This window comes from Mus caroli, unplaced genomic scaffold, assembly GCF_978045245.1.
Source record: "Mus caroli unplaced genomic scaffold, Mus_caroli_1 scaffold_2, whole genome shotgun sequence".
Lineage (NCBI taxonomy): Eukaryota > Metazoa > Chordata > Mammalia > Rodentia > Muridae > Mus > Mus caroli.
In genome coordinates this window covers 166,839,483-166,983,661 of record NW_028227257.1, presented here as the reverse complement: position 1 = coordinate 166,983,661, position 144,179 = coordinate 166,839,483, and the positions used below count along the sequence as shown (strand labels likewise).

The 144,179-nt window shown below is 40.2% G+C and overlaps 1 protein-coding gene and 1 non-coding gene across 4 annotated transcripts; both read right to left on the bottom strand.

Moving 5' to 3' along the window:
* Positions 1 to 39,602: 39,602 nt before the first annotated feature.
* Positions 39,603 to 137,426, bottom strand: Hacd1 (3-hydroxyacyl-CoA dehydratase 1). Of its 3 annotated transcripts, XM_085835175.1 has the most exons (8): positions 137,143 to 137,334; positions 126,324 to 126,441; positions 126,133 to 126,151; positions 125,968 to 126,056; positions 122,323 to 122,444; positions 117,573 to 117,751; positions 114,800 to 114,900; positions 39,603 to 39,625 (listed from the first exon to the last, which is right to left on the bottom strand). In XM_085835175.1, exons 1-7 carry the CDS (start codon positions 137,277 to 137,279, stop codon positions 114,818 to 114,820), a joined length of 747 nt encoding a protein of 248 aa, XP_085691301.1. In that variant the 5' UTR covers positions 137,280 to 137,334; the 3' UTR covers positions 39,603 to 39,625; positions 114,800 to 114,817. The 3 variants fall into 3 exon arrangements, with proteins under 3 accessions (XP_085691301.1, XP_021011566.3, XP_085691303.1); XM_021155907.3 differs by lacking the exon at positions 39,603 to 39,625 and having other exon boundaries at positions 114,730 to 114,900; positions 137,143 to 137,426; XM_085835177.1 differs by lacking the exons at positions 39,603 to 39,625; positions 122,323 to 122,444 and having other exon boundaries at positions 114,730 to 114,900; positions 137,143 to 137,380.
* On the bottom strand, positions 64,602 to 64,708 carry LOC115030566 (U6 spliceosomal RNA). The gene has a single exon (XR_003836138.1). It is a non-coding gene; the product is annotated as a U6 spliceosomal RNA (small nuclear RNA).
* Positions 137,427 to 144,179: the final 6,753 nt, after the last annotated feature.

Below are 144,179 nucleotides of genomic sequence, written 5' to 3'. Positions count from 1 at the left end.
CATATGTGCAGCTGGTACTGTTCTTCATGAATCCACTTTAGAAATTTAAAAATGCTATTGGGCTCTTTCACCTCCACTGCACTCCTCCCCAGGTGCAGCCAGGTCCTGTCTTCTAATGTCTATCCACAGTTTGTGGCCACTATAAACTCAACTCCTTGGCAAAGCAAACTGCAAGCTAGAAGTGGTGCCTTCCATTTTAGAAAAGCCATCAGCCCTGATTTGGTCAAAAACAAAACATCTGTTGGGGGACATCCAGATCTCATGCCTCACTCCAAACAGCATACTTGACACAACTCCATTTACAAGTGCTGCTGACAGCTAGACTCATTCCCTTCTGTCAGAGTATGTTCTGCCTTGCATGTCTCTGTTAACAACATTGTCTACTACTCGTCTTCACACTTCCAGCCAGCATTTGCACTCCTCATCAATAGGGATTGCATGAGGGTTAGTACTATATGCCAACTAGACTGGGCTACAAGCTGTTCAGACATCTGGTCAATGTTATGCAAGAGTAGGGTGTTTCTGAAGGTATCAGCATTTATATCAGTAGGCCAAATAAGACATACAGCTCTCTCTGACACAGATGAAACCCATCTCTTCAGTTGAAGGTCTGGATAAAACTGAACAGTTAACTCTTTTAATGAAATAATGCCTTCTGACCACTCCTCCATTGCTGCTGGGATTGCAAGCTGGTACAAGCACTCTGCAAGCCAGTTTAGCAGTTCCTCAGAAATTTTGAAATAGTACTATCTGAGGATCCAGCAATACCACTCCTGGGCATATACACAGAAGATGCTCCAGCATGTAATAAAGACACATGCTCCACTATGTTCATAGCAGCCTTATTTATAATAGCCAAAAGCCTGGAAAGAACCCAGATGTGCCTCAACATAGGAATGGATACAGAAAATGTGGTACACTTACACAATGGAGTACTGCTCAGCTATTAAAAACAATAAATTCATGAAATTCTTAGGCAACTGGATGTATCTGGAGGATATCATTCTGAGTGAGGTAACCCAATCACAAAAGAACTCACTTGATATGCACTCACTGATAAGTGGATATTAGCCCAGAAACTTAGAATACACAAGATACAATTTGCAAAAAAAAAAAAAGAAAATCAGAAGAAAGAAGACCAACGCTTGGTCTTCATTTCTCCTTAGAATAGGGAACAAAATACCCATGGAAGGAGTTACAGAGACAAAGTTTGGAGCAGAGACAAAAGGATGGACAATCCAGAGACTGCCCCACCCAGTGATCCGTCCCATAATCAGACACCAAAAGCAGATACTATTGCATATTCCAGCAAGATTTTGCTGAAAGGACCCTGATATAATTGTCTCTTGTGAGGCTATGCCAGTGCCTGGCAAACACAGAAGTGAATGCTCACACTTTTCTTTTGGATGGAATACAGGGCCCCCAAAGGAGGAGCTAGAGAAAGTACTCAAGGAGCTGAAGGGGTCTACAACCCTATATGTAGAACAACAATATGAACTAACCTGTACCCCCAGAACTCATGTCTCTAGCTATATATGTAGCAGAAGATGGCCTACTCAGCCATCATTGGAAAGAGAGGCCCCCTTGGTCTTGCGAACTTTATATGTCACAGTATAGGGGAAGGCCAGGGCCAAGAAGTGGGAGTGGGTGGATAGGAGAGCAGGGTGGGGGGAGGGTATAGGGGACTTTCGGGATAGCATTTGAAATGTAAATGAAGAAAATATCTAATAAAAAATGAAAAACAAAAGAGAAGAAAAAAAGAATAACAGATATTCTACCTCAAAAAACACATGTAAATAAAGCAGTGTAGGTTAATATAAAAGAATAGGGAAACTATATTTTGTTTAAAGTAAAGGGTAAATAATGTAAGTAGCAGAATACAGAACTAGTGTTTCAAAAAAATTCCAGGCGTTTCTGATATAGTCCACAGTTAGAGACACATCGGTAAAGACCCTCTACATGGAACTTGTGTAGTTTTATGCTTTAAAACCACCACAGGGTGTCTGGTGAAATGTCTCAGTGATTAAGAACACTTGTTGCTCCATGTGGTCTGTGATTTGTATCCTGGTTATTTGGAGCTTTTGGGCTAGTAACCACTTATTAGTAGGTGCATACCATGTGTGTTCTTTTGTGACTGGATTACCTCGCTCAGGATGATATCCTCCAGATGCATCCACTTGCCTAAGAATTTCATAAATTCATTGTTTTCAATAGCTGTGTAGTACTCCATTGTGTAAATGTACCACATATTCTGTATCCATTCCTATGTTGAGGGACATCTGGGTTCTTTCCAGCTTCCGGCTATTATAAATAAGGCTACTATGAACATAGTGGAGCATGTGTCCTTATTACATGCAGGAGCATCTTCTGGGTATATACCAAGGAGTGGTATAGCTGGGTCCAATTTTCTGAGGATCTGCCAAATGGATTTCCAGAGTGGTTGCACGAGCTTGTAATCCCACCAACAATGGAGGAGTGTTCCTCTTTCTCCACATCCTCGCCAGCATCTGCTGTGACCTGAATTTCTGATCATAGCCATTCTAACTGGTGTGAGGTGGAATCTCAGGGTTGTTTTGATATGCATTTCCCTGATCATTAAGGATTTTGAACAGTTTTTCAGGTGCTTCTCAGCCATTTGGTATTCCTCAGGTGAGAATTCTTTGTTTAGCTCTGCACACCATTTTTTAATAGGGTCATTTGATTTTCTGGAGTCCAGCTTCTTGAGTTCTTTATATATATTGGATATTAGTCCCGTATATGATTTAGGATTGGTAAAGATCTTTTCCCAATCTGTTGGTGGACTTTTTATCTTCATAATAGTGTCTTTTGCCTTACAGAAGCTTTGCAATTTTATGAGGTCCCATTTGTCAATTCTTGATCTTACAGCACAAGCCATTACTGTTCTGTTCAGGAACATTTTCCCTGTGCAGATATCCTACAAGCTTTTCCCCACTTTTTCCTCTATAAGTTTCAGTGTCTCTGGTTTTATGTGGAGTTTCTTGATCCACTTAGACTTGACCTTAGTACAAGGAGATAAGAATGGATCAATTCGCATTCTTCTACATGATAACCTCCGGTTGTGCCAGCACCATTTGTTGAAAATGCTGTCTTTTTCCCACTGGATGGTTTTAGCGCCATTGTCAAAGAACAAGTGACCACAGATGTCTGAGTTCATTTCTGGGTCTCCAATTCTATTCCATTGGTCTACCTGTCAGTAGCTGTATCAGTACCATGCAGTTTTTATCACAATTGCTCTGTAGTACAGCTTGGTGTCAGGCATGATAATTCCACCAGAGGTTTTTATATCACTGAGAATAGCTTTCGCTATCCTAGGTTTTTTGTTATTCCAGATGAATTTGCAAATTGCCCTTTCTGACTCTGTGAAGAATTGAGTTGGAATTTTGATGGAGATTGCATTGAATCTATAGATTGCTTTTGGTAAGATTGCCATTTTGACTATATTAATCCTGCCAATCCATGAGCATGGAAGATCTTTCTATCTTCTGAAATCTTCTTCAATTTCTTTCTTCAGAGACTTGAAGTTCTTGTCATACAGCTCTTTTACTTGCTTGGTTAGAATTACACAAAGGTATGTAATATTATTTGTGACTATTGTGAAGGGTGTTGTTTCCCTAATTTCTTTCTCAGCCTATTTATCCTTTATGTAGAGAAAGGCCACTGATTTGTTTGAGTTAATTTTATATCCAGCTACTTCACTGAAACTGTTTATCAGGTTTAGGAGTTCTCTGGTGGGATTTTTAGGATCACTGATATGTACTATCATATCATCTGCAAATAGTGATATTTTGATTTCTTTCTTTCCAATTTGTATCCCCTTGACCTTCTTTTGTTTTCTAATTGTTCTGTCTTGGACTTCAAGTACTATATTGAATACATAAGGAGAAAGTGGGCAGCCTTGTCTAGTCCCTGATTTTAGTGTGATTGCTTCCAGCATCTCTCCATTTAGTTTGATTTTGGTTACTGGTTTGCTGTATATTGCTTTGATTATGTTTAGTTATGGGCCTTGAATTCCTGATCTTTCCAAGACTTTTATCATGAATGGGTGTTGGATATAGTCAAATGCTTTCTCAGTATCTAATGAGATGATCATGTGGTTTTTGTCTGTGAGTTTGTTTATATAATGGATTACATTGATGGATTTTCATATATTAAACCATCCCTGCATCCCCGGAATGAAACCTACTTGACCATAATGGATGATGGTTTTGATGTGTTCTTGGGTTCAGTTAGCGAAAATTTTATTGACTATTTTTGCATCGATATTCATAAGGGAAATTGGTCTGAAGTTCTCTTTCTTTGTTGGGTCTTTATGTGCTTTTTTTTTTTCAGAGTAATTGTGACTTCATAGAATGAGTTGGGTAGATTACCTTCTGTTTCGATTTTGAGGAATAGTTAAGAAGAATTGGAATTGGGTCTTCTTTGAAAATCTGATAGAACTCTGCACTAAACCCATCTGGTCCAGGGCATTTTTTTTTTTTTGGTTGGGAAACTACTAATGACTGCTTCTATTTCTTTAGGGGATATGGGACTGCTTAGGTAATTAATATGATCCTGATTTAACTTTGGTACCTGGTATCTGGCTAGAAATTTGTCCATTTCATCCAGGTTTTCCAGTTTTGTTGAGTATAGCCTTTTATAGTAGGATCATATGATGTTTTGGTTCTGTTGTTATGTCTCCCTTTTCATTTCTGATTTTGTTAATTAGGATACTGTCTCTGTGCCCTCTAGTGAGTCTGGCTAAGGGTTTGTCTATCTTGTTGATTTTCTCAAAGAACCAGTTCCTTGTTTGGTTGATTCTTTGAATAGTTCTTTTTGTTTCCACTTGGTTGATTTCAGCCCTGAGTTTGATTATTTCTTGTTATCTACTCCTCTTGGGTGAATTTGCTTCCTTTTGTTCTAGAACTTTTAGGTGTGCTGTCAAACTGCTAGTGTATGCTCTCTCTAGTTTCTTCTTGGAGGCACTCAAAGCTATGAGTTTTCCTCTTAGCACTGCTTTCATTGTGCCCCATAAGTTTGGGTATGTTGTGGCTTTATGTTCATTAAACTCTAAAAAGTCTTTAATTTCTTTCTTTATTTCTTCCTTGACCAAGGTATAATTGAGGAGAGTGTTACTCAGCTGCCATGTTGGCTTTGTATTATTTATGTTGTTATTTAAGATCAGCCTTAGTCCATGTGATCTGATAGGAAGCATGGGATAATTTCAATGTTTTTGTATCTTTTGAAGCCTGTTTTCTGACCAATTATATGGTCAATTTTGGAGAAGGTACCATGAGGTGACAAGAAGAAGGTATATCCTTTTGTTTTAGGATAAAATGTTCTCTAGATATTTGTTTCATAACTTCTGTTAGTTTCAATGTGTCTCTGTTTAGTTTCTGTTTCCAGGATCTGTCCATTGATGAGAGTGGGGTGTTGAAGTCTCCCACTATTATTGTGTGAGATGCAATGTGTACTTTGAGCTTTACTAAAGTTTCTTTAATGAATGTGGCTGCCCTTGCATTTGGAGCATAGATATTCAGAATTTGATAGTTCATCTTGGAAGATTTTACCTTTGATAAAGTGCCCCTCCTTATCCTTTTTGATAACTTTAGGTTGGAAGTCGATTTTATTTGATATTAGAATGGCTACTCCACCTCGATTCTTGGGACCATTTGCTTTGAAAATTGTTTTCCAGACTTTCACTCTGAGGTAGTGTCTGTCTTTTTCCCTGAGGTGGGTTTCTTGTAAGCAGCAAAAATTTGGGTCCTGTTTATGTAGCCAGTCTGTTAGTCTATTTCTTTTTATTGGGGAATTGAGTCCATTGATATTAAGAGATATTAAGGAAAAGTAATTCTTGCTTCCCATTTTGTTGTTGTTGTTGTTGTTAGAGTTGGGATTCTGTTCTTGTGGCTATCTTCTTTTAGGTTTGTTGAAGGATTACTTTCTTGCTCTTTCTAGGGCATAATTTCCCACCTTGTGTTGGAGTTTTTCCTTTGAAGGGCTAGATTCCTTTGAAGGGCTGGATTCATGGAAAGATATTTTGTGAATTTGGTTTTGTCATGGGATAGTTTGGTTTCTCCATCTATGGTAATTGAGAGTTTTTCTGGATATAGTAGCTTGAGCTGGCATTTTTGTTCTCTTAGGGTCTGTATAACATCTCTCCAGGAACCTCTGGCTTTCATTGTCTCTGATGAGAAGTATGGTGTAATTCTAATAGGTCAGCCTTTATATGTTACTTTACCTTTTTCCCTTACTGCTTTTAATATTCTATCTTTATTTAGTGCATTTGTTGTTCTGATTATTATGTTTGGAGAGGAATTTCTTTTCTTGTCCAGTTTATTTGGAATTCTGTGGGCTCCTTGTATTTAATTTTTTTTTTTATTTTTTTTTAATATTTTTATTACATATTTTCCTCAATTACGTTTCCAATGCTATCCCAAAAGTCCCCCATAGCGCCCCCCACTTCCCTACCCAACCATTCCCATTCTTTTGGCCCTGGCATTCCCCTATATTGGGGCATATAAAGTTTGCGAGTCCAATGGGCCTCTCTTTCCATTGATGGCCGACTAGGCCATCTTTCGATACATATGCAGCTAGAGACAAGAGCTCCGGGGTTCTGGTTAGTACATCATGTTGTTCCAACAATAGGGTTGCAGATCCCTTTAGCTCCTTGGGTACTTTCTCTAGCTTCTCCATTGGGAGCCCTGTGACACATCCAATAGCTGACTGTGAACATCCACTCCTGTGTTTGCTAGGCCCCAGCATCGTCTCACAAGAGACAGTTATATTTGGGTCCTTTCAGCAAAATCTTGCTAGTGTATGCAATGGAGTCAGCGTTTAGAAGTTGATTATGGGATGGATCCCTGGATACGGCAGTCTCTAAATGGTCCATCCTTTCATCACCGCTACGAACTTTGTCTCTGTAACTCCTTCCCTGGGTGTTTTGTTCCCAATTCTAAGAAGGTGCACAGTGTCCACACTTTGGTCTTCATTCTTCTTGAGTTTCATGCGTTTAGCAAATTGTATCTTAAATCTTGGGTATCCTAAGTTTTGGGCTAATATCCACTTATCAGTGAATACATATTGTGTGAGTTCTTTTGTGATTGTGTTACTTCACTCAAGATGATGCCCTCCAGGTCCATCCATTTGGCTAGGAATTTCATAAATTCATTCTTTTTAATAGCTGAGTAGTACTCCATTGTGTAAATGTACCATAATTTCTGTATCCATTCCTCTGTTGAGGGACATCTGGGTTCTTTCCAGCTTCTGGCTATTATAAATAGGGCTGCTATGAACATAGTGGAACATGTGTCCTTTTTACCGGTTGGGACATCTTCTGGATATATGCCCAGGAGAGGTATTGCTGGATCCTCCGGTAGTACTATGTCCAATTTTCTGAGGAACCGCCAGACTGATTTCCAGAGTGGTTGTACAAGCTTGCAATCCCACCAACAATGGAGGAGTGTTCCTCTTTCTCCACATCCTCGCCAGCAACTGCTGTCACCTGAATTTTTGATCTTAGCCATTCTGACTGGTGTGAGGTGGAATCTCAGGGTTGTTTTGATTTGCATTTCCCTGATGATTAAGGATGTTGAACATTTTTTCAGGTGTTTCTCTGCCATTCGGTATTCCTCAGGTGAAAATTCTTTGTTCAGTTCTGAGCCCCATTTTTTAATGGGGTTATTTGACTTTCTGGAGTCCACCTTCTTGAGTTCTTTATATATATTGGATATTAGTCCCTTATCTGATTTAGGATAGGTGAAGATCCTTTCCCAATCTGTTGGTGGTTTTTTTGTCTTATTGATGGTGTCTTTAGCCTTGCAGAAGCTTTGTAGTTTCATGAGGTCCCACTTGTCAATTCTCGATCTTACAGCACAAGCCATTACTGTTCTATTCAGGAATTTTTCCCCTGTGCCCATATCTTCAAGGCTTTTCCCCACTTTCTCCTCTATAAGTTTCAGTGTCTCTGGTTTTATGTGAAGTTCCTTGATCCACTTAGACTTGACCTTAGTACAAGGAGATAGGAATGGATCGATTCGCATTCTTCTACATGTTAACAACCAGTTGTGCCAGCACCATTTGTTGAAAATGCTGTCTTTCTTCCACTGGATGTTTTTAGCTTCCTTGTCGAATATCAAGTGACGGTAGGTGTGTGGGTTCATTTCTGGGTCTTCAATTCTATTCCATTGGTCTATTTGTCTGTCACTATACCAGTACCATGCAGTTTTTATCACAATTGCTCTGTAGTAGAGCTTTAGGTCTGGCATGGTGATTCCACCAGAGGTTCTTTTATCCTTGAGAAGAGTTTTTGCTATCCTAGGTTTTTTGTTATTCCAGATGAATTTGCAGATTGCACTTTCTAATTCGTTGAAGAATTGATTTGGAATTTTGATGGGGATTACATTGAATCTGTAGATTGCTTTTGGCAAGATAGCCATTTTTACAATGTTGATCCTGCCAATCCATGAGCATGGGAGATCTTTCCATCTTCTGAGATGTTCTATAATTTCTTTCTTCAGAGACTTGAAGTTTTTATCATACAGATCTTTCACTTCCTTAGTTAGAGTCACGCCAAGATATTTTATATTATTTGTGACTATTGAGAAGGGTGTTGTTTCCCTAATTTCTTTCTCAGCCTGTTTATTCTTTGTGTAGAGAAAGGCCATTGATTTGTTTGAGTTAATTTTATATCCAGCTACTTCACCGAAGCTGTTTATCAGGCTTAGGAGTTCTCTGGTGGAATTTTTAGGGTCACTTATATATACTATCATATCATCTGCAAAGAGTGATATTTTGACTTCATCTTTTCCAATTTGTATCCCTTTGATCTCCTTTTGTTGTCGAATTGCTCTGGCTAGGACTTCAAGTACAATGTTGAATAGGTATGGAGAAAGTGGACAGCCTTGTCTAGTCCCTGATTTTAGAGGGATTGCTTCAAGCTTCTCACCATTTACTTTGATGTTGGCTACTGGTTTGCTGTAGATTGCTTTTATCATGTTTAGGTATGGGCCTTGAATTCCTGATCTTTCCAAGACTTTTATCATGAATGGGTGTTGGATCTTGTCAAATGCTTTTTCCGCATCTAAGGAGATGACCATGTGGTTTTTGTCTTTGAGTTTGTTTATATACTGGATTACGTTGATGGATTTCCGTATATTGAACCATCCCTGCATCCCTGGGATGAAACCTACTTGGTCAGGATGGATGATTGTTTTGATGTGTTCTTGGATTCGGTTAGCAAGAATTTTATTGAGGATTTTTGCATCAATATTCATAAGGGATATTGGTCTGAAGTTTTCTATCTTTGTTGGGTCTTTTTGTGGTTTAGGTATCAGAGTAATTGTGGCTTCATAGAATGAGTTGGGTAGAGTACCTTCTGTTTCTATTTTGTGGAATAGTTTGTGAAGAACTGGGATTAGATCTTCTTTGAAGGTCTGATAGAACTCTGCACTAAACCCATCTGGTCCTGGGCTTTTTTTGGTTGGGAGACTATTAATGACTGCTTCTATTTCTTTGGGGGATATAGGGCTGTTTAGATCATTAACCTGATCTTAATTCAACTTTGGTACCTGGTATCTGTCTAGGAACTTCTCCATTTCATCCAGGTTCTCCAGTTTTGTTGAGTATAGCCTTTGGTAGAAGGATCTGATGGTGTTTTGGATGTCTTCAGGATCTGTTGTTATGTCTCCTTTTTCATTTCTGATTTTGTTAATTAGGATGCTTTCCCTGTGCCCTCTAGTGAGTCTGGCTAAGGGTTTATCTATCTTGTTGATTTTCTCAAAGAACCAGCTCCTTGATTGGTTGATTCTTTGAATAGTTTTTCTTGTTTCCATTTGGTTGATTTCACCCCTGAGTTTGATTATTTCCTGCCGTCTACTCCTCTTGGGTGAATTTGCTTCCTTTTGTTCTAGTGCTTTTAGGTGTGTTGTCAAGCTGCTAATGTGTGCTCTCTCTAGTTTCCTTTTGGAGGCACTCAGAGCTATGAGTTTTCCTCTTAGAAATGCTTTCATTGCGTCCCATAAGTTTGGGTATGTTGTGGCTTCATTTTCATTGAACTCTAAAAAGTCCTTAATTTCTTTCTTTATTCCTTCCTTGACCAAGGTATCATTGAGAAGAGTGTTGTTCAGTTTCCACGTGAAGGTTGGCTTTCTATTATTTATTTTGTTATTGAAGATCAGCTTTAGTCCATGGTGATCTGATAGGATGCATGGGACAATTTCAATGTTTTTGTATCTGTTGAGTCCTGTTTTGTGCCCAATTACGTGGTCAATTTTGGAGAAGGTACCATGAGGTGCTGAGAAGAAGGTGTATCCTTTTGTTTTAGGGTAAAATGTTCTGTAGATATCTGCCAGATCCATTTGATCCATAACTTCTGTTAGTTTCACTGTGTCCCTGTTTAGTTTCTGTTTCCATGATCTGTCGATTGGTGAAAGTGGTGTGTTGAAGTCTCCCACTATTATTGTATGAGGTGCAATGTGTGCTTTGAGATTTACTAAAGTTTCTTTAATGAATGAGGCTGCCTTTGTATTTGGAGCATAGATATTCAGGATTGATAGTTCCTCTTGGAGGATTTTACCTTTGATGAGTATGAAGTGCCCCTCCCTGTCTTTTTTGATGACTTTGTGTTGGAAGTCAATCTTATCTGATATTAGAATGGCTACTCCAGCTTGTTTCTTCAGACCATTTGCTTGGAAAATTGTTTTCCAGCCTTTCATTCTGAGGTAGTGTCTATCTTTTTCTCTGAGATGAGTTTCTTGTAAGCAGCAAAATGTTGGGTCTTGTTTGTGTAGCCAGTTTGTTAGTCTATGTCTTTTTATTGGGGAGTTGAGTCCATTGATATTAAGAGATATTAAGGAAAAGTAATTGTTGTTTCCTGTTATTTTTGTTGTTAAAGTTGGCATTCTGTTCTTGTGGCTGTCTTCTTTTAGGTTTGTTGAGGGATTACCTTCTTGTTGTTTCTAGGGCGTGGTTCCCATCCTTGTATTGGTTTTTTTCTGTTATTATCCTTTGAAGGGCTGGATTCCTGGAGAGATAATGTGTGAATTTGGTTTTGTCGTGGAATACTTTGGTTTCTCCATCTATGTTAATTGAGAGTTTGGCTGCGTATAGTAGCCTGGGCTGGAATTTGTGTTCTTTTAGTGTCTGTATAACATCTGTCCAGGATCTTCTGGCTTTCATAGTCTCTGGTGAAAAATCTGGTGTAATTCTGATAGGCTTGCCTTTATATGTTACTTGGCCTTTTTCTCTTACTGCTTTTAGTATTCTATCTTTATTTAGTGCATTTGTTGTTCTGATTATTATGTGTAGGGAGGTATTTCTTTTCTGGTCCAGCCTATTTGGAGTTCTGTAGGCTTCTTGTATGTTCATGGGCATCTCTTTCTTTAGATTTGGGAAGTTTTCTTCTATAATTTTGTTGAAGATGTTTGCTGGTCCTTTGAGTTGAAAATCTTCATTCTCATCCACTCCTATTATCCGTAGGTTTGGTCTTCTCATTGTGTCCTGTATTTCCTGGATGTTTTGAGTTAGGATCTTTTTGCATTTTCCATTTTCCTTGATTGTTGTGCCCATGTTCTCTATGGAATCTTCTGCACCTGAGATTCTCTCTTCCATCTCTTGTATTCTGTTGCTGATGCTTGCATCTATGGTTCCAGTTTTCTTTCCTAGGGTTTCTATCTCCAGTGTTGCCTCATTTTGGGTTTTCTTTATTGTGTCTACTTCCCTTTTTAGGTCTAGTATGGTTTTGTTCATTTCCATCATCTGATTGGATGTGTTTTCCTGTTTCTCTTTAAGGACTTCTACCAGTTTGGTTGTGTTTTCCTGTTTTTCTTTAAGGACTTGTAACTCTTTAGCCATGTTCTCCTGTAGTTCTTTAAAGTCCTTCTTGATGTCCTCTACCATCATCATGAGATATGCTTTTAAATCCAGGTCTAGTTTTTCAGGTGTGTTGGGGTGCCCTGGACTGGGCGAAGTGGGAGTGCTGGGTCCTGATGATGGTGAGTGGTCTTGGTTTCTGTTAGTAAGATTCTTACCTTTACCTCTCGCCATCTGGTAATCTCTGGAGTTGTTATAGTTGTCTCTGTTCAGAGGTTGTTCTTCTGGGGATTCTGAGTATCCTCTGTCAGCAGACCTGGGAGACAGGCTCTCTCCTCTGAGTTTCAGTGGTTAGAGCACTCCCTGCTGACAAGCTTTCCTCTTAAAGGGAAGGTGTACAGATATCTGGGGTTTGGACCTCCTCCTGGCCGAAGAAGAAGGCGGAAAACAGGACCTTTCCCAGATGCTGTGTTGCTTTGGCAGGTCACAGAAGCTGTAGGCTTCTGTGGTACACACTCTCAGCTGTGCAGACTAAGTTCCTAAGTTCAGTGGAGTCCTGGATCCAAGATGTGCTCCCTGCTCCTGAGGCAGAGGGCTCCTGTGCAGGGCAGACCACTGTCTTCCAGCTAGGAGGGTGCTGGATGTCTGTGGCCCCAAAAGGGTGCTGCCTCAGCAGCTCTGTGGCTCCCGCCTGTCCCAGAAGCTGTCTGCCTCTGTGGTCCTCACTCTAACCTGTACAGACTAAGTTCGGCGGAGTCCCGGAGCCAAGATGGCGCTCCCTGCAGGGCAGGTCACTGTTCTCCGGCTGGGAGGGTGTCGGATGTCTGCGGCCCCAAAAGGGTGCTGCCTCAGCGGCTCTGTGGCTCCCGCCTGTCCCAGAAGCTGTCTGCCTCTGTGGTCCTCACTCTGACCTGTACAGACTAAGTTCGGCGGTGTCCCGGAGCCAAGATGGCGCTCCCTGCAGGGCAGGTCACTGTCCTCCGACTGGGAGGGTGCCGGATGTCTGCGGCCCCTAAAGGGTGCTGCCTCAGCAGCTCTGTGGCTCCCGCCTGTCCCAGAAGCCGTCTGCCCCCGTGGTCCTCACTCTGACCTGTACAGACTAAGCTCGGCGGAGTCCCGGAGCCAAGATGGCGCTCCCTGCAGGGCAGGTCACTGTCCTCCGACTGGGAGGGTGCCGGATGTCTGCGGCCCCAAAAGGGTGCTGCCTCAGCGGCTCTGTGGCTCCCGCCTGTCCCAGAAGCTGTCTGCCTCTGTGGTCCTCACTCTAACCTGTAGACTAAGTTCGGCGGAGTCCCGGAGCCAAGATGGTGCTCTCTGCAGGGCAGGTCTCTGTCCTCCGGCTGGGAGGGTGCCGGAAGTCTGCCGGGCTCCTTGTATTTTCATGGGCATCTCTTTCTTTAGGTTAAGCAAGTTTTCTTCTATAATTTTGTTGAAGATATTTACTGGCCCTTTAAGTTGAAAATCTTCGTTCTTATCTATACTTATTATCCTTAGGTTTGGTCTTCTCATTGTGTCCTGGATTTCCTGGGTGTTTTGGGTTAGGATCTTTTTCATTTTGCATTTTCTTTTAATGTTGTGACCATGTTCTCTATGGAATCTTCTTCACCTGAGATTCTCCTTTCCATCTCTTGTATTCTGTTGCTGATGCTCATATCTATGGTTCCTGATTTCTTTTTTAAGATTTCTATCTCCAGAGTTGTCTCCCTTTGGGTTTTCTTCATTGTTTCTACTTCCATTTTTAGATCTGAATGGTTTTGTTCAATTCCATCACCTGTTTAGTTGTGTTTTCCTGTAATGCTTTAAGGAATTTCTGTTTCCTCTTTAAGGACTTCTACCTGTTTAGCAGTGTTTTCCTGTAATTCTTTAAGGAATTCTACCTGTTTAGCAGTGTTCTCCTGTATTTCTTTAAGTGAGATATTAATGCCCTTCTTAAAATTCTCTACCAGCATCATGAGATATGATTTTAAATTCAAATCTTGCTTTTTGGGTGTGTTGGGGTATCCAGGACTCACTCTGGTGAGCATACTGGGTTCTGATAATGCCGAGTGGTCTTGGTTTCTGTTAGTAAGATTCTTACATTTGCCTTTGCCATTTGGTAATCTCTGGTGTTAGATGTTCTAGCTGTCTCTGGTTGGAGCTTTTTCCTCCTGTGATTCTTTAGCCTCTGTCAGCACTCCTGGGTGTCCAACTCTTTCCTGAGTCCCAGTGGTCGGATCACTCTGTGCAGGCAAGTTCTCCTCTTGCATGGAAGGTGCACAGAAGTCTGAAGCTCAGATCCACCTACTGAGTCCTGGGGTCAGAGCCTCCCTGGAGGCTGACTCTTCTCTGGCAGAGAAGGTGCCCAGGGGTCTGGGTCTCAGCTCTGCCTCCTGGCTGAGGATGAAGGCCTTAAGGGACCCTGTCCAAGGAACTCTGTTGCTTCTGCCACCCATGTGCTCTCCTGCGTAGACTGGTCTCAGTGATCCCAAGATTCTGGGTGTGCTAGGGCCTGCCTTTCTCCTTTGTCCCTGTTCCTGCTAGCACAAGAACCTTTGGGTTTTTTGTTGTTGTTGTTGTTGTTTGTTTGTTTTTGGTTTTGTTTTTTGTTTTTTTTAACAGTTGTTGCATTGCACTCACCAGTGATCTAAAGATCCTGGGGTTGGTAGGATGCCGGCAGCATGAAGAGTCCTCTGGGGACCTTGGAACCCTCCACCAAGTTCGTGCCCAAGATTGAACATTTCTTTGCATGCTTCTCAGCCATTCAGTTTTCTTCAGTTGAGAATTCTTTGTTTAGCTCTGTACCTCATTTTAAAATAGGGTTATTTGATTCTCTGGAGTCTAACTTCTTGCATTCTTTGTATATATTGGATATTAGCCCTCTACCAGATGTAGGATTGGTAAAGATCTTTTCCCAGTCTGTTTGTTGTCTTTTTGTCCTATTTACAGTGTCCTTTGCCTTATAATGCTTTGCATTTTATGAGGTCCCATTTGTCTACTATTGATTTTAGAGTATAAGCCACTGTTGTTCTGTTCAGCAACTTTTCCCCTGTGCCCATGTGCTCGAGACTCTTCCCCACTTTCTCCTCTACAAGTTTCAGTGTATCTGGTTTTATGTGGAGGTACAATTCACGGACCACATGAAGCTCCATAAGAAGAAAGACCAAAGTGTGGGTGTGTCCATCCTTCTTAGAAGGAAATCAAAATACTCACAGGAGCAAATATGGAGATTAAGTGTTGAGCAGAGACTGAAGGAAAGGCCACCCAGAGACTGTCCTACCTGGGGATCCATCCCATATACAGACACCAAACCCAGACACTATTTTGAATGTCAAGAAGTGCATGCTGAAAAGAGTCTGATATTGCTGTCTCCTGAGAGGTCCTTCCAGAGCCTCACAAATACAAGGGTGGATGTTTGCTGCCAACCACTGGACTGAGCATGGGGTCCCTAATATAGAAGTTAAAGAAAGGACTGAAGGAGTTGAAGGGGTTTGCAATCCCATAGGAAGAACAACAATATCAACCAAGCAGACCCCCCAAGAGCTTCCAGGGACTAAGACATCAACAAAGGAGTACACATGGCTCCAACTGTATATGTAGCAGAGGATGTGGTTGGAGTAGGTGGATGGGTGGAGGAACACCCTCATAGAAGAAGGAAAGAGAGAATGTGATAGGGTGTTTCCTGGAGGGAGGGAAAATAGGAAAGGGGAAAACATTTGAAATATAAATAAAGAAAACCAATAAAAAAAAAAGAGCACTTATTCCTCTAAGGGACTCTGTTAATGTCAGTCTCCTGGGATCTGATACCCTTTTCTGGCCTCCTTGGGCATTGCACACACATGGTACACTTAAATTTACACAGGAAAAACACCCTTACACATAAATAAAAATAAATCTTAAAAAAAATCAAGCAAAATAGCTCACCAAATACCAGGGTATAAAACCATAAATAAATTAGTCTTCAAGAAAACATAAAGTTCTGAAGGAATTATTAGCAATCTTCACTTTCCCTTTCTATTTAAATTTATTTTCTATATTTATTGATGTTATGTTGAGATGAAGATATCTCTCTCTCTCTCTCTCTCTCTCTCTCTCTCTCTCTCTCTCTCTCTCTTCCCCCTCCCCCCTCTCCCTCTATCTCTCTCTGTATGGGGGAGAGGGGGGTCAATGTTTAGTTTCTTTCTCATCTACTCTTCACCACCTTTTGAAATAGTCTTTCAAAAAACTTGAGGCTAGGCTGGCTGGCCAGTGAACCACAGGGATTTCACTTCCCTGTCTCTACTTCTCACTGCAAAGTTAGAGGTGAGAGAGAGGCAACTATGCCTCTTTATATGTTGGTTTGCTTTTTAAATCAAACCCAATTTTTTTTCACAACAAGAACATTACCCACTCTGCAATCTCCCCTGTCTCAAGATGCATGTTTTTAAAATAAGGAAGCAATGTTTTGAAAGTGATTAGTATATACTGTTTTTAGTATATTGTCCTCTTACATTAAAGCCTAACATACAGAAAATATCTAAAGGAAATAGACTAACATTTGAAAGGAAGTCTTTAGAGATATGTATTTTTCTTTCTTAGCTTTATTGGTGTTTGGCTCATTTTTTTATGGAAGAACATTAACTTCATTTTTAAGATAAAGTATGGATATTTGCTATCCAAAAGACAAACCTGACAGTTTTGACAGATGTACCACAAATTCCCCTGACAATTCCTGCTCAGGCACTGAAAATAAGCCCAGACAAGGGTGTGATGGACAGGAAACTGTTTTTTATTTATTCATGTCTTCAACATTCTCCTTTGATTATGTTCTCCCTCTTGTGTAGGCTTGGCTTTCTTCATCCTTCCTTTCCCCCTTTTCACACAGTCTCTCTTTCTATTTTAAAATCGCTTCTTTCCAAACAGACACACACTTTTGTTTCATTTTCATCAAGAGGTTATGTTCATTCAAGTGTTCACTGCTATTATGCCCAGAGAAAGCACTCCTGCCCTGACCCTCTCACCTCTATACATCCTTGCTTCCTTGGGCAGAAATAATGAGATGCCTAAAATTTCCCCCTCCCCACATTATCCCTACCACCACAGTCAATTCGTCAAAAAAGAAACCCATTTCTTCCTTTGCCTAGCCTGCACACAGCCAAAGATGCACACCTTCTACCTATATCCTAACAACCTTACAGTCTTACAAATGTTTTTCTGACTTTGTTCCTCTGTATTTTTGCTCAAAACCTTGCAGAAGGAAGGGAACTTGGAGTGTGTTCACTGGCACAGCCCTCTAAAGCTCAACCTCTCTCAAAATATGGTCCATTCTGTTTAAAAAAAAAAAGACTGTGTAGATATTACAGAAGATCTCTGCACTGTAAATATCTTACATATTGTATAGACACATCTCCTGTCAATTAAAAAGCCTTCAGCCATTGGCTTAGGTGGGAAATAGAAGGTGGGATGTCTGAGAGGGGAGAGAACTCTGGGATAAGGCCAAGCATGGGAGGTGTGAGGGGAAAAAATGTGGCAAGAACAGAATGGCCAGAGACAATTCCACCACTGAACCACCAATGTTTAGTTGGTAGAGCATGAGATTCTTAATCTCAAGGACATGGGTTTGTGTTCCACTGTGGGTGCCATTTTGTTTCAGTTAAGCCCTGGTTCTTCCTCCACACCTACATTTCCAGAAATAAGACTCATACTCAAAATGTATTTACAAATACTTCAGCCAGATAGCAAGACTCTACTCTGACTAGATCATAACTAAAATAACCCAATTATTTTAACCTGTGTTCTGCCACAAGGCTGGTTACCTGTGCTCAGGTACCATGAGTCCATCTTGTCACATTTTTTCTTGCCTGGCTCTATCCCAGAATACATAAGATATCTTCTCTATACTGCAGTGTTCAAAATAGCCTTGTGTTAGTCAGCTTTCCATCTCTATGACACAATATCTGAGAGACTCCACTTGAAGGAAGAAACTGTCTTGCAGGTTCAGAGGGTTTAGCTGATGCTCAGCTTGCTCTGCTGCTCAGGGGCCTGAGGGAAGGGAGAACATCACAGTAGGGAATACAGAGCAGAGTGAGGCTGTTCCCTTATTATGGTGAGGAAGCAAAAAGAGAAAAAGAAAGAGAGGGATGATCTAGGGATGTGATTACCCCCTGAAGAGAACCCTTAGCAATATAGTTTCCCCAGCTAGGCTCTGCCTCCTGATGCTTCACCACCTTCCAAGAGGATGATCAGCTGACAACCAAGCCTCAAGAACATGTTGGGGATGCAGTCCAATCCTACATACACCCTGTAAAACTGGTACAGTTTTAACACTCAACACACTCATCTGTGACTGTTTTTAAAGTTAGCAAAAACAGGAACATCCTTTTATGTATAATAAATGGCTGTGACACCTATGAACTAGTTCTTTACCTTGAAAGAATCTGAATTGTGCCCATGGAGTAGATTACAGAAAAATCAGACCCAAAAATCAATGGAATCACTAGAAAATTCCATGAATAATTTTTAAAAATCATATAGCATGCTCATTGGAAACAAGAAGAAATCACAGGGGAAAACAGAAACTGTTCTGAACCCAGGGATAGTAAAATGTGATACATTCAAATCTGTGGGATACCAGGGAAGCAATATGTAGGGCAAGTTCTACATGGCTGAGAAGATGGCTCAATCAGTAAAGAACTAGAAGTGTAATCATGAGGGTGTGAGCCCAGAGCCACAGGACCTCCATAAATCACCACGCTCAATGGCACATGCCTGCAATTCCAGTAGAGGGGAGACAGAAACAGGCTCCTTCAAGCTTAATGGCCAACCTGTCCTGACAACTGGTGAGCTCCACGTTTAATGAGAGACCTTGAAGAATAAAGGAGAGAGACAGAGACAGGGGCAGAGACAGAGAGACAGAGAGAGACAGAGACAGGGACAGACAGAGACAGTGAGATAGAGAAACAGAGAGACAGAGGGACAGAGAGACATAGAGACATAGACAGGAAGAGACAGAGAGACTGAGAAAGAGAGACAGAAAGAGTCAGAGAGAGACAGAGACACAGAGACAGAGACAGAGAGAAAAAGAGAGAGAGAGTGACAGAGAGAAATATAGAGACAGAGAGAGACAGAGACAGAGAAAAGAAAATTATACAGTATATAGTCAATATTATATATTTTAGCCAGCAGCACACCACATATATAATGGTGGCTCCATAAGATTACATCACTTCATGATATTGTACCATTCTGGTATGCATATGGGTACCCTATGGTGCTCACACAACAGCAACATCACACACAGTGTGTTCCCACAATGTGTTGCCATAACTGAATGATATCTAACTGCTTCAAACAAACTACTCAAATTAGCTAAGATTTCTCCCAAAGAAGCTAGCATCATAAACACAAAGTGAGCCACAGACACTAAGGGAAGTAGCAGATATGGGTAAGAAGAACCTCAGAATACAGGAAAGGACAGAGGGCAGAGAAATCAACAAAGCCAAAGGTGGTTTGTATGAAATTCGTAAAGCCAAGAAAGCATAGAAGGAGAAAAAAATGTGGTCATGACTGAGCCGAGGGTCCTGGGATGTTAACAAAATTAAACAAATGGTATGGAAACCCTGCTGTCAGGACGCTTGAGAAAGTCTCTGGAATTAGACAAACAGACTCTGGAGAAAGTGTCACAAGAAGAAATAAACAAAAACTCTTGAGACTCTAACTCTGTTAAAGAAATTAGATGTTGATTTAAAGAAAATCCTGAGCCCAAAATTCACAGGTGAATTCCAATACAATTTTAAGGAAGAAATAATTGCAGCAATATTCAAACCTGTTCAGCGTATGAAGAGAAAACATTTCCCAGGCTTATTTATAAAACCAATGCAAACATTGAGAAAAAGCTATTGCAAGAAGCTACATACTGATATTATTTCTCATAAATAAAAGAGAAAAATCTTTAATGAAATATTTTTAAAAACCAATTAAGCATTATATCCAAAGGATAACAGCTCAATACAGAGTGAGATTAATTGTAGGAATGTAAATTGGTTTAACATTCAAAAGGTAAATTATGTATAATATCATTTGAGTAGCTCCCTCTAGTATATATATGTTGTAAATGAATCTCCAGTGCAACAGATTGCTGTATCCTAGAGAGGCATGCAGGTCATCATGAATGAAGAATGCTGTCCTGGAACAGGCTTGCTAGAGTGGGTTATCTCTCTTGCCCTTCTACCTTCCACCATGTAAGTATGCACCAACAAGGTGGGCACCTTGATCTCAAGCACTCCAGCTTGCAGAACAGTGAGAAGTCCTTGTTCATATATATTAGCTGGGCATACATTGGGCAACCTGCTGTATGTTCACAGACAAACTAAGACATTGCAATTCACCACATTAACAAAATACAAGATTAGAACATGCAATGAACTCAGAACATAAAGGAAAAGCCTTTGAAAAAGGGAAACACTAGCCCATGGATTAAGCCATTAACCAGCCTGGAACAATAAGTATTTTTTTCAGTTAGATAAAATCTGACTATAAAACACCTTCAGTTACTGTCATTCCTAATGTTGGACTATTATATGCTCTCTCTCTCTAAGATGAGAATATAAGAACAATGTAATGATGCCCACTCTTACCAAGTCTACTCCAATACTGTATGACATTAAAATAGGAGATGGAGAGATAGATAGATAGATAGATAGATAGATAGATAGATAGATAGATAGATACATACATACATACATACATACATAGTAACAACTAGAAAGAAAAATTAAAATGCACATTCACAGATAAAGTTGTTTTGTGTTTAGATAAGCAAAGGATTCAACAAACTGCTAGAACTTATTCAGTTTAATGTAACTGTTAGATACAAGGTCAACTAACAAAAAATCAATTGCAACTGTCTATATCAGAAACAATTGAAAATTAAATTTTAGAAAGCCACTATGTATAATAGTATCAAAAAACATAAAATGCTTTTGGATAAATTTAATTTTAAAACTACATAAAGGCTCTAAAAGGAAAATAGTGCTGATATAAACAAGACTTAAAAATGTAGATATAAGCTTAAGAAGAAGGAAGACTAAAATATAGATGCTTCAATCCTACATTGAGGGGGGAACAAAATAATCACAGGAGGTAGAGGGGGGGAGTGACCTGGGAAGGAGTAAGGAGGGAGAGGGCAAAAGGGGTCAGAATTAGGTATGGGAAGGTATAGGAGAGAAGTACAGAGGGTCAGGAAATTGAATAGAAATATATAGCACTGGAGGGTGGGGAACTGGAGGTAGCCACTCAAGGTTCCAGAGTCCAGCAAAGTGAAAAGTTTCCAGGACCAAGTGGGGATGACATTAGCCAAACTACTCAACAAAGGGGAGATAAAACCTGTAGAGACCACCTCCAGTATATAGGCACAGCCCCCAGTTGAGAGATGGGGCCACTCACCCATCTTACAAATTTTAACTCAAAATTGTTCCTGTCTAAAGGGAATGCAGGGACAAAAAAATGGAGCAGAGACTGAAGGGAAGGACATCAAGAGACTGCCCCACCTAGGGCTCCATCCCATCTGCAGACACCAAACCCTGACACTATTGCTGATGCCAAGAAGCTCTTGCTGACAGGAGCCGGATATGGCTGTTCCCTGAGGGGCACTGCCAGCACCTTGACTAATACAGATGCAGATACTCACAGCCAACCATCAGAATGAGCCTGGGGATACCAATGGAAGAGCTAGGGGAAGGATTGAAGGAGCTGAAGGGGTTTGCAACCCTATAGGAAGAACAATATCAACTAATCTGACCACCCAGAGCTCCCAGGGACTAAACCACCAACCAAAGAGTACACATGGAGGGAGCCATGGCTCCAGCTGCATATGTAGCAGAGGATGGCTTTATCTGGCATCAATGGGAGGGGAAACCCTTGGTCCTGTGGAGGCTTGATGCTCCAGTGTAAAGGGGATGCTAGAGCAGTGAGGCTAGAGGAGGTGAGTGGATGGAGGAGCACCCTCATAGAGGCAAAGAGGTATGGGGGTGGAATGTGGGGTTTTGTGGAGGGGAAATCGGGAAAGGGGATATCATTTGAAATGTAAATGAATAAAATGATTAATTTAAAAATGGAGACAAATACTGCTTTGTGGAATATAAACCTCTGTTGTATTGAGATTTCTTTCTCCCTAAGTTAGTCTTTAGTTTTGCTACCCACCCAACAGATGTTGGAGAGTCTGGTATATATTTTTGTTACTATAACAAGTTATAATGAGAGAAACAACTTATAATGAAAGAAAGTTTACTGTGTCTCACTGTTTTATAACATCCAGTTCACATTGTAGTGGCAATGTCTTTGGGCCCATAGCAAGGCAGCATACCGTTATGGTAGCACATCCCATAACTCTAATCATAGACAAGGAGAAAAAGAAAAAAAGAGGAGGCTAGTGTTCCAAAATATACCCAAGAATACATTCCTATGACCTGAAGTCCTCCACAGAACCCCACCTCTTAGAGACCCCTTCATTTTCCTGCAGCTCCATGCTGAGGTAAAATCTTTGACACACAAGCCTTTATGACACATGTAAAATGAAAGCTTTTGAAGGAGATGGCCAAACATTAGTGATGGGATTATAAGGTGATATAAATCCATGTGGCTGCTAATAATAAAGTTAGACAAGAGTTGTTCTAACACTCAGGAATCCTATTCCTTCCCCCAAAGAAGCAAATGAGTATGTTCCCTAAGACTTCCAGAAATACTAATCCATGCTTAATACATACACAATACATACATAATAGGTCAAACTGGAAATAACTACATTGTTCATTTAAAGAAGAATGTCTAAAACCATTATGCTATAATAATAATCTCATAATGGGATACCACTCAAGGTCAAAAAATAAAATGGGTCATCTTTCAAACCCAGAACTTACATAATGAAAGAAGAGAATCAGCTACTGGAGCTTTCTTCTGACCTCCATTCTCTCCCTTGGCACATGTGCACACACACGCGAATACGTGCACACACACACACACACACACACACACACGAGGCAGAGACAGAGACAGACAGGGACAGAAAGACAGAGGCAGAGAATAAATGTTAAAAATATAACAAGTTAATATCAAAAACATTATTTATAATAGTTGGAAGAAGCCTGACATAAAACATATTGTCCTTAATGCTTAGCTTCCTCTGACACTCTGGTCTACCTGTGCTCATAATAGACTCACCAAAGCCTTTACACATAAAATTCCATTGCCCAAAACAGTCAGTGCAGTGAACAGGCAACATCCTAGGAAGAGACCAAAATTAAAAATGCCAGTGATAGGGAGGAGTCTAGACCCTTGGGTGAGGATTCAGAGGACACATTGGGAACCTCTACACCATCACCTTTCCAAAGAAAAGCCCTCTGATGACTCAAATAGTAAAGGGAGCGAAAGTAGTGATTTTCATTCTGATTACAAACACAGGAGGACTCCAAAAATGAAAAGCAGAAACCAACTGTTTTAAAATGGCTCATTGTGCAAATAATACCAATTATAGTCATTTGTGTGAACTAATAGCCATTTCCATAATCACCATGCAGCCTATTAAGCAACAGCCTACACCAGCCCATATGTGTCAGATTAAGCTTAATTGAACATTGTGAACTGGATCATCACATCCCATAGGCTTTTGTAGCCTAATCTAGTCTGTCTGCCCACAGGGTTAAAGACTTTCAGGAAAGAGTAGCCCCACAATTTCTTTTACGTCCAGCAAAATTGGAATGTTAGGAAGCTTTAGGCTTTGCACAGTTGGGAAGTTAGCCATTGTTCGCTTGTGTTTTCAAGCCCTTCTCCATGGCCATTCATTGCAACTGCTGCTGAGCTCCCATCTGTTGGGACTCCAGCTAACTTCAAGAGATACAATCAATACTGCTGATATCCTAACCAGACACTGGTTAGTATGATAGTTAATCAAGGAGGAAAATGCAAGTTCTGCCCTCTGCCTTGATTATGTAATTACCATCAACGTGGAAATCATAAATTATGGATTGCTATACTATATGTATGCCAATAGAGTCCAGATTTTCCAAAACTGAAGATTTTAACTATTCCCATCCTACATTCTTCTGACTCAAAAGTTTTGTTTCCATACATTTTGTTCATGTTTGTCTTGCTGTTTGTCTCCCAAGTAATGATACTTAAGAAAATAATAAATTTTCACTCTGGTGCAAAGCAGAGCTCTCTGTGATGCTCTTCAGGGGTCAGCCTTCTCCATGGAGAGGGAAGGATGATAATGTCACAATGCAGGGCCACCTTGATTATCAATCAGATAATAGGAGTTGGTCTTGCTCTACACCTGTGGACCAAAGTTCAATCCATGAAGACCCTTGGTTCAGTTGTTCTTTCAGAAAGTTTGCTCTTGGGAAACAAAATCGATTGGAAAATTATGGATCATTAGGACCACATGAAGCCCATTCTACCATAATTGCAAATGCTGCTTCTTGCAGATGAAGCAAATTAAGACAAATCAATGTCTAAAGACAACAGTTATTCTGTTGATCAGAAGTCTAAAAGCGGTCAGTAGAGCTCTGCTTCTCATGGAAGGTCTGAAACAGAATGTACTTCCCAACTTCTCATTTTCAGATTCTCCCTGCATTCTTCCATTCTTCATCCCCACCTCACTCTGACCTTTGCCTCCATCTTCTCGTCTTCTGCTGCCTCCTGTGCTAGGTGTTAGTTGCTTGGCCAGTTGGTTGGTTGCTTGCCTGCCTGGTCATTTGCTTGACTGCTTTGTTGCTTGGCTCATTGATTAGTTGGTCAGTTGATTCATTGATTGACTGATTGCCTGACTGACTGATTGCCTGACTGACTGGCTGGCTGACTGATTGCTTGTTTGTTTGATTGATTGATTGCTCCTTGACTTGCTTAATTGCTTGCTTCCTTGCCTGCCTACCTGCCTGCCTGCCTGCCTACCTGCCTGCCTGCCTGCCTACCTGCCTGCCTGTCTGCTTGATTCCTTGCTTGGTTTTGGGGGTATTGAGATTGCAACCCAGAGCTATATGAATGCTAGGCAATCCTCTACCACTGACTCATGTCCTGTCCTTTTGTAAACCCCTTTGACATTACTACAGCCCCATGCACATTATCAAGATAATCTGTCCATCTTAAAACCCACATTGTAGCTTGGATCTTTAGTGCCCCCATGTGTTAAAAGTTTGGTCCTCAGAGTGGCATCTTTAGGAGACAGAGACTAGAGGAAGTGTGAATTCAGGTCACTGGTCTAGGCTGTTACTGGAGACAGTAGGACCCTGAATCTCCTTCATCCATCCATCTAGCTTCTTCTATTTTTAAATCTTTGTGGGATATTAAACCCAGAAACTTTCACATGGTATGAAAGTGCTCTACCCCTGAGCTCTACTCTTTGCCAAATTGCTTTCATTTATAAACCATGGGATGAATAGATCAATTCTGCTGCAAACCAAAATAAATAAATAAATAAATAAATAAATAAAAAATGGTGCCAAACAATCATATACTTAAGCCTCTAAATCCATAAGCCAAAGGTAAATCCTTTTTTCCTTAAAACTATTAATTTGAAACTTATTTACTTCTATGTGTATGGGTGTTTTACCTGCATGTAAATCTCTGCATAATACACATAAATGGCCAGAAGAGTCAGTCCTCCTGGAATTGAAATTATAAACACCATATAAATACTGGAAATTGAACCTGGATCCTCTAGAAGAGCAGTCAGCACTCTTAACAACTGAGCCATTTTGCCAGGCCCTAAATACATTTTCTTTGTAAGTTGAGTATAACATATATTTGTTATAGTAATGGGAATATGGTTAACACACAATGGCCAATCTAACTACATTTGAAAAGTCTTTGCTACATGAGGTAATGGTCACAGAGCTGGGATTAAGATCTAAACATCTTGTAAAGAGAGGTGATGATTCTTTTTCATTCAATAATGATTAGAGGAGTAATGACTTTGAAGTAACAACACTTGCTCCATCATCAAGAAGACTAGATTCTGGATTCCAGCACCCATATAACAGGAAAACATCCCCTGCAAACATAGGTAACCCAAACCCCAAGAGGTGGAGACAGAAGGATCTCTGGGTCTTTCTGGCTTCCGGGCCCACCAAGCAGGAGCCCAACATTCAAGGCTACACCCTGCTATAGAGAAACTAGAAGAATGATGTAGGAGGCTACTGGATTCCCTCTTCTGGCATTTGTGCGTGCCCACTCAATGTATATACAGAGAGAGACAGAAAGAGGGTGGGGGGAGAGTCAGAGACAGAGACAGAGACACAGAGAGATAGACAGAGATGGAGAGATGGAAGCACAGAAAGAGACAGAGACACATACATGCATACATACATACATCCATCAGTTTTTAAAATAAATTTGAAACCTATATCAACATTAAAAAGACCATCTCTGATGAAAGGTTACTTGAAGTGAAATAGAAATAATTTGACAGTTTGACATATGTGAAAATATACATGAATGATGTTTCAGGGTTAAATGTGTGTGTTAAATGTGAAAGAAATAAGGCCATTTTTTTCTTGCTAACATTCTTCCTCTTCCTCTGGGGAGTATATTTTCTTTCCTTCTACCATGTAAGGATCAAGTCAGGTTGTCGGGCTTAGTGGAAGGTGCCTTTATCTGCTAAGCCATCACACGAGACCAAAATAGTGAATCATCCTAAAACTGTATATTCTGAAAAATGTTGGACATTTATCAGATCACCAAAGAATAATGGTAACTAAAATTTACAAATAGTGTGTTTCCTTTATCTTGACAAAGTCTCACCATCCTTCCAAATTTTAGGAAAATAAAAAATGAATAAAAATGAGGATTAGGTTGGTCAGGTTATATTCAGCCAAGCAAACAATAGTAGTATAGTTGTTGTCAAGATTAAAAATGCAAAGCATAGCTAATACAAGACACCAAACATTCATTCGGCATTACTTCTCAGAAAACAGTTTATACTCTAAGTGTAAGTATCCCCATCTTCCTCTCAGAACACAATCTACATACCACAAAATCTATAATTATTGATTGTATGCTTCCTGGTTCTGAGCACATTCCTAAAGTTCAAGCATGAGCAGTATTTTATTTTAGAACATTTTCATTGCCTGCCAAAGAAACCACAGGCTCAAACATGAAATATGACATTCACAAAACTGGTATTCACTTAATGCTCTCAAGGTTCATCCACACTGTAGTGTGGATTTGAATTTTATTTCTGTCTATGACCCAATAATATTCCATTCCAATAAGAACATTCTTGCATCTGTCCACTCATCTATTGCAGGCCATATGCATTCGTCTATTGGAGTGCTATTTTGCAGTGTTGTTATGAATATCTGTATACAATTATTTATGTAACAGTTTTTACTTCTTTTGGGCATATACCTAGAGGTGGAATTGTTATTTCACATCTTGATCAAGTGATAAACTGATTTCCTAAGTAGTGTTATAAGTATTTATAAGTATTATAAGTATTTCCTAAGTATTATAAGTACCTTGGCAATGTATGAAGGACCTCAGTCCTGGGCAACCTCTCCAGTTCTTGTTATCACCCACAGTTTTAACATTCTAACCATCCTACTCGTCACAAATAGGCATCTCATTGTAGCTTTGATCCTAAAATCATGTTTAATCATCTTTCCTTCTGGTTTTTGGCCATTTGTATACATTTTTCTGAAAACTGTTCATCTAAATATTCAAATCATCTGTCCTTGTTAAAATTGAGTCTGCTTGCCATTAATGATTTTTAGAAGTCTTCATGGGAGCTAGAGAGATGGCTCAGCAGTTAAGAGCATTGGCTCCAATTGCAGAAGGTCCTGAGTTCAATTGCCAGCTCCCTCATGATGGCTCATAACTGTCTATAACTGCTGGATCTGATGCCCTCTTCTGGTGTGCAGATATACATGCAGACAAAACATTAAATAAATAAGTAAGTAAATAAAGAAATAAAGGCTATCTTTTAAAAAGGGTTCACATATCCTAAATTGAATTCTCTGACCTGATATAAGATCTACAAGTATTTTTCTTTCTATGAATGTGTTATAATTTTTTAAAATAAGGTGATAGGTCATGGGTGCCTATTCAAAGTTATAGCTATGCCAGCAAACTCACAGTAGGATATAATTCTTTTTACTCTTGGGTTTTTGTCTCCAGTTCTTCCCTTCCTATTTAAAGTTCTTTGTTGTTCTACATTATTTAACATGGGACTCTCAAAAGCAACCATTGCTATGACACTGCACACATAGCAGAAGTCCTCTCTATCAGGAACTCCCTTTTCATCTTACACTACAGGTTTCCTTTCTCTGTATAAGCAACCAGCCAAAAAAAGCAAGGGGGAAGGATGCTTCTAATAAAGACTGTCATCTTTTATCTCTTACTTACAGAACTGAGACTAATGCTCCATCTTATTGCTCTAGGCAATCCCCACAGGTTGCTGCTATCACATTCTGAACACCCGAGAATGAACTTTCTGCCCTACTTGGTGAGACTTCTTTTAATGTCTTTCCTGCTGTCAGTGTTTGCTGCTGTGCTTTTCAAACACAAAAATCTTCTGAGGAGCTATAATCCTTAATTGTGCAGGGATAATCTCTATCCAGGCTGCCTTGGAATTTTAATAGCCTATAAACTTATATGAAAGAGAAAATCAATCCAAAATAGTTGTTGTGAAATAAGGAGCTGTCACACTCACATGTCTGTGATTGTTATGGCCTTTATGGTACCACCCTCCCTACCTCCCTTCCTCTTCTGACCTGTCTGTGATTATCATGTGATTATCATGGTCTGGATGCTTCCACTCTCCCTAAATCCCTTCCTTTTCTCAGCTTTGCCTATCATTCTCTATCATCAAAAAGCAATCAACACAGCCCCACATCGGATCCCTATTTCTTTCTCTTGCTCGTGCAATGACAAGACCTGACCTGAACCTTTCATTCTGCTTTTAATGCTCTTTCACTCCCAGAACATTTGTTAGAACTCCAACTGTTCCTTTCTTATGTCCTCTCTTAACATTAATGGAGTCATTAAGAATTCTGTGCATTCTCCAGTCGTACAGCAGGAGATCAAATTATTTGACAAAGCTAAGAAAGAGTTCTCCCTGTACTGAAGAGTGTGTGACCTGCTTTGCTTCAATTTCTTAAATTGTTACTGTGAGTTTCAAGAGCATTTAATCTCTTGGAGGAAACATCTGAAAGCCTATAGGTACAATTATATAAAGAAAACTTGGTGGGGGTGGGGACTAAGGATGTAGTTCAGTGGTAGAGCACTTACCTAGCATGCACAAGGGGCTGGGTTCATTCCCCAGTAACACATAAAACATATTTTTTAGGACAAAAGAAGTATGAATCCAGAGAGATGCCCAGAAATTAAGAACACTTGATGCTCTTCAAAAAAGACCCAAATTCTGAGCACCAATTTAGGGTAACTCATAACTTCTTATAAGTCCATCTCCAGAGGATCTGACATTGTCTTCTGGCTTCTACAGGCACCTGCACACCCGTTTCTACCCATCTATCTAAAAAATATTAAAAATAAATATTTTTAAAACAAAGGAAATACAACAAATTATTCATGTAGTTGACAGTGCATATTGTTTCTTTGTTGATAATTTCTAAATTTCCACAAATGTACATTAACTGACTTTTAACCACCTGTTTTAACCAAGCATCCATTATAAGGATCCATCTTAGCCAGAAAATGACCATTCTCACTCAGTTCTTACTAGGTATCATCCTGACCACCAGATGATCCTGACCTGCATCCCAAGTGTATTACTCAGGGTTCTCTAGAGGAACAAAATTTATAAAATAAATATATATTCATATATATATAGGATATGTGAAAACATATGTACATCATATATACATATATACATCATATGCATCATATACACATATATATGGTTTATTAGAATGGTTTACATGCTGTCTACTAATAGAAGGTACAAGAATCCAGTAGTTGTTCCATTCACAAGGCTGGATGCATCCATTGGTCTTTAGTATATGCCAGAATAATCCTGAAGAAGGAGGTACTAATGCCAGGAAAGGGATGGACTTGCCAGCAAGAGTGCAAGTAGAAAAATAAATCAAATTTTCATGTTCTTTGTATGGGCCACAAGCAGAAATGTGGTCTATTAAAGTTAAATCTTTCCATCTCAGAAGATCTGTATGAAAGTTCATCTTCCCACCTCAGAAGATCCAGATTTTAAAGTGGGTCTTACCACTTCAAGTGATTTAATCAAGAAAAGAATTCCTCAGGGATGTTCCCAGCCACTTGAGTTTTAGTTAATTCCAGATTTATTCAACTTGATAAGCAAGATTAGGCACCACACCAAGTTATAAGACAGAGTTGTTAAGCTAACAATTGATGAATCATTTTGTACCAATCACTGATGGTGCTTGGACTGTTTATTAACAAATGTTAGGCATATTCATTGCTTGGAGAGAAAGGGCAGGAATAGTGTAGTTGGCTGTGGCCTACCTTTGACTAGGTTATCACACAAAACCCTTCTGCCAACTGTAGCTGTGTAGATCTAAGTTGTTTTGATCAAGAGCAAGACACACTTCTATGCATAGTGCCATATTCAAACATTACACACAGATGCACGTCACTGCAGCTATTCCTCTGGTATTTCTTTTCTGTTCTGATTTAATAAAGTTAAACTAAAGATATTTTAAGTAGGACTGTAGGTCTTTAATGGGAGTCTTCATAAAATTCGAATACAACCTTCAATAGTGAGGGCAGACACAACTAAATTTAGAAATAACAAAATGGAAGTCCCGTGTCCTCAGAAGCCTGGGATCTGGTCTGCCCAGATGCTTACCATCCATTTACTTCCCTGCTGAATTCTTGCCATGGCTGAAGTCCAGTGTGGCTGAGGATTTATGTCCCCTATGACTTTGTAAGATAATTGTATTAGCCAGGGTGTTCCATAAGAGTGGAATGAGTGAGATATATGCATATATACACAGAAAAAGAGGGGGCTGATTTTAAAGAATTGGTTCCTGTGAAATCTTCAAAGCAGGCTGCTCTGGCTGAGAGCCTCATGCTCCCCCTAGAGTCAGAAGGCAGAATTCCTTCCCTCTGGGGAGATCAGTCTTTCTCTTATGACCTTTAATTAGATGAAGTCTGCACACATTGTATGCAAAATTAAAAGTCTACAGATTGAAGGGCTAATCTCAGTTTTAAACATGGTTTTATAGAAACATCTATACTTGTGTTGGACTAAATATCTGGGTACCAGATTGACACAGGCCTTCAAATATCAGGATAAGCAAACATAGCTTGCTGCAAAGAAGTAAATTTTGGTCTCCTGTAAATAGGAATAAGAATCTCTCCCCTCTCCCTCTCCCTCTCTCCCCTCTCCCTCTCCCTCTCCCTCTCCCTCTCCCTCTCCCTCTCCCTCTCCCTCTCCCTCTCCCTCTCTCTCCTCTCCCCTCTCTCCCTTCTCCCTCTCCCTCTCCCTCTCCCTCTCCCTCTCCCTCTCCCTCTCCCTCTCCCTCTCCCTCTCCCTCTCCCTCTCCCTCTTTCTCTTTCCAGAGAAACATAAAGCCCACAAACTTTAGTGACATGGATGAGGGAGGAGTTCCTAGAGTCAGACAAGATTACATTAGCAGGAGCCTTATGTCCTGTTTCTTTGTGGCATGGAAGAGTGGTCCAAAACTATGATCCTCGTGATCCTCGTGTTTCAACATTTTAGAGTTTAATCCTGAGAGTAGCAAATGGTTTTCAGAAGCAGTGTCTTAATGGAAGCCCCACCCCATTTTTTTTTTTTTTGAGAAGGCCTAGCCATATTTCCCAGGCCAAACTCAAATTTCTGAACTCACACAAATCTTCTATGGCGTGCTAGAGGTATGCACCGTCACACCTGGATCTCTCTTCTCATCACCTGAAACTCATCTCTTGAATTTAACCAGAGGGAGTTAAACCCTAATGTCTAGGAGATTGCAAACTTCCAAATTCCTACTTCGGGAGACATTGCTATAGAAAGCTGTGCTGTATAAAATGAGTGTGAATCACACAGAGGAATCCAGTGTAATCACTCTTATTCCAGAAGAGAGAAACAAAGAATAAGATGGCTTTTCCAATCTCAGTGGAAAGTACACTGAGCACTTTGTTGGCAGATAGGCAGGTGTTTATTGTGTCAAGTTCCTCAACTTATAGGAGAAAAAATGCCTCATTAACTCATGGAAAATCTGTTAGGAAATTGTTCTTTTGTTAGATGTTATGTTCCTGTATATGAGCCTACATGAGGGGATCTATATATGAGAGCGGTCCTCACAAAGACAAGAGGGCATCAGAACCTATGGAGTTGGAATTATAGGCTGCGGTGAGCCACTCAACTTAGGTGCTGGCAACCAAAGCTAGTCCTTCTGAAGAGCAGCAAATACTCATACCCCTGAGCGGGCCATTTTGAACAGGTACTGTGTGAAGAAGGATGGCCTCAAGCTGTGTGACTGCTTCCTTACCTGATGTCTTCCTTCCTTCCTTCGTGAACATGTATAAGTGCCCCTGGTAAACGCCTCTTCCTTTCTGTTTTGGAAGTGAGGGATCACTTTGGTAATGGCCCTAGAGGTTCTATGCTTGCTATTTTCACTCCTCCTTCTCACTGTACTTTGGCTTTGCACTCACATACTGAACCTGTTGTGCACAATTCTGTCCTCTAGAAACCAAAAACATTTCATCCTCATGCATATCAAGCTGGACCAGCTCCTTAGATCTTGGGGAGGTTCATTTCTTAGGAGAAAGGTAAAATAAAAGACACGATAATATTTATGGTGGGGCAGTGGTGGCACACGCCTTGAATCCCAACACTTGAGAGGCAGAGACGGGTAGATTTCTGAGTTCAAGGCTAGCCTGGTCTACAGAGAGAGTTCCAGGACAGCCAGGGCTATACCTGGATCAAAAACCAAAACAACAAAAACAAAAAAAGATAATATTTATTGAACACTTGGTATCGATCAATCAATAAGCTAAGCAATTTGTATGTATTAGCTCAACTCCATCCTTAAAAACTACATATTTATATGTAACTATTATTTTTATATATGCTTCTTACATGTTATTTTATTTTTTAATTAGATATTTTCTTCATTTACATTTCAAATGCTATCCCAAAAGTCTCCTATACACTTTCCCCGCCCTGCTCCCCAACCTACCCACTCCAGCTTCCTGGCCCTGGCATTCCCCTGTACTGGGGCATATAATCTTCACAAGACCAAAGGCCTCTCCTCCCATTGAGGGCCGACAAGCTCATCCTCTGCTACATATACAACTACAGACACAAGCTCTGGGGGGGTACTGGTTAGTTCATATTGATGTTCCTCCTATAGGGTTGCAGACCCATTAGCTCCTTGGGTACTTTCTCTAGATCCTCCATTAGGGGCCCTGTGTTCTATCCAATAGATGACTGTGAGCATCCACTTCTGTATTTGCCAGGCACTGGAATAGCCTCACAAGTGACAGCTATATCAGGGTCCTGTCAGCCAAATCTTGCTGCCATATGCAATAGTGTCTGGGTTTGGTGGTTGTTTATGGGATGGATCCCTAGGTGGGGCAGTCTCTGGATAACCCTTCCTTCCGTCTCAGCTCCAAACTTTGTCTCTGTAACTCCTTCTATGGGTATTTTGTTCCCCTTTCTAAGAAAGACTGAAGTATCCACACTTTGGTCTCCCTTCTTCTTGAGTGTCATATGTTTTGTAAATTGTATCTTGGGTATTCTGAGTTTCTGGGCTAATATTCACTTGTAAGTGCATTCATATCATGTGTGTTCTTTTGTGATTGGGTTACCTCACTCAGGATGATACCCTCCAGATCCATCCATTTGCCTAAGAATTTCATAAATCCATTGTCTATAATAGCTGAGTAGTACTCCATTGTGTAAATGAACCACATTTTTCGTATCCATTCCTCTCTTGAGGGACATCTGGGTTTTTTCCAGCTTCTGGCTATTATAAATAAGGCTGCTATGATCATAGTGGAGCATGTGTCCTTATTACAAGTTGGAACATCTTCTGGGTATATGCCCAGGAGAGGAATTGCTGGATCTTCCGGTAGTACTCTGTCCAATTTTCTGAGGAACCACCAGAATGATTTCCAGAGTGGTTGTACAAGCTTGCAATCCCACCTGAAATGGAGGAGTGTTCCTCTTTCTCCACATCCTCAACAGCATCTGCTGTCACCTGAATTTTTGATCTTAACCATTCTGACTAGTGTGAGGTGGAATCTCAGGGTTGTTTTGATTTGCATTTCCCTGATGATTAAGGATGTTGAACATTTTTTCAGGTGCTTCTGAGCTATTTGGTATTCCTCAGTTGACAATTCTTTGTTTAGATCTGTACCGCATTTTTTTTTATGATGGATTTTTATTTCAGAATGGCTTTATATTGGCAGAAACATTGTAATGATAGTATATGTTTCAACAAATCCTACATCCCACCCCCACCCCCTCCATGGCCAATACTTCACAGAACTATTGAATATGAACAAAATACATTGTGTAAAATCCTCAAAAAATTAATAAAAATATACTAAAAGTAAGCTGAGTATGGTTATAATTCATGAAACACATTGGTATGCTGTTGTACACTGATGCCCACAATTTATTCAGGTTTCCTTAGGTTCCCGTAGGTTCTGCTTCTTTCCGTAAGATTCCAGCCAGGACACCACATCAGATCTGGCCACCAGGTGTCCTTAGGCTCTGACAGAATCTTGGAATTTTCAGAGACCTGGCAGTCTAGACAAATGAAGGTTGAACATAAAGGACTGACTCTTAGCTGGGGTTTGTGGGGTCTGAACCATTAGACTGTGGGTTGTTTTTGAGGAGGAAGGGTTGTACCACATTTTTTAATGGGGTTATTTAATTTTCTGGAGTCCAGCTTCTTGAGTTCTTTGTATAAATTGGATATTAGTCCCCTATCAGATTTAGGATTGGTAAAGATCCTTTCCCAAACTGTTGGTGGCCTTTTTGTCTTATTGACAGTGTCTTTTGTCTCAAAGAAGCTTTGCAATTTTATGAGGTCCCATTTGTCGATTCCCGATCTTACAATACCACCATTGCTGTTCTGTTCAGGAGTTTTTCCCCTGTGCCCATATCTCCGAGGCTTTTCCCTACTTTCTCCTCTATTAATTTCAGTATCTCTGGTTTTATGTGGAGGTCTTTGATCAACATAGACTTGAGCTTTGTACAAGAGATAAGAATGGATCATTTCCCATTCTTCTACATGATAACAGCCAGTTGAGCCAGCACCATTTGTTGAAAATGCTGTCTTTTTTCCACTGGATGCTTTTAGTTCCTTTGTCAAAGATCAAGTAACCCATAGGTGTGTGGGTTCATTTCTGGGTCTTAAATTCTATTCCATTGATCTACCTGTCTGGTGCCGTACCAGTACCATGCAGTTTTTATCATAATCGCTCTGTAGTACAGCTTGAGCTAAGGTTTGGTGATTCCACCAGAGGTTCTTTTACTGTTGAGAATACTTTTGAATACCCTAGGTTTTTTGTTATTTTAGATGAATTTGCAAATTGCCCTTTCTAACTCAGTGAAGAATTGAGTTAGAATTTTGATGGGGATTGCATTGAATCTGTAGATTGCTTTTAGCAAGATAGCCATTTTGACTATATTAATCCTGCCAATCCATGAGCATGGGAGATCTTTCCGTCTTCTGAGATGTTCTTCAATTTCTTTGTTCAAAGACTTGAAGTTCTTGTCATACAGATATTTCACTTTCTTAGTTAGAGTCACATCAAGGTACTTTATATTATTTGTGACTATTGTGAAGGGTGTTGTTTTCCTAATTTCTTTCTCAGCTTGTTTATCCTTTGTGTAGAAGAAGGCCACCGATTTGTTTGAGTTAATTTTGTATCCAGCTACTGCACTGAAGCTGTTTATCAGGTTTAGGAGTTCTCTGGTGGAATTTTTGAGGTCACTTATATATACTATCATATCATCTGCAAATAGTGATATTTTGGCTTCTTCCTTTCCAATTTCCCCTTAATCTACTTTTGTTGTCGAATTGCTCTGGCTAGGACTTCAAGTACTATTTTGAATAGGTAGGGAGAAAGTGGACAGCCTTGTCTAGTCCCTGATGATAGAAGGATTGCTTCAAGTTTCTCTTCATTTAGTTTGATGTTGGCTTCTGGTTTGCTGTAGATTGCTTTTATCATGTTTAGGTATGGGCCTTGAATTCCTGATCTTTCCAAGACTTTTATCATGAAGGGGTGTTGGCTTTTGTCAAATGTTTTTTCAGCATCTAATGAGATGATCATGTGGTTTTTGAGTTTGTTTATATGGTGGATTATGTTGATGGATTTCCGTATATTAAACCATCCCTACATCCCTCGGATGAAGCCTACTTGATCATGATGGATGATGGTTTTGCTGTGTTCTTGGATTCGGTTTGCCAGAATTTTATTGGATATTTTTGCATGATATTCATAAGGGAAATTGGTCTGAAGTTCTGTTTCTTTGTTGGGTCATTATGTGGTTTAAGTATCAGAGTAATTGTGGCTTCATAGAATGAATTTGGTAGAGTACCTTCTGTTTTTATTTTGTGGAATAGTTTGAGGAGAATTGGAATTCGGTCTTCATTGAAGATCTGATAGAACTCTTTACTAAACCCATCTGATACTGGGATTATTTTGGTTGGGAGACTATTAATGGCTGCTTCTATTTCTTTAGGGGATATGGGATTGTTTTGATCATTAATCTGATCCTGTTTTAACTTTGGTATGTGGTGTCTGTCTACAAAATTGTCCACTTCATCCAGGTTTTCCAGTTTTGTTGAGTTTAGCCTTTTGTAGTAGGACCTGATGATGTTTTGGATTTTCTGAGGTTCTGTTGTTATGTCTCCCTTTTCATTTCTGATTTTGATAATTAGGATATTGTCCCTGTTCCCTCTAGTGAGTCTGGCTTAGGGTTTATTTATCTTGTTGATTTTCTCAAAGAACCAGCTCCTGGTTTGATTGATTCTTTGAATAGTTCTTCAAAGAAATCAACCACTTGGTTGATTTCAACCCTGAGTTTGATTATATCCTGTTGTCTACTCTTCTTGGGTGAATTTGCTTCCTTTTGTTCTAGAGCTTTTAGGTGTGCTGTCAAGCTGCTAATGTATGCTCTCTCTAGTTTCTTTTTGGAGGCACTCAGAGCTATGAGTTTTCCTTTTAGGACTGCTCTCATTGTTGTCCTTTAGGACTGCTCTCATAAGTTGGGTATATTGTGCCTTCATTTTCATTAAACTCTAAAACATCTTTAATTTCTTTCTTTATTTCTTCCTTGACCAAGTTATCTCTGAGTAGAATGTTGTTCAGCTTCCACGTGAATGTTGGCTTTCTATTATTTATGTTATTTTTGAAGATCAGCCTTAGTCTTGGTGCTCTGATAGGATGTATGGGATTATTTCAATGTTTTCAAATCTGTTGAGGCTGTTTTGTGACCAATTATATGGTCAGTTTTGGAGAAGGTACCATGAGGTGCTGAGAAGAAGGTATATCCTTTTGTTTTAGGATAAAATGTTCTGTAGATATCTGTTAAATCCGTTTGTTTCATAACTTCTGTTAGTTTCAATGTATATCTGTTTAGTTTCTATTTCCAGGATTTGTCCATTGATTTGTCCAGGAGTGTTGAAGTCTCCCACTATTATTGTGTGAGTTGTAATGTGTGCTTTGAGCTTTACTATAGTTTCTTTAATGAATGTGGCTGACCTTGCATTTGGAGCATAGATATTCAGAATTCAGAGTTCATCTTGGAAGATTTTACCTTTGATGAGTATGAAGTGTCCCTCCTTGTCTTTTTTTTTTTTTTTGATAACTTTGGGTTGAAAGTTGATTTTATTCCATATTAGAATGGCTACTCCAGCTTGTTTCTTCGGACCATTTGCTTGGAAAATTTTTTCCCAGCCCTTTGCTCTGAGGTAGTGTCTGTCTTTTTCCCTGAGGTGGGTTTCCTGTTTGCAGCAAAATGTTGGGCCCTATGTATGTAGCCATTCTGTTAGTCTATGTATTTTTATTGGGGAATTGACTCTATTGATATTAAGAGATATTCATTAAAAGTAATTCTTGTTTTCTGTTATTTTTGTTGTTAGAGTTGGGGTTCTGGTCTTGTGGCTGTATTCTTTTAGGTTTGTTGAAGGATTACTTTCTCGCTTTTTCTAAGGCATCATTTCCATCTTTGTGTTGGAGTTTTCTCTTTATTATTCTTTGAAGGGCTGGATTCATGGAAAGATATTGTGAGAATTTGGTTTTGTCATGGAATACTTTGGTTTCTCCATCTATGGTAATTGAGAGTTTTGCTGGGTATATTAGCCTAGGCTGGCATTTGTGTTCTCTTAGGGTCTGTATAACATGTGTCCAAGATCTTCTGGCTTTCATAGTATCTGGTGAAAAGTCTGGTGTAATTCTAATAGGTCTGCCTTTATATATTACTTGACCTCTTTCCCTTACTTCTTTTGATATTCTATCTTTATTTAGGGCATTTGCTGTTCTGATTATTATGTGTCAGGAGGAATTTCTTTTCTGGACCAGTCTATTTAGAGTTCTGTAGGCTTCTTGAATGTTCATGGGCGTCTCTTTCTTTAAGTTAGGGAAGTTTTCTTATGAAGATATTTACTGGCCCTTTAAGTTGAAAATCTTCATTCTTCTCTATACCTATTCTCCTTAGGTTTGGTCTTCTCTTTGTCCTGGATTTCCTGGATGTTTCAAGTTAGGATCTTTTTGCATTTTACATTTTCTTTGATTGTTGTGTCAATGTTTTCTATGGAATCTTCTGCATCTGATATTCTCTCTTCCATCTCTTGTATTCTGTTGCTGATGCTCACATCTATGGTGCCTGTTTCATTTCCTAGGATTTCTATCTCCAGAGTTGTCTCCCTGTTGATTTTCTTTAGTGTTTCCACTTCCACTTTTAGATCTTGGATGGTTTTGTTCCCCTGTTTGGTTATGTTTTCCTGTAATTCTTTGAGGGATTTTTGTGCTTCCTCTTTAAGGACTTCTACCTATTTAGCAATGTTCTTTTTTATTTCTTTAAGTGAGTTATTAATGCCCTTCTAAAATCTTCTACCAGCATCATGAGATGTGATTTTAAACCCGAATCTTGCTTTTCAGGTGTGTTGGGGTATCCAGGACTTGCTGTGGTGGGAGTACTGGGTTCTGATGAAGCCAAGTTGTCTTGGTTTCTGTTAGTAAGATTCTTATGTTTGCCTATTGCTATCTGTTAATCTCTGGTGTTAGATGTTCTAGCTGTCTCTGGCTGGAGCTTGTTCCTCCTATGATTCTTTAGCCTCTGTCAGCACTCCTGGGAGTCCAACTCTCTACTGAGTCCCAGTGGTCTGAGCACTCTCTGCAGGCAAGCTCTCCTGTTGCAGGGAAGATTCACAGAGGTCTGGTACTCAGATCTGCCCCCTGGCTGAAGATGAAGGCCCAAAGGGACCTTGTCCAGGAAGCTCTGTTGCTTCTGAAGCCCACTTGCTCTCCTGTGCAGGCTGGTTTCTGAGAGACCCAGGGTAGGAGATGCCTCTCTCACCTGAGTCCCAGGGTCAGAGCCCTTTCTGGAGGCCGACTCTATTCAGTGATCCTAAGATCCTGGGTGTGCTAGGGCGCCTGCAATATGGAGAGTCCTCTGGGGACCATGGGACCATCCATTGAGTTCATGCCCAAGGTGGCCCAGGGCTGGGGCCAACCAGAACGAACCCCAGCCGCTGGTTGGGCGGGTTTCCTGTGTCCCTGTTCCTGCTGGCACAGGTCCCTGTTGGTTGTTTTGGAACAGATGTTGTGTTCCACTCACCAGTGATGTCAAGATCCTGCAGCATGTAGAGTCCTCACCGTGGGACTGTCTGCCGAGTTCAGTGCCAAGGTGGCCCTGCAGACCAGAACCAGTCGTTACTTTATTCTTACATAATCGAGTATTATTATTAATTCAGTATGAGCTGCAGTTTCCAGAAAAAAAGCTGCACCTGTGCTAAACTTCTCCAAGGTTGATTGATTGATTAGAATGTCTCTGGTGCTGGAATGTTACATGTCCAGAGCCAAATTATCTCAAGCTATCTTTAGTTCTCATAATAGCCACTTACTGCCCACGGTGACCTAACATTCATCCTTGAGACTATTAGATAAATTACGTGGAATGTAAAGACAAACCCCTTAGCTTCAAGCAACCCAAAGGTTTAGATATCACCAGCTAACATCTGAGGACTATAACAGAGTTACAACAGTTACACCTTGCTGTACTGTGGCTATCCCGCATTACCACAATAAAATGCCATGATTAATGGCTTTCTTTCTTTTATCATTGTGAAAAGTAGATTAACAGTTCCATGTTGGGCAGCCGGAGGACAGTGGTCCGCCCTGCAGGGAGTGCCACCTTGGCACCCAGACTCCGCCGAACTTAGTCTGCACAGGTGAGAGTGAGGACCACAGAGGCAGACAGCTTCTGGGACAGGGGGGAGCCACAGAGCCGCTGAGGCAGCACCCTTTTGGGGCCGCAGACATCCGGCACCCTCCCAGCCAGAAGACGGTGGTCTGCCCTGCACAGGAACCCTCTGCCTCAGGAGCAGGGAGCACATCTTGGATCCAGGACTCCACCGAACTTAGGAACTTAGTCTGCACAGGTGAGAGTGTGCACCACAGAAGCTGACAGCTTCTGTGACCTGCCAAAGCAACACAGCATCTGGGAAAGGTCCTGTTTTCTGCCTTCTTCTTCGACCAGGAGGAGGTCCAAACACCAGATATCTGTACACCTTCCCTTTAAGAGGAAAGCTTGTCAGCAGAGAGTGCTCTAACCACTGAAACTCAGAGGAGAGAGCCTGTCTCCCAGGTCTGCTGACAGACGGTACTCAGAATCACCAGAAAAACAACCTCTGAACAGAGACAACTATAACAACTCCAGAGATTACCAGATGGTGAGAGGTAAACATAAGAATCTTACTAACAGAAACCAAGACCACTCACCATCATCAGAACTCAGCACTCCCACTTCGCCCAGTCCAGGGCACCCCAACACACCTGAAAAGCTAGACCTGGATTTAAAAGCATATCTCATGATGATGGTAGAGGACATCAAGAAGGACTTTAATAACTCACTTAAAGAACTACAGGAGAACATGGCTAAAGAGTTACAAGTCCTTAAAGAAAAACAGGATAACACAATCAAACAGGTAGAAGTCCTTAAAGAAAAACAGGAAAACACTTCCAATCAGATGATGGAAATGAACAAAACCATACTAGACCTAAAAAGGGAAGTAGACACAATAAAGAAAACCCAAAATGAGGCAACACTGGAGATAGAAACCCTAGGAAAGAAATCTGGAACCATAGATGCGAGCATCAGCAACAGAATACAAGAGATGGAAGAGAGAATCTCAGGTACAGAAGATTCCATAGAGAACATCGGAACAACAATCAAGGAAAATGTAAAATGCAAAAAGATCCTAACTCAAAACATCCAGGAAATACAAGACACAATGAGAAGACCAAACCTACGGATAATAGGAGTGGATGAGAATGAAGATTTTCAACTCAAAGGACCAGAAAATATCTTCAACAAAATTATAGAAGAAAACTTCCCAAATCTAAAGAAAGAGATACCCATGAACATACAAGAAGCCTACAGAACTCCAAATAGGCTGGACCAGAAAAGAAATACCTCCCAACACATAATAATCAGAACAACAAATGCTCTAAATAAAGATAGAATACTAAAAGCAGTAAGAGAAAAAGGCCAAGTAACATATAAAGGCAAGCCTATCAGAATTACACCAGATTTCTCACCAGAGACTATGTAAGTCAGAAGATCCTGGACAGATGTTATACAGACACTAAAAGAACACAAATTCCAGCCCAGGCTACTATACCCAGCCAAACTCTCAATTAACATAGATAGAGAAACCAAAGTATTCCATGACAAAACCAAATTCACACATTATCTCTCCAGGAATCCAGCCCTTCAAAGGATAATAACAGAAAAAAACCAATACAAGGATGGGAACCACGCCCTAGAAACAACAAGAAGGTAATCCCTCAACAAACCTAAAAGAAGACAGCCACAAGAACAGAATGCCAACTTTAACAACAAAAATAACAGGAAACAACAATTACTTTTCCTTAATATCTCTTAATATTAATGGACTCAACTCCCCAATAAAAAGATATAGACAAATAAACTGGCTACATAAACAAGACCCAACATTTTGCTGCTTACAGGAAACTCATCTCAGAGAAAAAGATAGACACTATCTCAGAATGAAAGGCTGGAAAACAATTTTCCAAGCAAATGGTGTGAAGAAACAAGCTGGAGTAGGCATTCTAATATCTGATAAGATTGACTTCCAACCCAAAGTCATCAAAAAAGACAGGGAGGGGCACTTCATACTCATCAAAGGTAAAATCCTCCAAGAGGAACTATCAATTCTGAATATCTATGCTCCAAATACAAAGGCAGACTCATTCATTAAAGAAACTTTATTAAATCTCAAAGCACACATTGAACCTCATACAATAATAGTGGGAGACTTCAACACACCACTTTCACCAATGGACAGATATTGGAAACAGAAACTAAACAGGGACACAGTGAAACTAACAGAAGTTATGAATCAAATGGATCTGGCAGATATCTACAGAACATTTTACCCTAAAACAAAAGGATATACCTTCTTCTCAGCAACTCATGGTACCTTCTCCAAAATTGACCACGTAATTGGTCACAAAACAGGCCTCAACAGATACAAAAATATTGAAATTGTCCCATGCATCCTATCAGATCACCATGGACTAAGGCTGATCTTCAATAACAAAATAAATAATAGAAAGCCAACATTCACGTGGAAACTGAAGAACACTTTTCTCAATGATACCTTGGTCAAGGAAGGAATAAAGAAAGAAATTAAGGACTTTTTAGAGTTCAATGAAAATGAAGCCACAACATACCCAAACTTATGGGACGCAATGAAAGCATTTCTAAAAGGAAAACTCATAGCTCTGAGTGCCTCCAAAAAGAAACTAGAGAGAACACAAGTTAGCAGCTTGACAACACACCTAAAAGCACTAGAACAAAAGGAAGCATATTCACCCAAGAGGAGTAGACGGCAGGAAATAATCAAACTCAGGGGCAAAATCAACCAAGTGGAAACAAGAAGAACTATTCAAAGAATCAACCAATCAAGGAGCTGGTTCTTTGACAAAATCAACAAGATAGATAAACCCTTAGCCAGACTCACTAAAGGGCACAGGGAAAAAGAAAGCATTCTAATTAACAAAATCAGAAATGAAAAAGGAGACATAACAACAGATCCTGAAGACATCCAAAACACCATCAGATCCTTCTACCAAAGGCTATACTCAACAAAACTGGAGAACCTGGATGAAATGGAGAAGTTCCTAGACAGATACCAGGTACCAAAGTTGAATCAAGATCAGGTTAATGATCTAAACAGCCCTATATCCCCCAAAGAAATAGAAGCAGTCATTAATAGTCTCCCAACCAAAAAAAGCCCAGGACCAGATGGGTTTAGTGCAGAGTTCTATCAGACCTTCAAAGAAGATCTAATCCCAGTTCTTCACAAACTATTCCACAAAATAGAAACAGAAGGTACTCTACCCAACTCATTCTATGGAGCCACTATTACTCTGATACCTAAACCACAAAAAGACCCAACAAAGATAGAAAACTTCAGACCAATATCCCTTATGAATATTGATGCAAAAATCCTCAATAAAGTTCTTGCTAACCGAATCCAAGAACACATCAAAACAATCATCCACCCTGACCAAGTAGGTTTCATCCCAGGGATGCAGGGATGGTTCAATATACGGAAATCCATCAACGTAATCCAGTATATAAACAAACTCAAAGACAAAAACCACATGGTCATCTCGTTAGATGCGGAAAAAGCATTTGACAAGATCCAACACCCATTCATGATAAAAGTCTTGGAAAGATCAGGAATTCAAGGCCCATACCTAAACATGATAAAAGCAATCTACAGCAAACCAGTAGCCAACATCAAAGTAAATGGTGAGAAGCTTGAAGCAATCCCTCTAAAATCAGGGACTAGACAAGGCTGTCCACTTTCTCCATACCTATTCAACATTGTACTTGAAGTCCTAGCCAGAGCAATTCGACAACAAAAGGAGATCAAAGGGATACAAATTGGAAAAGATGAAGTCAAAATATCACTTTTTGCAGATGATATGATAGTATATATAAGTGACCCTAAAAATTCCACCAGAGAACTCCTAAGCCTGATAAACAGCTTCGGTGAAGTAGCTGGATATAAAATTAACTCAAACAAATCAATGGCCTTTCTCTACACAAAGAATAAACAGGCTGAGAAAGAAATTAGGGAAACAACACCCTTCTCAATAGTCACAAATAATATAAAATATCTTGGCGTGACTCTAACTAAGGAAGTGAAAGATCTGTAAAATAAAAACTTCAAGTCTCTGAAGAAAGAAATTATAGAAGATCTCAGAAGATGGAAAGATCTCCCATGCTCATGGATTGGCAGGATCAACATTGTAAAAATGGCTATCTTGCCAAAAGCAATCTACAGATTCAATGCAATCCCCATCAGAATTCCAACTCAATTCTTCAACAAATTAGACAGGGCAATCTGCAAATTCATCTGGAATAACAAAAAACCTAGGATAGCAAAAACTCTTCTCAAGGATAAAAGAACCTCTGGTGGAATCACCATGCCAGACCTAAAGCTCTACTACAGAGCAATTGTGATAAAAACTGCATGGTACTGGTATAGTGACAGACAAATAGACCAATGGAATAGAATTGAAGACCCAGAAATGAACCCACACACCTACCGTCACTTGATATTCGACAAGGAAGCTAAAAACATCCAGTGGAAGAAAGACAGCATTTTCAACAAATGGTGCTGGCACAACTGGTTGTTAACATGTAGAAGAATGCGAATCGATCCATTCCTATCTCCTTGTACTAAGGTCAAGTCTAAGTGGATCAAGGAACTTCACATAAAACCAGAGACACTGAAACTTATAGAGGAGAAAGTGGGGAAAAGCCTTGAAGATATGGGCACAGGGGAAAAATTCCTGAATAGAACAGTAATGGCTTGTGCTGTAAGATCGAGAATTGACAAGTGGGACCTCATGAAACTACAAAGCTTCTGCAAGGCTAAAGACACCATCAATAAGACAAAAAAACCACCAACAGATTGGGAAAGGATCTTCACCTACCCTAAATCAGATAAGGGACTAATATCCAATATATATAAAGAACTCAAGAAGGTGGACTCCAGAAAGTCAAATAACCCCATTAAAAATGGGGCTCAGAACTGAACAAAGAATTCTCACCTGAGGAATACCGAATGGCATAGAAACACCTGAAAAAATGTTCAACATCCTTAATCATCAGGGAAATGCAAATCAAAACAACCCTGAGATTCCACCTCACACCAGTCAGAATGGCTAAGATCAAAAATTCAGGTGACAGCAGATGCTGGCGAGGATGTGGAGAAAGAGGAACACTCCTCCATTGTTGGTGGGATTGCAAGCTTGTACAACCACTCTGGAAATCAGTCTGGCAGTTCCTCAGAAAATTGGACATAGTACTACTGGAGGATCCAGCAATACCTCTCCTGGGCATATATCCAGAAGATGTCCCAACCGGTAAAAAGGACACATGCTCCACTATGTTCATAGCAGCCCTATTTATAATAGCCAGAAGCTGGAAAGAACCCAGATGTCCCTCAACAGAGGAATGGATACAGAAATTATGGTACATTTACACAATGGAGTACTACTCAGCTATTAAAAAGAATGAATTTATGAAATTCCTAGCCAAATGGATGGACCTGGAGGGCATCATCTTGAGTGAAATAACACAATCACAAAAGAACTCAGACAATATGTATTCACTGATAAGTGGATATTAGCCCAAAACTTAGGATACCCAAGATATAAGATACAATTTGCTAAACGCATGAAACTCAAGAAGAATGAAGGCCAAAGTGTGGACACTGTGCACCTTCTTAGAATTGGGAACAAAACACCCAGGGAAGGAGTTACAGAGACAAAGTTCGTAGCTGTGATGAAAGGATGGACCATTTAGAGACTGCCGTATCCAGGGATCCATCCCATAATCAGCTTCTAAACGCTGACACCATTGCATACACTAGCAAGATTTTGCTGAAAGGACCCAAATATAGCTGTCTCTTGTGAGACGAGGCCGGGGCCTAGCAAACACAGGAGTGGATGTTCACAGTCAGCTATTGGATGTATCACAGGGCTCCCAATGGAGAAGCTAGAGAAAGTACCCAAGGAGCTAAAGGGATCTGCAACCCTATTGTTGGAACAACATGATGTACTAACCAGAACCCCGGAGCTCTTGTCTCTAGCTGCATATGTATCGAAAGATGGCCTAGTCGGCCATCAATGGAAAGAGAGGCCCATTGGACTTGCAAACTTTATATGCCCCAATATAGGGGAATGCCAGGGCCAAAAGAATGGGAATGGGTGGGTAGGGAAGTGGGGGGCGCTATGGGGGACTTTTGGGATAGCATTGGAAATGTAATTGAGGAAAATATGTAATAAAAATATTAAAAAGAAAAGAAAAAGGAGACATAACAACAGATCCTGAAGACATCCAAAACACCATCAGATCCTTCTACCAAAGGCTATACTCAACAAAACTGGAGAACCTGGATGAAATGGAGAAGTTCCTAGACAGATACCAGGTACCAAAGTTGAATCAAGATCAGGTTAATGATCTAAACAGCCCTATATCCCCCAAAGAAATAGAAGCAGTCATTAATAGTCTCCCAACCAAAAAAAGCCCAGGACCAGATGGGTTTAGTGCAGAGTTCTATCAGACCTTCAAAGAAGATCTAATCCCAGTTCTTCACAAACTATTCCACAAAATAGAAACAGAAGGTACTCTACCCAACTCATTCTATGAAGCCACAATTACTCTGATACCTAAACCACAAAAAGACCCAACAAAGATAGAAAACTTCAGACCAATATCCCTTATGAATATTGATGCAAAAATCCTCAATAAAGTTCTTGCTAACCGAATCCAAGAACACATCAAAACAATCATCCATCCTGACCAAGTAGGTTTCATCCCAGGGATGCAGGGATGGTTCAATATACGGAAATCCAGCAACGTAATCCAGTATATAAACAAACTCAAAGACAAAAACCACATGGTCATCTCGTTAGATGTGGAAAAAGCATTTGACAAGATCCAACACCCATTCATGATAAAAGTCTTGGAAAGATCAGGAATTCAAGGCCCATACCTAAACATGATAAAAGCAATCTACAGCAAACCAGTAGCCAACATCAAAGTAAATGGTGAGAAGCTTGAAGCAATCCCTCTAAAATCAGGGACTAGACAAGGCTGTCCACTTTCTCCATACCTATTCAACATTGTACTTGAAGTCCTAGCCAGAGCAATTCAACAACAAAAGGAGATCAAAGGGATACAAATTGGAAAAGATGAAGTCAAAATATCACTTTTTGCAGATGATATGATAGTATATATAAATGACCCTAAAAATTCCACCAGAGAACTCCTAAGCCTGATAAACAGCTTCAGTGAAGTAGCTGGATATAAAATTAACTCAAACAAATCAATGGCCTTTCTCTACACAAAGAATAAACAGGCTGAGAAAGAAATTAGGGAAACAACACCCTTCTCAATAGTCACAAATAATATAAAATATCTTGGCGTGACTCTAACTAAGGAAGTGAAAGATCTGTATAATAAAAACTTCAAGTCTCTGAAGAAAGAAATTATAGAAAATCTCAGAAGATGGAAAGATCTCCCATGCTCATGGATTGGCAGGATCAACATTGTAAAAATGGCTATCTTGCCAAAAGCAATCTACAGATTCAATGCAATCCCCATCAAAATTCCAAATCAATTCTTCAACGAATTAGAAAGTGCAATCTGCAAATTCATCTGGAAGAACAAAAAACCTAGGATAGCAAAAACTCTTCTCAAGGATAAAAGAACCTCTGGTGGAATCACCAAGCCGGGCCTAAAGCTCTACTACAGAGCAATTGTGATAAAAACTGCATGGTACTGGTATAGTGACAGACAAATAGACCAATGGAATAGAATTGAAGACCCAGAAATGAACCCACACACCTACGGTCACTTGATCTTTGACAAGGGAGCTAAAAACATCCAGTGGAAGAAAGACAGCATTTTCAACAAATGGTGCTGGCACAACTGGTTGTTAACATGTAGAAGAATGTGAATCGATCCATTCCTATCTCCTTGTACTAAGGTCAAGTCTAAGTGGATCAAGGAACTTCACATAAAACCAGAGACACTGAAACTTATAGAGGAGAAAGTGGGGAAAAGCCTTGAAGATATGGGCACAGGGGAAAAATTCCTGAATAGAACAGTAATGGCTTGTGCTGTAAGATCGAGAATTGACAAGTGGGACCTCATGAAACTACAAAGCTTCTGCAAGGCTAAAGACACCATCAATAAGACAAAAAAACCACCAACAGATTGGGAAAGGATCTTCACCTATCCTAAATCAGATAAGGGACTAATATCCAATATATATAAAGAACTCAAGAAGGTGGACTCCAGAAAGTCAAATAACCCCATTAAAAAATGGGGCTCAGAACTGAACAAAGAATTCTCACCTGAGGAATACCGAATGGCAGAGAAGCACCTGAAAAAATGTTCAACATCCTTAATCATCAGGGAAATGCAAATCAAAACAACCCTGAGATTCCACCTCACACCAGTCAGAATGGCTAAGATCAAAAATTCAGGTGACAGCAGATGCTGGCGAGGATGTGGAGAAAGAGGAACACTCCTCCATTGTTGGTGGGATTGCAAGCCTGTAAAACCACTCTGGAAATCAGTCTGGCGGTTCCTCAGAAAATTGGACATAGTACTACCGGAGGATCCAGCAATACCTCTCCTGGGCATATATCCAGAAGATATCCCAACCGGTAAAAAGGACACATGCTCCACTATGTTCATAGCAGCCCTATTTATAATAGCCAGAAGCTGGAAAGAACCCAGATGTCCCTCAACAGAGGAATGGATACAGAAATTATGGTACATTTACACAATGGAGTACTACCCAGCTATTAAAAAGAATGAATTTATGAAATTCCTAGCCAAATGGATGGACCTGGAGGGCATCATCTTGAGTGAAATAACACAATCACAAAAGAACTCAGACAATATGTATTCACTGATAAGTGGATATTAGCCCAAAACTTAGGATACCCAAGATATAAGATACAATTTGCTAAACGCATGAAACTCAAGAAGAATGAAGACCAAAGTGTGGACACTGTGCACCTTCTTAGAATTGGGAACAAAACACCCAGGGAAGGAGTTACAGAGACAAAGTTCGTAGCTGTGATGAAAGGATGGACCATTTAGAGACTGCCGTATCCAGGGATCCATCCCATAATCAGCTTCTAAACGCTGACACCATTGCATACACTAGCAAGATTTTGCTGAAAGGACCCAAATATAGCTGTCTCTTGTGAGACGAGGCCGGGGCCTAGCAAACACAGGAGTGGATGTTCACAGTCAGCTATTGGATGTATCACAGGGCTCCCAATGGAGAAGCTAGAGAAAGTACCCAAGGAGCTAAAGGGATCTGCAACCCTATTGTTGGAACAACATGATGTACTAACCAGAACCCCGGAGCTCTTGTCTCTAGCTGCATATGTATCGAAAGATGGCCTAGTCGGCCATCAATGGAAAGAGAGGCCCATTGGACTTGCAAACTTTATATGCCCCAATATAGGGGAATGCCAGGGCCAAAAGAATGGGAATGGGTGGGTAGGGAAGTGGGGGGCGCTATGGGGGACTTTTGGGATAGCATTGGAAATGTAATTGAGGAAAATATGTAATAAAAATATTAAAAAGAAAAAAAAAAAAAAGAAATTCCTAGCCAAATGGATGGACCTGGAGGGCATCATCTTGAATGAGGTAACACAATCACAAAGGAACTCACACAATATGTATTCACTGATAAGTGGATATTAGCCCAAAACTTAAGATACCCAAGATATAAGATACAATTTGCTAAACGCATGAAACTCAAGAAGAATGAAGACCAAAGTGTGGACACTGTGCACCTTCTTAGAATTGGGAACAAAACGCCCAGGGAAGGAGTTACAGAGACAAAGTTTTGAGCTGTGATGAAAGGATGGACCATCTAGAGACTGCCTTATCCAGGGATCCATCCCATAATCAGCTTCCAAACGTTGACACCATTGCATACACTAGCAAGAATTTGCTGAAAGGACCCAAATATAGCTGTCTCTTGTGAGACTATGCCGGGGCCTAGCAAACACAGGAGTGGATGCTCACAGTCAGCTATTGGACGTATCACAATGGAGAAGCTAGAGAAAGTACCCAAGGAGCTAAAGGGATCTGCAACCCTATTGTTGGAACAACATGATGTACTAACCAGAACCCCGGAGCTCTTGTCTCTAGCTGCCTATGTATCGAAAGATGGCCTAGTCGGCCATCAATGGAAAGAGAGGCCCATTGGACTTGCAAACTTTATATGCCCCAATATAGGGGAATGCCAGGGCCAAAAGAATGGGAATGGGTGGGTAGGGAAGTGGGGGGCGCTATGGGGGACTTTTGGGATAGCATTGGAAATGTAATTGAGGAAAATATGTAATAAAAAATATTAAAAATTAAAAAAAAATAAAATAAAAAAGAAAGTGTAGATATCACCATATAACAAACTAATACACCTGTATAAAAAAAAAAAAAAAAAAAAAAAAAAAAAAAACAGTTCCATGTTGGAACATAAATTTGGGTAGTTTCAGTCTTTGCTTTAGGCTATGGTCTCTTCTTATATGGCTCCAGGATAAATGATCTCTTATTCTGTTTGAAATGAGAGCTGTGGTTTGTGTTGGTGCTCTTAGGTGGGGTTCAAAGGATGACCTACTTTCACTGGAGGAATCACCAGGGTGGGCACCAGATTGGCCAGCATGGGAGCATTGTGCGCAACCTCCAGCACTGCTGGCTTGGGCAGAAGTTGGTGAGTTTTTCAGGGCTCAGACCTCCCTTGGTTTGAATGAATGTTCACTGGTCAGTCTGGTTGTCAGGATCCAGTTCTAGGTTTTAGAGCACTCACTTTTACAGTTTTAAGGAATCCACGTTGCTTTTCCTTTCCAGAACATGTACTTTCAGACCATTTGTTTTTGTTTGATTCTAGAAGATTTTGCTTGTTAATTTCCCATCATTTCAGCCTTTTTTCCTGCTACTCCTTCAATATATCAAGAAATGTCATAAATACAAAAGAGAAAAATTGCCATTTCGTATTCCAGTTGGCTCTGCTTTTCCTAATTATGTTAATTCCACTTGTAGCTATTTGGGGGAGGGGGATGAGGAAATATATCTAGAGGTAAGTTGGCTTTATGCTTCTCTTAGTTGAAAATATTTGGTCCTAAACTGCTTTACACACACACACACACACACACACACACACACACACAGATACACGTGTGCACGCTAGGCAATAGAATTAAATATTCCTGTGTCAGTTGGGTTTTTGTCAATTTGAGACAAACTAAGCAAAGGAAATCTCAATGGAGAAAATGTCCTGATCAGATTGGACTGTGGGCAAGACAGTGGAGCATTTTCTTGATTGATGGCTGGTGTGTGAAAGCCAAGCCTACTGTGGCCTGTGCCACCCCTGGGGAAGTGATCCTGCTTTGTAAACTGGGTAAGCCATGGAAAGAGAGTAAGTAGCACTCCTCACCAGCTCTGCTTCAGATTCTTCTGCCAGGTTCCTGCTTCTGCCCTGTCCTGACTTCTCTCTATGATGGACTGTCATATTTGTGTTTATTTGGCAAATGAATAAACACTTTCTTCCCTCAGTTGCTTTTTTGGTCAGGGATTTATCAATCTAGAATTTCATCCTACTGGAATTCCGTGCTTTTGTTCAGAAAAGCACACACAAACAAACGACAATGAAGTATGTGCTCAATTTTTTGACCCATAGTTAGTTTGTGGATCGCTTGCCTAATTAACACACTGAAAGGTCAATATTGTCCCTATTTATCCTCATTTAGGGACCAGGCCTGATTTCAGAAAGAAGTCCATCAGGCACTAGCTCCAAGAATGGACCATAAATCCCAGAAACTAGGCCTTATGTCCTAGTTTCAGGAACAGACCAGAACATCAAGAACAAGATCATAAAATCCCCTCCCAAAGAAAAGTCTGGGGATATCCACAAGAATGGGAAAATATCTTATCCCAGGATGGATCATCTGTGCTGGGCAGTCCTATCTCATCCTGTAGTTAAACTTTTATAAAATAGGGATGCAGACCACTGACCACCTGACACAAGCCAATCAGAAGCCAATCCCTGCAACTCCCCTAGCACCAAACAATGAAATTTTAGATTACCTAACCCCCTCTCTACATATAGAAGAACTAAATTTAGCAGCCAAATCAGAGTTATACTAATGTCACCACTTGGCCCCTGCTAGTCATATTCAGAGATTTTTGGGACTCTTACAATACTGCAAGAAACAGAGTTTGCATTGGCTGCTAGCTCAATAATGAGGCAGGAGACTAGGGACTGGAGAAATTATATCAAAATTAACATACAAAAGGAGCCAGTTAGCAGACAAAAACTGGGCACCTTTCTCTAAGAGCTACAGACAATAAACAGAGTAATCTCCCCTCCACCAGGAAAACAAAAGCCTGGGACCAAACTGGGGGTGGGAGTGGGAAGTGAAGCAGGGGCTGATGGCTCTCCAGCCCTTCACTTCTGAGAGGTGCTTTTCCCTCTGCTCTCTAGCCCATTGTCATTCCCAGTAGTCTTTCCATTTCCTACTAAACTGTCTCTATTTCTTTCCAAATATGTGACCCTGCTCCAATTCTTTGTCTTCAGACACAACAACCTGGAAAGCTTAATACGTGCCCCCAAGATGTAATTCTATGTCTACAACAAAAAGAATATACAATATCAGGGAAATGCAAACCAAAATGACCCTGAGATTCTACCTCACAAATCAGAATGGCTAAGATAAAAAATGCAGGTGAGAGCTGGGCATGGTGGCACACACCTTTAATCCCAGCACTTGGGAGGCAGAGGCAGGTGGATTTCTGAGTTTGAGGCCAGCCTGGTCTACAAAGTGAGTTCCAGGACAGCCAGGGCTATACAGAGAAACCCTGTCTCAAAACCTAAAAAAAAAAAAAATTCAGGTGACAGCAGATGTTGGTGAGGATATGGAGAAAGAAGAACACTCCTCCACTGCTGGTGGGACTGCAAACTGGTACAACCACTCTGGAAACCAATCTGGAGGTTCCTCAGAAAATTGGAAATAGATCTACTTGAAGACCCATGTATACCTCTCTTGGAGTGCCCCACCATACCACAGAGGCATGTTCTCCACTATGTTCATAGTAGCCTTATTTGTGATAGCCAGAAGCTGGAAACAGCCCAGATATCCCACAACAGAAAAATGGATACAGAAAGTGTGGTTCATTTACACAATGGAATACTCAGCTATTAAGAATGAGGACATCCTGAGTTATGCAGGCAAATGGGTGGAACTAGAAATATCATCCTGAGTGAGGTAAACCAGTCACAAAAGAACACACATGGTGTGTACTCACTTATCAGGATATTAACCCAAAAGTTCACAATGCCCATGATACAACCCACAAACCATATGGAGCTTAGGAGGAAGGAAGACCAGGGTGTGAATGCTTCAGTCCTGCATTGAGGTGAGAACAGAATTATTACAGGAGGGTGGAGAGGGGGACCTGGGAGGAAGAGAGGAGGGGGACCTGGGAGGGAGAGAGGAGGGGGAGGAAATAAGGGGAGGTTGGCAGTATTGAAAGGAAATAAAACTTAAGACCTGTAATTCATGTAATTTATGTCAAATAGCCCAAAGAGTTGTTTGTGAGCTTTGAAACCTGAGGCTGAGAACATAGCAGAACAGGCCAGGACATGCCCAGACAGGCCTGTCGTTACATGTCCTGACTGGCCTAGTGCCTCCCTATCTCCCGCCCTTCTGACAATCTGTTGATGTTTAAATGGACCAATCATGTGAAACTGCGCCAATTCCTCCTCCAGCCCCACCCCTTTTCTATAAAACCCCCTAGCTTCCAAGCCTCGTGGTCGAAACCAGTCTCCTGTGTGAGATACGTTTGGAACCGGAGCTCCGCCATTATGGCTCCACCATGTGGTCAACACCTCTGTCTCCTGTGGGAGATATGTGTCTGCCCAGAGCTCTGTCATTAAAATACCTCGTGTTCTTACATCAAGTTGGTCATCTGTTCGTGATTCTTGGGTGCACGCCAAATCGGGAATTGAGTGGGGGTTTCCCCACTAGGTTCTTTCAGTATCAGGTACTGGAAGGGATGAGAGGGAGGTACAGAGGGTCAGGAAATCAAATAAAAATATGCAGGCAGAGGGGGGGTGGCCCCAGAGACCAGGAAAACTAGAGGCTCCCAGGACCCAAGGTGGATGACTTTAGCTAAAATGCACACAGAAGGGGGAGATAGAACCTGTAAAGACAACCTCTAGTAGATAGGCATGACCCTGGTGGAGGGATGAGGCCACTCACCCATATCAAAGTTTTTAACCCAGAAATGTTCTTGTCCAAAGGAAGAATAGGGACAAAAAAAATGGAGAAGAGACTGAAGGAAGGGCCACCTGGGGACCCATCATGTCTGCAGACACCAAACCAGACATTGTTGCAGTGCTTGCTAACAGGAATCTGGTTTGGCAGTTCCCTGGAAGGTCCGGCAAGCAACTGACCAATGCAGATATGGATACTTGGAGCCAACCATTAGCCTGAGCTCGGGGAACCTGGTAGAGGAGTTGGCAGAAGGACTGGAAGAGCAGAGAGGGATTTCAACCCCATAAGGCCAACATCTGCTGGTTGGACCACTTAGTGCTCCCAGAGACTAGACCACCAAACAAGGAGTGTACCAGGAGGAATCCATGGCTCCAGACACATATGTAGCAGATGAGGGCCTTACCTGACAGCAATGGGAGGAGAGACCCTTGATCTGTGGAGGTTTGATGCCCCAGCATAAAGGGGATGCTGGAATAGTAGGGTGGGAGATTGTGGGTGGGTGGGGGAATACTCTCATACAAGGGGGGGGAGAAGGCAGATATGGATTGGGGGTGGGCTATAGAGGGGTGTACTGGCTATTTTTGTGTCAACTTGACACAGCTGGAGTTATCACAGAGAAAGGAGCTTCAGTTGAGAAAATGCCTCCATGAGATCCAACTGTAAGGCATTTTCTCAATTAGTGATCAAGGGGGAAAGGCCCCTTGTGGGTGGGACCATCCCTGGGCTGGTAGTCTTGAGTTCTATAAGAGAGTAGGCTGAGCAAGCCAGGGGAGGCAAGCCAGTAAAGAACATCCCTCCATGGCCTCTGTATCAGCTCCTGCTCCCTGACCTGTCTGAGTTCCAGTCCTGACTTCCTTTGGTGATGAACAGCAGCATGGAAGTATAAGCCGAATAAACCCTTTCCTCCCCAACTTGCTTCTTGGTCATGATGTTTGTGCAGGAATAGAAACCCTGACTAAGACAAGGGGTAACTGGGAAGTGGGATATCATTTGAAATCTAAACAAATGGATGATTAATATTTTTTTAAAAAGAAAGGTAAAATATAATATTCTTAAAACAGGAAGTGACTATTCTCACATTCTCATACCTTAGTAATAAAGTAGGCTAAACATTTCACTAGAGAATGGCATTATTAAGTTCCCCAAGTAAACCAATCAGTGGGAGCCTGTTCTTTAAATAGATGGCTGGTGTGCATGTGTTTGTGTTATCAGTGTTTCCTAACTAGAGCTACAAGATGGTAGATGGGAGAGAAAAGGAGGAGGGATTATTTGGGGAGAATGTACTTTTTTTGTAGAAGGCAAGCGACAACTCTTAAAACAGTTACTTTGTCCAGTCCAATCACGCGGGACCTGAGACTGCTTTGGTTGGGGAGGCAGAAATCCGCCCTCAGTAGGGCCCCAAGCCTCTCCGGTCAGAAAAGCTCCGGGGTAGCTAGGGCGCGGGGTCGACTGACACTCACCAGATACCCACAACACCCGCCAAAGGATCTTAAGACTTCTGGTGAGTGGAACACAGCTTCTGCTCCAATCCAATTGTGCGCGGGACCTGAGACTGCATTAGTTAGGGAAGCAGAAAACCCGGCCTGAGTAGGACCACAGGCCTCTTCCGGCCGGACCAGCACCAGGGTAGCTGGAGCGCAGGGTCGGCTGACACCCGCCAGCTACCCAGGACCCCAGCCACAGGATTTTGAGACTGCTGGTGAGTGGAACACAGCTTCTGCTCCAATCTTTAAACAGTGACAATGACAACAACTAACCCCAGAGATTACCAGATGGCGAAAGGTAAACGTAATAATCTTACTAACAGAAAAAAGACCACTCACCATCATCAGAACCCAGCACTCCCACTTTGCCCAGTCCAGGGCACCCCAACACACCGGAAAAGCTAGACACGGATCTAAAAGCATATCTCATGATGATGGTAGAAGACGTCAAGAAGGACTTTAATAACACACTTAAAGAAATACAAAGGAACACTGGTAAACAGGTAGAAGACAGTAAAGAGGAAGCACAAAATTCCCTTAAAGAATTGCAGGAGAACACTGCTAAAGAGTTACAAATCCTTAAAGAAAAACAGGATAACATAATCAAACAGGTAGAAGTCCTTACAGAAAAACAGGAAAACACATCCAAACAGATGATGGAAGTGAACAAAACCATACTAGACCTAAAAAGGGAAGTAGACACAATAAAGAAAACCCAAAATGAGGCAACACTGGAGATAGAAACCCTAGGAAAGAAATCTGGAACCATAGATACCAGCATCAGCAACAGAATACAAGAGATGGAAGAGAGAATCTCGGGTGCAGAAGATTCCATAGAGAACATCAGCACAACAATCAAGGAAAATGTAAAATGCAAAAAGATCCTAACTCAAAACATCCAAGAAATAGAGGACACAATGAGAAGACCAAACCTACGGATAATAGGAGTGGATGAGAATGAAGATTTTCAACTCAAAGGACCAGCAAACATCTTCAACAAAATTATAGAAGAAAACTTCCCAAATCTAAAGAAAGAGATGCCCATGAACATACAAGAAGCCTACAGAACCCCAAATAGACTGGACCAGAAAAGAAATACCTCCCGACACATAATAATCGGAACAACAAATGCTCTAAATAAAGACAGAATACTAAAAGCAGTAAGAGAAAAAGGCCAAGTAACATATAAAGGCAAGCCTATTAGAATTACACCAGATTTTTCACCAGAGACTATGAAAGCCAGAAGATCCTGGACGGATGTTATACAGACACTAAAAGAACACAAACTCCAGCCCAGGCTACTATACCCAGACAAACTCTCAATTAACATAGATGGAGAAACCAAAGTATTCCACGACAAAACCAAATTCACACATTATCTCTCCACGAATCCAGCCCTTCAAAGGATAATAACAGAAAAAAAACAATACAAGGACAGGAACCACGCCCTAGAAACAACAAGAAGGTAATCCCTCAACAAACCTAAAAGAAGACAGCCACAAGAACAGAATGCCAACTTTAACAACAAAAATAACAGGAAACAACAATTACTTTTCCTTAATATCTCTTAATATCAATGGACTCAACTCCCCCATAAAAAGACATAGACTAACAAACTGGCTACACAAACAAGACCCAACATTTTGCTGCTTACAGGAAACTCATCTCAGAGAAAAAGAGAGACACTACCTCAGAATGAAAGGCTGGAAAACAATTTTCCAAGCAAATGGTATGAAGAATCAAGCTGGAATAGCCATTCTAATATCTGATAAGATTGACTTCCAACCCAAAGTCATTAAAAAAGACAGGGAGGGACACTTCATACTCATCAAAGGTAAAATCCTCCAAGAGGAACTATCAATCCTGAATATCTATGCTCCAAATACAAGGGCAGCCACATTCATTAAAGAAACTTTAGTAAATCTCAAAGCACACATTGCATCTCATACAATAATAGTGGGAGACTTCAACACACCACTTTCACCGATGGACAGATCGTGGAAACAGAAACTAAACAGGGACACAGTGAAACTAACAGAAATTATGAATCAAATGGATCTGGCAGATATCTACAGAACATTCTATCCTAAAACAAAAGGATATACCTTCTTTTCAGCACCTCATGGTACCTTCTCCAAAATTGACCACATAATTGGTCACAAAACAGGCCTCAATAGATACAAAAATATTGAAATTGTCCCATGCATCCTATCAGATCACCATGGACTAAGGCTGATCTTCAATAACAAAATAAATAATAGAAAGCCAACCTTCACGTGGAAACTGAACAACACTCTTCTCAATGATACCTTGGTCAAGGAAGGAATAAAGAAAGAAATTAAGGACTTTTTACAGTTCAATGAAAATGAAGCCACAATATACCCAAACTTATGGGACGCGATGAAAGCATTTCTAAGAGGAAAACTCATAGCTCTGAGTGCCTCCAAAAGGAAACTAGAGAGAGCACACATTAGCAGCTTGACAACATACCTAAAAGCACTAGAACAAAAGGAAGCAAATTCACCCAAGAGGAGTAGACGACAGGAAATAATCAAACTCAGGGGCAAAATCAACCAAGTGGAAACAAGAAGAACTATTCAAAGAATCAACCAATCAAGGAGCTGGTTCTTTGACAAAATCAACAAGATAGATAAACCCTTAGCCAGACTCACTAGAGGGCACAGGGAAAGCATCCTAATTAACAAAATCAGAAATGAAAAAGGAGACATAACAACAGATCCTGAAGACATCCAAAAAACCATCAGATCCTTCTACCAAAGGCTATACTCAACAAAACTGGAGAACCTGGATGAAATGGAGAAGTTCCTAGACAGATACCAGGTACCAAAGTTGAATCAAGATCAGGTTAATGATCTAAACAGCCCTATATCCCCCAAAGAAATAGAAGCAGTCATTAATAGTCTCCCAACTAAAAAAAGCCCAGGACCAGATGGGTTTAGTGCAGAGTTCTATCAGACCTTCAAAGAAGATCTAATCCCAGTTCTTCACAAACTATTCCACAAAATAGAAACAGAAGGTACTCTACCCAACTCATTCTATGAAGCCACAATTACTCTGATACCTAAACCACAAAAAGACCCAACAAAGATAGAAAACTTCAGACCAATATCCCTTATGAATATTGATGCAAAAATCCTCAATAAAGTTCTTGCTAACCGAATCCAAGAACACATCAAAACAATCATCCATCCTGACCAAGTAGGTTTCATCCCAGGGATGCAGGGATGGTTCAATATACGGAAATCCATCAACGTATTCCAGTATATAAACAAACTCAAAGACAAAAACCACATGATCATCTCGCGTTAGATGCGGAAAAAGCATTTGACAAGATCCAACACCCATTCATGATAAAAGTCTTGGAAAGATCAGGAATTCAAGGCCCATACCTAAACATGATAAAAGCAATCTACAGCAAACCAGTAGCCAATATCAAAGTAAACGGTGAGAAGCTTGAAGCAATCCCTCTAAAATCAGGGCCTAGACAAGGCTGTCCACTTTCTCCATACCTATTCAACATAGTACTTGAAGTCCTAGCCAGAGCAATTCAACAACAAAAGGAGATCAAAGGGATACAAATTGGAAAAGATGAAGTCAAAATATCACTTTTTGCAGATGATATGATAGTATATATAAGTGACCCTAAAAATTCCACCAGAGAACTCCTAAGCCTGATAAACAGCTTCGGTGAAGTAGCTGGATATAAAATTAACTCAAACAAATCAATGGCCTTTCTCTACACAAAGAATAAACAGGCTGAGAAAGAAATTAGGGAAACAACACCCTTCTCAATAGTCACAAATAATATAAAATATCTTGGCGTGACTCTAACTAAGGAAGTGAAAGATCTGTATAATAAAAACTTCAAGTCTCTGAAGAAAGAAATTATAGAAGATCTCAGAAGATGGAAAGATCTCCCATGCTCATGGATTGGCAGGATCAACATTGTAAAAATGTAACAATGTAAAAATTGTAAAAATATTTCCAATCCTATCCCAAAAGTCCCCCATAACACCCCCCACTTCCCTACCCACCCATTCCCATTCTTTTGGCCCTGGCATTCCCCTATATTGGGGCATATAAAGTTTGCAAGTCCAATGGGCCTCTCTTTCCAATGATGGCCGACTAGGCCATCTTTCGATACATATGCAGCTAGAGACAAGAGCTCCGGGGTTCTGGTTAGTACATCCTGTTGGTCCAACAATAGGGTTGCAGATCCCTTTAGCTCCTTGGGTACTTTCTCTAGCTTCTCCATTGGGAGCCCTGTGATACATCCAATAGCTGACTGTGAACATCCACTCCTGTGTTTGCTAGGCCCCGGCATAGTCTCACAAGAGACAGCTATATTTGGGTCCTTTCAGCAAAATCTTGCTAGTGTATGCAATGGTGTCAGCGTTTAGAAGCTGATTATGGGATGGATCCCTGGATACGGCAGTCTCTAAATGGTCCATCCTTTCATCACAGCTACGAACGTTGTCTCTGTAACTCCTTCCCTGGGTGTTTTGTTCCCAATTCTAAGAAGGTGCACAGTGTCCACACTTTGGTCTTCATTCTTCTTGAGTTTCATGCGTTTAGCAAATTGTATCTTATATCTTGGGTATCCTAAGTTTTGGGCTAATATCCACTTATCAGTGAATACATATTGTGTGAGTTCTTTTGTGATTGTGTTACCTCACTCAAGATGATGCCCTCCAGGTCCATCCATTTGGCTAGGAATTTCATAAATTCATTCTTTTTAATAGCTGAGTAGTACTCCATTGTGTAAATGTACCATAATTTCTGTATCCATCGCTCTGTTGAGGGACATCTGGGTTCTTTCCAGCTTCTGGCTATTATAAATAGGGCTGCTATGAACATAGTGGAGCATGTGTCCTTTTTACCGGTTGGGACATCTTCTGGATATATGCCCAGGAGAGGTATTGCTGGATCCTCCGGTAGTACTATGTCCAATTTTCTGAGGAACCGCCAGACTGATTTCCAGAGTCGTTGTACAAGCTTGCAATCCCACCAACAATGGAGGAGTGTTCCTCTTTCTCCACATCCTCGCCAGCATCTGTTGTCACATGAATTTTTGATCTTAGCCATTCTGACTGGTGTGAGGTGGAATCTCAGGGTTGTTTTGATTTGCATTTCCCTGATGATTAAGGATGTTGAACATTTTTTCAGGTGTTTCTCTGCCATTCGGTATTCCTCAGGTGAGAATTCTTTGTTCAGTTCTGAGCCCCATTTTTTAATGGGGTTATTTGACTTTCTGGAGTCCATCTTCTTGAGTTCTTTATATATATTGGATATTAGTCCCTTATCTGATTTAGGATAGGTGAAGATCCTTTCCCAATCTGTTGCTGTTTTTTTTTTTTTTTTTTTGTCTTATTGATGGTGTCTTTAGCCTTGCAGAAGCTTTGCAGTTTCATGAGGTCCCACTTGTCAATTCTCGATCTTACAGCACAAGCCATTACTGTTCTATTCAGGAATTTTTCCCCTGTGCCCATATCTTCAAGGCTTTTCCCCACTTTCTCCTCTATAAGTTTCAGTGTCTCTGGTTTTATGTGAAGTTCCTTGATCCACTTAGACTTGACCTTAGTACAAGGAGATAGGAATGGATCGATTCGCATTCTTCTACATGTTAACAACCAGTTGTGCCAGCACCATTTGTTGAAAATGCTGTCTTTCTTCCACTGGATGTTTTTAGCTCCCTTTTCGAAGATCAAGTGACCGTAGGTGTGTGGGTTCATTTCTGGGTCTTCAATTCTATTCCATTGGTCTATTTGTCTGTCACTATACCAGTACCATGCAGTTTTTATCACAATTGCTCTGTAGTAGAGCTTTAGGTCCGGCATGGTGATTCCACCAGAGGTTCTTTTATCCTTGAGAAGAGTTTTTGCTATCCTAGGTTTTTTGTTATTCCAGATGAATTTGCAGATTGCACTTTCTAATTCGTTGAAGAATTGATTTGGAATTTTGATGGGGATTGCATTGAATCTGTAGATTGCTTTTGGCAAGATAGCCATTTTTACAATGTTGATCCTGCCAATCCATGAGCATGGGAGATCTTTCCATCTTCTGAGATCTTCTATAATTTCTTTCTTCAGAGACTTGAAGATTTTATTATACAGATCTTTCACTTCCTTAGTTAGAGTCACGCCAAGATATTTTATATTATTTGTGACTATTGAGAAGGGTGTTGTTTCCCTAATTTCTTTCTCAGCCTGTTTATTCTTTGTGTAGAGAAAGGCCATTGATTTGTTTGAGTTAATTTTATATCCAGCTACTTCACCGAAGCTGTTTATCAGGCTTAGGAGTTCTCTGGTGGAATTTTTAGGGTCACTTATATATACTATCATATCATCTGCAAAAAGTGATATTTTGACTTCATCTTTTCCAATTTGTATCCCTTTGATCTCCTTTTGTTGTCGAATTGCTCTGGCTAGGATTTCAAGTACAATGTTGAATAGGTATGGAGAAAGTGGACAGCCTTGTCTAGGCCCTGATTTTAGAGGGATTGCTTCAAGCTTCTCACCGTTTACTTTGATATTGGCTACTGGTTTGCTGTAGATTGCTTTTATCATGTTTAGGTATGGGCCTTCAATTCCTGATCTTTCCAAGACTTTTATCATGAATGGGTGTTGGATCTTGTCAAATGCTTTTTCCGCATCTAACGAGATGACTATGTGGTTTTTGTCTTTGAGTTTGTTTATATACTGGATTACGTTGATGGATTTCCGTATATTGAACCATCCCTGCATCCCTGGGATGAAACCTACTTGGTCAGGATGGATGATTGTTTTGATGTGTTCTTGGATTCGGTTAGCAAGAACTTTATTGAGGATTTTTGCATCAATATTCATAAGGGATATTGATCTGAAGTTTTCTATCTTTGTTGGGTCTTTTTGTGGTTTAGGTATCAGAGTAATTGTGGCTTCATAGAATGAGTTGGGTAGAGTACCTTCTGTTTCTATTTTGTGGAATAGTTTGTGAAGAACTGGGATTAGATCTTCTTTGAAGGTCTGATAGAACTCTGCACTAAACCCATCTGGTCCTGGGCTTTTTTTAGTTGGGAGACTATTAATGACTGCTTCTATTTCTTTGGGGGATATAGGGCTGTTTAGATCATTAACCTGATCTTGATTCAACTTTGGTACCTGGTATCTGTCTAGGAACTTCTCCATTTCATCCAGGTTCTCCAGTTTTGTTGAGTATAGCCTTTGGTAGAAGGATCTGATGGTTTTTTGGATGTCTTCAGGATCTGTTGTTATGTCTCCTTTTTCATTTCTGATTTTGTTAATTAGGATGCTTTCCCTGTGCCCTCTAGTGAGTCTGGCTAAGGGTTTATCTATCTTGTTGATTTTGTCAAAGAACCAGCTCCTTGATTGGTTGATTCTTTGAATAGTTTTTCTTGTTTCCACTTGGTTGATTTCACCCCTGAGTTTGATTATTTCCTGCGGTCTACTCCTCTTGGGTGAATTTGCTTCCTTTTGTTCTAGTGCTTTTCGGTGTGTTGTCAAGCTGCTAATGTGTGCTCTCTCTAGTTTCCTTTTGGAGGCACTCAGAGCTATGAGTTTTCCTCTTAGAATTGCTTTCATTGTGTCCCATAAGTTTGGGTATGTTGTGGCTTCATTTTCATTGAACTGTAAAAAGTCCTTAATTTCTTTCTTTATTCCTTCCTTGACCAAGGTATCATTGAGAAGAGTGTTGTTCAGTTTCCACGTGAAGGTTGGCTTTCTATTATTTATTTTGTTATTGAAGATCAGCTTTAGTCCATGGTGATCTGATAGGATGCATGGGACAATTTCAATATTTTTGTATCTGTTGAGGCCTGTTTTGTGACCAATTATGTGGTCAATTTTGGAGAAGGTGCCATGAGGTGCTGAGAAGAAGGTATATCCTTTTGTTTTAGGATAGAATGTTCTGTAGATATCTGCCAGATCCATTTGATTCATAATTTCTCTTAGTTTCTCTGTTTCCCTGTTTAGTTTCTGTTTCCATGATCTGTCCATCGGTGAAAGTGGTGTGTTGAAGTCTCCCACTATTATTGTATGAGGTGCAATGTGTTCTTTGAGATTTACTAAAGTTTCTTTAATGAATGTGGCTGCCTTTGTATTTGGAGCATAGATATTCAGGATTGATATTTCCTCTTGGAGGATTTTACCTTTGATGAGTATGAAGTGTCCCTCCCTGTCTTTTTTAATGACTTTGGGTTGGAAGTCAATCTTATCAGATATTAGAATGGCTACTCCAGCTTGTTTCTTCATACCATTTGCTTGGAAAATTGTTTTCCAGCCTTTCATTCTGAGGTAGTGTCTATCTTTTTCTCTGAGATGAGTTTCCTGTAAGCAGAAAAATGTTGGGTCTTGTTTGTGTAGCCAGTTTGTTAGTCTATGTCTTTTTATCGGGGAGTTGAGTCCATTGATATTAAGAGATATTAAGGAAAAGTAATTGTTGTTTCCTGTTATTTTTGTTGTTAAAGTTGGCATTCTGTTCTTGTGGCTGTCTTCTTTTAGGTTTGTTGAGGGATTACCTTCTTGTTGTTTCTAGGGCGTGGTTCCTGTCCTTGTATTGGTTTTTTTCTGTTATTATCCTTTGAAGGGCTGGATTCGTGGAGAGATAATGTGTGAATTTGGTTTTGTCGTGGAATACTTTGGTTTCTCCATCTATGTTAATTGAGAGTTTGGCTGGGTATAGTAGCCTGGGCTGGAATTTGTGTTCTTTTAGTGTCTGTATAACATCCGTCCAGGATCTTCTGGCTTTCATAAAAATATGGAATGCTTCACGAATTTGCGTGTCATCCTTGCGCGGGGGCCATGCTAATCTTCTCTGTATCATTCCAATTTTAGTATATGTGCTGCCGAAGCGAGCACTGCTGTACAGATTCTTATCAAGAGTAAGGAACCTAAACCTGTAATCTCACCAAGGCTATATGATATTCAAGGGGTTGAACATATGGGAGTCAGACTTCCCAAATCAGGCAGAGAAGAGGAAGCCCCACTAAGAAAAGGGAATCCCATATCTTGTGCTGAGTTCAAGAGCACTGTCTAGACATAGAGGAATTCAACTTTTAGCAGCAAGGCCCAACAAAAGAATTAATTAGTTGATGTCTTTGTTAGGGTTTCATTGCTGTGAAGAGACACAATGACCAAGGCATCTCTTATAAAGAAAAACATTTAATTGGGGCTGATTTACAGTTTCAGGGGTTTATTCCATTATCATCATGGTAGAAAGCATGGCAGCATCCAGGCAGACATGGTGCTGGAGAAGGAGCTGGGAGCAGAAGGGGACTGTGTTTCACACTGGGTGGAAGTTGGGCATACCTCAAAGCCTGTCTCCACAGTGACACACTTCCTCCAACAAGGCTATATCTACTCCAACAAAGCCAAGTAATGCTGCTTCCTATGGACAACCATTCAAACACATGAGTCTATGGGGACCCATATCTATTCAGACAACCATATTCCACTCCCTTGTCCCCATAAGCTTATAGCCATGTCATAATGCAAAAATGCATTCAAAAGTCCTCATAGTCTATAGCACTCTCAAACTTGTTTTAAAGTTCAAAGTCTCTTCTAAGATTCATACAATATCTTAATTGTAATCCCCTATAAAATAATAATTAAAAAATCACATTTCTATCCTATAATGGCACAGGTTATACATTAGTTATTCCAAAACATAAGGAGGGGAGCATAGTGGGGAAAGACTGGGCCAAAGCAAAACTGAAAACCAGCTGGACAAACTCCAAATTCTCCATCTCCGTGTTCTCTTTAGATCTCCATCTCCATTCAGTTTTTTTTTTTTTTAACTACAACACACATCTTTCTCTTGAGCTGTTTGTACTTCCTATTAAGAGCTTTCCTTGACAGGTATTCTACAGCTCCAGTACCTCTAACCTCTAGAGGTCTCCAAAACAATCCAAGCCTCACCTTCACAGCTTCTGGAACACATCTTTTGCTGCTGCTGTTCTTTGTAGTCATCCAATGATACTGGCATTCCAAAGTGATGGGGTCTTCTTCTACAACTAGGCTTCAGTTTCACCAATAGCCTCTCATAGGCTCTCTCCATGGTGCCAAGCCTCTACTTCTTTGCATGACCCCTTCAGTTCTGGGCCTTCAATTGACACTGAGGCTGCATCTTCACTGATGGCCTCTCCTAACCTCTCACAGTGCCAAGCCTCAGCTGTTCTCCATGTCACCTTCATGCCTTCAAAACCAGTACCCATTGTGTGACTCTTAAATATTACAAAGCCTGGCTGCCATCACAAGGTACAAGCTTGGGCACCTCACATAAATGGCCTTTCTGGGCCTCCATGCGAAGACACCCCTGACACATTCATGCCTCCACATTTTTCTTGGTCACCAAAGGGAATTTCCACCCTTGATTATAAACCCAGAACCATGTAGTTAAAGCTGCCAGGTTCTGCTACTTGCTTGGGCTGGAACATGGCCCCTTCATTCAAGTACATCTTTACCAGTTTTCTGTTTTCCATGGTTTCTTTCACTGTCTAAGCTTAGATGTTTGGGAATTTGCTGTGTAGACCAGTCTGGCCTTGAACTCAGAGATCTACATGCCTCTGTCTCCTGACTTCTGAGATTAAGTCATGTTTTACCATGACTAAACCTAAGATTTTCTTTAATTACTTTTCACAAGATGGACGCTTAGCTGGGTGGTTATCTTGCCCTGATGTCAGCACTCTCTTAATTCTATTTAATATCTTTAGATATGGTTGTCTCCTTGAACGCAGGGTTTAGCTCCATTCCATGTTCTTGTGCCCCTTTAACCCTTAAACCATCTGTTTTATATTTTCCTTTCTAAGCCTAATATGTTTGATCAAAATGTTCTTCATCATAAGACTGAACCACAGGACAGAGTCCATGATAGGCTATTTTGAGATTTTGTTTGCCAATGCAATTAATCTAAATCTCTCACTAAAAACTCATACAGATTATTCAGACAAGGGCAAAAAGCAGTCACATTCTTCACTAAAATATCAAAAGAATGAACTCTAGGCAACATTCTAAAATTCTTCTTCAAAATTCTAAAATTCTTCTCCTCTGAAAACTCTTGAGCTAGACTCCCACAGCAGCACCATCTTCCATGTTCCTACTATTATGGCCCATTAAGCCCCTTCCTCTAACAAGACCATACTTACTCCAACAAGGCCACACCTACCCCAACAAGGCCACACCTCCTAATAGTGTCACTCCATATGACTAAGCATTCAAAAACATGAGCCTATGAGGCCATAACTTCTCAAACTACCACAGTTGTTCAGTGCCAAACAGTCAGACCTGAAAACATACATACAAGTATTATATAGTCTGAGCAGATTATATTTAGGAATGCATATGTATATATGCATGCATACATAATCATATGTATCATATACATATACACATAATAACAAATAATGGAAGAAGAGGCCATGAAGGAGAGTGGAGAAGGATACATAGAAGATTTAGAGGAAGAAAAAGAAAGGGAGAGATGTCATTACATTATAATCTCAAAGTCTTATTTTAAAGATAACTGCAAATGTTAAAAAAAAAGAATCAAATTAAATTTACAGTTATACAGACAAAGAGGCTAATTCAAGTTTCACTGAGTCCCTGTGAATATTACTACCATAAGGAGAAAAGGCTGGTACAGCCAAGCAGAGAGTACATAGAGCCCAGGTAACCTCTACATCTCCAACTATTACCTTCCTCATAACTGCTGCTTCCGCTTTCATTCAGGTTGGCTTCCTATAAGTGATGCTTTGGGGACAAATTGCAGAGGATACTGAATATGAGTGCTGCATACTTGCTTCAGTGACTTTCAGTAAAAGGAAAAGCAGAATGTGCATCAGAGAAATTAAATCTAATGCCACTAGCTGCAGGCTAGTCAGAATTGCAGATAAGTCTCCAGAGAAGTGTCCAGAGATTCAGACATTCATCAAAGATTGAGCTCTTAGACAGCATGAGTGCTATGCTAAACCAACAGGAGGTTAAGTAAGTCAGTGGCTATGACCAACCCAGAGAGGGAAATCTTTACTACTACAAAGGTAGGGATTTTCATTAAAGGGAAGAGAAGAACAGACAGATATCTGACTATCTTTTGTCCACTCCACACAAATGCTACAAAAACATTTCCCCTCACTTCTCTGAATAATAGAACACTAGTGTCTTAATAATAGTTTAGGCACAGCACTGTAGAAATTAAGTCTTATCCTATGAATTACTGATGATGATCCATACCATATATAGTTTTAGCCCTGTGAATCATGTTTAAAGTGTTTTTAATGGAATGATATCAAGAAAAGTAAAGGTGAGGCAACAAGTCTCTATAAATCATATGTAGAAGAATATTGAAAGAAATATTGGATCTGGAAAATATATATCTACTGGCATCTATCATTTGAAGGGATCTCATGCAGAGTTAAACTTCACAAGACAAACAAGGATTCAGTGTGTGAAAGAATACAAGGCCTTTTTGTTGTTGTTGTTGTTGTTGTTGTTGTTGTTGTTGTTGGGGATGAAGAACTTCATAGTCCAAAAATCAAGCAAGAAGTGACTGAATGTGATTTAGAAGAACACATTTTCTGTTAATGTTGTAGCTGAGAGACTTTTTAAAGACCTGTAATGATAGTTCCCTCACTGCAAATGTCTGTGCAGAGACTGGGCATAAGACACCAGCCTAACAAAGAGCAAGACCTAGCACTGTGACAAATTGTCCCAGCGATTTTTACATTCCAGTTCCCCTCTCATATATAGGATTTCTGTTTATAGTTTCTTATGCCATGTTGTTTCTAACATGTTTCTTTTTGTCAGTTTTCATGAATGTTAATCTTGTTCTTCCATTTAGTACAAGTTATCTATAAAGAACATGTGTGTTTCATAAGGAATGGTAATATACATACATAAAAATGGCATAATTTGTTCACAAATTTGTTACATTACTTCTTTCAGATGATTCTCCTGGACTCCTGAATTCATTGATAGTGAATTTACTGCCATCACATTTTGGAGCAAACATTACCACAAATTTCTGTCCGTTATTTGTGGCTGAGTAAAAAAAAAAAAAATACCCCGAACAAATGTCTTCTAACAGTTACAATGAATTTTATTTCTGTGCATTTGCTAAGCATTTCCTCTGCCTGGGATCCATATTGTAGACATATGACTGGAAGACTGCCTGAGCTAGGAGATGGTGTTGGCTATTAGATGGAGCACCTTGGCCCCCTGCTTTGTGGTTGCCTTCCTCCTGCACTGGACTCACTTTGTCACATGTCTTAGGACAGTGTTCCAAAAAAGAGAAGACACAGCTGTTGGTCTTCCTGACTCCTAGTCCCCAGAACTCAAATAACATTAAACATTCCTGTCTATGCTTTTGCTCAAGGCCACACTAGTGGCTCAGATACCAGTGAATGAAGAAAGGGAGAACTAACAAAGCCATATTGTGTGGGACCAACCACACTAGAACAGGTGGTTTTTATGTAATCTAAAATATTTAAAGAAATTTTCTGGATCCCAGCATCTTAACTTTGATGAGGAGTCATTCAGAGCCAGATGCAGTAGGTTATACCCATACTGTCAGCCCTTCAGATACTGAAGTGGGAGGATTGTTACAAGTTATGTCAGGGTAGTTGCACAGAAAGTTCCAGGCCAGTTTGGGCACAGATTGATGCCCTGTATCAATTTGGAGTGGTATTAAGATTTGGTCTGTTGCTATGTATTGTAACACATGTAAATCCTGGCCCCCAGGATCTGGTTGCCCCTGACAAGGAGATCCTCAGGGATGAGGAGATTTTCATGTATATCAAGTGATGCTATAGAACCTTACTCCTTAATTTAAAACTAATGGTTGAATAAAGATGCGTACAGCCTATAGCCAGGCAGAAGAGAGGTAGACAGGATTACAGTGATGGGGCTTGGGATTTGAGACTGAGACTATAAGGAAAAGGAAGAGACAGGAGAAGAGAGAAGAAGATGCTATGAAATAGCTGAATCATGAGAGCATGGCCATGAGGTCCAGCCAGTTGGAGTAGCAGCAGCCCAGGCAGAACATGGCAAATTATATCTTGGGGTTATTGACAGGGAAATGGACAAAATAGCATAAAGGGTTGATATCAGCCCTGAACTAGTGCTATTAAGAGGTATTATAAGTATAAAGGTCTTAAGTCTTTTATTTGGGAACCAAATAATCTAACATGTGATAGAAACCCGCAATTAATATTTATCACAATGGTGGGGGTGGTGTGCAAGACACTCACAGTCAATTCTGATGGCCTGAGATTGATCTTGAGAATCTACGAGATATAGAGAGAACCAGCTTCAGCAAGTTGTCCTCTACCTTGCTAGCATACATGAGCCCATGGGAGCATACAATAAGTAAACAAACAAACCAATGTGAGTTTTAGAAAGGAGGAGGAAGACTGAGGAGATGGCTCAGTCAATAAAGTGCTTGCCATGCAAGCATGAGGACCTGAGTTCAGATCCGCAGCACACAGTTTTTAAAAAGTCAACATGGCACACATGTCTGTTATCTTCACACTGGGGAGGCAGAGGCAGCAGGATCCCAGGGACTTACTGGTCAGTTAGCCTAGCCAACTGACATGCCCTTGGAAGCTTACAGCTCTAGTTCTAGAGGACATGACATCTTCTGGACGCCATAGCAACCAATTCCACATGCAGGCAAAAGTCATATCCATAAAATGAAAACAAATAGTCTTAATTTAAAAAATAAAATCACATGAGAATGTCACTTCAGGACAACAGTCTTCTGCCCTTAGAGTTCAGTTCCACTGGTTTCCTGGCAGCCGTTAGGAATATGATTCATTACAGACAAGTGACAGATTTTCCATTTCCTATAGCAAAATTGTTACCTGGCTTTGAGACAGAGTAACCTATATATCCCTCTAAATCCATCTGTCAAAATGATGAGTGGATGGGGAACATTTAAAGTACATCAACAACTAACAGTCTTCTGGGAAGATCCTACAGGCAAGTTGAGTTGTCTAAGGAGTAAGACACTAAGAATGAACAAAACCAATATAATACTACTTGTTTCAATTTGCACGTCTCGTTAAAAAGTCCTTTCACAGTGCATGAAGTAATATGAGGTATGTGGAAATAGGGGAAGCACACATGTTTACTAAATTAAGTGTTAAGCACTATTGCTTCTATTGTTATTTATATGACTTATCTGTATTGTCTGCACATGTTTCTTTAGATGTTAAACAGAACCACTATTTATGACATATTGAATTTCTTCATTGTCAAGAGAAAAACTAAGACAGCATGCTATAAATCATGAGATAGCTACAAATTGCTAGCTGACATTAGCCTATGGCTCTCAGTGGCTTGTCACCTGAGGTTTGGCATTATCTTCTAGAAATCTTTTGGTCTTGAGGGAGAAAACTAGCAATGGAAGTCAATTGTGTGATGTTGCAAATGACATGGATTTCAGAGCATGATCCTAACATAGAAATGTTCACCTTTCTTTTTCAGCAACAGAGCTGTCATCTGTGCTTGGACTATGGCTGCTCATTTGGTCCATGACTCCTTAACTTCCAAATGAGCAAAAGAAACCACAGTTCATTAAAATCCATTCCTCCATTCAAACAACCTCCATCCATACAAGCTGTCCCTGCGATTAATAAAATTGTAATGTAATTCTCCACCAAGCAGAATAAAGTCAAGTCCGAAGCTAGGCCAGCAAATTATCTTCTCCATACAGCTTCCCAGAAAAGCCGTGGCAGGAGACAGGACCTGACCATGAATTTCAATAAGTAGATGAAAATTTGTTTGCGCCAGGATTCTATATATCCACTACACGAAAGAACTTTTTTCCCTACACTGTGCTAGATTCTGGATTCCTTCCAGCTTCCAACACTGCCAATAACTCCACTATAAGCAATTTTTATGTGATCAAAGAATCTGATGAGGCTTATGAACGATCACATTGTGCACGTCAAAGCTATACACCTACCTTCTGAATTACCTTCATTAGGTATTCAAATAAGCCTTGGGCAGCACATTGTCACAGCTGAACTATAAAGTCCTTTGTGTTTGAAGTGATCTTTTTGTCTTTCAGCATGAGAAAATATGAGTTCTTTGTACAATTATTTTAGTATTACATTATTTTAAAAATCATTTTTCTTGTGTCTCTCTGAGAAAAAAAAACAAAGCTATTTTATTAAATACCACACCACTACCCTCTTGGTGGCATTTTACAGGTTCTTAGCTTTTATTCCTTTCTAAGTGGCTTACTTGATTGTTTTTAGGGAGACAAAACAAACAAACAAAAAACAAGAACCCTCCCAGCACTTGGGAGGCAGAGGCAGGGGGATTTCTGAGTTTGAGGCCAGCCTGGTCTACAGAGTGAGTTCCAGGACAGCCAGGGCTACAGAGAAACCCTGTCTTGGAAAAAAAAAAAAAACCAAGAACCCAAATTTTATTGTCATTAAAGACTCATTTTGCAACTTTGAAACAAACATTACTAAGAAAAGACAAAATATCTATCAAGACTGATAGTTCAGAAGTTTAGAATTCGTGAAATCAATAGATGTACGGAATCATTTGGTCAATGAAACCTTGGGAATGCTATTACTTTGTATTGAACTTAGAAAAGCAAGCCAAACCCGAAATGACCCACATAATCAAAATAAACCTGAAAATGAATTAGTTCTATAAATTATGGGAGATTCACAATAACTTACCAGAGTTTCATTCAACATTCTGATAAGGTATGCACTCTGCTGTAAACTTATATATATATATATATATATATATATATATATATATATATATATATTGGCTCTAAGCCTCTGTTCTCTCAGTCTCTGTCTCTTTCTGTAAAATTCATGAACTCTTCTCAGTCACAGACAAAATGCTGACCTACCCATGACCAATCCAATCCAATTAGATGGCAGATGCCATACTGGAAGAGCTGTGGTGGGCAAGAGAGCTTTCTGGAGATGGGCTCTTGGTTTACATAACTGCAATGGATGTACTTAGGAGAGGCCCAACCCCGGATGGTTTGTCTCAGGATTACTTTTGCTGCTGCTGTTCCTTCTCATGTTTGTCTTTGCTATATTTCTACTGTATCAAGCTTGGTGCGATTGGTTGTGGGGAGACCCTCATTGCTTGTAGTCTAGTGTGATTGCTTCTTGGGAGAAAGCCCACCCTATTGGACAATTTTTCTGCAGATTAATATGAAGATGGACTTGCATAAAATAATGTTGTTTAGATGAATTAAAATTTTTACAGAATTCCCGATTTGACTTAAATTGCTTTAGAAAGTTAGGGTAGATGATGTAAAGGAGACAGTTTCAGCTGTTTCACCAAAAAGATATGATAACATTATAATTAAAAATAGAATATGCCCCCTGCCTTGTAGAATAGTGAAGCCTGCATAGGTTAGAAAAGGACTTCGGTGAGTTCTCTTGTGTTACAAGCACATAATTATACTTGGAAGAGAAAAATAGGCTTGAGACAGGTTAATGATTAAAGAAAACATAAAGTTTGGGTCTGCATTCCTAGATCCTGTGATCTAGGAATGTGGCCACAGGTTTCAGGGTGGACCATGAAAAAACAGGCTTAGGTATAAAGAGTAAATAATTCTGAGTGCAATAGAGACTAGATGTTTAGCCAGTTTAACTGAACAAGACTTCAAAAATAAGATGTAAGACAGACGACGATTTGTTTCTTAATAAACACAAACTGTTGAGAGCTAAGCATAGGAAAAAGCTTGCTACTATAGACTAGCTTGATTAAACTATTTTAAATAAATGACAGAAGAATTATTGCTTTGGGGTTATGATGAACTTGTGGAGAGAACGATGGGAAAATGTTTCAATAGATGGGATGGGTTTCAAAAGAATAATACACAATCAATAATCCTGTGGTGATTTCCTTTTGTGTAATGATTTTAATCTGTTCTTGAAGAATATGTTCTTGTTGTGATTGTTTTTGGAAAATATGTAACTTGTAGCTATCAGGTAATCTATTTTCTAACATATAGAATTTTTGTCTTAGGTGGTATAAAAAGTTTAAAAGAAACAATAGAGTTGTCCGAACTTTGCTCCATCTACCAAACATGTGCATGTATATATGTATGTATGTGTTTATATGTGTATACATGTATAAATATATATATATATATGTGTGTGTGTGTGTATATGTGCATATGTGTATATGTGAATACATGTATGTAAAGTTGTTTAGAGCTTTGCTCCACCTACTAAATGTGTGTATGTGTATGTAATATATATATACATATATATATATGTGTGTGTGTGTGTGTGTGTGTGTGTGTGTGTGTGTGTGTGTGTGTTTGTGTGTTCCCTCACCCATTTTGCTGGCCCCAGGGAGTTTTGCACTGACCCCAAAGAATCAAACTTTGCTCCCTCAAAGAAGTCTGCTGAGTGGCCACTTCCTGACTCTATCTATACCCTGCCTCAGTTTACCCTGACATGTCAAAGCTTGCCTTTATAACATATACTCTGATCTACTGGCTCACTAGCACTATCCCAATCCCCCTCAGTCACTGTCTCTCTATTTTCTTCTGTCTGTCTTTATCCACCCCGTCTGTCTATAGACATGCAGACAGATGCTTACCTGATCTTAGATTCCAATCAGCTGAGTAAGAAAACTGGATTCAGAAGAGGAACTGGTTGTCTTCTCACTGAACCTGGCTCTCATCTCTGGAATATGTCCCAATATATTTAACGTAAATAATTGATGTAAATGCCAAAAGCATGAAGTACAAAAACACAAATAGATCTTATGATTGATACATTTCTCTACTTTCAAGTTATAGGAAGAAACATCACCATAACAACAAAAATATAGAAAGCTTGTGTATACCAAAATACTTGTTTATGAGATGGAGCTGATCTCAAAAGTCTTGTGCTTAGAAAATAAGAGAGAAGAAGATAAGTTTACAGCCAATACATTAGCCAAATAATCAATCTCTGTATCAGAAAAACAGCTCTTTCATGAGATATAAGAAAACCATCACTGACATGAGCAATGAAAGCAAATGTTCATTTTGGTAATCAAAGTTAAGGCAAACATTAAGTATCATTTTACACCTAAGTTAACTGAGGAAAATGTATTATAATGATGATGAGACTTGGATAAAAGAGTAAATTTAATACTAATAGAAATTGCTATAGATTTCTAGATGAAAACATTACGTGAGAGATTGTTAAAATATTTATACTATTGAATAGAGTAATACAATTAGTCAATATTAAGTCTGAGAAGATAATTCAATAGAAAAAAACTGCTGAAATGCTCTTGCTTCAGAATTACATATACAATCATTCAAAAGTATAACCATTAAAAAAAAAACAGTTTAACAGAAGCAAAAGCAATTCTGAGGGTTCTCACTGAAGTTTTATATATGAGACAAAAACATCTAGGGTTAAAAAGGGAAACTCTGGAATTAATGCTGATGGTGCCATGGGATGTGATACATCTATTTCAAACAATAATTTTACTACTATACAAATCTTAAAGTGTTGTTATTTTTCATGTATGAATGTATGTATGTATGTATGTATATATTTCAGATATCCAGAAATCGTTATAGTTGTAGTCCAAGGGACCCTGGCCTTCCTCCAGCTAGCAACAGGTCATATGGTGTGCATGTTTGCATGTGTGGTGGTACACATTTGTGCAGCTGTGTGTGTGTGTGCTTGTTTCTCTGTGTGTATGTGTCTGCCTGTAAATAAAGAAACAGGCTCTAAGTTATTCCTTTAGTGCCATGCCTGTGCCCACTGCTATGCTTCCTGCCATGATGGTCTTGGACTCCAATCCTCAAATTTATGAGCCTCAAATGAAATTCTTTCTACTATAAGTTGTTTTTCTTTGGTGTCTTATCGCAGTAATAGAAAAATAACTTCAGATGCACATCAAGAGGAAAATCCCAAGACCTGTTGCTAGCTGGAGGAAGGCCAGGGTCCCTTGGACTGTAACTATAACGATTTCTGAATATCTGTTTGAATGTATGTGGGAAAAACTTCCCTAGATGGACAAGAATGAGAAGGAAGACCTGCAGTTCTCTTTCCAAAGCAAAATCTTCCAGATAATCTAAAATATGCCTGTTCTTGTACCTACTATAGTTGGTCTCTAGGCACTTCTCAAGACAACCATTGTCCTAGCGCTTACTTTGTTTGAGACAAAGTCTTACTATCTACTCCTGGCTGGTACAGAACTTGATATGTAGACCAAACTAGCCTCAAACCCATAGAGCTCTGCCTAGTTCTGTCTTCTGAGTACTGGGATTAAATGGGTATGCTAGTATATCCAGATTTCTTGGCTTCCTTTTAATGACCCAAATCTCTTCACCAGACACACTTTTCTTGACCCAAAGCAATTAGATTCTGTGACTCAATTTTACAATGGATTTCCTCCTTGGTCAATGCTTGCTGCACATGGAACTCAACCAGGTCCTCTATCCGCAGGAAAACTCAGGGTTCTGATTACAGGCAAGCAAAGAGTTGGCGCAGACAAACAGACATAAACAGAGAGAGAGTGTATATCTGAATGTATTTTGTCAAAGTGACCATCAGTCTTATATATTACAGAAAACAGACAAGTTAAAAGATATATTAAGGCCATCCAAGGTACATTGAAGTTATCTGGTGCAAAATTACTTTTACAATAAAACAGAAGAATTCATACTAAAAGCTAACTGAGAAACCAACCAGGATCAAATGCAGCTCCACCTAAGGTCAGCTTAATCTTACAAGGCAAGGGCGAGGGCTTCATGCCCTTGCCATAGTTCCAATTCTAGTCTATTGTATTGTCCACCTTCCCCCTAGGCCATTGTAAATTCCTGAGTATGGGAGTGATTCAGCTATCTATAGTTCTAAGTATTTACTCTAGTTCCTCTTAGACCACAGCCTTCCTTCTTCCTAGGTCATTGTGAATTCCTGTGTATGGGAGTGACTCTGCTATCCAAACCCAAAGTCGGCTCAAGGACTGTCTAGGACATTGGAACACTGGTGGAGGCTAATCTAACTTAGCTATATGTCAAAAATCAATCTTTAGAGGCTCTTATAATAAAACAATATTGAGGGAAAGCACACATATCTGTTACCAGACTAACTCAGGGACAGGTTTGGAGCATACGTGCTAAGGGAATGCCAAGGTTCCAGGATGCTAAGTTTCCATGAAACTCTTTGCCTCAGGACTGCTTCTAGGCCTGTCATGCGAATCACTACTGGAGTGCATGTAGCATTTTCCCCCCTTTTTTTTTAATTTTTTAGACAAAGTTCCAAAATGTCACGCCTCATAGTAGCTACAGATCTCAGAAGAACTCTAAAGATAGTGGAAACACAACAATTACTAATAAGATAATGCCTATAATAATACCAAGCAGGATTATATATTGAACCCAATCCAAGGGATTCAAAGCACTTAGGTTATTCTTTAAATTTCTGGCCAATTAATCAATGTTCCAAGTATCCAAATGGCTTCTGTTAATATCTGAGATTTCTGCCTTTAATTGCTCATGTCATGAGAAATATCAGTATCTCTCCATACTCCTTGTAAATGAGCGTTAGTCTTTTCCTAATCAATGGTTGTATTATAAGGTAATGACGTGACACAAATATATTGGAATGAAGCATGACATTTAGTAGCTAACCTAACCTTAATATTTGCTATATCTTGTCCCATTGCTAAAACTACTTCTTCTAAAGCATTAACCTTTGCCTCCAATTTTTTATCTATAACATGTAGTTTTGACAAAGATATGGAAATATTTCTATGCAACTCATTAACAAAATAAGCAGTATGTAGCTGCTGAACTAAAGCTGTGGTAGATAATGCAAAAGAAGTTAAAATTGAAATTAAAGCAGTAATCCCTAAAATTAGAGCTGCAACAAATCTCTTAGGTCTAATAAACTCATTTAACCTTTTCAAAGTTTGCATTCCCGAATTCTCAAACCAAGGATCATTTCCAAACTCTACAGGCAGCAAAACATAAGCAGGTCTCTTTAACAAAATCATAACAACAGATTCCTTATCTAAATTATGATCTACACAATTAGTTAATTGACAAGAATTACAATGAATATGAAAAGACTTGCCAAGATTGGTGATCTTAACTCTGTCAAAATTACCCAACAACATAGCATACAGGCAAGGAACACAAGCTTTCACAGCTAAAGGGGAGTTGGTCTGAGCTTTGGGTTTGTTTAAAAAAAATCAAATTAGCAGCAGCTGAGTCACTCCCATACACAGGAATTTACAATGGCCTAGGAGTAAGGTGGAATATACAATAGACTAGAATTGGAACTATGGCAAGGGCTTCCTATGGCAAGGGCATGAAGCCCTTGCCCCTGGCTTCTAAGAATAAGTTGACCTTAGGTGATCCCAGTTTGATCCTGTTAGCTTTTAGTATGAATTCTTCTGTTTTGTTGTAAAAGTAATTTTGCATCAGATAACTTCAATGTACCTTAGATGGCCTTAATGTATCACTTAACTTGACTGTTTTCTATAATATATAAGACTGATGCTCACTTTGAGAAATTACATTCAGATACACACTCTCTCTGTGTCCATGTCTGTTTGTCATCCGCACCAACTCTTTGCTCGCCTATAACCGGAACCCTGAGTTTTCCTGCCAATAGAGGACCGGATTGAGGTCCGTCTGCAGCAAATGCTCTCAGACATATTCAAAAATGTGCCTACTATTCTCCTAGGTTCTTATCTTTAAAATCAATGTGATCTTCAAGATTAACCATCACACTGCCCTTAGAAGTCACATGTTAAAGATGGCATATCCATAAGGCAAGAGGAGCATACGTTCCTGAATCCGTTTGGAGTTGAAGAGCACATCAGATCATTTTATTGTTATCATTTATCTTTATGTTCACTGGTAAGTCTTCTGGGTATATTGCTTAGATAAGCTTTCTTTGTCTACTGTCCCTTTAATTTGAGGATTTCTAGTCATTTTTAATAAGAAATTAGAAAGCAACAAAGTGGAGATGAAAGAAAATTAAAATTCAAGGTCCATAACTCATGTGGCTTGCTAGTTAGGAAGGCTTTTGGGCCTAAGACAAAGAACAAAGGCAGTGAAGTCATCCCAGGAACCAACTAGCCATAAAGATAGGGAAGACATACAAGAATGTCCAGACTGGCCCAGCGCCTCCCTATCTCCTGCCCTTCTGACATGGGTTAAATGTTAACCAGATGCTCTGCTGTTACCTCGATCTGCACGTACAGTTTGCTGATGTTTAAACTGTCCAATTGTGTGAAGCCACACCAATTCTTCCCCTACCCCCACTCTTTTCCTATATAAACCCCTAACTTTTGAGCCTCGTGGTTGACACCTCTGTCTCCAGCATGAGATACATGTAGGCCCGGAGCTCCGTCATTAAACTACCTCGTGTGTTTGCATAAAGACGAGTCTCTCATGATTCTTTGGGTGCACTCTATCTCGTGACTTGGGTGGGGGTATCCCTACAGAGGTCTTTCATAGATTTATTGAAAAGTTTTTAAATTAGAACTTCCTTTTTAATATACAGACTGTGTTATTTCTTTCTCAGTTTAAACTTTTCCCATTCCTGATTTATCATCTCTCTTATTTCTATTTAGATTTTTATACTTTATCTAAGGAAAAACATCATAAACTTTTTCATATTGTTGTGCCAATGTAAGCACTTGGAAATATTGTGCCACATATCATCAGAAAGAAAATTATTGACTGACTACAGCTAATCACACTGTGTCTGGTAGCCATAGGTGAACTTGCCCAAAGATAAAGGCAGGAAAATGGAAGATCTGAATATTGGAAGAAGTATTAATATTCCATAATTTATTTTTGTCTTACATGGTTCAAATAAAAAGCAAGGAACTCGAAAAAATCAGGGTTGAGGGCAAGTAAGGAAGATTCTTAAAGCTCAAACATTTCAGAGAAGCATCCAAAAAGAGTTCTCAAATTTCCAACACCTGTAATAAGACTGGATTGTCAGGGCTTATGTTCCTCAGTAGGTGTGGTTTAGATAAAGGACAGAGGCCAGGACTAGTTATCTCATTTCCATGCAGGGTTTTGCTAATAACAAGGATGTGTTTCCGACTGATTCTGAGCACTCTACACAGATTTTCTAATTAAATAATAAAATTTATTCTAAAATATAGAACTCAATATTGATATTTTTAAGTCATCAAAATAATTTATGATAGTTAAATAATTCTTAAATATATATATCTTCTGAAGCTAAAATTAATATGCACTCAACCAGTTTTTAAAATCTATTTAGAACATTAAACGATAGAAGTAGAAAAAAATCTCTTATGAAGTCCTCTATGAAAGGAAATTATGAAAAGTTTCTGATTACACAGAAACCTTTCCAACTAAAGGGAGACTACTCAACGTAACTGTGGCTTCAAAGACTGAATTGGATAGTATTTCTTCTGTTTCTATTTTGTGGGATAGTTCCAAGTATATTGGTATTTAGTCTTCTTTGAAGGTCTGATAGAATGCTCCACTAAAACCATCTGGTCCTGGGTTTGTTTGTTTGTTTGTTTGTTTGTTTTGGTTGGGAGACTATTTTTTTAATATATTTTATTACGTATTTTCCTCTATTAAATTTCCAATGCTATCCCAAAAGTCCCCCATACCCTCCCCCCTCTCCCCCATTTCCCTACCCACCCATTCCCATTTTTTTTTTTTTTTTTTTTTTTTTTGGCCCTGGCGTTCCCCTGTACTGGGGTATATAAAGTTTGTGTGTCCAATGGGCCTCTCTTTCCAGTGATGGCCGACTAGGCCATCTTTTGATACATATGCAGCTAGAGTCAAGAGCTCCGGGGTACTGGTTAGTTCATAATGTTGTACCACCTATAGGGTTGCAGGTCCCTTTAGCTCCTTGGGTACTTTCTCCAGCTCCTCCATTGGGAGCCCTGTGATCCATCCACTAGCTGACTGTGAGCATCCACTTCTGTGTTTGCTAGGCCCTGGCATAGTCTCACAAGAGACAGCTATATCAGGGTCCTTTCAGCAAAATCTTGATAGTGTATGCAATGGTGTCAGCGTTTGGAAGCTGATTATGGGATGGATCCCTGGGTATGGCAGTCTCTAGATGGTCCATCCTTTCGTCACAGCTCCAATCTTTGTTTCTGTAACTCCTTCCATGGATGTTTTGTTCCCAATTCTAAGAAGGGGTACAGTGACCCCACTTTGGTCTTCATTCTTCTTGAGTTTCATGTGCTTAGCAGATTGTATTATATATCTTGGGTATCCTAAGTTTTGGGCTAATATCCACGTATCAGTGAGTACATATTGTGTGAGTTCCTTTGTGATTGTGTTACCTCACTCAGAATGATGCCCTCCAGGTCCATCCATTTGCCTAGGAATTTCATAAATTCATTCTTTTTAATAGCTGAGTAGTACTCCATTGTGTTGGGAGACTATTAATGACTGCTTCTATTCCTTTAGGGGTTATGGGTCAGTTTAGATGGTTTATCTGATCCTGATTTAACTTTGGTATTTGATATCTGTCTAGAAAATTGTCCATTTCATCCAGATTTTCCAGTTTTGTTGAATATAGGCTTTTGTAGTAGGATCTGATGATTTTTTTTTAATTTCCTCAGTTTCTATTGTTATGTCTCTCTTTTCATTTCTGATTTTGTTATTTGGAAAATGTCTCTGGGCCCTCTGGTTAGTCTGGCTAAGGGTTTATCTATCTTGTTGATTTTCTCAAAGAATCAGCTCCTGATTGATTCTTTGTATAATTATTTTTGTTTCTTCTTGGTTGATTTCGCCCCTGAGTTTGATTATTTCCTGCAGTCTACTCCTCTTGGGTGTCTTTGCTTCTTTAAGTTCTAGAGTTTTCAGGTGTGCTGTTAAGCTGCTAGTGTAACCTCTCTCCAGTTTATTTTTTGAGGTACTTAGAGCTATGACTTTTCCTCTTACCACTGATTTCATTGTGTCCCATAAGTTTGGGTATGTTGTGCCTTCATTTTCATTACATTTTAAATAGTCTTTAATTTATTTCTTCCTTGATCAAGCTATCACTGAGTAGGGTGTTATTCAGCTTTCATGTGTATGTGGGCTTTTTGTTGTTTTGTTGCATGGACCAGCCTTAGTCCATGGTGATCTGATAAGATGCATTGGATTATTTCAATCTTCTTATATCATTTGAGACATGTTTTGTGATCAATTATATGATCAATTTTGAAAAAGGTACCATGAGTGCTGAGAAGAAAGTATATTCTTTTGTTTTAGGATGAAATGTTCTGTAGATATTTATTAAAGCAATTTGGTCCATAACTTTTGTAAGTTTCAATGTGTCTGTGTTTGGTTTGTGTTTCCATGATCTATCCGTTGATGAGAGTGGGGTGTTGAAGTCTCCCACTATTATTGTGTGAGGTGAAATGAGTGCTTTTAGCTTTAGGAGGGTTTCTGTTATGATTGGGGTGCATTTGGAGCATAGATGTTCAGAATTGCGAGTTCCTCTTGGTAGATTTTTACTTTGATAAGTATGAAGTGCCGTTCCTTACCCTTTTTGATAACTTTGGGTTGAAAGTCGATTTTATCGAATATTAGAATGGCTACTCCAGCTTCTTTCTTGGGACCAATTGCTTGGAAAATTGTTTTCCAGACCTTTACTCTGAGGTAGTGCCTTTCCTTGACACTGAGGTATATTTCCTGTACCCAGCAAAATGCTGAGTCCTGTTTATGTATCCAATCTGTTAGTCTATGTTTTTTTTTATTGGGGAATTGAGTCCATTGATGTTAAGAGATAGTAAGGAATAGGGATCACTGCTTTCTGTTATTCTTGATGTTATTTTTGTGTTGTATGGTTAAATCCATTTGCTTCATAACTTCTGTTACTTTCAATGTGCCTCTGTTTAGTTTCTGTTTCCAGGATCTGTCCGTTGATGAAGGTAGGGTGTTGAAGTCTCCCACTATTATTATGTGACTTGCAATGTGTACTTTGAGCTTTACTATAGTTTCTTTAATGAATGTGGCTGCCCTTGCATTTGGAGCATAGATATTCAGAATTGAGAGTTCATCTTGGAAGACTTTACCTTTGTTGAATATGAAGTGCCCCTCCTTGTCTTTTTTGATAACTTGGGTTAGAAGTTGATTTTATTCCATATTAGAATGGCTACTCCAGCTTGTTTCTTCAGATCTTTAGCTTAGAAAATTGTTTTCCAGCCTTTCACTCTGAGGTAGTGTCGGTCTTTTTCCCTGAGATGGGTTTCCTTTAATCCCAGTTGATTCAGGACTCCTCAGAGTCCAGTTTTCTCTGTGATCCTTTGATTGTGGGCTCCTGTGAACTGCAGATTCTGTGTTTGTCAGAGTTCTTGGCAGTCAAACTCCCCTGAGACCCTGAAATACTGGTGTGACCCAGCTCCTGTTATCCTGGGATCCTGTTGTTCTAAGATCCTGGGTGTGTTACAGTGCCTGGAAATGGTGTCTCCTTTGAGGACCAAGGAGCTGTCTGGTCTGTTTGAAACCAAGGTAAACCAGAACTGATCAAAAGGAACCTGAGCCTCTGGTCAGGAAGGGCTTTGGTGTCCTTGTTCCTGCTGTCACAGGCCCATCACAATTAGATTGGAACTGATGTTGTGTTCCACTCACCAGTGATCCTAAGATCCCGTAGAGAGTCCTCTACTGACCGTGGAGGTGTCCCCCGACTCTGCGCCCAAGGTGACCTGGTGCTGGTGCTGACTGGAAGGGCTTTCCCAGTCTTTTTACGCATATGCCTGTGAACAATGGTGGCCATGCATATAATGAATTGACCTGGTGACTGATAGAAATGTTAGATCTAAAGTATTTTTGTTAAAGAAATGCTAAATAACTGGGCCATGCAGCATAGGGTTGTCCCCCAAGATTGGAAGTGATTAGTGTCACCTCTACTAGAAGCTCATCAGCAGTTGCAATAGCTGTTGTGGTAGAAGAACAAAGCCACAGAGGTAGAACAATGAAATGCCATTGGGGGGGGGGGGAGGTAAATGTAACTAAAGACCAGCTCCTTGGTAAAGGACATTATTCTGACTTACAAAAACAAATCTGAGGTGATGATGGATTAATTGAACAATGTCATGTTGTAGCTTTAAGAGCTTGGGATATGATTGAGGTGCCTAGGGAAAAATCCATCTTATGTACTAAGATAATACAAGGTTCTGGAGAACCCTTTACAGAATTCTTCTTTACAGAGGTTGGGTTCAGCTGTGAATAGAGTCATTTTAGACCCAGAAACCAGACAGTCATTGATAAAAATATTGGCATTTGAAAATGCAAATACCAATTTTAAGAGAGCAATCAGAACATTGAAAGCATAAGGAGGGCTGGGGAGATGGCTCAGTGGTTAAGAGCACCGACTGCTCTTCCAAAGGTCCTGAGTTCAAATCCCAGCAACCACATGGTGGCTCACAACCATCCGTAATGAGATCTGATGCCCTCTTCTGGTGCATCTGAAGACAGCTACTGTGTACTTAGATATAATAATAATAAATAAATCTTAAAAAAAAAAAAAAGAAAGCACAAGAAGTCTCAGTAGATGCATGGATAGAATGGATAAGGAAAACAACTGGTATTGGTTCTCAGGATCATAATGCCAATATCATAGGACAAATAATAGCTAGAAATATCAGAAATAAAAATGCCCAATGTTTTAATTGTTGTGTTGGTCATTCCAAAGAAATTGTAAGGCTATAAGATTCAGAGCCCAAGATAGCAGGCACATTGACTCTAGAGAATATGGTATTCATAGACGAGAACAAGCTGGTTCTGGTTGCCCTGAGCCACAAAAGCTTCCAGGATATTGTAACCACTGTCCAAAGAGCAAACATTGGTCTAAGGATTGTCAGTCCAAGAGAGACATAGGAGGTAATCTCTTGCCATCATGAAACAAACCGAGGAGCCTGTTAGCTCAAGGACCCTCAGCAAACAAATGAGCCATCTTCCATTAGTCAGCCAGACAGTACCAAACAGGCAAGAAAACCAAAACTGAGTATTTCTGATCCTATACATGCTGCAGAAGGAAGTGCAGCTTTGGAGCTTGCCACAGATGCCTATTTTACATTATCCCCAAAGTTGAATGTTACAAGTTAACCACTGGTGATTACCCTCAGGGACAATTTTGGGAAGAGGTGGATAGATTTCTCAAGGATTTATTGTGCATTGGTGTATACTAGATGAGGATAGCCAGGAAGAAATAAGAATCATGGCATGTGTGAGAAAGGAGATACAAATTGATGTAGGGGTTAGAATTGCTCAACTGTTGCTGTTTCCTTACATCAAGGGCAAGACTGCTCCTCCAGTAGAAAGGCTTTTGGAAGGAGGAATGCACTAGAAAACATGTGTTCTGGCAAATAATGGTTAATGAGCAGAGAGACCTAAATTAATGGTACAAATGAATGGTAGTGACATAGAAGGTTTGGTGGATACAGGACCTGACATTAGTATACTTTCCCAAAAGTCTTAGAATACAGATTGGCCACATCAGAAGTCTTGCACATAATTTATAGGAATTGGTAAATTACCCATCTGGGACCAGAAAGGCAAACAGGAAGTTGAGACCTTATGTGACTGATATACACATAAAATTATGGGGAAGGAATCTTTTACAACAATGAGGTACTCAAATTAATATTCATGCAATTCTAGGGACAGCAAATGAGGAAATTAGGAGTGATTTGGTGGATATTCCTGGGAAAGGTATTGATATGACTAACTGAGAACAACCACTAGCTGTGCCCATTACCCAACAACAAGATTTCACAGGGATTGAGCTTCCAAATTTATAAAAGGGGCTACTGCTGACATACCAACAGCCTTGTCCCTAAAATAGTTAGCCCATAACAAAATGAAAATTGCAAGCACTTGAACAATTGGTACAAGAGCAGCTAGCTGAAGGCTCAACATATAGAAGAGTTTATCAGCCCATGGAATTCCCTGTGTTTGTTATAAAAAATAAATAAATCAGGAAATGGAGGATGATAAGAGCAGCCAATAAGGTAATTCAACCAATGGGTCCTTTACAGCCTAGACCTTCTTTACCATCTTTGTTACTGAGATCATAGCCTATAATAATAATAACTCATTTGAAAAAAAATGCTCCGTCCATTTGTATGTGAATTTCATGAAGTCGGGGTTTTTATTAGCTGAGTAGTACTCTGTTGTATAAATGTACCACATTTTCTGTTCCTATACCTCTGTTGAGGAAGATCTTGGTAGTTTCCAGCTTCTGGCTGTTATAAATAAGGCTGCTATGAACAAAGTGGAGCATGTGCCCTTATTACATGTTGGACCATCTTCTGGGTATATGCCCAGGAGTGGTATAGCTGGGCCCTCAGGTAGTACTATGTCCAATTTTCTGAGGAACCACCAGACTGATTTCCAGAGGGGTTGTACCAGCTTGCAACCACACCAGCAATGGAGGAGTGTTCCTATTTCTCCACATCCTCGACAGCCTCTGTTGTCACCTGCGTTTTTCATCTTAGCTATTCGGACTGATGTGAGGTGGAATCTCAGGGTTGTTTTGATTTGCATTTCCCTGATAACTAAAGATGTTGAATATTTCTTTAGATGCTTCTTGGCCATTTGAGTTTGCTCAGTTGAGAATTATCCATTTAGCTATGTTCCCCATTTTTTAGTAGGGTTATTTGGTTCTCTGGAGTCCAACTTCTTGGTTCTTTGTATATATTGGATATTAGCTTTCTATTGGATGTGAGATTGGTAAAGATCTTTTCCCAATCTGTTGGTTGCTGTTTTGTCCTATTGACATTGCCCTTTGCCTTACAGAAGCTTTACAATTTTATGAGGTCCCATTTGTCAATTTTTGTTCTTAGAGCATAAGCCATTGGTGTTCTGCTCAGGAACTTTTCCTTGTGCCCATGTGTTTGAGACATTTCCTGTGGCCTCCCTTCCCCCAGCCTGGAACCTGCTTGCTCAAGGGTGGAGCTACCTGCTCATTCGTCCTGCCACGCCTACTGCTGGAACCTGCCTTTGCTGCCTGGAGGCACACACGTGTTCGTCCTGCTACTGGACCCTGAGTTACTTGGCAGGATATTGGGTTCCCTCCCCCTTCCTTTATAACTGAGTGTCTGGAAATAGTAAAATTGAGCCTTGATCAGAATGTTCGTTGTCTTGGCTCCATTGTTTCTTCCGCCCCGTCTAGATTCCTCTCTTTTCAGTTCGAACTGCCATTCTCAGTTGAACCGTTCGTGTTGTGGGCTGCGGGCAGGCCGCAACAATTTCCTCATTTTCTCTTCTATTAGCTTCAGCGTATCTGGTTTTATGTGAAGGTCCTTGATCCATTTGGACTTGAGCTTTGTACAAGGAGATAAGAATAGATCAATTTACATTCTTCTACATGCTAACTGCCAGTTGAACCAGTTTGAACAGTTGAAAATGCTGTCTTTTTTTCCACTGGATGGTTTTAGCTCTTTTATCAAAGATCAAGGTGTGTGGGTTCACTTCTGGGTCTTCAATTCTATTCCATTGATCTACCTGCCTGTCACTGTACCAATACCATTCAGTTTTTATCACTATTACTCTTGTACAGCTTGAGGTCAGGGATGGTTATTCCCCCAGAAGTTCTTCTATTGTTGAGAATAGTTTTCACTATCCTGGTTTTGTTTGGGGTTTTGGTTTTTTGTTTGTTTGGTTTTTGGTTTTTTGTTTTGTTTTGTTTTTCAAATGAATGTGAGATTGCTCTTTCTAACTCTATGGAGAATTGAGTTGGAATTTTGGTGGGGATTGCATTGAATCTGTAGATTGTTTTCAGCCAGGTGGCCATTTATATGCAGCCAGTGCCATAGGTCCCTCCATGTGTATTCTTTGGTTGGTGGTCCAGTCCTGGGTAATTCCAGGGTTTCTGGCCTGTTGATACTGTTGTGCCCTCCATGAGGCTGCAAACCCCCTCAGCTCCTTCAGCTCCAACTCCTCCTTGGGGACCCCACACTCAGTCCAATGGTTGGCTGTGAGCTTCCCCCTCTGTATTTGTCAAGCTCTGGCAGAGCCTCTGAGGATACAGCCATATTTGGTTTCCATCAGCAAGCACTTCCCATCATCCACAATAGAGTCTGGGTTTGGTGGCTGTATATGGGATAGATCCCCAGATAGGATAGTCTCTGGAAGGCTTTTCTTCAGTCTCTGCTCCACACTTTGTCTCCGTATTTCCACCTGTGAGTATTTTGCTCACCCTTCTAAGAAGCACTGAAGCATCCACATTTTGGTCTTCTTCCTTTTTAGGCTTTATAAGGTCTGTGAATTGAATCTTGGGTATTCTGAACTTTTGGGATAATGTCCACTTATGAGTGAGTACACACTGTGTGTGTTCTTTTGTGACTGAGTGACCTCACTCAGGATAATACTTTCAAGTTCCATCAATTTGCCTGAGGGTGTTTGATGCTCCAGTGTAGGGGAATGCCAGGGCAGGAAGATGAGAGTGGGTGGATGGGTGAGGGAGTACCCTCATAGAGGCAGGGGGAGTGGGGATGGGATAGGGAGTTTCCAAAGGGGAGACATGGAAAGGGGAAAACATTTGAAATGTAAATAAAGAAAATATCCAATTTAAAAAAAAAGAAAAATAAAGAAGCTAGAACCCCAAAGAGAGAGAGAGAGAAGGGAGGGAGGGAGGGAGGGAGGGAGGGAGGGAGGGAGGGAGGGAGGGAGGGAGGGAGATAGAATGCTTTTTCACAATACCTTTGCATGAGCAAGATAGGGAAAGGTTTGCTTTCTCAGTACCTACTCTGAACTATAATGATCCAATGAAAAGATACCACTAGAATTTACTGCTACAGGGAATGTTAAATAATCCAACTTTATGTCAACAGTTTGTGCAACAACCACTAGAAATAATTTGTAAGCAATTGCTTCAATCTATCATTTATCATTATAGGAATGCCATTATGTTAACTGATTCTGACAAAGATGTTTTAGAGAATATGTTTAAGGTAACTAAGAATTTTGCTGTGCTGGGGGTTACAGATTGCTTCAGAAAAAGAAATTAGAAAACAAGATTCACTTAGTTACTTGTGCTATAAAAATTAGTTAACAAAAAATTGACCACAAAAGGTATAGATCCATAGGGACCAATTACAAACTCATCGATTTTCAAAAACTAATGGGTGGCATTAGCTGGCTGAGGTCTACAATTGGATTAAGTACATATGAGTTAAGTAATTTGTTTCAAACATTACAAGGAAATTCAAATTTAAATAGTCCAAGATGTCTGACATCTGAAGCAGAAGAGTTAACTTGTGTAGAACAAAGACTGAAAGAGGCATATGTGGTTCAAATTTGTGATGGTTTGTATATGCTTGGCTCAGGAAGTGGTACTGTTGGAAGGTGTGGCCTTGTTGGAGTAGGTGTGGCCTTGTGGGTGTGGGCTTTAATACACTTGTTTCAGCCCTCTCGGAGCCAGTATTCTGCTAGCAGCCTTCAAATGAAGATGTAGAACTCTCAGCTCCTCCTGCACCATGCCTGCCTAGATGCTGCCATGCTTCCTGCCTTGACGATTATGGACTGAACCTCTGAATATGTAAGTCAGCCCCAATTAAATGTTCGCATTTATAAGACTTGCTATGGTTATGGTGTTTGTTCACAGCAGTAAAACCCTAACTAAGACAGAAGTGATCCTAAACTTGATTGTATTCTGGTCATTTTACCCTTAACTCATTCTCCTACTGGGCTCATTATGCAAAGGGAAGATAGTATTATGGAATGGATTTCCTTAGCTCATGAACAAAGTAAAAAAAAAAAAATTAAAGACATACAGAAAAGATTTCTGAATTAACTATAAAAGGTATTATACATATATGTGGTATTAATTACTAAATGTATAAAAAAAGAGTAAGATTACATCAATTGTCAGAAACAGATCTGGCCAAAATTGTAATACCTCTTACAAATGCTGATATTATATCATTATTGGTGATCAATGAAGTCTAGCAAAGAGCTTGTAGTAATTGCTTAGGTGAAATTAATAACAGATATCCAAAAGGCAAACATATATAGTTTATAATAAGAACTAATTGGATTCTTCCATATATAGTAAAGAGAACACCAATTCCTGAGGCACCAACATTTTATACTGATGCAAACAAGATGGGGATGGCAGGTTAGAGGTCAGATAAAATAAACAAGGTGATCAAAAAGTTCTAAACATCCATTCAAAATCAGAATTCTATGCTATTATTGTGATATTATTGGGTTATCCTGAATTTCTTAATGTAATTACTGATTATTTTTGTGCACAAAAGTTGTTTTGCATAAGACTGGTGAATTTGTACTTGATAATTCAGAATTAACTTTGTTGTTTATACAATTGCAACAAGCCGTAAGAAGCAGAAACTATCCATTATACATTACTCATATTTGGTTTCACACAGGTTTGCCAGGTTCATTAGCTCAAGGAAATAAGTAAATTGACCAATTACTAATAGGAAATGTATTGGAAGCATCAAATTTTCATGAGAAGCATCATGCTAATGGGCAGTTTAAAGAAAAAAGATCCATCACTTGGCAACAAACCAAAGAAGAGATTTTAAAAAGGTCATACATGTTTTCTATACAACCATACTCCATTACCAAAAGAAATGACATCTGGCATTTGGATGCTTTCCATCTGCAGAATTTGGAAAACAAATGTAGATTCGCCACACCACTGACACCAATAGGCAACTGCTTTAAGTTCTGAAAAGGCTGGTTTGTAATTATATATTTTTTGGAAATCATGGCAATTATGGGGATTCCTGCACAAATTAAAACTGACAATGCTGCTGCATATGTATCCAGTAAGATGAAGCAATCCTTTGCGTATTATAATGTAAAGCATAATACTGGCATACCACACAATCCCACAGGACAAGAAGCTATAGAAAGAGCCAATCCTACCTTAAAAGAAATGCTTGTTAAACAAAGAGTAAAACCTCCCAGGCACAGACTAAATAATGCTTTGTTAACTCTAAATTTTCATAATGTTGGTGACCAAAGAACAACTGCATCTAAAAGGCACTGGGTTCTTGAAAATACTGAAGAACTAAGCCAACCAATATACTATAAGGATATGATGACATTAAAATGGAAACCTGCGATAATTTTAACATGGAAATGTGGTTATGCTTATGTGTCTATGGGAAATAAAGAAATATGGTTACCAACAAAATTTATAAAGATTAGATCTGACCAGGAAAAAATTCTTTTGAATTTTTTTATTAGGTATTTATTTCATTTACATTTCCAATGTATCCCCACAGGCTACCCCACCCACTCCTCCACCCACCCACTCCCACTTCTTGACCCTGGCATTCCCCTTTACTGAGGCATATAAAGTTTGCACGACCAATAGGCATCTCTTTCCACTGATGGCCGACTAGGCCACCTTCTGATACATATGCAGCTAGAGGCACGAGCTTTGGGGGTACTGGTTAGTTCATATTGTTGTTCCACGTATAGGGTTGCAGATCCCCCCAGCTCCTTGGGTACTTTCTCTAGCTCCTCCATTGGAGGCCCTGTGATCCATCCAATAGCTGACTGTGAGCATCCACTTCTGTGTTTGCTAGGCCCCAGCATAGTCTCACAAGAGACAGCTATATCAGGGTCCTTTTAGCAAAATCTTGCTACTGTATGCAATGGTGTCAGCGTTTGGAGGCTGATTATGGGATGGATCTCCGGGTATGGCAGTCCCTAGATGGTCCATCCAGGAAAAACTTTTATCAGCTGAAAAATGAATGTCTTCACAAAGCAAATAGCCCAGGTGATTCACTCTTGCAGACTGTCTCAGCTACTGATTTCTTCAAAATATGCATGCATATCAACTTCAAAAAGACTATCCCAAATTATCCATAATAGAAAGAATTGACAGAAAATTCATAGACTGAACAGTCAGCACAGGGACTGGACAGACAACACCGAGACTGAACAGACAACAGTGAGAATGGATAACACAAAAACTGGGCAATAAAAGCTACCACTAGATTTTTTTAAACTAACAATTTTTTGCTCGGGCCCCAAACAGGAATCTTTGCCCCAATTCGGCAGGAAGTAATTATTTAAGATCATCATCCCAATCTCTAAAATTGGGGTGAATGGTTTTGGTCACTTGATGTGTTATGGTTGTGATCATCTAGGGTGGTAGGTTGTTTTGATTAATCATTGTATAGTGATAGAAATTTAAGGTTATTTTACTTAAGTATGGTATACTGATAGAAATTTAAGGTTATTTTGGTAGACTATTGCTTAACTATCTTGTACATCAGCTGTTTGTTTAAGGTGTGATGTAAAGTTCTAGTTTTGTGGTTCTTATAGTTGTTTCTATTGTGTGTAAACTGATAGTGTTAGAGAAAAAGACAAGTGTTTAAACAGAAAGGATGCTATGAAGCAGAAATTTCTGATTTCTTTGGAGACCCAGTTGTGTCGTGTGATGTTTTTCCGGAAACTGTCTTATGAGGGGATGTTTTTGCTGATGCAGACAGTGAGAAGATGTTTTGCTGAGAACAGACATGTGGTGTTTTTCTGGAAGCTGTCTGGGAAAAGGGCATGTGATGTTCTGATTAGGTGGATGCTTGAGAGAACATGTGGTGTTTGGAAAGGGTATAAATACAGCCCAATGGACAGTGGATGATTCTGGATGGTATTGGTTCACCTTGCCACTCTTTATTCGTCATCATTTGTCATGACTTCATAGAAAGAAATGGTACCAGAACACTGGTGGTGTTCTAGCATCTCCTTGCTGCTTTCTCAGACTCAGGCTGATTGGCAGAGTTTCATGGTTTCTTCTGGATTGAACTGTTATTGCTGATTTGTGAGTAGTATTTGAGAGGGGATCAAGCTGCTGCTGTTGATTTGTGTGAACTGAGCTGCTGATATCCTGACAACACACACTGGATTCATTCCAAAAGGACCACTTCTAAACAGGTCCACGTCCTCCTGTACCCTATTAACCTCTCCTACTACTTCCGGAGGCCAGTGGGCAATAAGGGAGGGTAAAGCATTTAAATACCCATATTAAAAGTAGGTTTGGAGATATATATATATGTATTATATATATATATATATATATACACACACACATTTATCTATATAAGTATATGTGCACATGCATGTAGAGGCCAGAGGCTGATGTCAGCTTTTCTTTTTTTATTTATTGATTTCCACCATTTTTAGGCTCTCTTACTGAACCTGAAGTTCACAGATTTTTGCCAAACTAGCTGGTCAGCAAGCCCCAAGGATCTGCCTATCTCTGCTTCCCCATCTAGGATTATAGACTTATGCTACCACACACAATTGTTTACTTTGGTGTGGGGATACAAGATCAGAACTTCATGCTTGCATGACAGCATTTTACTGACTTAACAATCTCCTTAGTTTCCTTCCTTCCTTCCTTCCTTCCTTCCTTCCTTCCTTCCTTCCTTCCTTCCTTCTTTCCTTTCCGTCCCCCTCCCCCTTCCCCTCCCCCCTCTTCCTTCCCCTTCCTCTTCCTTCTTTTCCTTCTATCATAGATTATAAGCCTTTGTGGACAGAAACAGTCTTTTATCTTGGCATTTGTGCCTATTACAGTTGTTTCACTCTTATTTAAGTACATTTAATAATAATAATAATTCGATGACCACTTGCTTAACACCTCAAGTTTGAGAACAAAGTAAAGTGCCATGTCACAAGGACACTATCAACTAGGCTTTGGGTTTGTTTATTTTAGTTGTTTGGTTGTGGTGTTGTATTTTTTTGTTTTGTTTTTGCCAGTTATGATTTATAAATGACTTACTGGAAATTCCTAGTAATTTATTCTAATCTATACATCATAGGCTGTCAGCAAACATGACCAATGAGAGATTTTTGTACTTAACTCCAGAATGCAATGCACTGTGGAGAGAACCCATGACTCAGAGCTGGGGCTGTAGGACAGTGACAGAGCATTTGTCTAGGATATGGGTGACTCTGGGTTCAAGCCTCAGTAACCACAGCAAAACAAAAGTGCAAGGACTCATTCATTCACTTGTTCTGTGGATGTTCCTCCAGTTATTGTATTCCTAGCTATTCTGGATATTGAAGATGGAACAATCAATGGAAAACAGAAATGCCAATAGGTTTGACCACCTTTGATCGATATCTCAGACCTTCAGAAACATATTTCTCGATAAATATTTGTTTAGTCAAATACTCTAGAAACAATTAGCTGGGATATAACAGATATGAACTAGGTGGTTTGCTTCCCCACAGGGTCCATCAAAGCCGAAGGAGCTCTCAGTCTCTGCCACCGCAATGCTGGAGTTTCAGATAAGCACTGATTTACCTGGCTCTTCCAGAGGTGCTAAAGGTCAAACTCGGGTCCTTACGCCTTTGTGGGAAGCATTTTACCCAGCTCGCAAAGCAACATTTTGAGCAGAAAAACAAGAAGAAAAGGTACCCAGTGCAGGGGTCCTGAGGCAGAAGCGTGATTGACATTTTCCAGAAGTGATGCAGTAGGTACCCGTGTAGCTGAGGCACAGTAGCAAAGAAAGATGAGATGGAAGGTAGTTGTAACTGTGACTGAAGGAAAGCAGTTGACTGGTGAGCGCCAGGCAGGCCATTTTCCTGAAGCTCTTATTTTTATAAGAAGCGCGCCATGGGGAATTACTGCAAGGTTTTGAGAAGAGAAAGGAGATTACTTTCATCTTATATGGAACTCTACTATGGAAGGACAGAGCAGAGGGATAGAGGGGTGAATTAGGAGGAACCAGTTAGGAGTTATCACTGATCATAATATCAGAAAAAGAAAATGATGGCCTAATGTGACCCAGTCCAGAATACTATCTGCCAAGGAGACATGAAATGCTTGGTTCTATGTGTGCTTTGAAGATGAAGCAAAAATACAAAATAAAAGCTCTGTGCAAGAAGATAGTACATCACTGATGACTGCAAGATCCAAGAAAGGATGGATTGGCGTGCACTGATCGATTGGATTGAATTATCGAATATCTTCAAGAGAACTAAATGTCTTCATTTTCACTGTTTTGTATTTGTACTTAGGTCTGCGGTTTGCATGTGTACATACATGTGTTTATATATGTGTAGAGTGTGCATGTGGCATGTGCATGTGGAGACCATAGACTGATATTGACTGTCTTCTTCAATTGCTTTCTGCCTTATATATTGAGGCAAGCGTTCTGGGTGCGTCCAGAGGTCACTGTTTTGGCTAGTCCAGCTGGCTATCTTGCTCTAGGGATTCTGACTCTGTCTCCTGAGTACACTAGGATTAAAGGCATGCCACCACACAGTCAGCACTTACATGGGTCTGGGAGAACTGAACTTTGGTCCTTATACTTGCATGACAAGCACTTTACCTGCCAAGCTATGTTCCCACCACTCATTTCCACTTTCTGTCAGATGACAAAGTCTACTGACCTATACACTAGAGGATTATTTCAAGGTGTTCTGTTTCCTCTGCCATTTCTTCCCAGTCACCAAACCTAGAACCTCCTTCTCAGTGCTGACTTGAATGTCACAGCCACCTTTATATACATCGATGTTCCCCCAGTTAGAGCTCAGGACTTCTGATCCCTAATAATGCTGCAAAGCAGCCTACTAGTCTCTGTCACAAGAAGCCACAGATGGAATTCCCACATATTCAAAGATCTCTATGGTCTCAATCAGCTTACTACATCTCCTTGAGAGACAAAAATCTGCATATCTTCCTTTTTAGGGGCCTTGTGCTATTTTCTCTGACTTATTCATGACTGTTGGTAATATAAGACATATTGATTGGTAAATCAACATGTGCTGTTTCTGCTTGCTGACTCTGAGCTAGATAGATGCCTTGTCTCAGATCTGAGCATGTTTATCTAAATCTTCTTGTCCCAGAGCAAGCTGGTTTCACAACTCTGTAACTGGGAAGGAGAAGAGAAAACAGCAAGATGCATTAAAAATCCTCTGCCTTTCAGAACAGCTAGGAGGTAAAGCACTCCCAACTGAGGTTACTGTTATTTATCTCATAATTTAAATGTGCCTGTGGTGGCAAAAGAAGTTGAAAGTTCATCTGTGCAGAAACCTCTCTGCTCTTGTCAGAAATCTCTCATTTTGGAACTCCAGCAGACTGTTTCAACAGGCCTCCCCTGGTTGTTCCTGCAGGACATTCTCAGTGCCTGATTTGATGATGTTTTGTATCATCTGCTGGCTACATACTGAATAAAGTCACTGACTCAAAATCAAAAGCACAGCTACCATAGATCATTCTTCCGACAGAATAGCATTATTGTCCTGACATTAGAGCAAGTGTGGTTGCCCACAGATGGCCTTTATGAGATTGGTGCTACTAACACCCATTGAGGAGGCTCATGCGTCTTTATGATATGTTTACAAGGCCTTCTCTCCTCCTCAAGATGATATAGAGAAAGGTTGACTAGGGGCTGTGACTCTCTAGTAGCTTAGCTGCCAATGTTGCCCATGTGGTCTCTTCAGTAGAACAGCTTTTAATAAGTCATCTATACTGCAGGTGGGACTCTTCATGGTGAGACATACTTAATTGCCCAAGGGACTTCTGAGTGGCAGAGCTGCTTCTGAGCCCCTTGAGGCTCTGGTGAGCACTCCCAGTAAACTTACTCATTCACCAAGCTGCACATGCAATCCTTCACTTGGCTTGTTGGTGCTCTCCCTCTCTCTAGGGTGAGCAAACATTTATGCCCCCTGAGGAAATAACCATAGGACAATAGCATTGTGTCTTGTAATGGGTAGATGTTAAATATTCCCTGCAAATGTTGTGAGGCATTCCTTCTAAGCAGTAGGAGTCTCAGAGGGTAGTATCTAGAGGAGGGAAGCAAGGTGAGCTTTGGAACTTTAGTTCTGTCTCTTTCAGGCAGGCACCACAAGGCTGGCAGCTTTGCTCTATCACACCTTCCACCTGAGTAGCCACGACCCCAACTCTACTAGCTAGCCAACCATGGACTGCAACCTTTGAAACCATGAGCCAAAGTAAATCTTTCTTTTTGGTGGATATTCTTGGGTACTTATTACTCATAATGACAGGAACCTAACATATCTCTCAGTCCCTCATCTGCCAGGTGCCCTTTGTCTGTTCCCTGAATACTCTAATTCTTTGTTTCAGTTGGCTGCAGAACCAATTCATCCCAAGTTTGCCCCAGACTCAAGCTCACGTCTCAGTGTGCATGTTGAAATGCTACCAACTCTTTAACATCCAAATCTCTCCCCTCAATGAAGCCTTCCTGCATCACCCAGGAAAAATAATTCTTTTTCCCCTTTCCATGAACACAACCCTTTACTTTTAATACTTTAATTTTATTTATTTTAATATTATTTTAATGTTATTTATTAAAACTTCTACACATTGACTCTTTGTGCACAAGTCCACACACTCTTCTTCATGACGATGACTTACTATATGGGAACAGAGAATTTGTCTTACAAACCTGATCTTGTGCAGTGTTCTGCAGAGTAATTCTTGTCAGAGGTCCTCAATAAATATTCACAGTGAGTCTTAATAGTAAATTGCTACTGCAATGGGAACAGTCTGAATACTGAAAAAAGATTTGCAAGATTTGTGGCTAGTTCACACACATAAGTATTTGCACCCCTTTCATTATTTTTTCCAAATGCATTTTCTTTTATAGTGTCTTATTATTGTCATGGATTGCTTAGAACAAAACTACCAACATATTTTAAAGGTCATATTCAGATATTATCCATAAACATAATCTTCTCTGGAGAAATATTTCGAAAACATTGTAAAATAAATTAGATGTTTTGTTCCTCTGGGGCCAAGTATGTTTTCATTTTCTTGCACAAATAAAAACATATTGATTTTTCTTTCTCATTTCTGGAGTAAGAAAAAAACACAGCTCTTTAAAACATACTAGCAAACAGTTTGTGCATTCATTGCAAAGGCCAGTTGTCTAAGGACAATGAAATGGAAAAATTAGCTCCGTATCTCATAACTTGAGGACATCTTAAGGGAAACGTGATAAGTGTTGATTGGAACTGCAGGCAAGCTAGTTCAATTCTGTTTAATATCAGTGATGCCTTGGGCCCTCGCTTCACTGTTGTGTATTACCATCATTGGTATAAATGTCTTTTACTCACTAGATTATTGCTTCCAATCCCCCACTTCACTCCTGCTTACTAACGTTATGGATATAAGGCTGGGGTTTGTAGTGCTGTGGTACAGCAAGAACTTAGCATGCACAGGGACCTGAGTTAAGCCCCAGTAGCAAAGATAATAATGTATAATTAACAATTACGTACTTACATTTTCACTAGGGTATAAATTCCCCCGCTGCTATGTCCCTGGGCCCTCATGTACTTTAGCAAATGCATTTTTTTCTCTGTAGGTTTAAGTTTCTGGGGGCATGGACGGTCTGCTCTATATTTCCCACACTTCTTATCCTAAAACATTACACAGTGTTCCACATTGTCCCCTCACAAAATCCTACCCTCTTCTCATCATTTGCCTGTCACTCCTTTCACCTTCCCATTAACGGTGGTCTGAGGAAATGGTGTCTGCTGTCCTGATGCACTATATACCTGCACTGCTGCTCCCACGCTGCCTCCTGGAAGCACACATTATCCTACTGCTCCACTGTTTCCAGGACAGTCCAGAATCCATCGTGTTTCAAGCTGGATCACATTCAAAGTCCATTAGAAATCTGGTTATGTGAGGCTGAGAGATGGCTCAGTGGTTAAGAGCACTAGGTACTCTTTCTGAGGCTCCTAGCTCAGTTTATAGCACTCACATGGAGGCACACAAGCATCTATAATTTCATTTCCAGGGGATCTGATACACTTCTGGCTTCTGTAGGATCAGGCGCCCATGTAGTGCACATACATACATGTAGACAAAGCATCATTACATAAAATAAATCTTTTTAAAAAATGGTTATAAGGAATTGTTTTACTTAGTCTCTAGGGCTTAGTCTAGCTATCAGGGAGACTGGAAAACATCTTTATTTTCAATGACAAGTAAAAACTGAAGGATTCCATACAGTGGTGCCTCACTGAAGCTTCATCAAAGATACTAGAATTTCTTGTAGTAAGTTGAAATTAATAGAGACTTACAACTGGACTGTGTGCAAAGAGTGAGAGAGTTTAAAACACACTGTCCTAAATGGGATGAATGTCTTTATCAAATCCCTCTCTTCAAGGCTAAAGGGGCTGTGCGGAACAGGAGACTGGAAGATTATAACAGCCAGGGTTGATGGGTGATTCCAAGGCGACAGTGTCTTCCAATCACAGCAGGGCTGATGCACACATGAACTCACAGTCTGTGGCAGCATGCAAACAGCCTAAACAGGTTGAAGTCAGGCTGGGTGTCAGCGCTGAAAGAGAGAAAGGGATATGGGAACCAACACTGTCACCGGGAAGCTATTGCTATGAATAGGAAAAGGGAAAAGCCACTTTCACCAATGCAGTCCACTGACTATTTTTTGTGGACTTTTTCATTTTGCTTTGTTTTGTGTTTTTGTTTGCTTGCTTTTGTGTTGTTGTTATTGTTTTTTACTTGTTGATTGTTTTTCCTTGTTTACTTTGATTTTTGTTTCCATGAGAGTATTTTTTTGTGTTCATCTTTTTTGTTTCTAGTTGCTTTGGTTTTTGGTTTATTTTGTTTTGGTTTTTGAAAAAAAAAAAGGGGAGAGAGAATGTAAAGTTGAATGGGTAGGGGAGCAGGGAGGAACTTGGAGGAATTGGAGAGAGGAAAAACATGATCAAAATATATTGTGTGGGAAAACTGTGTGTGTGTGCGTGCGTGTGTGACAAAGCTCTCCTATGAACTATAATGCTACCTCCTATCTTATGAAGTTCCTCCCATTTCCATCTCTGCAGTCCTTCCTTCAGCTAGCACTACTGTTTATAACTGATGCCATGGAGTCTGCTGCTGGAGCCACCCTCTAACACTGTCTGGACTCCGGTGCCTGAGCTCCAGCCCAGGGCTGATGTCAAATGCCACTGAGGGTGATCCTAAGCCATCTCTACTCCCTGCCCTCTTCTTGCTGTCTCTTCCACCCTGTTTCATGTGGTGCCCACCGATCTCCTTGCTGTTCCTTACACACATTCTGTATTTCCCATGTCAACATTTGTAAGATCATTCGCTTTGTCTAGATTGCCTTCCTTCTCCTAGTCACCTCTCACTACTATAACTAGTCTTTGAGTTCCACTTCAAGAGTATCCCTCTTACTGACACATCTCTACCTTATTTTTTGAGAATTCTCTTAATGAGCCTGATGCTCACTGATTTGGTTAGACTTGGCTCAATAGCAAGACCCAAGGATCCTCCTGTCTCTGCCTTCACTGAGATTACAAGTGAAAACACCCACACCTGGCTTTAACATGAGTGCTAAGAGGTCCAAACTCATATCCTAACACTTATGTGGCAAGCACTTTACCAAGTGATCCACATCTCCAGACCTGACTTAACCTTTACTGAAACATGATATACATGTGGTAAACGATACTTAATTCAGCAGAGTGAATTTTTACACTTGAAAATGACTGAAAGTCAAGATAAAAAGTGTCCCTCCAAAAGTTGAAGGACCTAGTTCCTAGCTTGCGGATCCAATCATTGAGAGATAATAAGATAAAGAAGACTCTGATTAAATCAATGGACGAATTCACTGCTGGCTTGAGTTGATTGCACTGTTAGGGTGAATACTGTCAGTGGTGGGGGCTAGTTGGAGGAGTGTGTCTTTAGAGATGCATATTGTCCCAGGCCCTTCTCTCTGTGTCTGTCTCTCTCTGTTTCCTGGCTGCCATGAAGTATGAAGTAAGCAGCTCTGCCTCACTATTCCCTGCCATGTTCCACCTTCCAACAGGCCCAGAAACAATGCAAACTACCATGACCGGAAACCTCTAATATAATGAGCCAAAATAAATCTTTCCATTCAAAGCTAACAAAATGCTTTGGCCCTAATGATGTTTACCCCCTGCCATTTTATGGGTGCTTATGCCCAGTGTTTGATGGATTTGATGTACCACAACTGTATGAAGATAGACAGGACCATGTGAGAAGGAGTAAGCTTTGAGGGACTGAGACCAGATCTGAAATAGCAGATAGGAGGAAAAGAGAGACCTCAGTCCTAAAGAACCCAGCAATCTCTAACCCAACAAAGGCTAGCACTATGATGATTTTTAATCATATTAATTGAGTTCTGCTCAATTTGAGCTCTAAATGGAATTACAGTGAACCGTATGCTCTTTTTTATTAGTTCTCTTCATGCAACATTATATCTATATGATTTATCCTTATTACTGCACACAGCAGTGGGTAGTTTTTAGTTAATAATGGATAACACTTCATTAATGGTTTTACTCATTATCCTTGAAAAACAGTTGCATTGTCTTCAGCTTGGAATTGTAATGAAAAATGCTGTTATTAAGTAAATTTGCATGTTTCTTTTGGTACACATATGTACTGTACTCCTAGGTAAATATTTATCTAAGAACAGAAGTGCTGGGTTTGAGATATAAAGATACACACACACACTCATATGTATATACACATATATATACACATATATATACTCATATATATATACACATATATACATATATATATGTGTGTGTTTATATATATATATATATATATATATATATATATATAATGGATTCACTGCTATGTGAAGTCTGATAGCATAATCAGAATGATGATGGACACTTTCAATGGTGACATTTTATATATATATGAAATAATATATTTCTTTATATTATGTATATATACATGTATATATACCTATGTATATATGTACCTATATATAGACACATGTATTAAAGTATATATGTATATGTACATATATGTATACATAATGTATATATTATGTGTGTATATGTGTGTGTGTGTGTATTATACAACACACACAGGTGTGCATGCATACACACCATTGCCAGATTTTCTCTTTTTTTCTTTTTTTTAATTAATCTTTATTTTAACAAATACTACTAGTATTTTCATTTATTTTTCAATTCACCAATTTTAGTAAAGAAAAACTTGTACTGGAACATAAAACATTATTACAATAGACAAATATCTATAATACCCTCCCAAGGAAGGGAAGGATGTGATAATACAATAAAGGCAGTCTGTCTGTTAAGCTAGTCATGCTAACTTTATTCCTCCTCTGAATGCATTTCTAGTGTGCCCCCCAACAATCTTTGATGGCATCAGTGAAGTGAACAGCAGTAACAACTTGGGCATATCATAAATAGCTTCTTAGAACTGACTTTTAATTATGATACATTATCTTTCTTTAACTTTCTTTTTTTTTTTTTACTATAATAAACATTTATTTCAAAGTATAGCTTTTTGGGAGAAATGATGTATATACTCTGGGACAGTAACACACCACAGCTATGATGACAATTTTTTCAGGGGGGAGGGGAGGTTGCAAGGACAGGGGACAGATATGAAGGAACTAGAAGAGTTGGATTGGAATGCATGATTTGAAAGTCATAAACACTCAGTAAAAAAAAAAATCTAGGATTTACAAACAAAAACACATGTTAATTGTCTTTCTGAGATTGACTTATTTAATTAATATGAAGTATAACTTTCTATTTTGTTGTGGTTTTATCTGCTTTGGGTGTCAACATTCCTTATATATCTAGATATACTTCTATTAACCTTCTTTTTTTATTGATATTTTCTTTATTTACATTCCAAATGTTATCTCCTTTTCGGGTTTCCCCCATCCTGGAATGCCCCTATACCATTCCCCTGCTTCTATGAGGGTGTTCCTCTACCCACCCACCCACTCCACCCTCCCTGCCCTTAATTCTCCTACACTGGGGCATCTATCGAGCCTTCATAGGACCAAGAACCTCCCTTTCCATTGATGCCTGACAAGGCCATCATCTGCTACATATGCAGCTGGAGCCATATGTACTCCTTGGTTGGTGGCTTAGTCCCTGGGAGCTCTGGGGTCACTGGTTGTTTGATATTGTTGACCTTCCTATGGGGTTGCAAACCCCTTCAGATCCTTCAGTCTTTCTCTAATTCCTCCATTGGAGACCCTGCCCTCAGTCTTATGGTTGGCAGCGAGTATCCACCTCTGTATTTGTAAGGCTCTGGCAGGGCCTCTCAGGAGACAGCCATATCAAGCTCCTTTCGGCAACCATTTCTTGGCATCAACAATAGTGTTGGGTTTTGGTGACTGTATATGGGATGAATCCCCAGGTGGGACAGTTTCTGGATGGCCTTTCCTTCAGCCTCTGCTCTACACTTTGTCTCCATATTAACTCCTGTGAGTATTTTGCTCCCCTTTCTAAGAAGGATCGAAGCACCCACACTTTGGCCTTCCTTCTTCTTGAGCTTCATGTGGTCCATGAATTACATCTTCAGTATTCCAAGCTTTTAGGCTAATATCCACTTGTCAATGAGTGCATACCATGTGTGTTCTTTTGTGATTGGGTCACCTCACTTAGGATAATATTTTCTAGTTCCATCCATTTGCCTAAGAATTTCATGAATTCATTATTTTTAATAGATGAGTAGTACTCCATTGTGTAAATGTTCCACATTTTCTGTATCCACTCCTCTGGATTTTATGTCTTTAGCCATTTTTGTGTGTCATGTCTCATAGTTTTAGAGTCTTCTGTGGCAATTAACCATGTGCAACAAACATTTGGATATGCTTTGGTAAGGTATATAGTCTCTCTCTCATTTCTTACAATAGTTTTTCATTTTCTAAAGGCTTACATGGCTAGTATTTTACCCACTGAGCCCATAGTAAGGTTTCTATATGACTTTTGGTTGCATTTAGTATAGAGAACATACAACCCACTTTGGGTATTAACCTTGTACCCAGTGAACTTTTTAACTTTACTCATGAATGTTGTTTATCTTAAGAGTTATCTATTTCTACATTCTCAGTATCACCTGTGAGTGACAAGTTTTCTTTATCCCTGTCTTTGTTATGGTTTTACTGCTGTGAACAGACACCACGACCAAGACAAGTCTTATAAAGGACATTTAATTGGAGCTGGCTTACAGGGTCAGAGGTTTAGTCCATTATCATCAAGATGGGAGTATAGCAGTATCTAGGCAGACATGATACAGGCAGAGCTGAGAGCTCTACAACTTCATTTGAAGGCTGCTAGTGAAAGACTGACTTCCAGGCAGCTAGAATGAGGGCCCATGCCCACAGTGACACACCTACTTCAACAAGGCCACATCTCCTAATCCTACCATTCCCTGGGCCAAGCATATACAACCATCACAATCCCCATTTTTACTCCCTTCTTTACTAATCAAGATTTCCACAAAATTGACAACAGTGTTTGTTGCTATGCAGAAAGCATTCATTATGTCCCCATTTAGTATGGTGCCCACTGTAGGGATGTGCAAGTTAGTGACTTCCAGGATGGCCTTTCTGAAATGTTTTTTAGATACTTTGGAGATCTGACCTTGGTACTGGCTCTTGTCCTATAAACTCATGCATTAGAGTATACATTTAAATATTTATCTCCACCAGTGACTACAGTGTCTTCACTGTTTATAAATTCATTTCTTTACAAGAGACTTCAGATTTACAAGGACAATAGAATAAGCTTTAAAAACCAGGCATATATAAAACTTAACCTTGTGGAAAATATAGTTAGTGTAGAAAAATACTAAGAAGGCAGTGAATATATCAATTCATCATCATTAAATTCACCTGAAAATTATTAACATTTTAAATGTATTATGCTATAGATGAAGTACTGACTGCAAAAAGTAATCATGTCAATTCTTCACAGGCCATTGGAATTTCCTACCATCACATAGATCATGGCAAGGGCATAACCAGGACTCTGAAACACAGCAAGCAGTGGGCGGTGACTGCTTACTTTGCTTTCCTTTGGTAAGCAGAGAGCATAATTTCAAAGCAGAACTCATTGAATACAGCTGCTCAAACTTCCAAGTAAGTATCCATTACTAATGATGGTCTTCAATACATCAGGGATATGGGAAGGGAGGTTTATTTCTAGGAATGGTCTTAACTTCTTCAAATACATTTGCAATTCCCTAGCTAGAGTTTGTTTTTTTCTAATGAGTTGTTTAGTAGGAACTTCATATTTAATTTCTAGTAAAAGACATCCTTAATCCTGGTGATGGTCACAAATTGTTCTGCACTCTCCTCATACAGAGGTGTTTTCATTTTCTCATTTTCTTTTAAGCCTAGCTGGCCCTGAGTGTGCCTAATCCTTAGAATGTGGTGCACATGGCATATGGCAGTTATGGGACTGGTATTCATAAGGATGGTCTTGCAATCCTTTTTTTGGTATCCAGTTTCTCTGAACCCAGACATTTGGAGAAGTCTAAGGCAGAGAGAAAAACTACATACACTAAACCAACTGAGATGCCAAGCATCATCAGATACCAGTCATATGCATGAGACATAATGAATGGTCCAGGCCCACTGAGTCCCACACACTTGAGCCTCACCCAAGACCACAGGGAACAAACACGAGCCCACCTGCTAGTCAGTTCTATTTGACAAGATGGTGGAAGATGGTCATCTACTGGTGTTTTAAATCACTAAGTTTGGGTTTGTTTCTTAACTTGATTATGTCTATATAAATGTAAACATGCATATGTGTACATGGACACAATTCATAGCACAGCAAGTTTTTCTTTTAGTAGAAGACCTATACAATGAATGTTGTTAGATACTGTAACACCCAAATAAAAGGACAAAATAAAACAGGTTCCTATACATATCCAAAATCTCAAAAGAAAATTACATATACTATAAAGAATACAATAAAATGCATATAAAATATTAAGGTGTTTAAACATCTTTAAGTAAAACTCAAAGGTCATGGTAAAACATTGTGTACCCCCAAATTTAAATACCAACTAAGACAATAGTCATTATGAACAAAGCTGAACTAGGCACTGGACAGAAATGTGAAAAGATGCAACAAAGAATACACTTAGGAAACTTACATATGTACTTACAAACCATTTTTTAATAAGAGAACATGGTTGCAAGAGTATAGAAGGCCAACAGTATGGGAAGGCAATCCCAGAAACAATACAAATAACCAACAGACATGGAAATTTGTCTAGTTCTAATAATCATGTAATATAATCGAGGGGATGAGAAGATTTATACCTGTTAGTACGAGGACACAAGCTGATCCTATACCTTAATGTTGGTAATAAGGTGGTACAGATGTCTTTGGAGTGCAGTTTAGCAGCATCCACCAGAATTTAAATGTACTCACCTCCACCAAATAATCTTACACTTAGTAATCTGTCTCGTGTGTAGAATGCACTTGGGCCTGATCCTCAACCTCTGACTGATCCTTCTTATTAAAATGCTTTTAAAAAATAAAGTCTACTGAAACTAGAGAGATGATCAGTGCTTGACAGCTGCACACACACACACACACACACACATGCAGGTAAACACATAGATAAAATATTTTTAATTATATTATGGCATACTTTATCTTTAGTGAGATAAATAATATTTGTCCTGGCACATAATCAATTTCAAAGAACAGATAAATACCACATACTATTAAAAAACTCATTTCATTATATGTGGTTATTTTATGTAGCTGTATATAATAAATCTTGAGTGGAATTGCCCACTAATAGAAAAATATGTCAGGAAAAAGCATGTGCATATTGCCCCACATATGAACACATTTCTAAGCCACTGAGTGAACAAAAGAGTAAAACCATAAGATATAGATTTAGCATATTGGAGGAGGTCAAAGATTGAACACTATCCTCTTGAGTTGATGGATTGCAATGGACACTCTCAAAATGATACAGGCTACTGCCATTGCTCTTGTGCCCCAAGACTTGATAGTAAGACCCTCCTGCTGAAGACACTGTACATTCGTCACAGAATGTGCAGAAAACAAGTTAGTACTGCCCAGGAAAGTTCTGTCATGCTGGCTAGCTTGTATAATACTGGGATGTGCTATGTAGGTTACCGGGGGTAAGTGCCATCAATAGTCTTACCCAGCTGAGAACCCTATAAACTATAAAATGACCTGCATGGCAAGATATTTCCATGGGTACAATAGTGGTATGAATGTTTTGGGGTAACCCACTACTTTCTGGTTGGAGTTAAGGCCTGGTGCCCAGAAACTCATGTCTGATACTACACATCTACCCAAGAACCATAATTGAGAAGCTCCCAGACCCCAACGGTGAACCAACTGCTATCAAGCTGCCCTCTAAATATATCTCTCTGCTCATAAATTGGTGCAGCTCTTGGACCTCAGCAAAGAAGATTCTTCATAGAGTGGGTGGCATCTTATGCAAAAATTCACACCTGGTCAAAGTGCAAGAGTAAATGTCCCTGGAGTGTTCAGCCATAAATGGAACATCTATAGCACACTTTCCCTGACAAGGTTCAGGGACCAGCACAGAACAGGGAACAGAAAGACTGTAAGAGCCAGAAGTTAAGGGAAAATCAAAGCAAAACAGTTTTCTAGACATGGTGGGCTGTTTGCCGTCCTGTACTCACAGCAGCCATGGTTTCCTGAACAAGATCCACTTGTGATCAAGGCAATCAACACTTCTGGCATAGAAGAAGGGGTTAACAAGTGCCCACCATTGTTGAGAAGTTACAGACAATTAATGGTTTCTGGAGGAGATGCAGTGTGGTCCCAGGCAGGTTAAACACTCTCCAGTGGATGGCCCCACACACAGGAATGTGGGAAGCACAAATGGACTCAATGAGCTTAAAAATATATATATACAGTGCAAGTAGGAAGGAGAAGAGAGGTGAATACAATAGAAATATGTTACATGAAATTCTCAGTGAATTAACACAATTTTAAGAGATAAAAATAGCTGTTTCATACGAGACTAAGAAGACATGAGACTACCATCAACATATTAAATGCTGGCATGAAGAAAAGAGCTGGAGAACTGCTTTCTTGTGTCCTTCATTGTTTTAATCCTGTCCTTTCTAAACAGCCAGTAAAGCTCCATGATCTCATTACAACCAGCAAATTCAATGTATCCAACCACCGACCATTTGGCTTCAGTCATTTAAAACCAATCGACTCAACTAGTTTTTCAGGATGGAAATTACTGGAGATATTTTTATGGACTACGTTTTGCGTAGCACTTAGAATTAAAGAGATTTGCATGTATACTTTAATGGGGATGGTCATCAATGAACTTTTTTTTTTAAGAAAATCATCTTATTGCTGACAATGACAGATTAATGAAGCAGTTCTGACCGAAATTATTTCAGCAGATTCTGATTAAGGAAACTCCTCATTTGAGAAACCCATAAAACCTTTATAATCTTCCATTAATGGGACATATACAAATTATTAACTATATGAACAGTGTGCTGACATTGCAGAATCCTCTAAAAGGGTCCATAGAGGAAAGTTCATGGTGTTACTGCCCTCAGGTCAAACTTCCCTGTCCTTCCTGGAAGCACCACTGTGGGTGGGGGAGGGTTGGCTGGAAATCCCACCACACTTCTGCTTACCCAAGCTTCAGGCCTGGCCTACAGCCACTGCATCTTTACTCTATGTGGCTGGTGAGAATTTTTTAAAACCCGCCACCAGAATCCAGCAACATCCTAAGGTACTGTCTGTAACTTTGAAAATAGTCATCAATATTTCTTCATAAATAAATCTATATATCTGGGAAATGCAGGTATTTCTGGGAGTTGAACCCAAGCCTTTGCATGTGTTCGACTACTGAGCTACACGCCCAGCAAGAGCATGTTCTTCATCCCTGGAGAAATATGTCATAAATGAGTCCATTCCTTTCACATTACCATCAGAGCTATGTGTTTGTGGGAAGGATGAAGAGACAGCTCAGGGGTGAAGATGCTTAAGAGGACCCAGATTTGGTTCCCAGCACCCACACCATGGCTCACAGACACCCAGAACTCCAACTGTGGAGCATAAGAAGCCATTTTGTGGATACTCAGGCAGCAGGCACATGTACAAGGTACACACACACACATGAGGCAAACACATATATAAAAAGCAATGAATGTAATGCTATGAATGTAATTTCTTTATAAAATATCTGATGTATTTTAATGTCAGAACTAAAACAAAAAGAAATTCTAGGCTTTAACAAAATGTTATGCAAACAAGTTTCAAATAAAGTTGCAATTTTATAAAACCTTAATGTCTGATGTCCCTCCAAAACTACATTCTCAAAGGTTAAAAAAAAAAAGAGTTAAGGTTGAGGTTTTTGTTTTGTTTGGTTTAACATTTACAGTAGATTAATCTGTAATTTCATTAGTTTTTAAGAGTGTTTTCTGTCATAAGAGTTTCAGTAAAGTTCAGTTAAAGTTTAGCTCAATAAAAAGAGATTCTGAGCACATTAATGAAGGCACAAGTCTATTCTACTCAACTTAGGAAATTAAAAATTTTCCAGGCAAATTAGAAATTATTTTCCATCATACACACTTTTCAGGAGCGCATACATTTCAACAACCTTGCTGTATTCCTTCCTCTCTACTATGAGTCCTGAGGAGAGAAAGATTATTGAAGGAAGAAAGCAGACACTGGAGGTTCTCTGGGTCTGGTCAATAGCAGTATCGCTGTGTGAAATGTCTTTTAACTGACGCCTGTTATTGCGCCATTAAGTGGGGTAGAAAACCAAGCCCTACTTGATTTCACTATTGTTATCTGTCTTTAAAAGCACACAAAGTGTTTTTACTGCTTCATGCTGTGAAAATACAGCTTTGTAAAATAGAAACAATGATGTTCACTTTGACAGGAAACAAAGAGGGCTGACTATGAAAATGCTGACCTTCTGTCTTCTTGGGTACATAGACAATAGCATTGGCAAAACACCATCCTTCCTTGCCACAGTTCTTCTTTTTCCTTTCTTTCTTGTATTTGCTTAGATGGTTTGTGTGCACATATGTGCATACCTGTGTGTGTGTGTGTGTGTGTGTGTGTGTGTGTGTGTGCGCGTGTGCGTGTGTGTGCTTTAATGGAGATTCATCCTAGGCCCTTGTCAATGCAGGCCAAGCACTCAATCACTAAGTTACAACCCCAGCCCTTTTTATTTTGAAGCAGAATCTTATAGTTACCTAGGCTGGCCTTGAACTCACTCCCTAGTCTAGGCAGGCTTTGAACTTGGTATTCCTGTTTCATCCTCCCAGGGGTTGTTCCATGACCAGACCAGGCTGCCAGGCTATTTCAGTGTTTCTCACAGGCTTGTGAGACAACCTAACCATCTGTATCAAGGCATCACCTAACGCCAGGTCAAAGCGCACATTTCTGCCCCACAATCATTGATGTGAAAGTCTCAACGGGCAGGATGCTAAGGTACCTGCATTTCTTTTCTTACAAAGTATGAGCTGAAAACAATTCTGCTGTCAAAGTTAATCCACAAAGTGCATTTGAGACCATTTTAAAATTTCAACCTGTCTAAACTGCATTTTCAATTGATAGTGATAGAATATTATAATAAAAGATGAAATAAAATATATGTTACAGTAATCTCAATCTTAAATTATACAGGATATTAGCACAGCGCTGACAGTCAGGAGAGTATAGTAATATAAAACAGGATGTAGTCAAGAATATTCAAGTGAAGTCAAAGTGCATTAATTACAGAATTTTATAGAATCTAACCTGGTGGCATTAAAGTCAATATAAAGGCTGAGTTAATAATTTGCCCGGAAATTGTGTATGTGTAAAGAATTGAGTACTTTTTCGTCTCTTAAACATTAATGTTCATGCATTAATGGCACATTAATCTGGTTTTAAGGAAAGAAAGGACTCAGTGCCTTATTTCACAAACTCCCAAGAATCAGAACAAAAGATTTTCTATAGAACTGGGTGTGATGGCACATACCTGCAAACCCAACATTTGGGAGCTGAGGCAGAAAGACTGATGCCAGTCTGAGACCAGCCTAGACCACACAGCCTTAGCAAGGGCCTGCTCAAAAACAAACAAGACTTTCTATCATTAAAATTGTTGTAGGAAATTCTCTGGATCAAAAACATTCCAGGACAAAAATCTTACCACCTCAAGGCTAGTAACAGTGAAAAAAAAAAAAAAAAAGGAGTAAAAAGAAATATTCCTGCCAACTGTCAGATAAGCTCATCAAGGAGAAAGCCCCAAAATGAAGGATTTGCGATAAATCAACTGTCCTATACTATTGATAAACATCTAAGTCACGAGGATCCAGTGATGAAGTGGCATGTGTCATGAGGTAGAGATGTTTTTCATGCAAGTCTGACAGTCTAGGTTCTGTTCCTGAAGCCCATATAAAGGTAGGAGGAATCAGGCCCTCAAAATTGTCCTCTGATGTCCATAAGAACACTGTGGCACATGTGCCTTCCCAACACACACACACACAAACACACACACACAAACACACACACACACACATACACACACACACACACACATACACACACACACACATACACACACACACACCAAGCAAGGAAGTTCTGTAGACTCAAAGAGGTGACAAGTGTGTGCAGTTCCTGAAGCTGGTTTGGAAACTTGGAGGTTGACCCAGAGCGCACAACTGGGGACAGTGGCAGACTGTCCAAAGATATGTCAGCAACACTGTTTGCCTAACTGCTCACGAAACTGGGGAAATATAGGAAAGTTTTTGAAAAATACACACTAAGGAAATTGGGCGCTGATGGTTTCAGCTTCCTCTGCAACACAGAGAGAACACTGTGGAGACTGGAAAGCAGCCTCTAAATGGAGAATTCTGAAAAGGCTCATTACGCTGTCCTTGCAGGCTGCCTGTAAGTTTGAAATGATTTCAAAGCAAAAAAAAAAACCAAAACAACAACAACAACAACAAAAAACAAGCTGAATATTCTTCAAGGTAACATGAGAACACTAGAAATCTAAAACCTTTAGGCTATTCAAGTTTCATCTCTGAAGGAACAACTCATATATATATTCAAAACATGAACAAATCTTTCTAGTAAATGCCTTCCTCTAAGAAATTATACTACCACGTTGCTAATTTTATAATAGAGAACTTCTTTCATGTTTATATTTTATTTGGGGGGGGTGGCACGTGGATGTCACTGCAGATGTGTGGAGGTCAGAGGGCAGCTCTGCAGAGCTGATTCTCACTTTCACCTCCTTGAGGCAGGGTCCAGGCTGTGAACTCCAAGCTCATGGCCTGAGAGCTAGCAGGTGGGTTTCCTGCTTCTGTTTCCCATAGCCATAGGGATCACCATGTGATGACAGATTCATGCCACTCCATCTGGCTCTTTTACCTGCGTCCCAGGGATCCAACTCAGATGTTCAGGCTTTCATGGCTAGCACTTTGACCCAGTGAGCATCTCTGTTGCTTTTTGTTTGTTTTTGGGTTGGGATTTTGGGTGTTATTGTTTTGTTCTGTTTTATCAGTGTATATTTAATCCAGACCTATAAGTATGGGTCAGAAAAATATCAACAGCCAGGGACTAACTTAAAAAAACTTAAAATGTTGGAAATACTTAAAATGCTGCCTCTGTGCAGTTGTCCTTTCCTTTCACGGTCTCTTAGTGGTTTATTTTCTCCGTCTTATGACTGCTCTTCAGTTTTTTCTGATTCAAATACAGAACAGTGCCTTGACACACATGGAACAAGAACCTGATCACATCCTCATATCATCAACACACTATATTTTGTTGAAGTATATATAATATTCCACCATGTGACCTAATAATTGTGCCAAAGGGTTTCTGTGCAGGACAGCCAAAGACAAGCGAGCGCGAGTTGCCCTTTGCAATACTTAGCATGTAAGGGGCTCAAAATAATATTTTGAATGTGAGAAAGGTAACTGAAAATGATGTAGTAGCCACATACTAAATAGATGCACAGAAATCTCAATGGGCAAAGGCACTTCTGAAAGTGACCAGACCTCAGGCTTTCAGTGAAGCAAAGGCTTTCAGAGAAGATGTGTTTATATTTACTTTGCCATTTTTGTAAGTTTACTGATACTAAATCAACATTAATATATCACAAAATCTTTTCAATTTGCACATTATGTGATTTTTTTGTTCTCAAACTTAAATAAAGAACTGTCAGAATCTTAGTGACTGTCACCAAGTGTAATTGAATGCTACTGGTAATATAATTTCTTGGTTTATATTTTTTCAAATGTGAGTAGAATTCAAATTTTATTTGATTTGAGCCCTGGTTCACAGGTTAGAGTGACTTCACTTGAAAATTCAGAGATGCAGTCACAACACAGTGAATTTCAAATAGTTTCTCTTCTAAGTCAAACTACCATTTAGCACCTTACTACACAAATTAACGGTTTAAAATTGCTTGATTCAGCCGGGTGTGGTGGCGCACGCCTTTACTCCCAGCACTCACCCAAAGTGAGGAAAAATTTCTTCATAAAAAAATTCAAGATGAAAACTGTCCAAGTGGTGTCCAATCAGAATGACTGGTAGCATTTGAGAATTAGTGACCTAATATATGGTGCTCATTTGAACATTCCGCCACAGAGGAGACATAAGTACAATGTAACAAAAATAGCATTTTGGAAAAAAAGAGTCATCAACAACAAATCTGAAAAGCCAGGCAGTGGTGGCACAGGCCTTTAATCACAGCACTTGGGAGGCAGAGGCAGGTGGATTTCTGAGTTCGAGGCCAGCCTGGTCTACAGAGTGAGTTCCAGGACAGCCAGGGCTACACAGAGAAGCCCTGTCTCACAAAAAAAGAAAAAAAAGAAAAAGAAAAGAGAAGAGAAGAGAAGAGAAGAGAAGAGAAGAGAAGAGAAGAGAAGAGAAGAGAAGAGCCAATCTGAAAAGCTGCTCCAAACTCTCCCTCCCTACATGAAGACTTTCTATAGGATCAAGTTACACACAAACAAGCCAGTCTGAAAAGAATGTGTTCCACGTGAAAGTACACACCAGACCGAACCCTCAAAGCTACAATTGCATTTGTGTAGCTGTAGCACACAAAGGATTCCTTTTCTTACCACATCTACATTCGCTTTAAACTTGACCAACAAATCGGCGTATTTTACCATAGGAGAGAAACCTTTAAAGACCCTATTTAATTAAAGCAGAGGTGAAGAATGTTCAGGATGTCTTTCTATTAAACATGGGGGTCAGGGCTTTATCATGAGACTTCTGCTCCCTGATGTAACTCAGAATAAAGCAAATGTTTCAGAAGACAGCTAGAAATGGTTAGTTACAAAGTACCACAAAGGATGACCATATCATGGTTTTATAAGATAATTCTTCAGGTTAGAGTAACTTGCTCAACCAAACATCTAGAAACAATATGATCAGATGTTTCTTTTAGCCAGTAGGCAAAATAAATATCTGCAATTTGTCTAACCTCTTAAGATCCCTGATTGAGAAAGCTGTCCTTGTGTGATTAATGCAAATAAAAGTTTGCTCCATAGGTAATTTCAACAGTCTAGAAAGATCTTCAACAAATAGTCTCCCAGGGCTGAGGATGCCTTTACGTGACGGAGTACTCACTAGGGATGTACAAAGCCCACGGCTATGTCTCCAGCAACCCCAAGCCTCTCCAAAGAAAAGAAGATGGCGTCCAACACTGACATTTACATAAACATTTTTATGCTTCTACTTTATATAAAAAACTCACTGTAAAAAATTATGCCCATGTTTCCCAGATATGGATATTAATCCTAAATGTTGCCTCACAATTTGAAACGGTGGACAGGCAGCTCTAATGCAGAGCTAATCAGTCATTACAATTTTGTATCGGATTTCATTTATAAAGTAAAATATGAATGTCATTGGTAGGTATTATATTAAATTAAATCAATTTTTACTTATTGATTTTTAAAAAGTCTTGAGCACATGTTGTAAAGAATATTAATAAAGGTAACAAAATTCTTCTTTCCCCGGGTAATATATCCAATTGTTACCTAAATGATTCACCCTCGCCCCTCACCCACAGTTTATAATATTTGCAGTTGTCAAAAACAGACACAGCACAATAAGAAGACAAATACTGGCAAACACCATGCTTTTTCTTATATTTCAAGAAACAATGCAATCCACGGTATTTCGTGAAGTTGTTTATTCTTATTATTAAAACTTGGACTCAAGTAATCCGGTTTTTCTGAAAAGAGCACCTTGTGTGTGGGAACCACTTAATCGTCCTTCTCCGCGATCACCTCCCCGTGGAGCACCTTTCTTCTCTGACGTAACATATGAAAGTAGAGCTGAGGAAACACTTCATTGGGAAAAAGAAGACAAAGAGAGATAAGCCATTGCTTCAAACTCTGCTCAGAACCTGTAAAATGAGAGAGCCCTGCACGTGATACAGGACTACCATACACACAGCCCACTGGTGCTTATGGAGCAGGGGCTAAAAGCAAAACTGGAGGCCATATAACACATAAACTGCTGGATGTGTTTATGTCGTACCAAGCTCACATACCTCAGTAAATATGCTTTCCATAAGGACCTAGATGACCATGTTTAGTTTCAGAAATCAGTAACACTGAGATATATCAGAACCAAGGACAGCAGACCTCACACTGTGTGCTTTTGTTGTTCTGTTAACCATTTCTGGCTCCATGAGCACCTACATGCATACACATGTAAATGTCCAAACTGCATCCAGCCTTCATCCATGCCCACTGAACAGTTGCACATGCTCTCAGAACAACACACATTAATGATGTGGTTAATTAACCCTTGGGTCAGGAAAGAGACTGGACCTGGGCCATAGTCCCAGATGTGGTGTCTAAGGGAGAGTCAGTCCTGATCAAACACTCCCCGCAGCTGGGCCTAGGGGCTTCTGTCATGTACACATACAGAAATGTGTGCACAGATCATACCAGCTGGATATACGACTATCTGTGCAGCAAATTTGGAGAAAAATTTGAACCAGTATGAAATGAATCAGATGAAAGATTTTCAGTCGCATCATAAAGGCTGGTGGCTGAGCAAATATGTACCAGCTATAAACACCAAATGTATGGGCACCCCAGAATAACTACCCCAGAGAAATTAATCACAGAGACTTTCAATAGCTTCTTCAAACAACTGTGTGTCTGTGTGTGTGTGTGTGTCTGTGTGTGTCTGTGTGTCTGTGTCTATGTGTGTGTGTGTGTCTATGTGTGTGTGCGTGTGTGCTTCAAAAATTGTTTTTAAAATTTAGGTCAAACACTACTAGAATATACACTGGGTTTGTTTTTTATTTATGTACTTCTCATCTTGATAAATTCAGTCATATTATATCTACCTGTCAAAACACGCAAGGCATGTATATTTAAAGCAAACCAAGCAATTAAGGTAAGTTCTTCTATAAGGTCCTGAGCAATTTAACAGTTTGCATCCTGGGTACTTTTAAAAGTGTTCGCTGAAATTCTTCCATGTGGAATGCCCTCATTGATGAGTGGGAGATACAACTTCTCAGTACTGAAATTAAGTACTCAAATGTTACTTTTAATTATCAAAGGAAAACAAGACACTGTATCTTGCAATATCAGTACGGATGTGGAAACACGGGTCTCTGACAGACGGATCTTGGACAAGACGAAGCTCAGGGACAATGAGCTAGGAAGTTGTTACTGGCAAAGGGCAGACTTACATCTCCCAGGCTAGTGATATTCTCCAAAGATCTTGATTTCTATGGACTAACTTCAGAGGTCACAAGCGAGATGACCACAGGGCAGGTCACCCCATGACCACAAACAGTCTATAAGAGCTGATTTTGTTTGAAACATGCTGTCCCCACCTAGAGACAAAGCAAGGGGTGTGGCACGTGGTGTCTGTCCATCTTCCTTAGCTGACCAGCACTGGCTAGGTGGTCAGTCAGGCTGATGTGGTAAAGGGCAAGGAGGATGTGCCCTCTGAACTCTGTCTATTTGGGTTTTGGAAACGCTCCAGGGTTGGAGCTCTCACAGACTGGCCTTATCACATGCACATCCCTGTGAAATAGGAGGCTTGTTGAGTTCAGGCTCCCTGAACTTCTCACTTCTACTTCTACTTCCCACTGAAAGCCACCCCTTATTTTATTGTGAAGATGAACAAATCATGTTTTCTGCTTTTATTTACTGCTAGTGACTTAAAAAGAAAAAGATTTCCTAATCTATCCCTCTTAACACCTAAATGAAGAGAACAAAGCGTCATGGACTCATTGAAACTGTTGGAAAAGGGTGAGAAGTTAGAGAACGGCTCAGTTATTCAAAACAGCAGAAAAGAAAAAGCAGCTTTATTCCTATCAAGTATATGAAACAACACAAATAGCACTGCATTTGTATTATATCCCAGGGTATGCCAAATAGGTAGAAATGATCTCACGTCTTCTTGATAGAATGCTTATGATTCATACACAGAAGACTACATGCTTGTCAATTGTCCTACTGATGCACACTTTTGAAATGATTTAGGTTTTTTTTTAACCATACAAAGCATATTTAAATGCTTTTAAGAAAGCAATCGCTTGAATATTAATTTACTTACATTTTTACATAATCAGAAAAAGAGAGAGAGAGAGAGAGAGAGAAAGAAAGAAAGAAAGAAAGAAAGAAAGAAAGAAAGAAAGAAAGAGAGAAAGAGGGAAGGGAAGGGAAGGGAAGGGAAGGGAAGGGAAAGGAAGGGGAGAGAAGAGAAGAGAAGAGAAGAGAAGAGAAGAGAAGAGAAGAGAAGAGAAGAGAAGAGAAGAGAAGAGAAGAGAAGAGAAGAGAAGAGAAGGAGAGAAAAAAAAGGAGAAAAAGAAAAGGGAAAGGAAAAACCAAGTCACTTCCTTTCAGTTATTCCAAACATATAAGCACGTTAATGTATCTGGGAGAAACCGTTCTCCTTTCCCCTTGCTTTTAAAATTAGTTTCCCCTTGCTGTTCCAAATACTTGCATGGTATACGTTAAATCAAAGTACTAGTAAGCCTGTACTTACACGGTATATAGGAGGCCATGGTTATGAGAAGAAAATAGTAGTAGTCAAAAGAAACATTGTACTTGTTGGGAAGCCGTACTGAGAACATTCCTGACTTCTTTACATAAGGCAAGGCGGCGTATATTGTGAGAAGTTCCCCAGCAACTCCAACGGGATATAAGATGATAAAAAAATTGTATCTGCAGAAAGACGAGACACCGATGATTGCTTCTCTAGAGCGATCACTGTATTTTACAGCACAGCCCTTCCTTCACTACTGTGTTTTAATCTTAGAAATCTCTCTCTATGCATTTACAATATCACACACGGGCTGTTGATTTAACCATATGCTTGCTATTTATCACCTTGCTTCTAATAGTAGTTCCCATGCTCAGTGACAATATAGGAATAAAAGAGGCTGTTTATGTAGTACCAAAATATTGTTATCATTCATTTAAAGGTGTATGTGCAGATCTTGTTTGTTTGTTTTGTGACATGGGATTATTGTTGTTAGCTAGGTTGGTCTTGAGTGATCCTGCCCTCAAGCGACCCTCCTGCTATGACCTCCAAGTTACTAATACCACAGAGTGGGACACCACGACAGCTCTTTTGTTTCATTTAATTATGTTTTAAAAGTCGCTTCTTTGGGGTATATAGTCATAATGGCTCCTTTTTCTCCTCTAGCTGGTCATTTACCGATGAATGCTGTGCCTTAGAAAGGCCAGCTAGGACCCTAATTTGGTAGTAACTTTCAAGTGACTAAAGCAGATATTTTTGGTTATTTGGATGACTGTGATTACTGAGTAAACATAGTACTGCAGGAAACTGACACAACTTCAGTTACCAGTCACTAGTAATTAGTACACAGTGCACAACCGCCTTCACAACAGAATTTTTATGTAAAAAATCATCTGCATCTCATTTAACCCCCCACCTGGCATGAAGAAATATCTATGCAGAAGAGTCATGTAACTCAGCTGGTGGAGTGCTTGCCAAGCAAGCATGGAGCTCTGAGTTAGGTCCCCAGCACTGCACAAAACAGGCATGGTAGCACACCTGTAATGCCAGCACTCTGGAGATAGAGGCAGGAGGAGCAGAGGCTCAGAGTCATCTTCCACTACACATAGTGTTCAAGACCCGCCTGAGACACACAAAACCCTGCATGTCAGGAGGTGGGTGATGGGTGGGAGGAGGGTGAGAGACAGAGAGTCAAAGAAAGAGGAGACAGAGACAAACAGATAATAGATAGGTAGATGGATGGATGGATGGATAGATAGATAGATAGATAGATAGACAGATGGATAGATAGATAGATGATGGATGGTGGATAGATAGATGATAGATGGATGAGTGGATAGATAGATAGATAGATAGATAGATAGATAGATAGATAGATAGATAGGCATGTAGGCAGACAGACAGACAGACAGACAGACAGATGATAAATAGATGGGTAGACAGGCAGGCAGGCAGGTAGACAGATGACAGATAGGTCACCTAAGTCCCATATACCACAGTCATATGAAGAGATAAGGGTGAAACTACACAGAAAGAAAGGAAAAGAGCCTGTGCTGTCCCTATGGATTCTGGTCTTGCTGGGCTATAATTCTGTTCTCTTCCCAGACTTGTATAATTTTGTGTATTATTTAAATCAATATTTTCCAACTTTACCTTTTAAAAATCCTATAGCCAATTTTATAATCTCCTTTCAAACAAAACACCTAATCTAATTTATTTTTTAACTTCATGAAGCTCTCCAGTTTGTTTTTTTTTTTTTAAGTAGTTTACTCCCAAGCTGGTAAGATTAGGTGGTGGGTAAAGGTGCTTGCTTCAAAGCCTGACAACCTGTGTTCAATCCCCATGACACATACAGAGAAGGAGAAAACTCCTTGCAAACTTATCCTATGACCTTCACAGGAGCATGCGCGTGCACACACACGCGTGCACACGTGCACACACACACACTCACACACACACTACAAATCAATCAAGAAAATAAAATTAAATGGTTTTTTTGTACATTATTACTCTTTTGTTGTTTTTGTTTTATTTGTGTTTGGTTTTTCAGAGATAGGGTTTCTCTGTGTAGCCCTGGCTGTCCTGGAACTCACTCTGTAGACCAGGCTGGTCTCGAACTCCTGCTTGCCTCTGCTTCCCATGTGCTGGAATTAAAGGTGTGTGCCACCACCTCTTGGCTGTCACTCTTAAAGAGATGACATTTAAAAAATAGTTGAAAACTGAAAGGCCATTGAAAATTAATAATGAAATGGGACTAAACTGTGTAGCTTATTTCACCTTTCCCACACTAACTACAGAAAGCCTTGCTACCTTGGAGAGTCCCACTTGTTACCTAAAATTTCTTTGAGGAAATGTACTTCTGAAATTAAAATGGAAATTAGCATGAAAGCATAACTCAATATAAAATTATCCAGGAATACTTTCAACTTGTAAATAGAAAAAGATAGTCAATTGTGATAGGTCAAACTTTAAGAATCCATTTCTAAACTGAAGTTTTATATGAGAATAACAGCTTCCACATTTGAACTTAAATATAAATATTACTTTAGATTGTTTAACAAAGTTGGAAAATATATTTAAATATTTGAAATTTTCAAGAGTGTTTGAACATACATAATTATTGATGATGACAGCTAGGCTAAATGGTACACACCTTTAATCCCAGCATTCAGAAGGTGGGGTCAGGCGGATCTTTGTAAATTCAAGGCCAGTCTGGTCTACATAATAAATTCTAAGCTAGCCACCAGGGCTATAAAGTGAGACTCTATCTTTAAAATATATTATTGATGATTATAATCAAATGGTACATACACTAGCAGATCTATTTCAGTGTTGAAACATTTCACGTAAACCTTTTCTTGGAGTGTCGACTTGGCTTTGAACTCCATATGTAGTAGAGGCTGGCCCTGAACTACCCATCTTCCACCTCCACTTCCCAGGAGCTGTGACTGCAGTGTACACCAGCATGCCCAGACACTAAACCCTTAATACTAACGGAATGACAAATGATTTCAACGCAGCAAGTTGAAGCATGACACAGCAGAGTTCTGTACACTTCGAGACATTTATGACATGCAAACACACTCCAAACAAGAGAACCAAGACACTGCATGCTAATGGGCCTGATCTATGCAAACGTGCAGTGTTCACAGTTACCTTCTTCAAGAAGACTTTGCAAAATACAGTTCACTGACAGAGATGATGTGCTGAGGTAGTATGCTTAAAAGAACCAGAGATTGCAAAGGCTGTCGGAGAACGGGACTGCCACACCATCTAAGATTAGGCCCAACTGAGTGCAAAGCTGCAAACCTCCTCAAAGCCTAATCCCTAAATGTGAATGTATTTTCATGTAAAATAAGAATAAAATGAACCCAACACATAACTGTGCAACCTTCTTATGGCAAATGATGATTGAGGTATAATTTTAGAGCATTTTATTGTATGTAAAATCATGAAGTAAAAATGTCTAAAAAGGAACCAAAGAATATTTAAGTCAAAAGTCTCAAAATTACAATCAACAGTGATGCCCCTGTGTGATGGAGTTGTGAATAATTTTTAAAGTTTCACTTCCTTCTAATTTATTTATTTATTCTAATTTATTATCATTAAACATACATAACACATGAGTTTTTAAAAAGAGTAATCATCTAAAAAATGTTAGGCTTTTAATACATGGGAATCTGGAATAAGAATGAAAACTTAAGCATGTACTAATACAGCAGTCAGAGGTTAGTTTGTTTTGTTTTCTTTTGGTTTTTTGATTTTGTGACAAGGTTTCTCTCTGTAGCCCTGGCTATCTTGGAACTTTCTCTGTAGTCCAGGCTGGCCTGGAACTCGGAGATCCACCTGCCTCTGCCTCCTGAGTGCTAGGGATGAAAGATACACGATGCCATCAGCCAGCTGGTTGTTTTGCTTTTAAGACAGAACTCCCTGTGTGGTGATAGCAGGCTTGAGGCTCACTATTTTGACCAGGGTGACTTTGAACTCACAGAAAGCCACCTGCTTCCACCTTCTATGTGCTAGGATGAAAGGCACAAATCACCTCCTGGGCTTAAGAATCAGTTTTTAAAAAACAGAAATAAGAGATATGGTGTTGTCTCTAATATTTTGTGGCATTACTGATAATATCAGAAGGCTGGGAAGGAACACTGTGTGGCAGCATCCAAGTAGTAGTGTTTAAATGCTAGACTGACATGCACTCCTGCTGACCTGACAATGGATGGAAGCAGGGCTGCTTCCGCAGTGAAGAGCACTTGCTGCTCTTGAAGAGGGGCACCCATATCAGGCCATTTATAAACACCTTCCACTCCAGCTGCAGGAGAGTCTGATGCCCCAGCCCCTCGAGGACACCGGCACTCATGCAGACACATATGTATGTACAAAATCAAAAATAAAAAAAATAAATCTCCACATACTAATTAATACCTTAGAGCAATCCGTTAACTATATTTCAAATAAACTATATAAATAATGTAACTCCCAAAATGTATATTGTACTTTCCAAAATAATAAAATAAATAACCGAGATCAGTTTAGGGAATGACTTGACATAAGCTATTTTTTTGGTATTACTATGTGCCTATGACCATTGAAATTCAGCCTTTAGGATGTAAGTTAGAACATTGCTAGTGACCCAAGCGGTAGCATTCTGGCATCGTGGAGCTGTGACCCAACTGTGATTGTCCGTGTTAGCTCAGCACACAAGGTCAGCATGCACAGGGCAGAGGGGAACTGGAAGGCAAGACGTTGCCACCTGGCCCATTTAATGAAGTGCGGCAAGTGGTCGAGGAGACTGAATGTGTAGAAGGAATAGCGAGTGATCTCGGTCACAGTCCAGGAGACCAGAAAAAGCACCACGCTCTCTTCATTCTGGATCTGCAGATTAGAGAAAGCCACAGTGCTGTTCAACCTCAGGCTTTTTGTCCGAAGAGATAAACAAATGTCTTTAGATTGTTTGTAGCCCTTTATTATAATGGAATGCAGGACACAATGAAGTCACCACTACATAATGGTTATAAACGTAGAACTTAACTGTAGTTGGAGGGGCTGACTATGTACTGATATTTGCTTCCTCCTTCCTCAGTCCATCCAGTAAATGTGATTAATATCCTAGGGACAACACTGTTGCCTTGAAAGCTGAATGGGAACAATCTGCCCTTCCAACTTCCTATTAGTCATCAAGTCATACAAATGCTACTGCGATGCTATAGCAGTCCGAAAGAGAATGGCTCCCCAGAGACTCATATATTTAAAGCTTGAACCCCACCCCTACCCTCAGTTGGTAGAACTGTTTGGGAAGGAGTACAAGGTATGACCTTGTTGGGGTGGGTGTGGCCTTATTGAGGTAGGTGTGGCCTTGTTGGGGTGGGTGTGGCCTTGTTGGGGTGGGTATGGCCTTGTTGGGGTAAGTGTAACCTTGTTGGGGTGGGTGTGGCCTTGTTGGGGTGGGTGTGGCTTTGTGTGTCGCTGCGGGGGTGGGCCCAGTGTCTCTCTCTCTCAGTCTGCTGCCTGTGAAGCTCAGCTCTCAGCTACTGTTCCAGGGTCATGCCTATCTGCTTGCTGCCATGATGATAATTTACCGATGCTGGGAAACTGAAGTAAGCCTCCAATTAAATGCTTTCTTTTATAAGAGCTGCCTTGGTCATGGTGACTCTTCATAGCAATAGAACAGTGACTAAAGATACCAACTCTCTAATCTGGCCATTCTTCTTTGTCCCTAACATTCGGATTTCAGTTCCAGCCTTATCATGTTGCAGCTGGACCATTCTATTTCCTAAGTGGTTTTTCATTTGTTTATCCTCCTCACACGCAAAAATAAAACGCTGCGGAGGAAGAGGAGGAGGAGGAGGAGGAGATCAGATTAAGTCATAAGATTTGAAAGTTAACATTGATATCTCATTGCTTACCAGATGAAAAGGGTATTTCTAACTGCTGAATGCCACATAAAGGTCCTCATAGTCTGAGCTCAGTCATCTCCACAATGGCATCTGCAGTTACCTCTCTCCATTTCTCACTGCGGTAATGCTATAGTTTGTATTATTTCCAGGCTATGCTTAGAACATGTCTTTACCCATGCTGATCCCTCTAATTAGAATTGTTTCCCATACAGTACCCCTTTTCATCTCTTAAGCCTCAGCTCCAAGATTACAGCCCCTGCAATGGGCTGTTATTGGTTCCTATTATGGGTTGAATATAAAGTGTCCCCACAGGCTCATGTGTTGCACATGCCTGGTGGTAGCACTACTCGGGGAGACAATGGAAATTGGCAGAGGGGACCTAGCTGGAGGACACAGGTCCCTGGAGAGGTAGACCTCCGAAGGTTACACCTGATTCCTGATCCCTTATTCTCTCTGCCTCCTGTCTCTACTGTGAGCTGAGTAACTTATACCATGTTCCTGCTGCCAGGATGCTGCCCCTCCACATAGCCTAAGAGCCAAGAATCATGTGCTGAACCCTCTAAAACCAGGGCCTCAAATGAATCTCTTCACTGTTAAGTTGTTCGTGGCAAGCATACTATCACTGGGATTCAGTCTAAGACAAGTCCCAAGCCTCTCTCAGGTCTGCCCAGCTCCTTGCTCTCCTTCCCATTCTGACACGGCTTTTTGGATTAACACTCACCAAACTTAACTGAAAATGTTCTCTCTTATACATCAGTCAGTGCTCGCTCAGCTTACATACACCTTGTCTCTGGTAGCTTTCAAACACTCCCCAGAAGACACTAAATTCTAGGTATAGAGTGTAACGCATACTGTGCTCATGTCTCAAAGCACTTAAAACAAAGGCAATCAAGTCAGCATTTGCATAACTATTTATTTAGTTCCCACCATCACAGGCTCCGGAGGGTAAGAAACCTCCAGGCACTGTTGACAGCCACATCCTCAAGCACAGTGTCAGGCAGAGTGGCTGCACAGCTGCTGCATGACCCATGTGCCCCACCATCCAGAGTGACAGCCTTATTCATTTTTGGAAATCCAGGAATTAGTACTTCGAGATGTGTAGGATATGTTCGATAAATATTGGTTGAATTAATTAGTCAGTTGTTGATAAATCTTGGTGGAAAGCTACTGTCAGAGCCTCCGGGAGATAAAAGGACCAGGCAGCTCCTTTCCTCTTAGGACCTCTCCATTCCTAACTTCTTTTTAATGGTTCCCTCTAAGTAGTGTCAGCTACACAACTCTGCCTTTCTTCTCCCTCTTTCTTCAGAGTCTCTGTGGTTCTGGCTCAATTATTATATTCCTTCACTGTCTAGAGTCATTTTTCTGCTGGTCTCTCAATGTCTCTCTGCTTTTAAACTACAGAGCAACTTTAGAAAATACTTGGGCTGTGTATGGGGTGTGTGCTCAGTACTGTCCGTTCTACAGTCCTGGTTAGGGACAGGTGGTTCAAGTCAGTTGAGCAAAAGATACTCGTCAAGAGGGCTAACGTGCAGGGGAGTGAGAGGGAACAAGGTCAGAGATCTGTCCCCACACAGACACAAGGCCAGGGAGGCTCAAAGGAAATGGGGAGGAGGTTAGGTGTCAGCTCCAAAGCACAGAAGAGACGAGAAAGGAATCTGTGGGGTGGAAAGAAAGCCAGAGATCTGTCCTCAAGTGGACAGGAGACTACGGAGGCTGTCAAGAAGGTCAGAAGGGTTGAGCTGAGAAATGTTTCTGACACGAGTTTAAAAGGCCCAACATCCTCAGAGAGACTTGCACAGTGTTTGTTTTGTCTACATAGTTGAAACCACTAATTAGATTCAGTAATTAGGTCTGTCTCCTGTCATGCGTCCATAAATAATGTGTCTTTTTTTTCTCTAAGCTCCTCAACCTTAACTTTCAAAATGTATTTTAATTGGCAAATTAAAACTGCATATATTTATGGTACATAGCATGCTGTTCTGAAAATATGTATGCATTACAGAATGGCTGACTGAAGCTAATTAACTTACACTTTACCTTGGCATATTTCTTATTTGTTTTGGATAAACATTTAAGACCTACTGTCAACAATTTTCAAGTATACATTGTCACATCTGTAGTCACCACGTACAACAGATCTCTGAAATGTACTCTTCGTGAGAATTAAAACCTACAACTTTTAATTCCAGTGTTTTCTATTTGTTCAGATGTAAAAAAACAAAACAAACAAACAACCCCCCCAAAAAACTACATTAACATTTGCCTGTACTAAACAAAGAAAAGCAAATGAATTGTTTACACTGATAACTTCAAAGATTCTTAAAAAATGACTTAGGTTAAGAAGAAATGTAATAGAAAAGAAACAGTTCAGTTGAATAGAAATGTGTTCACATCCAGAAAACAATTCAGCTCCCCAACACACTACAGTGTTAATACTTTAGGTTTCTAAGAATGAAAAGCCTCCCCATAACTTAAGTAGGCAACATGTATGCATCACTTACAGGTTTTATACTGTGAGTAATGAGCCACACCATGAAGATTCTTGAGCTCACTTGGACCCCAGTCACAAGCACAGAAGTGGGTACAATTCCTGGAAGAGAAATCAAGTCAATGATTGCCTCACAAGCACCTTACAATAGCAGTATGAAATTAAAGGAGCAACTCACCGATCAGACAATGGACTACCTGTAGGGAAATTGAGAAACCACAAGTCAATAACAGAAACATTAAATACACATCAGCAGGGGTAGGAAACAAGCCCAGGGGGAATTACATAATTAGCAAATGAGGATTCGCATTGTTCAACTGAAGTTTTTTTCCAAATAAACACCATAGCAGGCATATTTAAAAAACTTACCTCAAGCAAAGCAAATGTTTGGAAAAACTTAAGTGTCTTCTGAATGCTTTTATATAAACCTCTGTGTGTTCCTTTTTCCATATAAAAGCGTACCATAGCAATAGCAAGAACCAACCACCTAGAGAAAATAAAGGCATTTTACAAAGTTCTATCAACACTAATATTACTGATACATGCATGCAATGATGGCAGCATTGTTTACTTACTATCAGCAGTAACTAAAAGGTAGAAGCAACAGGTATTGGTTGCTGACTGCAGAGATGCTTCCTGTGGTCAATCAACACTTTGTCATTCTCCTGTAGTCAGTCTACAGTGATACCTAAATTCAAGCCACCCTATTTCACTCATCAAAATGAGTGACATACTTGCAATATACCAACACTTTAATATACCAATATTGCAGATTGAGATACACCAGTATTTTAGATTCCTATCCATGCAACTCTTTCCTGCAGGCTCAGAATATTATTCTGTCTTTAAAAAGAAAGGACACAGGCTGGTGAGATGGCTCAGTGGGTAAGAGCACCTGACTGCTTTTCCAAAGGTCTGAAGTTCAAATCCCAGCAACCACATGGTGGCTCACAACCACCCGTAATGAGATCTGATACCCTCTTCTGGTGCGTCTGAGGACAACTACAGTGTACTTACATTAAATAAATAAATAAACAAATAAATCTTTGAAAAAAAAAAAGAAAGGACACCAATATGAGCTATGATATAGAGGGACCCTGAAGGCACTGTACTGAGGGAAATAAGCCAGTAGCAAGAGGACATGTACTTCATTTATATGAGTTATCAGCGGTATCAGAGGGTTATTACCAAGGGTTATCAGAGTTCTAGGCATTGAAAGACTCATGGTTGCCAGGAGCTGGGAGAAAGGGCAAGTAGGAATTGGTGTTTAATGTGTGCAGAGTTTTGTTGTCTATGATGAACTTAGGAATATGAATGGTGATGACAATCACACAAACTGTAAATGTACTTAATGCCACAGTACTATGTATGTTACAAAGTTCAAGATAGTTCATATCATATATACTTACCCTCACTGAACCTCTTTAAAAAATGCCAAAAACTGTACAAAAATATTTGTGTTTTATCATTCTCTTAGTGTGTTAAGTTGAAAAAAAAAAAAAAAAACAAACAGCCCAGAGGGAAAGAGAACAAAAGGTGTTCTGTGGAATATATGAAGGGCCAGCTACCAACAAAGCCGTAACTAGGATACGGTTGTTTTCAGCAATTAAACTGACAGACTGGCAGAAGTAGAGTGTGTATTTAAAAAAATGAGATCATCAAAGCATTTCATAATTACAAAATGTCATAGTGCCAGTTTCTTTATATTTCTGTGATAAAACATTCGGATCAAAAGCACAGTCCATCATGGAGGGAAACCTGGGCAGAAACTGAGCCAAACACCATGGAGGAATGGATTACTGGCTTGCTTCCTCTCTCAGCTAGCTTTTTTTCCTTTATTCAGCCCAGACCTACTTGCCTAGGGATAGTATGGTCCACAGTGGGCTGAGCCTTCCCATATCAATTGTAAAGTGAGACAATGTCCCACAGACAGACCCAAAGGTTAATCTGATCTCGGCAATTCCTAGGTAGATTTTCCCTCTGCCCAGGTAGCAGGTTGGAAATAAGTAAACTAACCAGTACAAGTCTCAAGATAAAAAGCTGGCCAAAAGTTGTATTCATAAGAAAATATATAGCATGTAATTTATGTAGGCACACACAGAAATCTTTAATAAGAATCACTTATTAATCTTCACTAAACAAAACCAATGGCTGTAATATAGAAGAGATACATATGGATCAAATATGAGCTGAGCCTGATTTCAAAGAGTTGATGCTGGAAGTCAGGTCTTACTGTGATGGCCGGGCTGGTTTAGAATTGACTGTGCAGACCAGGCTGGCCTCAAAGTCATATAGATCTGCCTGCCTTTGTCTTCCACATGCTAGGATTAAACATACTCGCCAAAACACCCAGCTAAAGGCTGGAGTTTTTTAAAAAGAATAGAACATATATTAACCCTTGTAAGCTTACACATATCTGTTAAGTATGCACTCTTCACCATGAATTTACACCTGTGGACAGCAGCTTTTTGGTACACACATCCCACACTTGATATTGTTCCTGGTGAGAGCTAACTTCCTGGTTTCCATCTCTATTCCTGTATGCTGAAGTTTAAGAAAGTTGCCTTCTCAGTGGCTTTTGAAAGCCTGGAACAGTCCATCTACAGATATGAGTAATTGCCCTAGGCTTTAATAATAGGGAGCTATCGAAGTGTACAGTCAAATCAGCAGTTGTCAACCTGCGGGTTGCAACCCCTTCAGGGATGAAACGACCCTTTCACGGGGCTCACCTAAGACCATTGGGAAAACACAAATATTTACACTATGATTCAAAATAGTAGCAAAACTACAATTATGGAGTAGCAATGAACATAATTTAATAGCTGGAGGTTACCATAACATGAGGAACTGTATTAAAAGGTCTCAGCTTTAGGAAGGTTGAGAACCACTGGCTTAAATGTATTCCTTTGTAAAGATACAGTGACTATACAGCCTTGACAAAACTGAAGGACAGAGTGCACATGCAGACCACTCTCCTCTCCACCTGCTCACCACATGGCACACTGGACAGAACAACACAAGGCCAAGCAATGTCTAACACCATCGGACTTCTGTGTTGCAGAAATATGAACAATTACAGCAAAAAACGTAAGTGCATCTTCAGATCTGTCAGACATGGCCACACACCAATTTTGGTCCATGCAGCAAGCTTCTGAAGGATTATTCTCTTTTACTAAAGAAGCAGACACAAAGGGACACAGCAAAGCAGCTGAGACCTGGAGCTCCTGAGCTGAGTGAGCTCCTGGGCTAAGCTCCTGAGCTGTCTTGGGCTGCTCCAACCACTATGGTCACAGAACAATCCATGCTTACCTTACATTGTAAAGTCATAGGGAGAAATTGCTCAAACATTTACATAGTATGATTTTTAAAAGTTTACAGGCCACTCATAGTAATGAGAATAACTTACTAAACCTACCACTGAGGACATAACACAGTGGTAGACTGCCTACAGACTACATGAGAAGCCCTCGACTCAATCCTTAACACTGGGGGAAAAGAGAAACCTTACAAAATGCATCTTGGAGTACGATAATGGGCAAGGCTGGGAGTGAACCTCGAAAGCCCCCAAACCTTGGTCCTAGCACATCACAGCTTCATTTGATTCAGCCCTTGACCCTGCCTTTGGTAAGGGCCATTTCTGGAATCAGTACTGAGTTAATCCTAAAGCGCTCATTTCACTTGATGGTAGTTTAAGTACCTTCCCAGCCCAAAACATAATAACTGTATCAATCTTGGTTCTACGTCTCTGAGGTTCTAGTAAGAAAACCAAAAGTTTAGTGAAGACACACTCATTTTACATACACCTGGCTTTTGGAGGCAGGGACAAGTTAGACACCTATAAAATTTAATTTGCAAGGCAACTTCTAAGTTAACGAGAACATCATGAAAGCACTAAGTGTTTTTCACATTTTAAACAGTATTTATGTGGTATTTGAAAGCACTAAGTGTTCCTCACATTTTAAACAGTATTTATGTGGTATTTCAAGTCTGGTACTGCCCCATAGGTGGCAGCATTGTGCCAGCTACACACTACACAGATGAAAACAAAAGAAGGCACCAGAGCTGGAAAAGATCACCAGAGGCTTTTATTCTGACTCCATCTGTGTTTCAGTAAAGAAGGCTAAGACCTGCATAAACTAGTCAGAGCTCATTCCCAAGGATACCTTCACAACCAAGGCCCAGAGTTTCTCTAAGGGTCCTACAGTTAGCAAACTTTGGGTATCAGTTTAATAATTAAAAAAACAAAACAAAAATCATATCAACTGGAATTCCTCCCATTGGGAATTCGGTTGAGGGATGCTCTGTTCTGTCTTGCTTTTAAATGTGCCAGAGATAACAACTACATGAAGCCAAATAGATTAAATTTCCGTCCTTGACAAACCAGACTTGCAAGCCTAAAGTAAAGGCGCACACCTGGACAGATAGCTCTCCAGGGGCAGAGGGTAGAGAGAGGATCACTTCAAGGTCAAGGCCAGCTTGGTCTACAGAGCAAGTTCCAGGCCAGCCAAGGCTACGTAGTGAGACTGTCTCAAACAAACCAACAAAACCCCTAGATTCTCTGCGCAAAAACAATCAAGAGCTGTCTCAAAGGAGTTTCTGCTTGCTTATTTCCATTCACTCATTAATTAATTCATCTTTCAACAAGTATTACTAAGATAAGGATGTGCTAAATTAGATGTGAGATAAATAGGACATGATTTATTTTGGCTCAAACTGCACTAACTTAGCGAGTAAAGATAAGAGGAAAGTGCTGTGACAAGCAACATATGCCAGAACCTACAAAATGAAAGGGCTTTTGTATGTCAGTCACTCTGGCTACGATGTCTTGGCAAGCTTATCTCTTTCTTCTATCGATCTTCTAGCACTTTTTCTTCAAGATTTCTTCTAGATTTCTAGATTTCTAGACACAATACCTGTTCTACATTCATAATTCTTTTGGAAAACTTACAATTTTTACTATAAAACAGCTTCAAACTTACACAAAATTATACAGAATGGTAAAGAAAGGCCCCCACGTGCCTGCTACCCAGCTTCAAGGATTGCCATGCTGTGGTCATCTTGTTCCATCAAAGCCTCTCCTCTCGACACTGCTCTGATTAATTTTAATTAGATCCACAACACTCTCTAATATGGCCCTGAATATTTTATTGTATATCTCTAAAATTGTTATCTTTATGACTAAACCTATAATCCCCAGTGTCCTACATTAAAATAACCGCTTCTGGCTGTTATAAAACCTTGAGGGTGAAAAGATGTCTACCACTAACCTTGATGACCTGAATTTGGCCGCTGGAACCCACATGGTGGAAGCAGAGAAATGATTCCAGAACTTTGTCTTCTGACCACATTAGCATCATACACATGCGCACTTTAGACAGAATTCATCTATTCTAAATATTTGGTGTGTCTCTTGAATCTACAGGTCTCCTTCTCCCTCCCCCTTCCCTTTATTCCTTCCTTTCAAGTTGTCTGATGAACACTGGGTGGCTGGGCCTGCAGGCTGCTCACTGTCTTGATCTAATTGGATACTTGAGGTTCTAGGTCATTTACTATGTTCTGCCTCCTACATTTCTGTAAATTGGCAGTTAGTTCTAGGGCTCCATCAGACTCTGACAAGTTTTCTAGTGTATTTCTAAAGGAGCAAAACATTCCTGGCTGTTCTTTCTTTGTGATGTTAGTAGCTAGCTCTGCTCACTGCCTGGATGCACCATTTCAATCACTGTCGAAAATTGTCACCCTAATTTGGAATATTTTCTTTGTATCCTCTTTAGGTTAACAATTAGGCCTACAGGAGAGATGGCTTTCAACTGCACACACTATACTTTCATATACTATCCATTATCAACTCTTCAGTGCATTTCCAAGATTAAATTGCTACTTCCTTTTGTAATCAGCACATGAGAGCTTTGACTGACTGGAAATAGGCACCCATGCCCATAAAGAGGTAAACTGAAGGTGCAGAGAAGGTTCTGAGGTAGGATTGCCTGCTTTCTGAGAGCCACTGTTAGGAGATGAAGGACAGCTGGAGCCGGGAACAGTATTTGCAAATCACATACCTGGGAAAGAGCTAATGAAGTTGGACCTGGAGGGCATCATCCTGAGTGAGGTAACCCAATCACAAAAGAACTCTCATGATATGTACTCACTGATAAGTGGATATTAGCCCAGAAACTTAGAATACCCAAGATATAAGATACAATTTACGAAACACATGAAACTCAAGAAGAACAAAGACCAAAGTGTGGACACTTTGCCCCTTCTTTGAATTGGGAACAAAGCACCTATGGAAGGAGTTACAGAGACAAAGTTTGGAGCTGAGACAAAAGGATGGACCATCTAGAGACTGCCTTACCCGGGGATCCACCCCACAATCAGCCTCCAAACGCTGATATCATTGCATACACTAGCAAGTGTTCGCTGAAAGGACCCAGATATAGCAGTCTCTTGTGAGGCTATGCGGGGCCTAGCAAACACAGAAGTGGATGCTCACAGTCAGCTATTGGATAGATCACAGGGCTCCCAATGGAGGAGCTAGAGAAAGTACCCAAGGAGCTAAAGGGAACTGCAACCCTATAGGTGGAACAACAATATGAACTAACCAGTACCCCGGAGCTCGTGTCTCTAGCTGCATATGTATCAAAAGATGGCCTAGTCGGCCATCAGTGGAAAGAGAGGCCCATAGGTCATGTAAACTTTATATGCCTCAGTACAGGGGAACGCCAGGGCCAAAAAATGGGAGTGGGTGGGTAGGGGAGTGGGGGGAGGGTATGGGGGACTTTTGGAATAGCATTGGAAATGTAAATGAGGAAAATACCTAATAAAAATATTTAAAAAGGGAACAAAAGAATTCTTAAAAGTTAATATTAGGAAACCAAACAACACATCAAAGCCATATAATTGGCAAAAGATTTGAACAGACATTAAGCCCAAGAAGACATACAAGTTTGCCAACAAGCAAGCCCATGAAAACATATTCAGTATCATTGGTCATGAAAATGAAAATTAAATTCACAAAGAGAATATACAATATACTTACTAGGTGTAGTGCATAGTTTTATGTCAACTTGACACGGGCTAGAGTCATTTAAGAGATGGGAACCTCAATTGAGAAAATGCTCCTATAAGATCAGGCTGTAAACAAATCTATAGAGCATTTTCTTAATTAGTAATTGATGAAGGAGGGGCTGTGATTGATGGGGAGGGCCTTGTAGGTAGGGTCATCGGGGCTGATGGTCCTAGGTTCTGGAAGAAAGCAGGCTAAGCAAGCCATGGGGAACAAGTCAGTAAGCAGCACTCCTCCATGACCTCTGTATCAGCTCCTGCCTTCAAGTTCCTGCCCTATTCTAGTTCCTGTCCTAACTTTACTCAATGTTAAACAGTGATCATTGGCCATACCAATAGTTGGCAATGACATGCAGGAACTGTCTCATTTATTGCTAATGGTAAGGGAAAATGGCATTACACCTTGGGGAAAGAGCTCAGCGGCTTGAGACACTGGACATGTGACTACTCTATGACAGAGCCACTACTTTTAAACATTTCTCCAAGAAAAATGAAAGAATAAGTCCACACATGAATGTACATGAATGTTAAATATATTATAGTCCCAGACTAGAAATACCCATCAGCAGGTAAAGGAATAAAGCAATCGTGGCATATTCATTCACTCAATCTACCATCCACAGCAAGCAAATGTTATCTAGACGATATGACTATTACTTAACATTTTGGGAAACGAAATTTGATGTATTGCTCTATCAAGGTACATTCAGTATAACAGTATAGATCTTTGTGTCTCCCAAGTGTAATTTCAAATTAACCACTGGGGATAGGTTACTTTCTCTTGAAGTATGAGGAGCAGGGTACTAAGCATCACCCCTGCTGGGCCTCTGCATCAGCTCCTGCATCTGCCCATCAAACACCTCTGCTAAGAACCTCGCATCTATCACCTCTTTACCCCGTGTTACAATCTAGCAAAGTGCTTGTGTTGTTCCAGTTCTACAGGTGGGAAAACTAAGGCTCAGAGGCCAAACAACTTATCAACTTTACTCCACTACAGAACCTGCCATCAACAGTCTCTCAGTGTTTAAAAAATAAAATCCACACATCAGCAAGGCACCTGTGGCCTTCCCACGGATGGGCCGAGCCACCATCTGTCTGTGCTTCGGGCCCATTGGTGCTGGCTAACTGATGTCTCCCAGCCTCCCGTCTCTATACTAACACAGGCTGCCTCCTCAACCGTGTCTGGCAAACCCAGCTTAGCCTTCAAAGATCGATTCAAATGCTTTCATCTCCTTCACAGAAGTTTCTCTCAGTCTCCCTGTCCTCTCAGTCCTCTGGCTCCTGTTTTGTATGCAGTCATTCTATTCCGTCTTTATTGCAGTTGGTGTTTACGTGTAAATGTCCAGGTTGTCCTTCTTCAGGGATGAGCCTGGGATATATGTCTTACAGCTCTTACATTACCCACATGACTTGAGATTAGCAATGCATTAGCATCTATAGGGTCAGAAGCGTTTGTTGGCAAGCAAAGCACAGATGCTCACTGCTATAGTCAAGAACCCATTATGAGTAAGCCATATATACATATATATGTATATATATAAACTTATATATTTATATAATAAAAATCTCTCCATCCTTTAAAGGAGCTACTCTGGATTTGCCAAAAGCCACTAATTATTCCAAGGGTCAGGGTAAGGGAACTTTAAAATGTCCCTAGGTCCTGACTTAATCAATAATTGTACATTTCTTCTATACAGTCTTACATAACAATAAAAAGTGTAATTATGAAAATTAGAATGTCGTAACTGAGTATCAAGCGGAAACAGGGCCTTATACAACAGACATTCATCGCCAATGTTCTATAAGACCTTCATCACTCATTCACTCATTCATTCATTCAATAAGTATTTATTACTTCCTGGAACTTACAATGAAGAATTAGTACAATCATGGTATGGTTGAGTGACAACAAGTGGGACGGAAAAAAATCAAGGAGTCAGGATGTGCTAGTACATCCAGAAGGTGCTCGGGCATAAACCTGAAGGGTAAATAAGAAAATATGAATGCTTATCTATGGAGGCTCATAGAACTACTGGGTAATCTGCCTTGATAAACAGTGGTCCCTCTCAGTAAAAAGACAGACACACTTAGGATAAGCACTGGCTTGCAGAAAGGAGGACACAGCAGGACTAAAGTGTGAGGACACAAAGCTAGAGTCCCTCTAGGCAGGGGAGCCTAGAAAAGTTCAAAGGTGCTGCTGCAGCCACAAGAAAAGGATGACATCACAGAAAGAGGGAACAGCCGATGCAAAGACAAAGAGGGATCCAGTAAAACGCAACCTGAAAAACAGAGTCGGGGGTTTCAAAGGCAAGAACACTGGAAAGGTAAACTGGGTAGTATGGGAATATGTGAAAATGGTCGTCGATGAGGACAGCCCCAAGTCCCTTAGGATGGGAGCCAGTCACCCGGGGATTATTTTAACTTTCTCATTCAAGATCTTAAACTGGGATTGTGCAGCAAGTTTTCATTTTTGAAACAATAACGTGGTCTTAAAAATGGGAAGCAGACTGGACAGGGAAGGGACAGCCAATCAACTAACATAAGGTGAGTATTCTAAAAACGTTTACTAACTTGGTGAGCAAGTCTCAGAGGAAACCGACCACTCCCAGACCCTGCTGCATTTTAAGGCAACAGAGTATGGTGGGCACTGAACCATCTGCCAGTTGTTCTAAGTCTGTTTGTTTTTCTGAACTTTCAAAGGTCTGGAATTCAGGGCAGCCAGAAGATGAGGTTGCACAACTCTGGAGTGAGTCTCAGAGGAAATCCATCCCTGACACTTTCTGGTTGTGATCTCCAGCCAGTGACTTGGGGGTCTCTCCATACCTCACTCTAAAATATTATTCTGTACCCCTCACAGGATTTCGAAAACTAAAAATTAGAAGACATAGCCAAAGGAACCAGCACAGCCCCTGCACGCAGTAACCCCCAATAAATACATATCTATGAACTAATTATATTTGATGTTCAGTAGTATAATATATACTAGATGATCGACAGGAACATTTGTTAAATAGAATCGCATTTTTTTACACGTTCACATTTTTTTCTATAAGCTTCAGAGGCTTTTAAATACTAAACGTTTCTTCACAATTCTCTAACTTAAAACGTGAGAAGATATTGAGAAAGTAACTCTTTCTAAAGGCAAGACAGCAAAGGACATTTTCATAATGGGTTTCAGTCACAGTAGACCCATAAGCCATTTGATAGCCCTTTGAAGACTGATCGCGCATGATCCTAACTTCCTACTCACACTAGGACTGGGGGAGGCCAGAGATGGGGAGTGGAGTGGGTAGTCGGTAATCTGGAAAGGACAAGGCCAGAAAGACGCTGGTCAACTGCCCTGTTCCAGATGTTTCAAACAAAGTCCCAAGTGGGCATTTCTAAGTGTCATGCTTAGAAAGAAACAGTAGGTGAAGAAAAAACAGTAGGTGAACACTGCCCAGCAATCCACAGCACCAGGAACCACACGGCCAGGGTCCGGTGTCCACAGCCAGCGGACAGCTCCCGGCTCGGGTGAATAGACCCGGCCGTTTCTTCAACAGCAGGCGGAGGCGGCCGGGCCGCAGTCGCCTGCCCCGTGGGTCGGCCCCACATTCCTGCCAGGGTCTATACTTAACCTCCGGCCCGCGCCCCGTGCCGCCGCGCCACACCGTGCACCGTATTAGGCAATGCCCAGCGAGCGGCGGCTGGCCGCCCCGCCCCGCTCCATTCAACCCCGCTACGCCCCTCCCCCACTGCGCCGCGCGCCCCCGCCGCGCCGCGACCACCTAGGGCCCAGCACGCGCGCTCTTGCTCTCTGCGCCCCGGCCACTCTCCCAGAGTGCTCCGATCGCAAGTGGCCGGGCACACGCGCTGTCCCGCTCCACGTGCGCCTACGGGGCCGCGACCCCCAGTTGGCCGACACGCGCGCTCTCGCTCCAAAAGCCCCCGCCACCGTCGCGCGCCTCCGCCTAGACCCCTAGACAGTTCCCCCCTGCGCTTCCGTTCCGTCCCCGTGCACGCGCCCTCGCCGCGACTCGACCCCCAGCAGCCCCGCGAGCGCGCGCTCCCCGCGTCCCCGAGCCCGGATCGCGGAGGGACCGCACTGGTGCTTGCGGAGCGTGGAAGGACCTTCGCGCGCACGTACCCGGCGGTCATGGCGATATTGTAGAAGGTGAGCCAGGCGGTGGCCAGTAAGCCTAGGCGTCTCCGCTTGCCCGCGGCTTCCTTCTCGTCGCTGGCCTCGGAGGCGCCGTTGGTGCCGTCCTCCTCACTGGACGCCATGGTGACCGCGCACGCGGACCCGGAGGAGCAGCGCACAGGAGCGGGAGGGGCCGGCTGAGCGCGCCACTGAAGTGCCGCTGCCCGCGGCCGCCGCCTCGGTCCAGCGCTCCATGTGCGACGCGCGGGGGGTCGGCGCCGCCTGCCCGGCCTCCCGCGAGGGGGAGGAGCGCGCCCCCGGCCGCGCGCCCCGCCCCGGCGCCGCCTCTCGGGAGCGCGCGCTCAGGGCCCTAGCCCCGGGGTGGGCCAGCCGGGGTCATGGCTTCCAGGCAGTGTCACGCCGCGCGCTCCCGCGGAAGAGCTGTCCGCGCTGGCTGCGACCTCTTCCTAGAGAGAAGCGAGCGACGTGCGCCCTGGCAATGGGTGCCCCGCTGGAGAGCCTTGTCCAGACAGAGCAGAGTGCACCCGAGGTGGCAGGGGTTTTGCCCCAAGAGCGGGGTCTCCCTACCAAATGCTCGCTCTCCCGAGCTTCTGGAGAAGCAACTCCGGCCCAGCCTTGCCCCATGCCTTTCATTACTGGGTCAGACGGATGCCATGGGTTCTAGAGATCTGTTCTAAAGTTGTGTGCCAAAAGGAAGCTGGGAGAAAGGACGTGGGGAAACAGGGATAGGTGTTAGGATACTGACAGGAACTCCAGCCATGGTGTTAACAAGTTTCCTGTCCTGCTGGGAAGAAGTGCCCCACTGCTCTCCACATTTAATCTCCCATTTTTCTCTCTTCTTCTCAAGAACCATTCTGGTAATAGCCCCCTTTCCTTTTCCCTTTATAGAGTGTGGTTAAGCAAGCAGGCTAGAGTCAGTTTACTGAAATTCAACCCCCAAATTCCTGACTCCACCAGTCTGGGAATTTAGAAGTTTGTGTATGCCTAAATTTCTGCAAAAGAAAATAAAATGGTAAACCTCATAGAGAGATAGGGTTAAGTAAATTATCCATCAAAATCAGGTACTGACTTGATACTGTTTGTCAACTGAAATATGCATATTAGTACTTTTCAGGCATCTTGCTTATAATCAGAGAAAGACATTTTGCAAAGGGCAACACTGTCAGAGGGGAGAAATGACTATAGGTTTGTCCATGAACTCCCCTAGGTGTGCACATTATTCTGGATGTGAAATGGGAGGATTACCGGGCGGCGCCGGGGCCGTCCAGTTTCAGAAATGTCAGGGGGAAGTGGGGTTAAGTGAAACCTTCCAAGTGGCAAGTGTACTAGGGATAAATTTACTAAAGCACGTGCCGGCCATGTACACTGAGCATTAAATCACTGCCATACGACACAACAGGCCTCTAAATCTCAAAATGTTAGAATGTCAGTTCTCTCCAGATGCCAGCAGATTTTATTTGAAAAGCTAAAACCTACAGATCCATGAACATGTATAGGAAGAACTAGGAGCATGTGCATAGCCTATTTATTATAAACCTCACTATGAAACTACAATCGTCAACCTAGAATAGTAAGCAGAAGGGAATTGTGGACCAATGTGACTGCAGAGTCCAAATACAGCATAACCTGAAGCAATTCAGTGTGGGAATTTTAATCTTCTCAATGAGTGGAGCAACTGGACGACCACAGAAAAATGAGTCTTAGATATGTGCTGACTTCAAGGTGATCATAGAATTAAACACAGAAGCAAGCACTATAAAACAAGAAGAAAACAGCAGACTCTCTGATGTTAGGAAAAAGACAAAGACTTCTTAGGTACAACTACCAGGAAGAAAGGAAGGAAGGAAGGAGGGAAAGAAAGAAGAAAGGAAATAAGACTTAAAAATTGCACATTAAAATGTAAAAATCTATTCCAAAAACAATTTTAAAAGTGAATATTCACCATACATTCAAGTAACAAGAGTATATGCTGAGTCTTTATAATTCGATAAGACAGGGGCTAGGAAGAGAGCTCAGCCATTTAAAGTGCCTGCTGCTCTTCCTGAGGACCCGAGTGTGGCTCCTAGGACCCAAGTCAGTGGTTTCACAGCCCTGAAACTCCAGTTCCTGGGTATCTAATCCACTTTCCTGGTCTCCTCGGGTACCCACACACGGCATACACACAGAGAGACACACCACACACGAGTAAAATAAAGTATGTTTAATTCAATAGAGGAGTCTGCTTTTGTTTGTCTGTTTTTAGCAAATAAGAGAATGTAGAGCACATGGGAAGGAAGAACTCGCCAGTGCCACGCTCGTGGCTGCTGGCTTCACTAGGAGTAGGGAATTTTGAATTAAGCCCACAGAGAGAAGAACAGCACAATTAAAGTGGCTAACATTTCAAAGGGCTGGCAAGGGTGTGTAGCAACCGGCCTTCTCCACAGGGCTAAAGAGAACACTGCTTTGGAAAACAATTTATCAATTTATTTAAAAGATCAACACACTTAGTTGTCATATGGCCGAGCAATTTCCTCGTTTGTATTTAACCAAGGCAAACAAAAACATATGCCCACACAATGAATTAGACACAGATATTCATAACAGTTTAGTCACAGTAGCCCTAAACTAAAAATAACCCACATGTCCATTAACACATGAATGAGTAGACAAATGGTAGTGTACTCGTTTAATACGATATTACTCAGCAGAATAAGAAGATGAGCAGCCAGCCACTCAACAAAAATGAATCTCATAAAGGTTATGCTGAGGCCAAACAAAATATGTAATTTATGGTTATTTTCTATGAAATTAGAAAGGAAAAAACTAGCAGTAACAGCATTGCTTGAAGTTATTAATGTCTGTGGGGAAGAAAGACCAAGACTAAACAGAGGCTGTTGTGATTTCTGTTTTCACACCAAGTTAAAATATATATAAATTAAATATATATACTACATATTTATATATTAAATTATATTTAAAGTATATATTTACAAATTAGTGTTGACATTAATCCCAATATCATGGCAGAGGTGGGGTTTGTTCCATGGTTAATAAATCATCTCCCTTCCAAACATTCCTTTTAAGTCAATTCTTAGCCATTTGGCTGAGATTAGTGCAAACCACAGAACTTGACCCAAGATTGTACCTCATTTTCACAATAATGATGGTTTATACAAAGTGCAAAATGTAACATTTTGGAAAAATATTACATACTTAGGAATATGTAACAACAGATTTACTAAACTATCTCTTTGAAAATGAATAATTTATTGTGTACTAGTTGTAAATAGCTTATATGGATGAGGGAAAATGAGGGTATATCCTCATGAGCAGTATTTTATAATTTTGGTTTTTTTTAAGTTTATTTATTTGTTGTTTGTTTTTGTTTTTTTTAAGTGTAGGAGTCATGCCAGAAGATCTCTTCATAGATAGTCATAAGCCACCATATGGTTGCTGGGACTTGAACTCAGGACCTCTAGAAGAGCAGCCAGTGCTCTTACCACTGAGCCATCTCTCCAGTCCATGAGCAGTATTTTAGACTGGATAGGGAAAATAATCTTATGAATAAATTTAAAATATATTCTATATTTTGGAGTAATAAGATGTGTTAGTTACATAACACCTTTCCTGCCAAGGAGTTGATTTAATAATCTCTTTCCTTTAAATGGATGTCAAGAAGGCCCCTTAAGGCCTACACAGAATCTAAAGCCTCCTTCACAATGGGTGTGATTACAGAGATTGATAGCCTGAGAGTTGAAAACCAAAACTTTTTAATTAAAAACCTTCTGCTCTCTAGATAGTTTGTTATAAGAACATCAATCTAGAGAATTATTTTGTAAATAACAAAATTGATCATGAAAATATTCACATGCTAGAACAAACAGTCAGTGTGTGCAACGGAATATAACATTAGAAGGAATATTTTAAATCTTACCTTAGTATGATGTTCAGATAAGCAAAGTCCAGGGAACTGGAGAATGAAGAGGCTTTTCTTCCTGTAAACCTCCCGACGGCGAGCATCTGCACATTTCAGTGTTAAACACTGAATTGCCGTTAAAACTTTTTAAGAAATCTTTGCATGCAAATTGCTTTGAAGGAACAGATTCCTTGGGGGCGTCTTCTTTTCAAAGATCCTTCATAATCTGTCAGCTGCAGACCCAAGCCCGGACTTGCTCCCAACCCAGACTAGCCAGCAGATGTGGGTTATCCACTTAACCCGCCTGTGGCCGTTAGTAGGAGTTAGACTCACTGTTACAGGAAAGAGGGACAGTCCAAAGTTGAGCTATAAACTGGGGAAGAGTATACTTATTATAAACTATTATTGGTTATAAAGAGGCTATTTACAAATTTGGGTGTTATAAACCTTAGTTAAACCACTTTTTAAAAGTCAGGAAAGGGTGGGATTGCAAGCTGGTACAACCACTCTGGAAATCAGTTTGGCAGTTCCTCAGAAAATTGGACATAGTACTACCAGAGGATTCCGCAATACCTCTCCTGGGCATATACCCAGAAGATGTTCCAAATTGTAATAAGGACACATACTCCACTATTGTTATAGCAGCCTTATTTATAATAGCCAGAACGGGAAAGAACCCAGATGCCCCTCAACAGAGGAATGGATACAGAAAATGTGATACATTTACACAATGGAGTACTTACTACTCAGCTATTAAAAACAATGAATTTATGAAATTCTTAGGCAAATGAATGGATTTGGATGATATCATCCTGAGTGAGGTAACCCAGTCACAAAAGAACACACATGATATGCAATCACTGATAAGTGGATATTAATCCTGAAGCTCAGAATACCCAAGATACAATTTGCAAAACACATGAAACTCAAGAAGAAGGAAGATCAAAGTGTGGATACTTCAATCCTTAGAAGGGGGAACAAAATACCCATGGAAGGAGTTACAGAGACAAAGTTCAGAGCTGATACACAAGGAAGGACCATCCAGAGACTGCCCCACCTGGGGATCCATCCCATAAACAACCACCAAACCCAGACACTATTGCATATGCCAGCAAAATTTTGCTGACAGGACCCTGATATGCCTGTCTTCTGTGCCTGGCAAATACAGAAGTGGATGCTCACAGTCATCTACTGGACCGAGCACAGGGTCCCCAGTGAAGGAGCTACAGAAAGTACTCAAGGAGCTGAAGGGGTTTGCAGCCCCATAGGAGGAACATCAATATGAACTAACCAGTACCCCCAGAGCTCCCTGGGACTAAACCACCAATCAAAGAAAACACATGGTGGAACTTGTGGCTCTAGCTGTATATGTAGCAGAGGATGGCCTAATCAGCCATCAATGGGAGGAGAGGCCCTTGGTCCTATGAAGATTCTATGCCCCAGTTTAGGGGAATGCCAAGACCAAAAAGAGGGAGTGGGTGGTTGGGGAGCAGGAGGAGGGAGAAGGGGATATGGGATTTTTGGAGAAGAAACTAGGAAAGGGGATAGCATTTGAAATGTAAATGAAGAAAATATCTAATTAAAAAGAAAAAGAAAAGTCAGGAAAGAGAAAATAATCCAGACAAGAGAATGGTGTAAAACCGTAGTTTTCGCTGGGCGTCGTGGCGCACGCCTTTGATCCCAGCACTTGGGAGGCAGAGGCATGTGGATTTCTGAGTTCGAAGCCAGCCTGATCTACAAAGTGAGTTCCAGGACAGCCAGGGCTATACAGAGAAACCCTGCCTCAAAAAAGCAAAAAACAAAACAAAAAATAGACTGTAGTTTTCAAGCATTTAGTGGGTTTGTTAACTATTTTGCTTTTCTTCCTCCATTTATTAACATTGATTTTGATATAGGACCCCATCCCCACTCCAGAGCTGTGCTAAAATACAATTTGCTGAATATACAAAGTGCCTCACAGGTGAATGCTGGCAAAAGTGCCAGTTTATTTCAATGTTTTTCTTTTTGTTTTTTAATAATATTTTTGTTAATTCTTTGAGGATTTCATTTAATGTGTTTTGATCATATCAGTCTTCCAGATCCACCGACCTCCAAATCCATCCATTTTACTGACCTCTTAGTTCATTGTTTAAAAAAATTCTTTCATTTTTTACTCCTCGTGCATTGGTGTTTTGCCTGATTAGATGCTGTGTAAGGATGTCAGAGCTACTGGAACTGGAGATAGAATCACTTGTGAGCTGCCACATGGGTGCTGGGAATTGAACCCAGGTCCTCTGGAAGAGAAAGAAGCCAGTCGTCTACCTGCCAAGCCATCTCTCCAGTGCCCTCCCCCCATTTTATTCATAACCAAAATATGATTACATCATTTCTCCCTTTTCTCTCCTTCCTTAAATCCTTCTCAAGCCTCCCCACCTCCCTGCTTCTTCTCAAATTCACAGCCTCTTTTTATTGTTGTTACATACATATCAAAAATAAATATAAAAATTCAACCCACAGAGTCGGTTTCATGTTGCTTGGATACATATGTTTTAATGTTGACCACTAGTATTGGGTGAAGGAAGGCTAATTCTCTCTCTCTTTCTCTCAGCATATATTAATCCCCTATGGCTCTTCATCTGTGGGCAAAGAAACTTCATAGGTCACATGAAATTTCACAGAATTCATGTTGGCATTTCAACTGGTTTCACCATTGTTGAGAAATGATGGGTGTAGCTTTCTTGTCAGAGTTAGAAGATACAATCTTGCAACTGCATTCCTGATTTTCTGGCTCTTATGAACCTTCTGCTCCCTCTCTGGTAATGTCCCCTAGGTCTTAGGTATAGGAGTTGTGTTGCAGATGAATCAATTGAGGCAGAGAACACCTTAGTCATAGTCGGTTGTTCTCTGAATTTTGACCCGTTGTGGCTTCTCATATGGACTTCATCAGCTGCAAAGATGTTCCTCTGATGCATATATTTATGAGCATAAAGGAGAGTATTAGCAATGCAGTTAGTAATTTAGGTAATTTAGGAAAGTGGTCTTTAGATTCATCTCTAAATTCCATCACCTCAATAGCCATGGTTATTCGGCTAGGTTTACAGTGCTAAGTGTAATTTTACTCTTATTGAGTGAGCTGTAATTCCAATTA

What these genes read in the sequence shown, in the direction of transcription:
- Hacd1 (XM_021155907.3), bottom strand. Translation starts at nt 137,279, where the DNA reads ATGGCGTCCAGTGAGGAGGACGGCACCAACGGCGCCTCCGAGGCCAGC. An exon ending in TTACTCACAGTATAAAACCT is followed by an intron (nt 122,445 to 125,967) that starts GTAAGTGATGCA and finishes TCTAATCTGCAG; the next exon opens with ATCCAGAATGAAGAGAGCGT. An exon ending in CACTTCATTAAATGGGCCAG is followed by an intron (nt 117,752 to 122,322) that starts GTGGCAACGTCT and finishes GTCTTTCTGCAG; the next exon opens with ATACAATTTTTTTATCATCT.